This window comes from Hemiscyllium ocellatum, chromosome 34 (assembly GCF_020745735.1).
Source record: "Hemiscyllium ocellatum isolate sHemOce1 chromosome 34, sHemOce1.pat.X.cur, whole genome shotgun sequence".
NCBI classification, from domain to species: domain Eukaryota; kingdom Metazoa; phylum Chordata; class Chondrichthyes; order Orectolobiformes; family Hemiscylliidae; genus Hemiscyllium; species Hemiscyllium ocellatum.
Window position 1 is genome coordinate 19,252,854 of NC_083434.1, and position 144,179 is coordinate 19,397,032.

The window sequence follows — 144,179 nt, forward strand, 5'->3', positions numbered from 1 at the left end:
AAACATTGCACGATTTCATGATGCTCCGGATTTGTTTGTTGGTGGGCCCTCCTGCTACCACCACATACAGACCATCCAGTAATATTTCGGGCAGAAACCTATGTCCTCTAGTTCTGGACTCCCCCATGCCAGTGAAAAGACTTTGTCTACTTATCCTATCCATGACCCTCATAATTTTATAAATCTGTATAAGGTCACCCCTCAGCCTCCGACACTCCAGGGAAAACAGCCCCAGCCTGTTCAGCCTCTCCCTACAGTCAAACCCTCCAACCCTGGCAACATCCATCTCTATGACTCTAAATGCACACTGTCCCACGGAAGGGATTTATAGTCTGGAGTTACACGTCTGTCAGATCGGGTTAGGACAGCACATTCTGTTCGTGAAGGACAGGATGAACCCTGGGTGGTGAAAGTGAGAACCAGCGATTGAGCTCTGAGCATGAAGGTTTCTCCCACAGAGGTAAGGAGCTCACCCTCGGCTGTAATATGGTACTAGAGCAGAGGCACTACACCGAGGGGCAACTCAGACTCCAGGGCAGGACACGCCCCTGAGCCCCGCCAAGACACGCCCCCTTCACTGATGGCCCCGCCCATTGCCGTCTCTCGCTCCGCTTCGTACCACGCGTGACCCGCCCACAGCCACGCCTCCTCGCGCCTCAACGGCCGTCAGCGCCTCTGGACACGCCTCTACGCCGCAGACCCCGCCCCCGCCACAGACCACGCCCCCGCCCCGCCCCCGCCCCTCCTCCCCCGCCCGTGTCCAGGCTGTGTCGTCACCATGGTGACCGTGCTGCTGTAGAGAGGGAGCCCCGATCCCGATCCCGATCCCGATCCCGCGGGGGACGGTGCCGGTGAGTGCGGTGTGTGTGCCAGAGATCCCTGTGTTCGTGACGGAGTGTGATCGCGGTCGGTCAGCATCCATCCTGATGAATGGCTCAAAGCCGCTTGTCCTGTCAGCACTTACACTTACATTCACACTCACACTCACACTCACATTTACACACATTCACAGTTACACACATTCACATTCACACTGTCACACACACACATTCACACTCACCCACTCAAACTCACATTCACATTCATGCTCACATTCACACTCGCACACACATTCACATTCACACTCACACAATCACACTCACACATTCACACTCACACTAACACTCACATTTACACACATTCACATTTACATACATTCACATTCACACTCACATTCACATTCACACTGTCTCACACACACACTCACATTCACACTCACCCACTCACACTCACATTCACACACACTCACTCACACACATTCACATTCACACTCACCCACTCACACTCGCATTCACACTCACCCACTCACACTCACATTCACACTCACATTCACACTCGCACACACATTCACATTCACACTCACGCAATCACACTCACACATTCACACTCACACATTCACACTCACACTAACACTCACATTTATATTCACATTCACACTCATACTCACATTCACACTCACATTCACACTCACCCACTCACACTCACACATTCACAGTCACATTCACATACTCACAATAGACAATAAGTGCAGGAGTAAGCCATTCAGCCCTTCGAGCCTGCACCACCATTCAATATGATCATGGCTGATCATCCTTAATCAGTATCCTGTTCCTGCCTTACCTCCATAACCCTTGAGTCCACTATCCTTGAGAGCTCTATCCAACTCTTTCTTAAATGAATCCAGAGACTGGGCCTCCACTGCTCCCTCTGGGGCAGAGCATTCCACACAGCCACCACTCTCTGGGTGAAGTAGTTTCTCCTCATCTCTGTCCTAAATGGTCTACCCCGTATTTTTAAGCTGTGTCCTCTGGTTCGACACTCACCCATCAGCGGAAACATGTTTCCTGTCTCCAGAGTGTCCAATCCTTTAATAATCTTATACATTTCAATCGGATCCCCTCTCAATCTTCTAAACTCAAGGGTATACAAGCCCAGTCGCTTTAGTCTTTCAACATAAGATAGTCCCACCATTCCAGGAATTGACCTCATGAACCTACGCTGTACTCCCTCAATAGCCAGAATGTCTTTCCTCAAATTTGGAGACCAGAACTGCACAAAGTACTCCAGGTGTGGTCTCACCAGGGCCCTGTACAGGTGCAGAAGAACCTCTTTGCTTCTATACTCAATCCCTCTTGTTATGGAGGCCAGCATGCTATTAGCCTTCTTCACTACCTACTGTACCTGCATGCTTACCTTCATTGACTGGTGTACAAGAACCCCCAGATCTCTTTGTGCTACCCCTTTACCTAAATTAATTCCATTGAGGTAGTAATCTGCCTTCCTGTTCTTGCCACCAAAGTGGATAACCATACATTTATCCACATTAAACTGCATCTGCCATGCATCTGACCCCTCACCTAACCTATCCAGGTCACCCTGTAATCTCCTAACATCCTCTTCACATTTCACCCTGCCACCCAGCTTTGTATCATCACCAAATTTGCTAATGTTATTACTAATACCATCTTCTATATCATTAACATATATTGTAAAAAGCTGCGGTCCCAGCACTGATCCCTGTGGTACCCTACTGGACACTGCCTGCCATTCCAAAAGGGAGCTGTTTATCACTACTCTTTGTTTCCTATCAGCCAACCAACTTTCAGTCCAAGTTAGTACTTTGCCCCCAATACCATGCACCCTAATTTTGCTCACTAACCTCCTACGTGGGACTTTATCAGAAGTTTTCTGTAAGTCCAGGTACTCTACATCTACTGGATCTCCCTTGTCCATCTTCAGAGTTACATCCTCAAAAATTCCAGAAGATTAGTCAAGCATGATTTACCCTTAATAAATCCATGCTGACTCTGTCCTATCCTGTTACTACTATCCAGATGTAATGTAATTTCATCCTTTATAATAGACTCCAGCATCTTTCCCACCACTGAGGTCAGACTGGCTGGTCTATAATTTCCTGCTTTCTCTCTCCCACCTTTCTTAAAAAGTGGTACAACATTAGCCACCCTCCAATCCACAGGAACCGATCCCAAATCTATCAAACTCTGGAAAATAATCACCAACGCATGTATGATTTCTTGAGCCACCTCCTTCAGTACCCTGGGATGTAGACCATCAGGCCCCGGGGACTTATCAACCTTCAGACCTAACAGTCTCTCCAACACCAATTCCTGGCAAATATAAATTCCATTAAGCTCAGGTCCTTCAGCCACTGTTACCTCAGGGAGATTGCTTGTGTCTTCCCCAGTGAACACAGATCTGAAATACCAATTCAATTCTTCTGCCATTTCTTTGTTCCCCGTAATATATTCCCCTGTTTCTGTCTTCAAGGGCCCAATTTTAGTCTTAACCATTTTTTTTTGCCTTTAACATTCCTAAAAAAAAGCTTTACTATCCTCCTTTATATTTTTGGCCATTTTACCTTCGTACCTCATTTTTTCTCTGCGTATTTCCTTCTTAGTAATCCTCTGTTGTTCTTTAAAAGCTTCCCAGTCCTCTGTTTTCCCACTTATATTTGCTATGTTATACTTTTTCTCTTTTAACTTTATATGTTCCTTAACTTCCCTCATCAGCCACGGCCACCCATGCCTCCTCCTAGGATCTTTCTTCCTTTTTGGAATGAACTGATCCTGCATCTTCTGCATTATAGACAGAAATATTCGCCATTGTTCCTCCACTGTCATCCCTGCTAAGGTATTGCACCATTGAACTTTGGCCAGCTCCTTCCTCATAACTCCATAGTTCCCTTTATTCAACAGAAATATTGTCACTTCCAATTGTACCCTCTCCCTCTCAAATTGCAGATTGAAGCTTATTGTATTATGGTCACTACTTCCCAATGGCTCCTTCACTTCGAGGTTCCTGATCAATTCTGGTTCATTGCACAATACCAGATCCAGAGTTGCCTTCTCCCTGGTAGGCTCCAGCACCAGCTATTCTAAGAATCCATTTCAGAGGCACTCCACAAAGTCTTTTTCTTGAGGTCCAATACCATCCTGATTTTCCCAGTCTACCTGCATGTTGAAATCTCCCATAACAACTGTAGTAACATCTTTGCGACAGGCCAATTTCAGCACCTTATTCAACTTACATCCGACATCCAGACTACTGTTTGGGGGCCTGTAGGTAACTCCCAAGAGGGTCTTTTTACCATTAGAATTTCTCAGCTCTATCCATACTGACTCTACATCCCCTGATTCTAGGTTCCCCCATGCAAGGGACTGAATATCATCCCTTACCAACATGGCCACCCCACCCCTCTGCCCGTCAGTCTGTCCTTACGATAGCACGTATAGCCTTGAATAATCATTTCCCAGGCCCTGTCCACTTGAAGCCACGTCTCAGTTATCCCCACAATATCGTATCTGCCAATTTCCAAAAGAGCCTCAAGCTCATCCATCTTGTTTCTAATGCTTCATGCATTCATGTATGGTATTTTTAATTTGTTACTGCCCTCACCCTTCCCATTCACATTCACACTCACCCACACACTCACACACACTCACACTCACATTCACACTCACCCACTCACACTCACACACACATTCACACTCACACCCACACATTCACACTCACACTCACTCACACTCACACATTCACACTCACCCACTTCACACTCACACACACTCACACACACACACTCACACACGCTGTTCATAACCACCAGACATTTCGGAATACTTTACAGCTCGTGAGTCATTAACAGGAAACTGAATAACCAACACAGTTAGCTAACACCCAAGATCACAATCTGCTGCCTCCACTCATCACGTATGAATTATTATTTCCTTTTGGAAGTTGGGTTTCTTGCTATCCAGTTCTAATGATTGTCAGGTGAAAAGCTTCAACATGATGTTTTATCAATGCTTACGCTTCAGCTTTTTATCTCTTCCGTTGTCTTGTTTTGACAAGTATTGTAGAAACCGTGATCTATCGGATTAACAGTCGGCGCTGACAGGGCAGAAAAGTAAACGAAATGACGAGACAGATGTTCCCTGATACAGCTGCGTGAGAGTGAGGGCTGCAGATGTTTCAGATATTAGAGTCGAGAATGTGTGGTGCTGGAAAGGCACAGCTGGTCAGGCAGCATCCGAGGAGCAGTGCATGAAATGTCGACTCTGCTGCTCCTCGGACGATGCCTGACCTGCTGTGCTTTTCCAGCACCACACTCTCGACTCTGATACAGCGATGTCAACTTTATCATACTTCGTACAGACCTGATGATATTTATTTTACTGCAGCTTTAACAAGACCATGGAACCTTTTATGAATGTTGTAAGAGCTGGCAGTGCAACATATCTGATACTAATTGAAAACACTACTTCCCAATGTTTCAGAATACTGAAATTTATCTGAGATGCCCTCTATCCTCAACCACTGAGAAAGTTAGCAGCTTGTTGAAAATCTAATGCATTTCTACCACTAGCCAGCTCCTTGCTAGATATCAAAAGATTTGGAACATAGTCAGCTAAATGGAATAGGAGGTGCAGATTTATTGTAGTCTGATTGAAAAACAGAATGGATGTAATGGTCTGAATAACTTACTTCTGATCCTATGTTCCTAACACTCTTTATGTGTACATTTGGTGTTACGCAGATAGTTAATCCCTAAGTTTATGGTTTTGCAATTTAAATGTTATTAAATAGGAATATTTGGTTTCACTACTGGAGCAGGATGGAAAGTTCAAACCACATAATCTGCACCTAATTCGTACCTTTGTATGTTGAAAATTTACGTTAAGTGTACACATAACAGCTGTACCACCCTCTGTGTAAATAAAATGCCTATGTCTTTTTTAAATCTCTCTCCTTTCACCTTGAAAATGTGGCCCATAGTTTTGAAATTCGCCCGTCTTAGGGAAAAGACTACTACCATCAACTTTCGTGACCGCAAAGTCTAACTCAGAAACATAAAGGTAACCTTGTCAATATTGACACTGAACTTTATAGGATGGTTATGTTTTGAAATATATCTTTCAATTCATTTCGCAACAGCTAGAGAAATGTAGACATGATCTAGTTGTCGTGAAGGGTAGATAAACTCAAATGGAAGCCCCCTCTGAGGTTGCTCTTACACACCAATGCTATGGAAAAGCCAGGAACCAAAAAAAAAACACAATAAACCACAGGGCATACCAAAATGCTAAAACCTAATTATAATTTCAATTAGGAACTTGGATGAAGGGGCAGAATTTATGGTTGTTAAATTTGCTGACAGCACCCATATAGGTTGAAAAGTATGTTGTGAAGAGGTTATGAGGAGTTTGCAAAGGGATATACATTAAGTCAGTGGGCAAAAAAAGATGACAATGGATTATAATTTAGGAAAATGCTAAACTTGTCCACTTTGGCAGGAAGAATAGGAAAGCAGTGTGCTGTTAAAATGGAGACAGATTACAGAATCCTGCAGTACATTGATCTGTTTGTTCCAATACATAAATCACTAAAAGTTAATATTAACTGCTGCAAGTGACGAGAAAGGAAATGGAATGTTGTTGTTAATTGCAACAGGATTTAAATACAAAAGAAAGGAAATTTTGCTAGTGTTTTATAAGACATTGATGAGACCTCATCGAGAGTAGTATGTACAGTTTTGGTCTCCACACATAAGAAAGGATATAATTGCATTACAAGCAGTTCAGAGAAGGTTTACTTGACTGATTCCTAGGATGAAGGAGTTACCTTATGAGGAAAGGTTGGATAGATTGAGCCTGTATCTACTGAAGGTTAGAAGAATGAGAGATGATTTTATTATAAACATCTAAAATCCTGAATGGATACAAAAAAGGTGTCTCTGGAACTAGGGAGCACAATTAATAGAGTGTCTCTTTTTAAGATGGACATAAGGAGAACTTATTTCCTCAGGCCATTAATCTATGAAATTCTTCTTACCCAAGAGCTTAATTAGATTTTTGATTGTCAAGAGAATCAAAGGTTATAGAGGGTAAGCAGGAAAGGAAAGTTGAGACAGTCAGATCACCCATTGTCTTATCAAATTTCGGAGTAGGCCTAAAGTACTGACTGGCCTCTGGCTGCTTCTTATTCATAGGATCATGTATACTTCCGTTTTAGACATTAACATAAAATCAAATTGTGTAAAAGGTTGATTTCTATTTAAAATAATAGGAGTTAAGGAACAGGGAGTTGCCAGTGTGTGCCTTGCTGGTGACAATTACATTTGTGAAAGCTTAACCTGAGTGGAACAATTGTCGAAAATGTTGACCTGCCATATTGATGAGAAATAAATGTTTTCACTGGAGAGCTGAGAATGACCTTGGAACTGTCCCTTCATGTTATATATTTGCTAGGGGCATGGCATATTGTTAAACAGTCTCATAAGACATATTTTAGTTAATATGGAAGTATCTTATTTTAGTTTGATATTTTGATTGCCTGTTTAATAAATGTTTGATCAATGTTTGTTTTCTGCTTATCCAAATATACTTTAACATGTTAAAGTACCCAATCAAAAAACTTTGCCACTGCCATAAAAATTGTTAATTAAGCATGTAGGACTTGAACTCAGGCCTCCTGGCTCAGAGATAAGGACAATACCACTGTACCACAAGAGCACATGCCCTTTCTCTCAGCCTACCTGAACTCTGCATTTATACATTCTACCACTTGGCAACAAGGGACCATTACGTAATGCCCAAAAAGTCTTATAATCTTTTCCATGTCTTAATTCTATCTAAGATGTTTTCACTACCTCTTACTTCTTTCATATGCTGTCATTTGTTGAATAAATTTCATCCTTAATCTTTAAAGCCACTCCTTTGGTTCCACCAATTTCCTGCTGATCTCGCATTATAAAATATTCACTTCCAAATACTAATTTTTTTTTGCAAACTACTATGACATGCCCTCTAAGTTGAATTTGTTCATTAACTTGTTTCTTATACTTTGTGCACTCATATAAATAGCGTTTATTTGGGCCACACATCTCAAATCACTTCGTCTGCCTTAATATTGTTATTCTCACACATTTCTTGTTTTCTCTCTGGTTTAATCTCCTTAATCTTTTAATTTGCCCTTCATCTGTATCAGAGAATGCACAATTTTTGACCATTACACATTCTCTTCCTTTAGCCCAGGCCTTCACCCTGCTGACACACTGATGAGCGAGCCTTCCCCTGCCCTGAGTGCGAGAAGAGCTTCAGCAATTCCTCTGTCCTGCTGTCCTACCAGCTGGTTCACACCGGGAAGAAGCCCTTCAGCTGTCCCCAGCGCAGGAAGGCCTTCAGCAATTCCTCCGCCCTGCTAACCCACCAGTGGGCCCACACCGGGGAGAAGTCCTTCAGCTGCCCGAGTGCAGTAGGTCCTGCAGCAATTCCTCCATCTTGCTGAGGCACCAGCAGGTCCACATAGGGGAGAGGCCCTACCCAACCCCCAAGTGCAGGAAATTCCTCCAACCTGCTGACCCACCGGCGAGTCCATGCTCACCTCTCCCAAGTGCAGGCAGATGTTCACGTTATTGGGCAACTTGCGAACGCACCAGCGGAGGCACCAGCTCTCCCAACAATCAGATTCCGTTGGTGATGCTGTTGTGGGTCACCTCCAGGACTGAACCTCCTGTCTGTTCTGACAGTGGGTGGGGTGGGAGAGTTGGTGGGCCTTTTCTGTTTTCTGCTAGAAGTCCCCAATTCTGTGGTGGCTTAGGGGTGGCTTGGTGGCTCAGTGGTGCGCACTGCTACCTCACAGTGCCAGAGACCCAGCTTCGATCCCACCCTCAGGGTAACTGTCTGTGTGGAATTTACACGCTCTCCCCTTGTGTCTGCGTGGGTTTCGTCTGGGTGCTCTGGTTTCCTCCCACAGTCCAAAAATGTACAGGTTAGGGCAAATTAGCCAAGCTAAATTGTCCCAGAGTGTTCAGGGATGTGTAGGTGTGATGCATTAGTCAGAGGGTAAATGTAGAGTATCAGAGTAGGAGAATGGGTCTGGGTGCGTTACTCTTCAGAGGGTTGGTGTGGACGTATTGGGCCGAAGGGCCTGTTTCCACACTGTAGGGATTCTATGTCTGTTTTCAAGTTTATATTTATACTGCCTTTCCACCTGAGCCATACTCTCCTGCCCCCCACAACCTTGCATTTACTAGTTTATAGACCCTAGTGACCTTACCAATTAACCTCACCCGGCCTACCTCATCATGCTATCATTTTATTTCATGTTCTTTCATGGGATGTCAACATTTCTCCCCATCCTTTTTCACTGTTAAGTGTTCTTTAGTCTTTTATGGTTGTAGGCACCAATCGCAAGAACAATTTTGTTACTCATCTTAATTACCTTTGCAATGTTTAGGGCAGGTTAAGAGTAAATCACATTGCAGTGGGTCCAGAGTCATGTAAAGTCCAGACCAGGTAAGAATGGAAGAGTTTGCCGCCGAAAGTGCACTAGTGAACCAGGTATGCATTTACAATAGATGATTGTTTTATGCACTGGGATTTCCTGACAATTTATTTGAGTGTGGTGGCACTCAGACTAACATATTGCCCCACCAGCAAGGTAACTCACTGGATTGTCTGCCTCAGAGTTAACAGGCAGAATGAGGGTGGATTTCAGGTCCCATCAGATACCTGCCTGAGGTATACTGGCTGAGGCCTGCACTGGAGGACTTCTAGTGGTGACCAGGTCATTTCTTCTTTTTCTTGGTCACTTGGTGGTGGGGGGGGGGTCAAGGGGCTTTTAGTCTGATTGCAGATATTACATGTGGATCTTTTGTCGTAAGACCGCTTAAAGCAGAAATTAACTTTATCTCCCAAAAAGTTTAACAATCAGGATCTTCCCACTTTAAGTGTGAACTAACCATTTCGTATAAGGTTATCTATAAAACAGGAAATTATCCAGCCTATTCTAGAGTCATAGAGATGTACTGCATGGAAACAGACCCTTCAGCCCAACCCGTCCATGCCGACCAGATATCCCAACCCAATCTAGCCCCACCTGCCAGCACCCAGCCCATATCCCTCCAAACCCTTCCTATTCATATACCCATCCAAATGCCTTTTAAATGTTGCAATTATACCAGCCTCCACCACTTCCTCTGGCAGTTCATTCCATACACATATCACCCTCTGCATGAAAATGTTGCCCCTTAGGTCTCTTTTATATCTTTCCCTTCTCACCCTAAACCTATGCCTTCTAGTTCTGAACTTCTCGACTCCAGGGAAAACAAACTTTGTTTATTTATCCTATCCATGCCCCTCATAATTTTGTAAACCTTTATAAGGTCACCCCTCAGCCTCCGACCCTCCAGGGAAAACAGCCCCAGCCTGTTCAGCCTCTCCTATAGCTCAAATCCTCGAACCCTGGCAATATCCTTGTAAATCTTTTCTGAACCCTTTCAAGTTTCACAGCGTCTTTCAGATAGGAAGGAGACCAGAATTGCACGCAATATTCCAACAGTGGCCTAACCAATGTCCTGTACAGCCGCAACATGACCTCCCAACTCCTGTACTCAATACTCTGAGCAATAAAGGAAAGCATACCAAACGCCTTCTTCTCTATCCTATCTACCTGCGACTCCACTTTCAAGGAGCTATGAACCTGCACTCCAAGGTCTCTTTGTTCAGCAACACTCCCCAGGATCTTACCATTAAGTTATAATTCCTGCTAATATTTGCTTTCCCAAAGCGCAGCACCTCGCATTTATCTGAGTTAAACTCCATCTGCCACTTCTCGACCCATTGGCCCATCTGATCAAGATCCTGTTATAATCTGAGGTAACCTTCTTCGCTGTCCACTACACCTCCAATTTTGGCGTCATCTGCAAACTTACTAACTGTACCTCTTATGCTCGCATCCAAATCATTTATATAAATGACAAAAAGTAGAGGACCCAGCACCGATCCTTGTGGCACTCCACTGGTCACAGGCCTCCAGTCTGAAAAACAACCCTCCACCACCACTCTCTGTCTTCTACCTTTGAGCCAGTTCTGTATCCAAATGGCTAGTTCTCCTGTATTCCGTGAGATCTAACCTTGCTAACCAGTCTCCCATGGGGAACCTTGTTGAACGCCTTCCTGAAGTCCATGTAGATCATATCTACCACTCTGCCCTCATCAATCCTCTTTGTTACTTCTTCAAAAAACTCAATCAAGTTTGTGAGACATGATTTCCCACTCACAAAGCCATGTTGACTATCCCTAATCAGTCCTTGCCTTTCCAAATACATGAACATCCGGTCCCTCAGGATTCCCTCCAACACTTTGCCCACCACCGAGGTCAAGCTCACTGGTCTATAGTTCCCTGGCTTGTCCTTACCACCCTTCTTAAACAGTGACACCACTTTAGCCAACCTCCACTCTTCTGGCACCTCACCTGTGACTATCAATGATACAAATATCTCAGCAAGAGGCCCAGCAATCACTTCCCTAGCTTCCCACAGAGTTCCAGGGTACCCCTGATCAGGTCCTGGGGATTTGTCCAACTTTATACATTTCAAGATATCCAGCACTTCCTCCTCTGTACCATCGACATTTTGGAACTACTTTCTATATCTTCCATATCCTTTTCCACAGTAGCTACTGATGCAAAGTGCTCATTTAGTATCTCCCCCATTTCCTGTGGCTTCACACAAAGGCTGTCTTGCTGATCTTTGAGGGGCCCTATTCTCTCCCTCATTACTCTTTTGTCCTTAATTTATTTGTAAAACCCCTTTGGATTCTCCTTAACTCTATTTGCCAAAGCAATTTAATGTCCCCTTTTTGCCTCTTAAGTGTACAATAATTGATGGTGGTTACATGGCCAACACTTAATTCTAGTTTTTTTTTAAATGATTGCAGATTTAACCATTCCACTCTAGTATCAGGGTTCAAACTCCTGTCCTGCAGATATTACCCTGGTGTTTGGGGTCACGAGTCCAGTGACATTACCACTACACCATCATTAACTCCTTATGTTCGATGTTTGTAATTGATTACCAGAAAAATAACTGTAATGATAATTGTATCACTTTACTCTCAACACTGAGATATAGTGCTCAGCTTTGCAGTTTGTCTTCTAGCTGGCAAGACAAAAATCTGTAAAGTTATAGTGGTGTGTATTGTAAGTGAGGGGTATGACATGACCAGTGGTCAGCACAGAGACACAATAAATATTACAGATACGGTTGCTTGGATAAATCATGTCCTACAAAGTTAAGAGTGATTTATGGTCAGTCTGGTGAGTAGAGAGATTTATCATTACCTGTCTCTCTTATCATTTGTTTTGATTTACAAGACAGGTTTGAAATATAATTTGTTTTCATGATTTCAATGGTGCTGACAACTTGCATTCATAAAGCATACTTAAAGTAGTAAGATGTCCTTAAACACATCACAATGACCTCTGAATCGGATCTCCAGTTTTCAAATTGCATTATTTTGTTTAAAAGACATTGCAAATTATTTCATAGCTGACAGTATGAGACATCTTACAGCAGTTAAAATATAAAGATGAAATAAGTTTATTGTCTGTTTAAACCTAAGCATTTTTAAATAGCTTAAACCATCAATCCAAACCAAGAATCAACAGATTATTCATAATGTGCTGTTCCCATTTTTGATTGTTAAGCTGAACTTCACAAGTATTTTGTATGTGTTTATATAAACAAACATTGAATTGAATTGAATTAAATTGAGTTGAATTGAATTTATTGTCACGTGTACAGAGGCACAGTGAAAAGCTTTGTCTTGCGAGCAAAACAGGCAGATCGCAGAGTTAAGTAACACAGGTAAATAAATAATAGGTAAACAATGGCAAAAGCAAAAACACAGGTACAAGGATGTAACTCTGAAGATGGACGAGGGAGATCCAGTGGATGTAGTGTACCTGGACTTTCAAAAAGCCTTTGATAAAGTCCCACATAGGAGGTTAGTGAGCAAAATTAGGGCGCATGGTATTGGGAGCAAAGTACTAACCTGGACTGAAAATTGGTTGTGATGAGATGATCACATGTGATGAGATGATCTTGTGGTCAAGATGGGCTAAACCAAATTCTTGTCTAATTCAACACTCCTCTTAGCATAGTCCACATCACATAAAGCCTGATAAGATTCTTCCCATTAAGAAACTTGTAGAATGGGCATACAATTGCTAAATGAATTTCAGTACAGATGAATGTGAGAATTTGGCCCATTGTTCCAATTAGAAGATCGTTATTATTGAAGCATAGACTCGAGTTGTGTGTTGGGGTCCTGCTGAAGTCCTGATGCAGTGGATACCACAGGAATTTCTAAGGTCGTTGAAAATTCTAATTGGCAATTACTCGATGTTTGGAATAATTTAAAAATGTTCTCAACTCTTGACTTGAGTGCTGATGCCAACCACCTACCTATCCATGTCACCTGATCCTTCCCTTGACCTGCCTGATACTAGCTTCTACCCTCCCTCCTGACTTAAGCAACACAGTCCCTCACACACCTCCCACCCACTTCAATCCCTGAGTCCTATCCCAAAGTCCCACAGGGACAATAAGCCTGGCTCTCACAGAAACCCAAATCCTTTCCATCCCTGCCATTTTAGACCGATATGGACGCCTGACCTCCTCCATCACCCAACACCCAATCCTACTTGATTTGACCCTTGATAACCCCCGACTCCTCCCCTAACACTCTAACCCCAATTTCCCTGATATCTCGAACCCCAACTTATCTTGTACCCTACTCCCTCAACTATCTGCTACCCTATCTCTCACTTATCTTACACATGCATACTTTTTTTCTGTCGCTGCTAAAGTGGCTGTAACAACTTTGAATCCTGGAGTGACTGCCCTAAAAGAAGGGTGTGGTTTCAGCACAGATCTACTTCACTGCTGCCTGTGTGGATTGCTGGACTGGATTAGACTGCTCTGGTAATGATAGCTCCTGCCTTGAATGTTCACATGGACAATTCCTGAAAGGATAAATGGGTAACCTTTTGTCTTATTTGGGCTTGAAATAGGGATTCTGACCCTATTTGGAAGATTCAACTGGTGATATTTTGGTAAGTAAAATAATGAAGTGGCTTTTGGTTGGGAACTAAGATCTAGATGTGATAAAAGAGCAAAGAGATTTGCATGTTGCAAGTATACAAGTCTTTGAAGTAGTGACATTTGTTGATATGTCATTTCAAAGCCTGCAAATCAAGAACTAGGTTTTATTTCTAGAGGAAGAATTGAAAAAATAGAGAAGTTGTGCTGAAATTAAAATAAAAAATGGAAAAAACACAGCACGTTAGGCAGCATCTGTGTAACAAGAGAAAAAACAAGTTAACTTTTTGGGTTTGTGATCTTCCATCAGATTTTGGGGAAAAAAAGATGTGGTAAGTTTTGAACATGAGAGAGATGGGACAAGGACAAAATGAATATTTATGGTAGTGTGAAAGACAGGAGCGATGAAATGAAGTTATCCCACATCCACAGATATTGGCACATGACATGTGCCAGCCTCTCTGTGAGCCCTCATTTTTCACATCCTCAATCCATTTTAAAATGAAGTTATGCTGAACTTACTTAATGAACCTTTGTTTGCTCAAACCTTCAGTCTTGTGCATCATATTTGAAAATGGGCCAACAAAGATAAGTATGGATGATACCAAAAGTATAAAGTTTAAAGTACATCCAGATTGACTTGTATATTTATTACTGACACTATTGTGCTGATTCCCAGGGTACACAAAGATCTGCCAGTACTGGCTGTGTGAAGTATTTGCATAGATGATGGGCACACCTTCCCTTAAACACGTACACAGAACTTAAGCAAAAGCACCATCTCCCAATAAGGAATTAGAATGTTTCCATCAGTATAAATGGAACAGAATTTCACTATCACTGTTCAGATATTGTCTGCTCGATATTCTGTCAGAACTTTATCACAATATTGGCATTCATATCCTGGCTTGACTGAGATAAATAAACAATACTGCAAAGATCAATAATCATAAAGAAATGCATTACGAACCATACACTACAAACAGAATGTTGATGCAAAGGTGATAAATCATAATCTTCTCTCAGGTTCATTTAGGAGCAATTTTGCAAGGTGATTTTGCAGAAAGTTTGCAATTTCTGATAATGAATAAAGCTAGGAGACTGGCTGCACTGGAACGTAACAAATGAAAGGTTCCCATTTGCCCCTGTAGAAGGATCATGATTAGAGGGAGGGATTAGAGGAACTGAAATATGGGAGGAAGGGCACTAACCTTAGGAAAGATTCCAAGGCCTTGATGGGGATGCAGTGGAGATTTACCTGAATGGTACCAGGGTGAGGATGTTACAGTTATGTAGTGAAACTGAGTAGAGTTACTGAGGGTGCTGTGAATTTGAAATTTGTTCCTACTATCAGAGGGAGTAATTGAGAAGAATAACATGCATTTGAGGGTAAATTAGATTAGAAACATATATAGAAATGCAGAAATGAAAGCTTTCATGAGGGAATTGGATAAATATTAGCCAAAGAAAAAATTGCTGTGCAGTTGCTTTGCTGTTAGAATTTATGTATCGCTGGACATTGGAGTGCATCTGGGAAAATTAACAAACAGTGAAATTCTCAACTAATCTTGGAGGAACTGTTGGGCGAAGTTCACAGCACAGACTCAGATAAGTTAATGGTTGTTTTAAGCTTGTCCAATAGAAAGGCTGCAGTAGTGGGTACAGTGGATCCTTCCTTGATTATATATTTTTGGAGATAAGTCTCTTGATTAAACTTAAAATATAAGCCATAGCTATTAATTTAACTTGGGGCAGTGTTTGTAGAGGAATAAGATGGTGTTATTTTCTGGGTCTGTAGATTGTGAAGTAGCAAAAATGGCCTTTGCAGTGATATGTACTTCTTGTCAGATGTGGGAGTTTAAAGAGAGTTTAAGAGTTACTGCGGATTATATCTGCCATAAATGCTGTTGGATGCAAATCTTATCAGATCAAGTGGATCGGTTGAAGAGACAAATAGAAGCGATGAGGAATTTGCAACAGCTACAGTATGTGATGGATGGCAGTTATAGAAAGAGGGGAAAGTCTCAGATACAGTCACATAGATGGGTTAACTCAAGGAAGGGTAAAAGAGGTAGGCAGCTAGTGCAGGAGTCTTGTGGATATACCCATTTCAAACAGGTATGCTGTTTTGGAAAATGTAGGGGGTGATATATTCTGAGGGGAACATAGCACAAACAGCCAAGTTTCTGGTATTGAGACCGGCTCAAATGCAACGAGGGGTGTATCGGCATCCAAGAAATCAATTGTGTTAGGGGATTCTGTAGTCAGTGATACAGACAGACGTTTCTGTGGCCAGCAGAGAAAAAGCAGAATGGTGTGTTGTTTCCCTGGTGCCAGGATCAAGGATGTCTCAGAGAGGGTGCAGAATATTCTCACGGGGGAGAGGGGCCAGCAGGAGGTCATTGTCCACATTGGAACCAGTAACATTGGAAGGGAAAAGGTTGAGACTCTGAAGGGAGATTACAGAGAGTTAGGTAGAATTTTAAAAAGGATGTCCTCAAGGGTAGTAATATCTGGATTACTCCCAGTGCTACAAGCTCTTGAAGGCAGGAATAGGAGGATAGAGCAAATGAATGCATGGCTGAGGAGCTGGTGTATGGGAGAAGGATTCACATTATTGGAGTATTGGAATCTCTTTTGGGGTAGAAGTGACCTGTACAAAAAGGACGAATTGCACCCAAATTGGAAGGGGACTAATATACTGGCAGGGAAATTTGCTAGAACTGCTTGGGAGGATTTAAACTAGTAAGGTGGGGGGGGTGGGACCCAGGGAGATAGTGAGGAAAGAGATCGATCTGACACGGGTACAGCTGAGAACAGAAGTGAGTCAAACAGTCAGGGGAGGCAGGGACAAGATAGGACTAATAAATTAAACTGCATTTATTTCAATGCAAGGGGCCTAACAGGGAAGGCAGATGAACTCAGGGCATAGTTAGGAACATGGGACTGGGATATCACAGCAATTGCAGAAACATGGCTCAGGAATGGGCAGGACTGGCAGCTGAATGTTCCAGGATACAAATGCTACAGGAAGGATAGAAAGGGAGGCAAAAGAGGAGGGGGAGTGGCATTTTTGATAAGGGATAGCATTTCAGCTGTGCTAAGGGAGGATACTCCCAGAAGTACATCCAGGGAAGTTATTTGGGTGGAACTGAGAAATAAGAAAGGGATGATCAGCTAATAGCGATTGTATTATAGACCCCCCAATAGTCAGAGGGAAATTGAGAAACTAACTTGTCAGGAGATCTCAGCTATCTGTAAGAATAATAGGGTTTTTTATGGTAGGGGATTTTAACTTTCCAAACATCAACTGGGACTGCCATAGTGTTAAAGGTTTAGATGGAGAGGAATTTCTTAAGTGTGTACAAGACAATTTTCTGATTCAGTATGTGGATGTACCTACGAGAGAAGGTGCAAAACTTGACCTACTCTTGGGAAATAAGGCAGGGCAGGTGACTGAGGTGTCAGTGGGGGAGCACTTTGGGGCCAGTGACCATAATTCTATTCGTTTTAAAATAGTGATGGAAAAGGATAGACCAGATCTAAAAGTTGAAGTTCTAAATTGGAGAAAGGCCAATTTTGACAGTATTAGGCAAGAACTTTCATAAGCTGATTGGAGGCAGATGTTCGCAGGTAAAGAAACAGCTGGAAAATGGGAAGCCTTCAGAAATGAGATAACAAGAATCCAGAGAAAGTATATTCCTGTCAGAGTGAAAGGGAAGGCTGGTAACTATTGGGAATGCTGGATGACTAAAGAAATTGAAGGTTTGGTTAAGAAAAAGAAGGAAGCATATGTCAGGTACAGACAGGATAGATCGAGTGAATCCTTAGAAGAGTATAAAGAAAGTAGGAGTATACTTAAGAGGGAAACCAGGAGGGGAAAATGGGGACATGAGATAGCTTTGGCAAATAGAATTAAGGAAAATCCAAAGGGGTTTTTACAAATATATTAGGGACAAAAGGGTAATTAGGGAGAGAATAGGGCCCCTCAAAGATCAACAAGGCGGCTTTTGTGTGGAGCCACAGAAAATGGGGGAGATTCTAAATGAATATTTTGCATCAGTATTTACTGTGGAAAAGGATATGGAAGATATAGACTGTTGGGAAATAGATCGTGACATCTTGCAAAATGTCCAGATTACAGAGGGGGAAGTGCTGGATGTCTTGAAACGGATAAAGGTGGATAAATCCCCAGGACCTGATCAGGTGCACCCGAGAACTTTATGGGAAGCTGGAGAAGTGATTGCTGGGCCTCTTGCTGAGATATTTGTATCATCTATAGTCATAGGTGAGGTGCCGGAAGATTGGAGGTTGGTAAACTGGTGCCACTGTTTAAGAAAGGTGGTAAGGATAAGCCAGTGAGCCTGACCTCAGTGGTGGGCACGTTGTTTTAGGGAATCCTGAGGGACAGGATGTACACGTATTTGGAAAGACAAGGAATGGTTTGGGATAGTCAACATGGCTTTGTGCATGGGAAATCATGTCTCACAAACTTGTTTGAGTTTTTTGATGAAGTAACAAAGAAGATTGATGAGGGCAGAGCAGTAGATGTGATCTATACGGAGTTCAGTAAGGCATTCGACAAGGTTCCCCATGGGGGACTGATTAGCAAGGTTAGACTCATGGAATACATGGAGAACTAGCCATTTGGATACAGAACTGGCTCAAAGGTAGAAGACAGAGGGTGGTGATGGAGAGTTGTTTTTCAGACTGGAGGCCTATGACCAGTGGAGTGCCACAAGGATCGGTGCTGGGTCCTCTGCTTTTTGTCATTTACATAAATGATTTGGATGCGAGCATAAGAGGTACAGTTAGTAAGTTTGCAGATGACACCAAAATTGGAGGTGTAGTGGACAGCGAAGTGACCTTGGAGTGCAAGTTCATAGCTCCTTGAAAATGGAGTCGCAGGTAGATAGCATAGTGAAGAAGGTGTTTGGTATGCTTTCCTTTATTGGTCAGAGTATTGAGTACAGGAGTTGGGAGGTCATGTTGCGGCTGTACAGGATATTGGTTCGGCCACTGTTGGAATATTGCGTGCAATTCTGGTCTCCTTCCTATCAGAAAGATGTTGTGAAACTTGAAAATGTTCACAAAGATTTACAAGGATGTTGCCAGGGTTGGAGGATCTGAGCTACAGGGAGAGGCTGAACAGTCTGGGGCTGTTTTCCTGGAGCGTCAGAGGCTGAGGGGTGACCTTATAGATGTTTACAAACTGATGAGGAGCATGGATAGGATAAATAGGCAAAGTATTTTCCCTGGGGTTGGGGAGTCCAGAACTAGAGGGCATAGGTTTAGGGTGAGAGGGGAAAGATATAAAAGAGACCTAAGGGGCAACTTTTTCACGCAGAGGGTGGTACGTGTATGGAATGAGCTGCCAGAGGATGTGGTGGAGGCTGATACAATTGCAACATTTAAGAGGCATTTGGATGGGTTTATGAATAGGAAGGGTTTGGAGGGATATAGGTCGGGTGCTGGTAGGTGGGACTAGATTGGGTTGGGATATCTGGTTGGCATGGATGGGTTGGACCGAAGGGTCTGTTTCCATGCTCTACATCCCTATGACTCTATGACTGTAATAGGAAAAGAACCGGAGAGCAATGGACTATTTAAATCATAGTTCCAAAGTACTGGCCACAAGCACAACAACATAAATAGTCGCCACCTGTGCTATACCCTTCTGTATAAGATTATCCCATCAGGAAAGGATGATCAGGCTGTACCTCTTTTCCTTTAAGATGAGAAGGCTGACGGTTGACCAATATTGTTTATGCTTAGACAATGATTAAAGACTAAGCAGGAAAAAGATGTGTATGCTAGGTGTCAGGTTTATATTGCAAGTGACAATAGTGTTGAATATAGAAAACGCACACAGAGTGTAAGAAAGGACAAACGTAGCAAAGAGAGATTATGAGAAGAAACTGGAAGCTAACTTTAAAGAGGATTCAAAAATATTCCAAAGGCATATGAATAATAAAAGGATAATTCAAGAAAAAATGAGGCCAAGAAGGAATCAAAAAGAGGATTCCTTCTTGGAGCCAGAACAGGCATCAAAATAATCCTTTTGAGGGCTGTTCTTGAGATTTTCCAAGGCGTACGTTTTGATTTTAGGGTGCCACCTTTTAGTTTTCTTGGGGTCTGTCATTCTCACTAGCTCCTTTGTTAGGTGATGCAGTAATGTAATAACATTAGCTTTTGTTTTATTTATTAACATAAGAATTATTGCAGTGACAAACACATTGAGAAGAATTCATCAATATCCGCAATTATCATCCCCATATTAAACATAAAGTCACAACATACAAGGAAAGCATTAGCTTCCCAACACCATAATATTCAAATCACGAGACGACAACAGGAATAAGTTTACAACAGAAGTTTTTGTCTGAAAGAACTGAAATACATCTCTAAGCAAAAAAAAACTATCACCATAAACACACTTTGCGAAAACTGGTGAGATTGTAGTTAGTGCAATTCCATCGCATATGCACTAGTCTGAAGGATTTTACTCCAGCTGTTACTACCCTTTTTACTGCAACTGTGTTCTCAATCTCAAGTTGATGTTTCACATTTGACATCATTTTATTATAAAAGAATCCGCTACACTTTTTATTGTACATTGGCTCCTGAAGTTATTAGACCTTATGCTAGAGATTTCACATTCATTTTCAAGACATCCATTGCCTCATTGACATTTAGTTCTTTTCTGGCTTTGGGTTAGTTGAGTGTTTGTTGACAGGTGTAAATCCATTTTTTGTCATTTGCAGCCCCCTTTTCTACTCTCACCCTGAAGTCTCCTTTTCCTAACAACTTCTACTTGCAGCCCTCTTCTGCCCCCACTTCCCTTTCAGCCATCTTTTCCACCGGACCTTGCAGAACCTTTCTCCACACCTTGCAGCCCTTTTCTTTCCTTCTTGAATTTCTTTTTGCATTCCCCATCTTTGGCCGTCTTTACTGTCCCCTTTTCAAGTGGTCAATGGACTCCTTTTCCCTCCTTAGAGCTCTTTTCCTCTCATCCTTTTGCCGTCCCCTTCTTTTCATTTCTTGTATTCATCTTCCTTTTAGCCCCATCAGCCCCCTTCCTTGTTTTCTTCAGCCTCCCCATTCCTCTTTGCAGTCCCTTCGTTACCTTTCCCAAGCTTTGTCTTCACCTTGTCCCTTGTTGCAAACCCCTTCTTCTCTCAGATTATGTTTTCCACCACCCCACCCCTATTATTCTACCAATAGTACTCCTCAAGACTAGATGTGGTCAATGGCAATGCCCACCCCACCACCCCTCCGAAGGCACTGGCACAGCTGATGGAACCCTTCCTCTGCCCCATCTAGTCTCTGTTGATGGTAGCCCAGTTGTTCACACTGCCACTTCTTAGCTGCTTCTATCACAGATTGTTCTCTCTTCACTAGTGAGCCTTACAGCAGTAAACATGAATGAGTACCAACCTGTGATAGAAGGAACACTTCTTCAATCATCTATGTATCCCACTTACCGAATCAACACTTTTCTGATTGGTCATGATTGCATTTTTGCCTGCGATTTAATAGTTTTCAAGAGCTAATTTTCGCACTGCCTTGATGTATTTTGACCTGGACAGAAGACGTAGCTGATGTTTGAAGTGAGTGTTTGCCTTTGTCTTTAACAAGAGAGATGATGCTGCAAGGTTGTGGTGAGTAGGGAGATAATTGAAACACTGGATGGGCAAAAAGTGGATAAACACCAGGTTCTAGAAAGGTTGATTATACATTAAGGTTGTTAAGTTACCAGGCCTGAATGGAATCATCCAAGGCTGCTGAGGGAAATAAGATTGGAAAGTGCAGAGATGCTGAGCCTCACCTTCCGATCCTTCTTGGATATGAGGATACTGTCAGAGGACCAGAGAATTGCAAAATGTTACATCCATGCTTGAAACAAATTCAAGAAATAGGCTCAGTGACAGTAAACTCTTGCTGCATAGCTATTTTAAGCCTCAAGGAAGTGATGTTCCCCAGGGATTAGTATTAGAATCACTGGTTCTCATGAAATTTATTCTCAGGATATGTAGATTACAATTTCAAAATTTGCAACTAACACAAAATTTCCAATTATAGCAAATCATGAGAAAGTGGTAGTCTTTAAAGGGACATAGAGTATGATTGATAATTACAGATGAAGTTTAATGCAGAAAAATGCAAAAGTATGAAGAGCAAAATTGCAATATGAACTAAACTTAATGGAACAGCAGAGACCTTGGAGGTACATGTGCATGCTCTATTGAAGGTAGCAAAAGAATTTCAGAAAATTGAAAAAAAGCCACTCATGTCCTGAGCTGTCTAAATATACACATTGAGGGCAAAGCTGTGAAGTTATGTGGCATGATTACGAAGCGCAGTTTTGACCTCAATTAGAGTAATGGACTGAATTTTACCAAAATCAACGAAGTGTCAATTTTGGGGAGATTCATAGAGGATTTCTCTCCTTGAGCTTTAGTAAATTAACTGTGTAATCTACTGTATCATTCTCATGTTGTCTTGCCTCTCTGGTGGTGGAAGGACTTGCCACAGCTGGGTCTTCTGGAACTTCTGCCACTGACAACTTATTTAAGCTCAGTGGCGCCCTAGGTCAGTGCTGCCAGTAACAAATAGCACTTCAGAGTTTGTAGAAGGACAGAAACAAGAAAACACCACTGAAGCCGCATAGGTGGCATGGGTAACACTTTATACAAAGTAGAATTTCACATTCAGAAACGTGTTGTTACTTTACATGAGTTTGATTGGTTGCCATTGTAACTACAGATTCAAGGATTAAACCATTCAGGTTATCTTTTCTTAGCAGCATGTCATGTTAGAATTCTATCTATTCTTTCCAAGTTTTGGAAAGCCATCAAAGAGTCAAAAATGTTAACTTTTCATGAACAGCACAAAAAGTGAAGAAAAGCTGCGTTTGCTGATGGGAATAAATAAAGCTGCTTCCCCTCTGAGAAGCAAATTTACAATCAATAAACAATCACTTCACCCAACTCAGATCTATTGAATGTGAATGTCAATGAGGTACTGTCTCGCTTGTTGCTCCTGATGCTCCATCTCTATATAATGCTGAATTTGAATGTAACTCCTGGTCAGCGACCTCATTTTCCTCTTTGGAATACTGGTGCCACACTCCTAGTTCTTCAGTGTGCATAAGTATTAATGCCACAGTGACATCAGATCATGTGGAACTTGAACCAGTCTATAGAGATGCAGAATATGCCCTGTCTTGTCATCCCACATGTATATATAGCAATGTTCAATCAAGTTTGTTTATGTTCGTGCACCTGAGTGTCGACCTGATCTTAACTACTTGATGGCATGGGACTGGAGACAAACAGTATGGAGCACCTAAACTGAAATTCAATGACATTAAAGTGCTGTGGGTAAAAGATGAGGTCAACCCAGAACTGGGAAAAACTTGAATAGAAGCTTGTAGCAGCATAGAGCAGCAGGTGATGTAGTTCAAGTTCTGAAGAACGGTCACTGGACCTGAAGCGTTAACTCTGATTTCTGTCTGAAGATGTTATCAGTCCTGCTAAATCTTTTCAGGAATTTGTTTTTGTTTCTGATTTGAAGCATTTGCAGTTTTTTTTATATGTACTTCAAAGCCCAGCTAAGCATTGGACTCCAGATAGGGAAACGGTGAGGTCTGCCGATGCTGGAAATCTGAGTTGAGAGTGTGTTGCTGGAAAAGCACAGCAGGTTAGGCAGCATCCAAGGAGCAGAAAAATTGACATTCCGGGCCGGAGCCATCATTCCTGATAAAGGGCTCCGGCCCGAAGCGTTAACTTTCCTGCTTCTCGGATGCCGCCTGATCTTCTGTGCTTTTCCAGCAACACACTCTCAGCTCCAGATAGGGAAAGCCAATGCAACACTGACAAAGTGCAGAAAAATCCACAAAAGACAATTTGAAGGAACAAGTGAAAGCAGTGAGCAACATTCTTCTAAACTCTAGGGAATAGAGATCCAGTCTTCTCAACATCACCCCCCACCCACCCATAGGAAAATCCAGCCATCCTATGAATTAATCTCTGAAATAACTCCACTGAGGCCAGGATCCTATCATCAGGTCACCCTTTACCTACATGTGGAGAGTTTTGACACTGATCCAGGTCCCGCAGAGCCAGGTGCCATAGTGAACAGGATTTCTGACACACCTGTTTATATCTGTCAGCCAGGGCTCTCTGATTGGACCCGATTAACAGCCCCAGCCTGGGAACTCATATTCTATGAGATTGACCTGGCTCAGCATGTTACAATCATTGCATCTCTCCCTCTCTGTGTCTGAGGACACAGACTGGCTGTTTTTTATAGCCCTTCCTGAGGCAAATTACCATCAGATCAGGTTCCTCCACCTCTGCCTCTGATGCATGTAGCATGTAACGCACAGAGGCTCACCTCTTGTGCCCGGAGCTTGGAATTCTTGGAAGAAATTCATTCCCCTGTTTAGGTGGCAAAGGTATTAAGGCAGCTATATGCATTGTGTCCAATTCAGATTGCAAGGTATCTTCAATGCTTGACCGAGAGGGAGAATCCACGAGTTCCAGAACAGATGGTAAGGCAGCGGAGGAGTCGGGCATATTTTACAGGTTTCATATCGTCCACTTGTTTGTTCAGGATTGTTCCATCTACCCAAACCTTATACGTCACTGGACTTGACCTCATAGCGATCATGCCTCTTACACATGCGTGATCATTCCTACATCAAAGTTTGTTCCCCGAAGTAAACTGTCTCTCTTGTTTAGTGGAGTTTTGGTGTCTGGCATTGGCATATGCCCCCCCCAACCCCAACCCCCACCGAGTCCAGGAAGATCAGCTTTAACCTGATGCAGAGTCTTCTCTCCATTAGCAACCCTGCTGCAGCTAGTTGCCTGAGGGTGGTCCTATAATCAATCAGGATCTGGGATAGTTGGTATCTAGTGAAGTTGTAGGCTGTTTGTTTAAGTCTGCTTTCAAAGTGCTGTTTCTGCCAGATCATTAGATGAAGGATGATATGGGGCCATCCTTACATGACGAATACCATTCGAGTTTAGGAAATTCCCTCTGGTAAACAATGGTCCATTAATTGTATCCAGCTTTCTGATTGATGCCTCTACTTTTGTCCGTAAGGCAAAAGGCACTGGGTGGACCTTGCAGAATCATGGAATTGCTTCCTGGTCAGCAGGCAAGGCGGTCTTGGCTCCTCTGATAATGCCTAGACCTCCTGAAAAATAACATCAATGTATTTAATTAGGACTTCACTCAGGCAGCCAACCTGCAATCGAAAAATGTTGTGCCAATCTAATGAATCTTTCTCAACCAATTTCACTCAATGCAGGGAAGCTTGAGGCTTATTTACACCTGTGTATGCATTACATGGAAGGTAAGTGCATTCTTGAATAGCATTGTTTTCTCAAAAGTCTTCAAGGCAGATCATTTAGGCTAGTGAAAATATGCCATGGATCATCTAGTTGTTGTACCCCATAAGCTTTTGTTTGCGACACGTTAGAAAAACACTCATTAGAATTAATGAGGTAAATAGCACTGCTGTTGTTTATTAATTCATTCTATAAATATTGATACTGAAAGTTTCTTTGAAACCTTCTTTTCTAGGTACACAAGTCATTTGACTTTGGTATATGCAACACAATCTTGAAATTTAGTACCAACACGAAAATAAGATTAACAAAGGGGAGGACATCAACAGATTCAGGAAGACATAAGCAGGTAATTGAATACCAATATTGGGAAATTGTCATTAGGATAAACATAAGCTAGTGAGACTATTTTACTGTAGAGAAAGAAAAGGGTAAGAGAAGATTAAATTGATATTTTCTGAAGGATTTTGGTGGAAAGAATAGGGAAAGACCATTATTCCTGATTAGAAAGCTAGTGAGGCAGTGGCTGTAGATTTAGTGGTATTGCTGAGAAGGACAACATGGCCCGTATTGTTATAAAGATGATTGTTTGAATGTGGAATACTTTACCACAGAGTGATTGAGACAGATCTCATGGTATCTTGCGAGGGGAATTCAGCTGTATATATTTGAAACAGGGGCATGATGTAAAGCAGTGGGATTAGTATTGAATAACTTGAGTAAAGAATCACCATAATGGATAAAATATTGCCCTTTCCACTGTGTGGATACCTTTGCCAAAAGAGGTCATTTTATTGATGAAGAAAATGGTGCATGTGGATTCTGTCACTCTCCTCCTTAAATTGGTGGCATGAATGCCCAAGGATAGCTTTCCTGCCCCATAGCGAATTGAGGCCTCTAAGTGGGCAATTAGCACCCACATAAGAACCTCATTGAGCCATGGCTGGCATTAATGACACAGAAGTGTTTTGGTGGGGGGGTGAGGGGAAGGCCTTCCATTTGGAGAACATGACAAACAAATCCTAATGTTTGGTTGTGGGATCCCAGAATTGAGAGGGGAAGGTTGAGAAGGAGAGGTCACTAGCTCAGTGCACTTAATGCTGAATTGATGGACCTAGTATTGGGAAGGGGTCCCTTCTGAAAGCCAACTTCTGCACGTGTTTCTGACTGCCTCCCCAAAATTTCCTTGCAACCTTTCCCATACAAGCTGCCTACCTTTCATAATTCAGCTGTGTTTGCAATTTTTCCTCGAACTGGGCCTTGGGTGGATGCTGTACTGGTAGCAGCCACCACTGTCTCAGTGAGGCTGTGAAGTACAGAAGAACTGCCAACCCTTGTAACCAGCAACCCTCAATTTCCCACCCTTGGAGTCTTTGATCCCGGGGGAAGGCTTGTTAAGTACAAGATATGGTTGGCCTTCTAGAAAAAGGCACAATTCACAGCCAATGGCCAACATCTCCATTGTCTCAATAAGGTTCCATCCAATGGGACAGGTAACCTTTGTCTTTGTGGGAATTTATTGGTCAGAGTATTGAGTACAGGAATTGGGAGGTCATGTTGCAGCTGTATGGGACATTGGTTAAGCCACTTTTGGAATATTGTGTGCAATTCAGTCTCCTTCCTATTGGAATGATGTTGTGAAACTTGAAAGGGTTCAGAAAAGATTTACAAGGATGTCACCACGGTTGGAGGATTTGAGCTACAGGGAGAGGTTGAATAGGCTGGGGTTGTTTTCCCTAGAGCGTCGGAGGCTGAGGGGTGACATTATAGAGGTCTACAAAATCATGAGGAGTATGGCTAGGATAAATAGGCAAAGTCTCATTCCTGGGGTCAGGGAGTCCAGAACGAGAGGGCATAGGTTTAGGGTGAGAGAGGAAAGATAGAAAAGAGATCTGGGGACAAATTTTTCATGCAGAGGGTGGTATGTTTATGGAATGAGCTGCCAGAGGAGGATTTAGGACCATTTGGCACAGCCATTTTGCCGCAAGCAATTTGGCGCGGCCTGTTTGGCGTAGCCTATTTTGCCGAAGACCCATTAAGGTGCAGAACTATTTTGGCACAGATATACGGTAATCATCAACGAAAATCAACATAATAGTAAAATTATTAAATGGGTAGTTTCCAGTTGTTTGTAGTTATTATTAAAATAACAAGTCATCAAAGTAAAACAACTGTTGAGGGAACTTTACAAGTGCCTAGAAAATTTTTCGGAACGATGCCTAACAACAGAGCGCTGAAGAAGATGGTTTGTAGGACAAAGAAAGAAATTGCTGCTTACCCTGGAAATCCAAGAAATTTGGAAGAACTTGTAATTCCAGGTAGCTTTAAAACATATTCTGTTAATGAATATAATGGAAAACAATTTTTACTAGCTGACAGCGGCAGCACCACCTGCAGAATTCTTACATTTGGAAGTGAAAGGAATGCCGAGTTTTTCCCCACCTCTATTTTCACAAGTTTATGTTATTTTAGGGGAAATACATAAAGCTGTGTTCCCACTGTTGTATGCTTTACTCCCAAATAAGTTACGAACAACATATGATAAACTATTTGAATTATTTGAACTGGTTCTGGAAATACAGCCTGAACGCCGCCCTACTATTATTTTGATTTTCGTTGATGACTACTTATATCTGCACCAAAATAGTTCTGCTCCAAAATAGGCTGCGCCAAACAGGCCGCGCCAAATCCCTCGCACCAAAATGGCTGCGCTGAATGGTCCCACTCTGGCCAGAGGAAGTGGTGGAGGCTAGTATGATTGCAACATTTAAAAGGCATGTCGATGGGTATATGAATAGGAAGGGTTTGGAGGGATATGGGCCGGGTGCTGGCAGATGGGACTAGATTAGGTTGGGATAACTGGTCGGCATGGACAAGTTGGACCGAAGGGTCAATTTCCATGCTGTACATCTCTATGACTATGACTCTATGAATGGTTTTAGGCCAAACCCAATAAAGACAAGGTGACTAATCAAAACATGTGATGTGTTTATATTTATCTGTACACAACTGACTTCTTGATTTTTTTGTCAAAGGATTCAGATTACAAAATGGCATGCAGCAACAAAGATCTCTGCAGGAAGGAGCCAACTTGCCCGTAAGAATTTCAACTGTTATCTTGTTATTCATAATACTTTTTTTATTTTGGCACAAGATTTTGGTGGTACTCTGTTATGTAGTTGTGAGGTCTGAAAATGTCAAGGTGGTGCACTGTAAATTGGATTTTCCTTCCTTATTCTTCAACAACAATATAACAAATAACAAATTCTGTTACTTTTGCATTGCGGTTTTTGGAAGTGCAGGATAATATATTGCAATGAAGGCAATTATGTATTTGGGACCTCCTAAACTGGTTGATCTAGAAATTAAACATTGGGAGAAAAATGAAGAAATAAAAAGTAAAACATTAAATAAAAGATTTATGAAAGAAACAACTTAGGCCCTGCTGAAATGAGGTTTCCATGGTTTTAATTGTTTCCTTTCTTGCCCTCCAAGATTAATTGACATGTCAGATCCATAAAACATGAACATATCTGAATGACTGTGGCAAGACTAATTTATATCTTTGCTAGGAATCAGAAATTTCATGCTTCTTAAAGGGAAGTAGAGGGCAAAGTTCTGCTTTTGCAAGACTGATGTTGGAGTGGAATGAATGTTACACAATTTGGGGTGCATCACAACATTATAGAATTGTCTTATGCATCAAGAATTGTAGTCATCATTATTCTAACAGCAATTTCTGACCTATTAGGCCTTCGCATTCCTTATTATGCATTCAAAAGTAGGGGAAGAAAGGTTGTTACTTAATTTTTGGAGCAACCTAAATAATATTTGACCGTGGTGGAATCTCCTTCACATATTGTGAAGTGCTGCATATCTTGTAGACATGCAGTAATGTAGTTTTATTAAACTGCTCATTCTAATTCTGCTTAATAATTCCAGTAAAAGAGGTGTCATGTCTACAATTCCAAAATCTTGATTTGATTTGATCTGATTTGATTTATTGTAATCACAGGTACCTAAGTGTAGTGAAAAGTGCAAACAGTACAGGCAGATCATAGTAAACAAAGACATACAGATCATAGGGCGCTTAGGTAGGGCGCGGCATACAATGAGATCAATGTTATTTGAAGTTTAAAACTCCTTTCGGCAGTCTAATAATAGTATGGAGGAAACTGTTCTTGAACCTGTTGGTTTGTGTGTTCAAGCTTCTCTATGTTCTGCCTGACAGAAGAGGTTAGAAGAGAGCATTACTGGTGGGAGGTGGGATGAGTCTTTGATGTTGTTGGAAGCCTTTTTTGAGACAACGAGCAATGCAAATGGAGTCCATGGCTGGGAGGTTGGCCTCCATGATGGTCTGGGCTGTGCACACGATTTTCTGTCATGTCTTATAGTCTGGAGCAGAGCGAAAGCTGTACCAGGCCATTATACACCCACATAGAAGTCAAACTTTAAACAGGGTCTGACTAAATTAGCATTCAATCTAATGTTATAAATACATATTTTTGTATCGTTATTAAATAACTGAGATAGGTATGCTGCCATTTTGCTGCTTTTGGTAGCATTTTAAAATGGAGACATCAAATTTCATTCTTCAACATTGACCTACTAATGAATCATAGCAGGATGATGACTTGCAGAAGTGACAAAGAAATTAATCTGCCTTCACACTGCAGACTGTTAGTTGAGCAATGCACTGTTGTATCACACCACTAATAGACTGAATAGATGATTCTGCGGTTTCACTTGCATTATTTTTGTCAGTGAAATACCATGTTTGGTGTCAGCAGATTTATCCTTTTCTCCCACTACTCGTAGTGACTAATGGATGTTTCATTAAGGTGGTGAATTTTAATTCTTGCAACCTATTGTCAGGTACGGGTATAACCAGAATAATTAATTCATTGAAGTTGGATTTTGTACATCATCTGCCCACTTTAAAGCAGCCAAGCTAGATAACAACTTTGGGTTACTTTGTTACAAAATCACTAGATTTCATAATCTTGTTGATAGAACAAAGCTATTTCAATCTAAAATGTAAACAATGTATATTTTAAAATAATTATATGCTGAGCATAGCACATTGCATTTGATAGTGACTGAACATAGAAAACAATTGTAAGCCAAAAACAGTATAAAAACAAGTGTTGTTGTGTACAGTGAGGTCGTAATTCAGAGGGTATAATAAAAGTACAAAGTGCTAGACACACTCAACTGGGTGTGGCAGCATCTGGGGAGAGAGGCGCAAATATTCTGTGTCTGATGTGACTCTTCTTCAGAACTTTAGGTACTTTCTCTTTTCAGATGCTGCCAGACCTGCCGAGGTATAGTTTAGCACTATTTATTTTTACTTCAGATGTCCAGCTTCTGTAGTATTTTACTTTATTTGGGTATAGTGTGAATTTACATATAAATTATTAAAAATGCAAAATCAGATAATGAGAATGATGCTGTTGGATTATTGTAAAAACCCAACTTGTTTATTCCTGTCTTTAAAGGAGGGAAATACCAGTCCCACACAAGCATGGTTGACTCAGTTGTACCAAACCACTATGACAACTCTTTTGCTGGAGTTGTTCAAAAATGAGGCCAGTATCAGGAATGGGCCGTAAATTTCAATCTTGATAGCGACGCTTACACCTGAGATTGACAAATATGTAGCTTTCTCTTCTTTGCCGAAACTTCTCGTCAAAATAATTGTCAGAGCAGGTTTAAGATTTCACAACACGATTTCACAACATGTGTTGCAAAACTTAATTCTTGTGAGTTGTAACTTTCTGGCAAGCCTTGCTATTATGTTACATGGCTGGATGTTTGTTAAATATGATGATATGTTTTATTACAGTCAAAAATTTGATGGATGTAGAAAACTCACTACTTCTCCATGGAAGAAGAACTGAGGGTTACAAAAGTACAGAGTAAACTTTAGATGGGAAACTCAAATATTCATTACTATACAGAAGTTTATGAAATCATGAGGCGCACGGATAGGGTGAATAGCCAAGGTCTTTTTCCCAGGGTTGGAGAAGTCCAAAACTAAAGAGTAAAGGTTTAAGGTGAGAGAGGATAGATTTCAAAGGGACCCAAGGGGCAATTCTTTACATGCAGGCGGTGGTGTGTGTATGGAATGAGTTGCCAGAGGAAGTGGTGGAGGCTGGTACAACATTTAAAAGGCATCTGGATAGGTACATGAATAGGAAGGGTTTATAGGGATATGGGCCACTTACTGGCAAATGGGACTAGATCAGCTTAGATATCTAGTCAGTGTGGACAAGAAGGGCCTGTTTCTGTGCTGTATAACTCAATGACTATGAAAAGAATCATTTGGTAGCACTACTGACCAAGTTGGCTGAGTCTTGCAGGACATAGCTGTCAGACTAAGCCTGAGCGAACCATCAAGAGCAAAATGCCTACTTGATCTCATCTTCGCCAATCTACTTATTGCAAATGCATCTGTCCACAGCATGATTGGTAGGATTGACTACAGCTCAGTCTTTGTGGAGACAAAGTCGTGTCTTCATGTTGAGTAAAGCCCCTATTGCGTTGCGTGGCTACACTACCGTGCTAAATGGGAGAGAATTTGAATAGAGCTAGCAATCTGCTAAATACTGACCTTGCCAGCAATACCCACGTAATATTAATAAATAAAAAAGCACAAAGAATCTGCAACTTCATGCCCCACATTATTTCTGCTGTACTATTACCATCAAGCAGGCTGACCGATGGGTTAGCATTTAGTTTAGGGTCAGTGAAGAGTGTAAGAACAAATGCCAGAAGCAGCATCAGGCATATACGAAAATGAGGTATCAACCCATATAACATACAACATCAACACATAACATAAAACCACTTGCATGCCAAACAGTGGATTATATGTGCAATAGAAAGGGCTATGTAATCCTACAATAAATAAATCAGATCTAAGTTCTGCAGTCCTCTCACACATTCTGTGTAATTTGTGTCGAAAATTTAAGCATGTAACAGGAATAGGACAATGTACAAATATCTACATCTTCAATGATAGGGGACCCCAGTACATCTGTGCAAAAGATAAGGCTGATGCATTTGCATTCATTTTAAGCCAGAAGTGGGCAATCCATCTTGGACTTTTCCTGAGGTCCCCAGTACCATAGATGCCAATTTTCAACCAATTTGATTTATTCCTCGTGACATCAAGAAATATCTGAAGGTGGTGGATATGACAAAGATTTTGGATCTGACAAAATTCCACTAGTCGTACTGAAGAATTGTATGCTAGAACTAGCCATGTCCTTACTAAACTGTTCCAAACAGCTAAGATGCTCGTATCTTCCCAGCAGTATGGAAAATTGCGCAGCTATGTTCTGTCTACAATAGCAAGACAAATCGAACCTGGCCAATTACCATGCTCTCAGTCCATTCTAAAATTGAAGGAATCATCGTCAGTGATCATCAGCAGCTTGCACACGACTGCTCAGTTTCGGTTTAAGCAAGACCACTCAACTTTGGATCCTATTGTAGGGTTGGCTCAAATCTGGACAATAAAGCTGAACTCCAGAAGTGAGATGAAAGCAACTCCTTGACATTAATGCATCATTTGATAAAGAGTAGCATCAAGGATCCCTAGTAAAACTCAAGTCAATGGAAATCAAAGGGAAGTCTTTCTGCTATTTAGAGTCATGCCTAGAAGAAAGGAATCCTGTTGTAGCCATAAGTGGTCACTCACTTCAGCCCAGGATATAACTGCAAAAGTTCCTCAGGGTCATGTTCATGGCTCAGGCACCTTCAGCTGATTCAGCAATGACCTTTCCTCCATTGTAAGGTTAGAAGTATGGATATTCACTGATGATTGCACAATGGTCAGCACCATTCGTGACTCCTCAGACTCCTCATTCCGATTCCAAAGAAGTTTGTAGTCATATGTAATGAGATCTGAACAGTATCCGGGCTTGGGTTGATAAGTGGCAAGTAACATTTGTGCCATACATGTGCCAGGCAATGACCATCATAAGGAAACTTTAACCATGCTTGACATTCAATGCCATCACTATTACTGAAGCATCTACTGTCAACATCCTGGGTGCTACTATTGACCAGAAACTGAATTGGAACAGCTGAATTAAATTCAGAGCCTATTAGAGCAATTCAAAGTCTAGGAATTCTGTGATGAATAACTCACCTCATGACTCCTTATTGTTTGTCCAATATCAACAACACAGGAGTGGCGATCCAAAAGCTAGTGCTTCCAACAACACAGGAGTGTGTGAAATACCCTCCAGAGCAAAATGACCTACACACATATTCACAAGGCCTTTTTAAAAATCACATGTTCAAAAGCGAAGATTATTTCCCATCAAGTGTGGAATCATCAGAATCACCAAATGTTTCAGAACTGAAAACATGGCAGCATCCACTCCATGTTGGAATTAGTTCCAACTGAAGAAAGGCCACATGGACTGCTGAAACTGATGTGGCGGAAAAGACAAAAATAAAGTGCATGCTTGCAACTCTAACTGAGCACTATTTACACTGGTGGGGGTGGAGGCGGGGGGGGGGGGGGGGGGGGGGAGCGGGGTGGATAATAGGAGAAGATTGGAGTAGTCACAACGTAGTCATTCTGGCTTTCCTATCAATACAACCTCTCCTTAAGAGCAGCTTGGTGAAAATATTTTTCTCTTCATAATTATCCAGTTTTCTATTGAAAGCCATAATCGCCCACCAGCCTTTTGGACAGTTTTTTCGAGACCCTCACCACTTGCTGTGTATAAATGTTCTTTTTCCCCTTGTTGCCTTTGTTCCTAACATTATATCTTTAAATCAGTGTCCCAAAGTTCTTGTCCTTCCAGCCAACAGGAATGTTTTTCCCTGTCTACACTATCCAGACCCTAATAATTTTTAATAAACACAAAGGAACTGTTTGTTTTGTGACACTTTATCAAATATCTGTGGAAGTCAATGTTCGCCACATTGCACCACTGAGCTCATTCAACTTCTTTGTTATATCTTCAAAAAATCTCACCGTTGTTAGTAAAGAAACATTTGCATTACCAACTCCTCTCCAATATACGAAGTTCTACCATTAAATGTTTGGCATTGTTTCTGAATCTGATTTGGTTAAATTTCATGAAGAGTACAAATTTCAGCTGAAGATTACTGAACTATTCAGATTGTCATTTCTTCATTTTTAGAATACTGATAATGCTGACATTTTGTTTCCTACTCCTGTTCACAGTGAGGAGAGTGGTGACAGAGCACTTTGATGCAACTGGGTGTCCTGCTAGGCGAGATATGATGGTAGATGGAAAGTGGCTGGCATTTGAAGAATTAATTTGCAATAAATATACAAATTTCTGCTTCCCCATGGCTCAGTTGATATTTTGGAGCTTGTCAGAAAGTTGGATGTTGTGTTTCTCACGTTTTAACAGTGACTACACTTCAGAAATACTTAATTGGTTCTAAGATGAGGTAGTCTCATGGTCCTGCTAATTAAATACTTACCTTGATTCCTTTATGGTGCAAAAACTTCACAGAAAAAGTTATTTTAACTAACTTGTGGCGAATACGAGGAACTCAAGATAGCATTAGATTAAAGAGACTTACAGTGATACCAAAAAAAGAATAAATCTGAGGATTGGGAGTATTTTAGATTTCAGTACACAAAGACCAAGACAATTACAAGGAAAGAGAAAGAGAATATTGGAGTGACTAGCATAAAGGAAGATTATCAATATTATACATCATATATAAAACGATTAATGAAAGTAAGCATTGTCATTTTAGAAGCAGAAACAAGTGAAATTATAATGGAAGAAAGGAAATGGCCATTAAATAAGTCAATCCATCCTCACAGCAGCAGAAGCAAGGAACTTTCCTGAAATAATAGTGAATCAAGGGTACAGCGAGATTGCAGAAGTTAAATTCTAATTTAAAAAAAACTGGATAAATTATTAGGCAACTTGCAACAAATCGCATGACAATCTGCATCTGTGGCCAGAATTTTCCCATCTGGAATTAGAGAATGGTGGTGAATCAGTTTCATGGTATCATTTCTCCAGGACTCAGGATGAGTATTCTTGCATGACTGTGCTGCTCAGCTCATTATTTTTGCAAGTGAGATGTTGGACAAATTACTTGAGATGGAGGTCTCATCACAGTTAGGCCTTTCTAAGTTTCCATGTTCTGGCCCACTGACACCATCTCAGATGCTGCAAGCCAGTAACTGCCCTTCATACTGTGGTGTTTGCCACAAAACTCTCAACTGATGCCGTTGAAGAAAGATGCTGCTGGACAGGGTGATGGAGAGAAAGCCAGATGTCTTCCTGGCTGACTGCAACAGGAGGCCGCCCCAACAGGCTCACACAACATGGGCAGATTTAGTAACACAGCTGAGTGCTGTGTTTATCATCAGAAGGGGTGGCCAGCACTATAGGAAGAAGGTCAGTGATCTCCTTTGCTCAATAGGGTATGTGGCTCCATATTATCTCTGTTGCCTCATAGTTATAGGGCCTTCACTCGTTCTAACTCTGTGACAACAAATGCATTTCACCGAGGCTGATGGACTAAAACTCCCAGCATCACATGCCATTCAAAGGCTCTTGCCCATCTCATCCTCTGCAATGATCAACCCTTCAAGCACCCTGTACTTTCTGTTCACTCAAGGATAACTCACCACCTCTCATGCTGGTGATCACTAAAAAGCTGGTCCCCAACTAGGTATATTCAAGCATATTAAAGCAACGTTGTAGTGCTGTACATTCTGAAACACCGAAAGGATAAAAATGAAGAGTTAAAAGGAACTTGCTCAAGATTCGCGCCAATCTGGTGACTCTTATGAGAGACTGAACTGCAGATGGACTTAACTATCACATCCTCACTGATGGTTTTAGAGCTGATCAACATTAGCACCATGCCATGTTAATACACTTGCTCATTTCTGTTTTATCCCTAAAGCTGATGCAGGGCTCATTATGCATAGCCACTGTAGTCTGTGTTTCGCTGAAGACCAATTGTACACTTTAACATGAAAAATAAAACATTTAATGTGCAAGACAAAAAGTGAAGCCAATCTGGTGCAGACCTCCATCAAGTATTTGCCATCACAGCTCCATTAGAGGAGAGTCATGATTTGGAGATGCCGGTGTTGGACTGGGATGTACAAAGTTAAAAATCACACAACACTAGGTTATAGTCCAACAAATTTCAGCTAGCCTTTGGAGCAGCGAAAGGAGGTAGTAGTCAAGATTTGTTAAGGAACCCTGAGGTTTTTGACTTATCAAATACACAATGGCAACCAAGTCTTTGTATTCCATTGAGAATAGACTTTTGTCAGTATGCCTCCAATGAAATGCTGTCTCATGTTCCTCCCATTCCTCATGTTCCTTCTTGTATAAACTCCTGATGACCTTTCACTCTCCTTTCCATACTGTCTCCTCCTCCATTTCACTAGAATACCTTTACATTACAATTAGTGTGCCTGTTTTACCTCCAGACTCCATGACTCCTAAGGTCCCATACCTGTGCTGACCCTATACCCTCTGCAAAGACTGAGTAACCAGTAAACTGTTTGACACCTCCCCCACTCCCTCCCCTTTGGTTCTACCTTACTATCTCCAATTGCCTCTGCCAGTGTTACTATTCTATCAACAAGCCAGTATATGGGGACCACTCCCAGACTTGAGTTGTCTGTTTTATCCTGGATGCTGTGATCAGCCCCCTTTCAGCAACCTAACCCCCATGACTGACTGGCTCACTCACTGAAATGACTTGGTAGGATAGCCTCGACTGACTATGGCCCATATTGCAGACTTACTTCTCAACGACATTCTAACAATGGCCTACTTGTAATCCTCAGACTGCTTACTTGATCTCGAGAACCAATCCCTGGATTCCAATAGCATAGACCACAGGACTCATATAGGCCAAGTGTCTGAGTGACTGGAGTTAACCCCTGGGCTGAGATTGGACTATCCCCTTGGCTGACCTTGGCAGTATTGCCTGATTGACTGGAACTTGGTCTCAGCCCATACATATACTCATCCTGTGTGACTTTCACACATTGCCAGTTTTTCAAGCACACAAGTATGTCTCCTGCATAAACGGCTAGACATTGCTGTAGCACCATTTCTGTGCAGCAACATATCCACTCTACCTCTGACTGAAATATTTACTCTTCAGTGCTCCTCAATGAAATTCTGTACCCACCATCTAAAGTGCATTTCTGTCGATGGCAAGATTCTGATTTATTTGGTATCTTGGACTGCATAACTAGAGGTATATAGTATGAAAGCAGGATGTTTTGCTGAAACTTTACAAAGTTCTGGTTAGGGAACAGATAAAGTACTGCATCCAATGCTGATCACCACATTTTCGAAAGGATGTGGAGAGGGTACATTGGAGATTTACCAGAATAGTTCCAGGGATGAGGGATGTTAACTACAAAATTTGATTGGAAAAGTTGGTGTTCTTCTTGAAGCAAAGGAGTTTGAGGAGAGATTGCATAAGGGTGCAAGTGACAGGTTCAGAAAACTGTTTCCATTAATTGATGACATAGGGGTTAGGGAACACAGATTTAAAAGAGGCAACAGATTTGGTGGAATGTGAAGGAGGTCTTTTTAAACAGCAAAGAGTAATGACCTAGAAGGTGTCTCCTTATGAGGTTGGTGGAAGCTGAGAAGATTAATGTTTTCAAAAGGAAATTAGGTAGAAACTTGAAGGAAATAGACTTGCAGAACTATGAGGATAGACTTGGATGGAGCTCACTTGGATTTTTGAGAACTGGCTTGGACAAAATGCCTCCTTCAGACTTATTATGAGTTAAGGTTATTTCAATTTGGATTCATTTATGGGAACTGTGAATTTGAAATTTTACAATAAGCAGTTGTAAACTCACTAAAGATCACATTCTCCCTGAGTGTTGGTACTGGAACTTCTCCACATACAGTTCGTAAACAGGAACACTTGTCATTGGGGAAAGCAGATTCCCACTTCATTTTCTTATGTTCTCACAGAGAGCATAGAATGCATCTCATGTGTTTGATACGTTTCCATTAACCTTTTGATTTTTATTACAGTGCCCTACGAGGGCTGTCAAAACTGTAAGTGGTTACATTTAAAAGAGTAGAGTGCTTATTATTCAAAACAGACAGCCTCAAAATATCAACCAGTCCATATGCTCAGGAGAAGGTCATGGGCTCCAGACTACCACAGAAGTTTGAGCATGCAATTGACATTAAACTTCAGTGAAGTATTCAGAGGTTTGCTACTCAGAGCTGTCATTTTTAAATAAAGCTTTAAACTGAGGCCCTGCGTGTCTTCTCGAGTGGCCATAATCTCATTACATTATTCAAGAAGGAAAAGAGGAATTCTTTCAGTTGCCTGGCTAATTTTTATTCCCTTAACCAAGTACAAACTAATTAAGACATCGTCTGTGAGATCTTGCTGTACAAATTGGTTGATGTTTTTCTTTGCATGACAGTTGTGTCCACAACTTCAAAAGTACTTTCTTGGCTGTAAAGTACATTTTGGTATCATGGGATCAGAAAAGAAAGTGCTGCATTAATCTAAATGCTTTCTTTTCTTCAGTTTCCCAGTGGTCAGTAATTGTAGTCTTTCATCTGGTCAACATGATTACATTTCTTGTTCACCTAATTTCTTCGTATTTTTAAGACCATAAGACCATAAGACATAGGAGTGGAAGTAAGGCCATTCGGCCCATCGAGTCCACTCCGCCATTCAATCATGGCTGATGGGCATTTCAACTCCACTTACCCGCATTCTCCCCGTAGCCCTTAATTCCTCCAGACAACAAGAATCTATCAATCTCTGCCTTGAAGACATTTAGCGTCCCGGCCTCCACTGCACTCTGCGGCAATGAATTAATCTTAACTATCATTGAATACCATAGCATTGTATAGCATTGTATCATGGCAACATCTTTTTTTTTGACAAGCTAAAAGAAAGGGAAGACATGGAAGTTCACAATTTGAAGGAGTTAAACTCAATATTAAACCCAGAGCGAGTACTAATCCCTGTAGAACAGAGCTCCAATCCAAAAGGCAACTTTCCATTACCACCCTCTGACTCCTACCATCAAGCCCAATTTTGTATCCATTTGGCAATATCTCTCTGAACCCCATGTGATCTAACTTTACTAAATAGGCCACCACGTGGAATCCTGTCAAAGGCTTTACTAAAGTCCGCGTAAGCAACATCAATCGCTCTGTTTTCATCAATTTGTTTGTTAACTTCCTCAAAAAGCACAATCAACTTTGAGAGACGCGATTTCCCACACATAAAGCCATGCTGACTATCCTTAGTCAGGCCTTGCCTCTCCAAATACAAGTTAATCCTATTTTTCAGAATCACCTCCAACAACTTACCCACCAGGTAGTTGATGGTTAAAAAAAGCTGTTGACTGAGAGAAAATGTTCACTCGGAGAGTAGTAAGGGCATAGATTGCCCTGCCTGCAACAGTAGTGGACTCACTAACATTAAGGGCATTTAAATTGGATAAACATATGGATGATAATGGAATAGTGCAGGTTAGATGGGCTTTAGATGTGTTTCACAGGTCGGCGCAACATCAAGGTCTGAAGGACCTGTACTGCGCCATAATGTTTGATGTTCTGTTCCAAGATCACTGTGACAGAGCATTGGTATAATTTCTGGATTAAAACATCAGTTCTTGTAGAGGCTATGTCTAATACATTCATTGTTATCAAAACCCCTGCTCATAATCATGTCCAATCCTATTTAGCTAATTTTACTGTAACTCACATCTTTAGGAATCCAAAGCGACTAAGTTCCTCAATGAGGTTTTCAATTATTATACGTACTATTATTCAAATTTCCTTGCTCCCCACAGACCAATGATTATCTATTAATCACATGAATTGTTCTTTTAAATATAAAAACAGCAATTTAATTTCATGCTAATTTCAATATTTTATTCTTGCAGCAGTTCATTATGATGTAGTCTGGCTCAAGCTGCCATTCTGCTGCTGAAGTTAATGATTGCAATTTGGATTTTGGTAGGAAGAGGAGCTAGATATTATTTAAATGGATAAAGACTGCAAAAAGCTATGGAACAGACACATTTGGGAGTCCTCATCTGTGAAAATAACAAGTATCCAAGCTCATTGGGAGTTTTGGGTTTTATTTCAATGGAAATGGAGGATAAGAATAGGGAGGTTTTTGTGTACTAGTCAGACCACAGCTGGGTGGACAGTTTAGAGGCTCCCTTATCTAAGGAAAGGTATGTTGGCATTGAAGGCCATCCAAAGTAGGTTAACTAGGCTGATACCAGGTATGAAGGGACTGTTTTATGACGTGAGGTTGAGATGAATGGGTCTGTACTCATTGGAATATAGAAGAATGAATTAATGAAACATACAAGATTCATAGAGGACTTGACAGGGTAGATGCGGAAAGGTTGTTTCCCCTTGTGGTAAAATGTAGAACTAGAGGGCATTATATTAAAATAGTGTCTTAATAATGTAGGACTAAAGGATTTTTAAAATGAAGGAATCTTTGTAAATTGATAGGTCATTATTAAAAAAAAGGGAGATGTATGATGATACTATGGCTTTAAAAGGTATATTTTGTTTTTTTTTAATGAAGAAAGGTTGAGACAGAGGTAATGAGCAGTCTGCTCCAAGGTAATAAAGTAAATACCTTTGAGACCTAAGGGCATTTTTAAAAAGTTGGACCAATAGAAGCAGCCTGAATGGGTGGAGTCAGGCTCCCATAGAACCAGGGTTTTGGTTTAACCTTTAGTACTTTCTGGGATTTGGAAGCTGTTCCACTTCTCTGCCACAGAAGTTCCTCTAGGTGTTCTTTTCTCCTGGCTGGAGAATTGCATGTGAGATAATCTATTTTACTGAATTTGCCTTTGCCAAGAGTGTGTGGGATGTTACTATATTGGAATAGTTCTTTTTAGTAGTTAAGCATTATTATTCTATTAAGTTTTACAACAGAATTACAGTTAGACCAATTCTTCTATCTTTTGTTTGTATTTTAACTGTAGAGTAAGAATAAAGTGTGTTTTGCTTAATACCAAGTTATATAACTTATCATATTACATCGGGAACACAGCACATTGCACTTGCTTTTAAATAAGAAAAAGTTAGGATCGAGGCTATTCCCTTGATATATTTGAAGGGGTTTGTTTTGGTCCATAACAGGGAGTCCAAATTGATAAAATAAACTTACTGTTGCATGATTACATGATTTTGGGTCTGGAATACCTGCAAAACAGCATTTGATCATGAAATTTACTTGTGTTAATTGTGTCCAAGTCATGTACACATGGCCCTGACACACTTTGTGTGTTTAGTCCTCTTTATACTTTCATCCATGGTTCAACTGAACTCCTAGTGCAGAGTTTTGCCTACCTCAGGGATGGCTGTAAACAGACCTTGAATCTACATCCCTCATTTAAAATTTGCTCTTTGATCTGATGAAATGAATAGATTTTACAACCTTCCAGGGTTGACTGAATGCTTTTAAACTATTGTATCTCTTAATACAGAGATAAAATATCTCCATCTGCAAGGATTGAACCATCATGCTTCCAGTCATTTTTAACCAAGTAAGCTCACCTGTTTTTATGATCTTACTTTTCTGAAAATTGGGACTATGTTTACTAAAGAGGGTAAGGGTCATAAACCCCAAACTGGTATTAATTGTATTTACTTCTTAGCTGCTTTTATTTGTTTCTCAACCAGGACCCTATTTTCTGTACTTAAGAGTTTGATTCCTAAAACTAAACGTTATTTTCTGAAATACATGAAGTGCAAACTAAATATTCAAACAATTCCTTTTTCTATCCATTTGTTCCTTTGTTTTAGTTCTTCTTTCCTTCCCTCTTTTATTTCCTTTATGCTTTCCCTTAATTTCCTGTTTCCTTTTTCCTTTCATTTTTACTTCTTTCTATCTAAGCTTCTAGCATCCAACCTGGCAATGACAGTGTGGAATTTTGTGCATAGATTTTAACTCTACTGTCAAAGTGCTTTTATACCAAAGCCGAGCTGTTTTTAAATGATTCGCTGGGTATTTCACCCCATCAGTTGGAAGGTCACATGTTGTAAACTTGTTATGAAGGTATTTGATGGCCAACCTGCAGGATTTGTTTGGGACCAGTTGGACGATGGCTGCAACTACAATGTTCTCAGCATCATTGAGCTCAGTTTGATAAATCTTAGATGTTTAAGTACACACTCAGCCTCTGTGGTAAATTTGTTTAAATCCTGTTTTCTGTGGATATGCTCAGTACTTTGGGACATTATCTGTCATTTAGATTAATTTATTTTCTCGGACCCTGCAGCAGTTTAGCTTCTCTATTTGTAACTACATTGCATGAAATCTTTATTCTAATGATGCTACACATTAAGTCTAGTGCCTCCAGTAGGCAAAATTGAATTGTATTGGAAAATAACTCAAGGCATCTTAACCTTTAATTACTTGTTTTAACGATAATTAAGAACTTGTGTGGTAAGCATTTGCTCTGCATTGACACTAATCACACCAAGTCATTTGTTTTTATCTGGTGCTTTCACCTTCATGTTTAGGTGATTTGCAGGAATTTGCTAAAGTAGAGGAAGCTAAGCCAAAAACTCAGATCTTAGGAGGTCAAAAACTAGATTAAAAATGAGTGCTGAGAATGGTCTTAAAAGAGGAGTTTCTCTGAGAAGCGTAATGAAGGGATTCCAGAACCATTGGCTCTCAATGGTTGAAGGCATGGCTGTTAATGGAAAAACAATAAAAGAATGTTCAAGAGACCAAGGCCAGAGTAACTAAGCATTTTTATGAATCATAGACTTAGAGGAATCTATAGAGATAAAAGAAGAATCAAACCATGAGTTATTTAAACATAGCTACGACAATTTTTGTTTGCTTTGTTTGTATGATGCATTTGGTATCACATTTAGTGAGGTACAGTGAAAACTGTTGTTTTGCATGCTATACAGGCAGCTCATACCATACAAAGTGCATCAGGAACACAGAGCGGAGTGCAGAATACAGTGTTACATACAGCTGCAGAGCTGGTGCAGAGAGAGAGAGATCAGAATGAACATTTGAGAGGTCCATTCATCCTGTGGGATTGAATAAACATTGAGGATGTGACTAAATGGAACCAGATGGGGAAGCAGAGTTTTAGCTAAGTTAAAGTTTATCAAAGGTAAAAGATCGGAACTGGTCAAGAATGAGACCAGAGGTGATAGTGACATGGATGAGGGATCCAGCAGTAAATGAGCTGAACCAGAACAGATAATAAGTAATCTTGATGATGGTGTTGAAAAATAAAAGGAGCTTGAGGGAGAAGATGAAGATGTTGTGAACTGTCTATTTTTTCCATGTTTAATTGGAAGATATCACAACTTATTGGAACAAGCAATTTAACAACATGAGGCAGTCAAGGAAAAAGGAAAGCTTGACCTTGCCTGTGCACCAACAGAAGCTGAATGCATGCATCTGCACGATGTTGTCAAGGAGCAGAATGTAACTGTGGACAGATTATTTCACATGGTGCCAACATGTTTTAAGAAATTTTAGAATATCTGAATAATTAGTTGTAAGACTGCAAAATCTACACTTTACCAAGTCAAGGACATCACCAAACACTAAAGTCCATTAGAAACTCTGTTGGTCATAATTCTTCTGAGGTTAGTGATAACTTGACATACAATGTGTGTATTAGTTGTTCTTGTAGATTTTTGTCTCCAGATATTCTTGCTGAATATCCATCCCCATTATTATCTAGCTCTGTGAAGTCCAGGGAACAGATTCTATTCCTTTGCTCCATAAGCTAATATATCATTTGAAAGATAAGTTTTCAGTATAACGTGGATTCGCCTGTCACTGCACCCAGGAATAAATGACAAGGGCACATATTCGGTCAGTTTCAAATGATCTTTTGCCAAAGCTGTGCTGACTCCTTGAGGTCTATCGTCACACCAATTTTGAAAGAAAACTCTGTGTATCTCTTTTACATCCATTGGCACAACTGGAATTTTTCCTCTTGATTGCTAATTATAAAAAGGCATAATAAGTTCTTACAAACAAAATTTAAAAATAGTCTTTTTAGGAAAGCTTTGAACATCTATCACAATAGCTCTCTCATATATGAGTTAAAATGATGTTAACATATGGTAGACTTGGATGCATAATGCTATATGAAGTCAGTTAAACATTGTCAGTGGTGTCATCTTTCTGAGATATCTGTATTCCTTTAACTCTAGCCTTTTGAGCATCCCTAATTTTAATTGCTCAATTACTGATGGTCATATCTTCAGCTGCCTATTCCCAAGCTCTGGAATAGCCTCCCCTTCTACTCCTGTATACTTCCATTCCCCCTTTAAAACAATCCTTAAATCCTACAGCTTTGGGCAAGTTAATTATTTCGATATAAGCTTATAGAAAATGTATAGAAACAAGGAAAAAAACGTAACCAAAAGTAAAAATTCTTATTGCAAAGTATCAGAGTTCTCACAAAGACGTTAGTGAAATATTTATTACTTCTATTGTTTGAGCGATGAGTTTGCGTTTTTTTTAGCAACTAAGACCTTGTATTGATTTTGTCAATTAAATTGAAAAGTCAGGTAAAGAGAAAGCAGGCAAATCAGATCAACTGTCATTGAATTCGTTGGGAATATATCTTGGACATAGAAAATATCATATTTATGGCAGCAATCTTTGGTGCAATCAAAATATCATTGAATCTTATTGAGAAGGTTTCACCCACAAATCCTTTGGCCATCCTTTAGGCATGTTGGAAAAAGAATATCTTTATTTATCTCTTGAAGATGCCATATTGGCAAAAGAAAGCCAAACTTGACATGAAGAACAGCATTTGAAACAGTAGAAACATTGAGATTTCAGTATTCCTGATGAAGGGCTAATGCATGAAACGTTGATTCTCCTGCTCCTTGGATGCTGCCTGACCTGCGCTTTTCCAGTGCCACACTCCGACTCAGGTTTCAGTATTGATATTACAGCAACAATCCAATTTCAACAACTCTAAACAATTAAAGCTACCACAAAATAACAAAATGATTGTAATACAGGAAGGACCTGTACTTCCAACAATGACCAAAATCACGAAAATAACCACAAAACCTCAAATGCCTATCAATGATCAAACAATGCAACATTTGCCAACAATACTCCCAGCAGAAAAAATAAACTTAGGATCAATGTTCGCTCTGTTATTTCTTCTGCGCAGAATTCCAATATCCAAACATGGCAACAACTAGCGGAAGCAGAAGCCATGCATCAACACTAATCAACACGTGCAAACCATCCCAGTAGCTACTCAGTCACACAGCTTGGAGACAACATTATTTTGCATCCATTTGCTAAATCAGTGAATTGTTAGACGTGAAAAGCACAATTCCTACGATTTCAAACAACTTCTAGATTGGGTATCAAATAAAATGGAGAATGGGTCAGCATTGCAAATGTACAAATGTCACATGGAAGAACCACTTCATTTCTTCAGGGAAGCTAAAGACATTATTCAATGCTAATAACGGAGAAGTCTAACTACCACATAATTCTCACGCATTGTTGCAGTTACATCATTGCAAGTATCTTCAATGAGATTGATTGATTGTATCTCTGATCCAACAGAAGATCTCCAATCTCTCAATGGAGATAATGCAAAATTACCATTTTTACCTCAATCGTTTATATGTAGTCAAAGAATTTTCTGATCTAGGTGTCAAAACAGATGAATTATGTCAAAGACTTGGTGAGGTAGGAGAGATTAGGGAAGAATGTACAGTCAATGTAAAAAGAAGTAACCAAAGTAACTCATGTGAGAATGTTATAACTGTTTATAAACACAGTTGGTTCTGATATAACGCAATAGTTTGTTCTCATGTTATAAGGAAATTGTGCAATCGCCGCCCCATTTAAATCAATGGGACCTGTATTATTGTAGCCAAGACAGGTAAGGAAAGCCCCTGTTCTACAAATAACTATCTAAATTCTTCAATCATGTTAAAGTCAATTTGCATTCAAATAAATGTGTTATGGTAGAATCAACTGCATTTTGATGAGGGGAAAAAGATTAAGGGTATTGTGTAAGGGCTTCAGGACTCTGAGAGGAATTCTGTGATGATGTCACGGAACTGTAACCACAGAATATAAATCACAGGGTCAGGGGAAGTTAGCACACGCTACAGTAGATCAAACCAGAACATGGATGTGAACGCAAGACAAAGGTAAGTTAGTGCTTACCTAATATATTTCTTAGTCAGAGCCTAATGTATCCATAATTAGCTTGTACTACAGTATTTAGTATTTATGTACAATACTTTATCTTATTTTGAGGTCCAACCCCGACTTGGGCTTCTCCTGACAATTCTGTCTTGATTCTAAATTCATAATGCAGCATCAAACCACACAACAAAAGTGCATGTTCTAACCATACAGGATGTTTCCAGCAAGACTGAACTTTTGTGCTCTAGTGTCCACTGGCATTCTTCCTCTGGACAAAAGTGCATCAATTTAGTTGGTGGATTTAGAACACAAAAGACAGCCATATTTTTTGTGAAAGGTATTGTCTTTTACATTAATCTTTAAAAAGCACAAGTAAAGAGGAATGCAGGGGTACTGGCTGCAAGGAACAAATTACATTGTTTGAATAAAACAATAATTACTTGCATTCATACTAATATAGTACAATATCATAGCCATCTTTTAAGAGAATTTGTATTAATACATGTTCTTTCTGCTCTCTTCACAAATGTTGGATCATCCAGCAGATCTCTCAAACATATATGATTTCAACACCTTGCATCAAAACTTGTACAGAATTTGATGTGTCTGCAACTGGATGAACTACAGTCCACTGTTGTTGAAGAAAGACAACAAGGCCTTAGAAAGGGTACAGATGATGTTTATTCAGAAAATACCAGGAGTAAGGGACTTGGTTTATGCACACAAGATTGGAGAACTGGAATTATTCTCCGTTGAGCAAAGCAAATTAACAGGAGAACTAACTGTCTGAACTTTGCAGTAGTGATGACAATGATTTCTTTAGTGTTTGGCATCAATATTCCACTGTACCTTGCTACAATGTTTAGAGTCTGCACTTATGCAGGATAGCCTTGACGTTCTATGCTATACACCTTGCTGTAACAAGCCTTGAAAAGATTGCACCTACTTATATCTTTTGAAAGAGGTGCAGTTGGATTATTTAATGTGGTGGAGTATCTTGATAGTTGTTGCTAATTGCCATCATTGCCCCTGAAAATCTCACTTTACATTTGATTTAGGATTTCCTTTAGGTCCAAACATTCCTCGTGTATTTCAAAATAATTCAAAGTTTGGGAGAAGAGTTGTAACTCGGGTGCTCGTTGTTGTGGTTCTGTTCGCCGAGCTGGGAATTTGTGTTGCAGATGTTTCGTCCCCTGTCTAGGTGACATCCTCAGTGCTTGGGAACCTCCTGTGAAGTGCTTCTGTGATGTTTCCTCCGGCATTTATACTGAATTGTACCTGAAGCGGCAGGTACAAATCACTATAAATACCAGAGGAAAGATCACAGAAGTGCTTCACAGGAGGTCCCAAGCACTGAGGATGTCACCTAGACAGGGGACGAAACCTAGATAGGGGATGAAACGTCGGCAACACAAATTCCCAGCTTGGCGAACATTCAAAATAATTGCTTAAAGATCTTGAGCTGTGTTAATATTATTATCTTAAGATTTAACTTAAATATTGGATAAATAAAAACAAAATGCTGTGAATTATAGAAATCCACAGTATAAATAGAAAATACTTGAAATACTCAGCAGGTCTGGCATTGTGTGACGTGAAAGAAATAGAGGGTATAGGCCAAATGCTGACAAATGTGACTAGGTCAGATTGGGATGTTTGGTCAGCATGGATGAGTTGAACTGAAGGGTCTGTTTCCATGATGTATGACTCTATGACTCCACAACGCCTCTTCTAGGTTATCTTTGTATATCTGATTTTTTAAAATCTATATGTCGATTAAAATATTCCGTGATCATTGCCAGATCTTTCTGACCGTTTCCCATTATTTCTTCCTTTATACTCCATTTTAACTTGAGATTATTGTTAGAAGGCATATACGTCCCTCCAGCAAGTGATTTTTTTTTGCTGTTATCATTTCTTATCTCTACCCAAACACCTTCTAAATCCTGGTTTCTTAAACTTAGATCATCCCTCTCTATTATGCGAATGACATGATGACTTAACAGAGCCACCCCTCCACCTGTTCCTAGCTTTCTGTGCTCTCTCTCTCTATCCAATACTCTTCCTGATTTAGGTTCAAACCTAAGTCATACTGAGCCGCATCTCAGTAATGGATATCAGATCATATTTATTTCTATTTTTGCTGGAAGTTCATCTGTTTAGTTCTGAATACTGTGTACATTCAGGTACAGAGTCTCCATTTGTCTCCCTTTGTCATGTTTGTAATCTCTAGCATTATCTGTTGACTTACTGTTTAGAGATATACACTGTATCCCTTCCTTGTATCACTGTCTGTTTAAAATTTCTTATATTAATACCTTTCCTAGCTTCTACCTTGTTGAAGTATCACATTTTCCCAAATTGAATCCTTGTCCCCAATATTCAGTTCAAATATTTGCTTTCCTTGTTATGTGATTCACGACAACACCCCTCCCCCCACCATACATTTCAGATGTTGATGGTACCACAGTTACAGATCTCAGCCCGACAAATCACAACTACTTCCCATACATCAGCCTTTGAGCAACCCATTCACTTCTGTAATCTCTTTTGCACTGTGTCAGTTTGCTTGCAACTGAGGTAATATTTATTACTTTTGAGATTCTGCTGCTTAACTTGTTAGCAATTCCTCATACTGCCTATGCACAACCTTCACTTTGCTTTTATCTTTGGTACCTACATGGGCCATCGTGACTGGATCTTCGATATTATTTATTTTTTAAAGCAATGAGAGCAGACAGCCTTTATGTATGCTGAATGATTTCACTTATAAATGTATTTTGGATCTTCAAGAATGACTGAAGTATGGTTACAATGAATTGCAAATAATAACTTTTACAGCTATTAAAACTAATCTTACTATATAAGAGCTTTGCAGTCAATAACTCTTTCTCCTTGCAGACCAAAATGTGCTTATGTGTCAAACCCTTATCTTGAAACAATGAAAGAAGATGTTTTATATCACTTTGACCTCGGGACGAAAACACACGATCTGCCTGCTATGTTTGGTGATGTCAAGGTAAGCTAGCAGAATTAAATCTTGACTGAATTTACTGGAAGGGACTAAATCCTCATATCAGGTTCCAACTTGGGTTGTGTGATGGCAATGGCAGCATAGGATGTGGAGGTGGATTTTGTCTTCAGCATTTAATTAATGGTTATCAGGCATGGCAGCTGGTCAATAGCAGGTGCTGAGTGGAAAGAGGTTTCTGGCAACTCAAACCAGGTACCATATTTAATTGGCTGATAGCCTTCACAGCAAAACCATCATAAATAGGGTAAACTGGAAGGGAGGCTGGTGAGAAACAGCTTGAGTTAGAGGAAGAGTATGCTGTTGCTTCCGTGAAGCTCCTGCAGGCATGCATGGCACAGGGAGACATTTTATTTTCAGTCAACAGGAGGAAGAAGCCAGAAGGCCTCATACTGAGGGCATGATAATATGGCTACAGAGGAGGCCAGCAGCCTACAGATTATCTGTATAAACATGACTTGGCGTAGTTTATCAAGATGAATTAAATTCCTGACAGGAAGCTGATAGCCCTGCATGCTATGAATGGAGCCAATGAAATGTGAGGCAAGATTGTCAAGCAATGCATCAGATATGACTGTGCCTCAGCATCCTCAATGAAATGCAGAGTAATCTCACAGGAAAGCCCCTGGTCAGTCAGAGTTAATGCTGCAAGATACAAGGCTGCCATGCTGAGCTGAACCTTGTTTTATTTTGCTAAGTGCGAATTGCCTTGAGTCTTTTGGAGAAATTTTCACCAGAAGGGCTAGTGAGATTTCTTGACTTATCACACGAAATGAGCCTTGTTAGGTATCCAATCCACATCTCTCATGTCTGATATTAGCCCATCCTACTATGTGCCATTCCTGAAACAACTCACTGCTCACTGGGTAAATACCAAAAGGCCATCATACTTGGTGCCCTCTCTATATTCAAAGGCTGCTGTGAAGTTGGAAGAACACAGGCATTCACAAACTGCCCTCCTGGATCAAGGTCAAAATCAGAACATATTGATCAAGGGTAAGATGGTCCAGCAACTCTCCAACAGGGACCTTGAAGTTGTGGTTGAGCATGGTGCAAAGGAGAGGAGCTCTCTACCCAGAGCACCAGCACAGCATGCTGCATGACCAGGCCTGACAGACTGGGCACCAGTTCATCTCACTGGTGCCGAGAAATGGCAGCAGTGCCAAAAGAAGGACCATGACCTTTTCCACTCTATAAATTAAGTGCCACACTTATCTCTCTGTACCTCATACTCACTATATCTGTGCCACTGCACCCATCTCCAACCGTCTACCACTCTCGTTATTGCATGTAACATCTTCAAGACTTCACTTGGTCTTGCCAGCGAGTGATGAAAGACTGGAGTTGGTTTGTCAGTGCTTGCTGTATTGACACATATGGAGATGGAAGCAGCAGAGCCTTTTCAGTGGTTACAGCTTCATGGAAATGGCCGTGATGCCTTCCAATAAGTAGCTAGTTAAGATCAATCCATGACGAGTGTTGAACATGGAGGTCCAGAGGAAGCATAGGACACATTACTGCAATTGATTGCTCCCTGCAACAGGAAATGCAGTAATGGTTCCCAATGCCAATGCTGTTATTGCCTGGCTAACATGATCCATGCCATCTCGTACATGACAATATTACCCACTTGATGGGGGATAGATTATTGACTGGAAAATTACACATATATCTGCAAATGATCCTTAACATCACCCTGAAGCACCAGGGGAGGGAGGCATAATCACTTCCACCAAATAGACCAATGGATGGTCACTATATCCCATCAACCTCATATCCTCCTCAGCTTTAGTACTGCTCTGATATCATTGCCTGCAGGTTTTGTTGTTACTGCAGTGTCATTTCCATGAATTAAATTTTATTATGGTGAATGTTTTCAGTTGGGTAGCACCTTTTATGGTCATGAGCCTCATTTGTGTCCCTCTATGCCCTCCTCATCCATGTACCCTTTCTCACCAGTGCCATTCCTCTGTGTCTTACTGTCCTACTCCCTATAGCTTCAGCACTCCTTTTGTATTCCTCCTCCTCATTTTCTTTCATCCCTTCTTGCTATCCCACCCCCCCCCGCTTACTCGCTTCCTTTCCTACCATTCCCCACAAATTTATAAAATCGTGAGGGGCATGGATAGAATAATAGGCAAGGGCTTTTTCCCAGATTAGGGGAGCCAAAACTAGAAGGCAGAGGTTCAATGTGAGAGGGGAATGATTTAAAAGGGACTTAAGGGACAACTTTTTCACGCAGAAGGTGTATATGGAATGAGCTGCCAGATGAAGTGGTGGAGATTGGTACAAGACATTTAAAAGGCATCTGGATGGGTATATGTATTGGAAGGATTTAGAGGGGTATAGGCCAAATGCTAGGAGAAAGTGAGGACTGCAGATGCTGGAGATCAGAGCTGAAAATGTGTTGCTGGAAAAGCGCAGCAGGTCAGGCAGCATCCAAGGAGCAGGAGAATCGACGTTTCGGGCATGAGCCCTTCTTCAGGCTCCTGATTCCTGAAGAAGGGCTCATGCCCAAAACATCGATTCTCCTGTTCCTTGGATGCTGCCTGACCTGCTGCACTTTTCCAGCAACACATTTTCAGTATAGGCCAAATGCTGGTAAATGGGACTAGATTAATTTAGGATATTTGGACTGAAGGGTCTGTGTCCATGCTATACAGCTTTATGCATCTATATCAGACCCATTGTTGAAAAAACAGTGTCTCTCAATCTTGTAATTGTGTTAAGGAGTTGGAGAGATATCTCCAAACGATCACAAGCCAATCCATTGAACTGTGCTGCCACTTTGCAAGATTTCTGGTTTATCACTCTTCCATGCTTCTCAACCTCTTAGTGCTGCAATGCAATTGCTGTCAATGATTTTCACCCTTAGCTACCACACACCTCCTGCTGAACTGATGTGTCTTTGCAGATGGTATATTTGCAGAAGCTCTGTGGATTTCCTGTGCCATAAGTGCAACTTGAAGACCACCTTAAAATGGTAGCCAGTTGACTTCATTAAAAGCTCAGTGGCTTGCCTGCTACTGCTGTGCATATTTTAAACTTCATGGCCCAACCTCTTCCAAGAAATTTCCAAGAGGGAAGTAACATGCCAGTGCTTTGCTGCACGTCTCCCTGCAATTCTACTGGCCACCCCACCCCCTTGGCCAACTCCCATTCCCAGTAAAAATTACTCATTTCCCTTGAATATGTTTCTAATTATTTCCAAAAGCATTTATTGTTTGATATTCGGAAATGAGGTTTACCTAGTTTTTTATAGATGACCAGCAATGCCAAGTATTGACAAGATATGTTTGCAATGAAAACAACATGTCTGAATTATCGAATTTATTTGTAGAATTAAAGATAAAAACAATGTCATTTTTTTGTGGCAGTTTTTATGTGTAGGAGGAAGTTCATCGCGAATGAAACTTTTCAGTCAGTACATGAATGAGCTGTTGGGCCTTGGTCATGCCACTGATGACATACCCAATATCTGTGCGCAAACCGACCGTTACAGTATGTACAAAGTGGGGCCTGTTCTTGCAGTCAGTGTAAGTAATTACAAAATGGAAGTAATTGTGCTGATGGATATATATGTATTGCTTAATTGTAACTGTTTATATAGACCATCATATTACTTTGGGGCAATTAAAAAGATATATGATATTTCTGTGGATTTGAAATCTTCTACTTATTTGATTTAAAATAATTGAGGAGTACCTCTCCATCTGATACACATTTTCATAATTATTTTCCAAAATGTATTATTTATTACTTTGGTCTTCAGAAGTAAAGGTTCCCTAGATCTTCTAGGTAACCAACAATGCCATGTTTTGGCAAGAAATGTTTATGATGAAAACAATGTACAATATATGATTTTGAACATGAAAGTAGTTTACAGAATTGTGTGAAATAAAAATATGATATTGTTATGGATTAGGCCAGACCACCCAAAACATTCATAAGCAGGCAGCCCCAGACCATAACTTTGCAAATTGTTTTGGTAAGTGTACAGTGAACATTACCCAGAGTGAGGTAGCTAGGTTGACTACCAGGTTTTAAAACAGGCAAAAATTTATTCATGAGGTTACATAATTAAATACAAAGAACAGAATAATGAACCTCTACAGAAATTAATCTATCCAAACTAGACTTAATTATGCTGTTCCAAATATACCCAATAGTCCCAAAAAGCCAACCCCCTTAAAACACAGTTAGAAAAATGGAACAGATGCTTACAGGTTGAAGTTAAAAGGGCAGAGAGAGTTTAGCAAACTGTTTCCACACAGCTCACTGTTGAACTCCTAACTAGTTCTGGACTGAACTGAACTGCCCAGCTGGAGAGCTGACCACTCCCCTTTCTTTATACAGGTCACTTCTGAAATATGACCACTTTGGCCTGAAATCTCATCTTTTTATATATAATCAAAAAGGCCTCTCAATACCCTTTAATCTCTGTACCAAACCAGTCTAACCGGCACAGGGAGATGTTTACGACCCCTCTGAAAGAAATCAAGACACAATATCCTTGAGAAAAGGAACAGCTTTTAGTAAAAAGGGACCAGCTTTGTGACATGTCCCACCTTAAAAAACTGAACCATCAATATCAAAGATGGCATCATTATAAAATTCTTCAAAAACCCGGTTAGTAGTCTAAACACACATATACACCGTACTAACTATAAACATGCAAACATGCACAACCACATGCAAATTCAGGCCGTGGTACACCCATCACCAAACGCATCAGCAATCACATTTACGTGACCTGTTACACGTCCAATTGTCAAATTGAATGGCTGCAATAACAAGCTCCATCTAAACAGTCTGGCATTTTTGTCCTTACATTTTGTCCACAAATGTCAATGGGTTGTGAGCAGTGTATACGATTGTCTCAGATGCATTGTTAGTAATATAGACAATGAAATATTGTAGTGCCAACACCAAGTTCAAAGTCTCTTTCTCTGCTGTTGAGTATTTCTGTTGATGAGTGTTCAACTTTCTGGAAAAATATCCCATTGGGTCATACTATTCCCTCATCATCGTCCTGCAAGAGCACTGCACTGACACCCACTGGCATCAATAGCCACCTTGAAAGGCTTTGTGTAATCTGTGTGGCTAACACTGGGGCAGTGGCTAACACAGTTTTCAGGCTGTCAAATGCTTTTTGACAGTCTGCTGTCCACTGATACTTCATGCCCTTTTTTAACAATTCGGTGGAGTAGCCGCACTGCTGAAGTTCGGCACAAACTTTCAGTAAAATCCACTCAATCCCAGGAATTGTAGTACTTTTTTTTTCAGCGGTGTGGGAAATTCCCCAATTGCTTTCATTGTCACATCCTACGGGGCCATTTGTCCATGTCCCAGGAAGGTAACTTGGGCTTTGGCAAATTCACTTTTAGCCAGGTTTATCACCAAACCTGCCTTCTGAAGTTGATCGAACAAGTCCAATAAATGCTGTAAATGTTCCTTCCATGAGTGACTAAAAATCACCAGGTCATCAATGTACACCACACAATTGGGTCATCTGGCAATGACCCTATTAGTCAGTCTGGAGTGGCTGGAGCGTTTTTCAGAGTTTCCTCATTTCCCCTCCCTCACCTTACCCCAGTTCCAATCTTCCAGCTCAGCACATTTGAGCATATCCACAAGACACTCTGTGAGATTTTTTTTCATGTCTGGTGTTCTTATCAAGTAGTCCACCTCACTCAATTTTCTCTTTATTTGATAAAGTCCACTAAACCTGGCTTTTAAAGGTTCACCTGTCACTGGAAGTAACACCAATACATTATCCCCAATTGCAAAATTGCAAATTTGTGATTTCTTATTCATTTCCTATTTCATTGTATGCTGTGATCGTTTCAAATGCTGTCTAGCCAACTCTCCAGCTCTATTTAATCATTCTCTAAAATGTGACACATCATCCAAATGGTTAGTCTCTGAATTCTGGCTTATTAATTCCTCCTTAATCAATTTTAATGGTCCTCTTACATGAAGCCCAAATTTTAATTAAAATGGACTGAATTTGGTTGATTCATTTGGTGTATCTCTGATCGCAAAAAGTACAGATGGAGCTCCCTTATCCCAATTGCCTAGATAATCCAGACCATAAGCCCTCAACATGGTGTTTAGTGTTTGATGACAACTCTCTAGTGCTCCTTGTGATTCTGGATGGTGCACAGTATGTTTGAATTGCTTTATTCCCAAGTTATCCATAACCTTCTTGAATAGTTTGGATGTGAAATTTGATCCTTGATCTGACTGGATCTGTACTGGGAGTTTGTATCTAGTAAAAGATTTAAATAATTCTGCTATAACCCTTTTAGCTGTGATGTTGCATAATGGGATTGCCTCTGGAAATCTAGTCGACACATCCATTATTGTTAATAAATACTTATTCCCACTTTTTGTTTGAGGCAGGGCGACCTACACAATCAATCAAAACTCTTGTGAAAGGTTCCTTAAATGCTGGAATAGGTATTAAAGGTGCAGGTTTTTTTTTACTGCCTGTGGTTTTCCAATTGGCTAGCATGTATGACACATCTGGCAAAATTCAGCTACATCCTTATGTAGTCCAGGCCAGTAAAAATATCTTTGTATTTTAGCCTATGTTTTTCTCACCCCTAAATGACTTCCAAGTGGAAGCTCATGTGCCACTTGTATCACCTCCTTTCCATACTCTATTGGTATAGCATGCCTACTGGTGAATCAGCGATATCATTAGCAAGGGCAAATTGTATTCCTGGAACTGAGAGTTTCTCCAGTACTCCAACCACAAATTCTCCACTCTTCTGTGGACTCTCTAGCCTCACTTTACATAATTGAGCACTTTTTGTCTCACCATGAATCCCTGTTACCAGTACCTTTTCTGGCAGTAGTCCCTCAGGAATATATAGCTCCTCGTCCTTCAGCATTACAGACTGAGACGATCCTGTGTCCCTTAATATTGTAACCTCCTTACTTACTGCTCCTGGTTTATGTGAATAAACTTTACCCTTGCATGTATATTTTTTAAGCACTTCCTCCTTAATCAACCTCTGATTATCTTGTACACTCTGAGGCAGTTGTCTAATTTCCCTTGAGCTATTTGTTACAAGTCCAACAAAACTTCCAGACTGGTCTGGTTTTCCTACATCTGCCTTTCTCCTAGCCCACCAACACTGTGATTTTGTGTGGCCCACTTTATTACAATGAAAACACTGGAGTTTTTTTTTACCTTCTTTGTCCCCCTCAAAAGTTTCTTTTTTACCCTGTGGTAAGTTATCTTTATAATCTTCGCTGAGATCTACCTTTCCCTTTCCACATGAGGATTTCCTTTTGCCCCAGTTTCTATCTCTCATGGACTGAAATTGATTCTGGAAGCCAAACCGTGTTTTATGGACCAGCTCATAATCGTCAGCCACCTCAGCTGCCAACCTTGCCATTTTAACCCTCTGCTCGTCCACATGAGTTCACACTACTCCAGGCCGTGAATTTTTGAAATCCTCCAAATTAATTACCTCTCTAAGGACATCATAGTTTTGCTCGATTTTTAACGCTTATAGCCATCTATTGAAATTATACCGTTTGATCCATTCAAACTCAATATAGGTTTGACCAGGGTTCCTCCTTAGATTTGAATTAGAATCCCTACTGTGTGGAAACAGGTCCTTCAGCCCAACAAGTCCACACCAACCCTCCGAAGAGTATCCCACCCAGACTCATTCCCCTACATTTACCCCTGACTCATGCACCTAACTACACATTGCTGAACACCATGGACAATATAGCACGGTCAATTCACCTCACCTGCACATCTTTGGACTATAAGAGGAAATCGGAGCACCTGGAGGAAATCCACGCAAACACGAAGAGAATGTACAACCACCACACATATAGTCACCCGACACTGGAATCAAACCTGGAACCCGTTAGGCAGCAGTGCTAACCACTGAGCCACCGTGCTGTCACAAACATTGTCCATTAGTTTTTGGTACAAGCTGATATGCAGTTAAAATGGCTTTTTGACTTCTTCATACTCCCCAGATACCTCCTCTGATACCTCACTAGCCCTACTTACAAGTTTCATTTGGATCAACAAAACCCACATTGCAACTGGCCACTGCATTTGTTTAGTCAGTTTTTCAAATGAAATGAAAAAAGGTTTCTACATCCTTCTCATCAAATTTAGAACATACTTAAGCAGTTTCTCACTGGTTTGAGAAACCATGGACTTGCTCATCCTGACTCTCTTCCTCACTGAGCCTACCCTCAGCCTTTATCTCCAGCCTTTTAAGCTGGACTTTCCTTTTTAAGTGTCAGTTTTTGAAGTTCAAAAGCTCTCTCTTCAACGTTCTCTTTTGCTGCTCTCTCTTTTTCCGTCTCTTCTGCTTTTAATCATAAATCAAACTGTTTTATTTCTGCTGCCCTTTCCTTCTCTCTTGCCTCTAACTCAAGCTGCCTCATTTGCAATTGAATTCTTGTCATCTCTATAGATTCTGATGGTTTCTCCAGCAAGTTTAAATGCTGAGCTACTGCTGTAATTATCTCTCCTTTCCTTACAGAGACAGGCAGTTCCAATTCCAGCTTCTCTGCCAATTCCTGCACTTTGGTCTTATTCAGTTTTTGCAAAACTCCCAAAGTCACCACATCCACTTCTAGAAAACTTTTGGCAACTGAAGACCCATTACTATCCCAAGCTGCATCTACCCAACCAAACCGACACCCGAATTAAAGACACTAGCACCTAGCATCCTGCAAAGACCACCTCCCCCTCCCCCAAGTCTGTTATGGACTACGCCAGACCACCCAAAACATCATAAGCAGGCAGCCCCAGACCATAACTTTGCAATTTGTTTCGGTAAATGTACAGTGAAAATTACCCAGAGTGAGATAGCTAGGTAGCTAGGTTGACTACCAGGTTTTAAAACAGACAAAAATTTATTCACAAGATTACACAATGAAACACAAAAACAAGATTTAAAAAAACCCTACAGAAATCAGTCTATCCAAGCTAGACTTAATTATGCTGTTCCACATGTACACAACAGTCCCAATAAGCAAATCACCTTAAAACACAGTAAAAAAAAGGAACACATGCTTACAGGGTTGAAGTTAAAATGGAAAAAAGAGAGAGTTTAGCAAACTGTTTCCACACAGCTCACTGTTGAACTCCTAACTAGTTCTGGACTGAATTGAACTGCCCAGCTGGAGAGCTGACCACACCCCTTTCTTTATACAGGTCACTTCGAAAACAGACCACTTTGGATTGAAGTCTCATCTGTTTATATATGAACAAAAAAGCCTCTCAATACCCTTTAATCACTGTCCCAAACCAGTCTAATCGGCACAGGGAGATGTTTACGAGTCCTCTAAAAAAACCAAAACACAGTATCCTTGCGAAAGGGAGCAGCTTTTAGAAAAAAAGGGACCAGCGTTAAGACAATATCATTTAGTATTTGTGCATAAGAATATAAACCACAACATTTTTTTTTCTTGGAAGTACAAACTGTTTCAGCATAATGCTGATTCATAATTCTATGAACTAAGCCTTCTGATGCCTAGCTGTTAAATTTCCAGGGAGTTTGTTCATAGCTGATATTGCTTTCCTGTAAAGTTTAGGTGCTTAGTTAGCATTATCACTGTCCCACCCTTAGTTGTTTTTGAAATAAGGGTAAAATGGGTTGGAGGATTAACCTGGACCAAGATACCCTTTCAACAATGCTTAATATCATAGGATTGCCTCATTTGAGGGATTGTCTACCACTCCCTTTAAGCTGGCTGGCCCATAGCAAGGAAGAAATCTCCTAGTTATGGACAAAGGCAGCAGTAATATGGGTAAGGTATAAGAGTTATGTTTTTTGATGGCAGATGCTAGATATCAGAGTCGAAGAGTGTGATGCTGGAAAAGTGCAGCCGTTCAGTCAGCATCTGAGGAACAGGAGATTCGACGTTTCAGGCGTACACCCTTCATCAGGAATTAGGCTTGTGGGCCAAAAGGGCTGAGAGATAAATGGGAGGGGGATGGGGCTGGGGGCAAGGGAGCTGGGAATGTGATCGGTAGATGAAGGTGGGGGTGAAGGTCAGAGAGAAAGGTGGAGAAAGGTGGGGGGAGGGGAAATGGGGAAAATGGTAAAATCCACATTGATCCCGTGTAGTTGAAATGCCCCAAGACAGAAGATGAGGTGTTATTGCTTCTGGCATCGAATGGTTAGGGTTTGGCATTGGAGGAAGCCCAGAACCTGCATGTCCTTGGCAGATGGAAGGGGGAGTTGAAGTGTTCAGTCACGGGGCAGTGGGGTTGGTTGGTGTGGGCGTCCCAGAGATGTTCTCGAAATGGTCTGCAAGTTGACGTCCTGTCTCCCCCATGTAGAAGAGATCATATTAGGTGCAATGGATGCAGTAGATGACATGTGTGGAAGTACAGGTAAATTTCTGTTGGATGTGGAAGGATCCTTTGGGGCCTTGAACAGAGGTGGGGGGGGAGGTGTGGGCGCAGATTTTACACTTCCTGCAATGGCAAGGGAAGGTGCCAGGATGGGATGGTGGGTTGGTGTGGGTGTGTGGACCTGACAAGTGAGTTGCGGAGGGAATGGGCAGGGAAATATATCTTTGGTTGGGGGATCTGTTTTTAGGTGCTGAAAATTGTGGAGGATGAGGCTGTATATCTAGAATTTGAGCGGGTAGAAGGTGAGGACCAGAAGAATTCTGTCCTTGTTGCAGTTGGAGGGGTGGGGTTGAAGTGCGGAGGTGCGAGAACTGCATCCTTCCACATCCGACAGAAATTTACCTGTACTTCCACACACAACATTTACTGCATCCCTTGCACCTGATGTGGTCTCCTCCACATTGTGGACACAGGATGCCAACCTGCAGATCATTTCAAAGAACATCTCTGGGACACCCACACCAACCAAGCCCAACTCCCTGTAGGTGAACAATTTAACTCACTCTCCCACTCCACCAAGGACATGCAGGTCCTGGGCCTCCTCCAACACCAAACCCTAACCACCCGACGCCAGGAGCAATAACACCTCATCTTCTGTTGGGAACTTTCAACCCCATGGGATCAATGTGGATTTCACCAGTTTCCCCATTTTCCCTCCCCCTACCTTATCCTAGTCCCAACCTCATAACTCTGCACCACCCTGTTGAACGATCCAACCTGTCCATCTTCCTCCCCACCTATCTGTTCCACCGTCCTCTTCGACGAATCACTTTCATCTCCACCTTCATCCACCTATCGCATTGTCAGCTCCCTTCCCCTCAGCCCTGCCCCCTCCCATTTATCTCTCAGCCCCCTTGGTCTATAAGCCTCACTCCTGATGAAGGGCTTTTGCCTGAAACATCAACTCTCCTGCTTCTTGAATGCTGCCTCACTTGTGTTCAGTCATAAGAAGTTTCTGGTATTGAGACTGGCTCAAATGCAATGAGGGGTACGTCGGGTTCCAAGAGATCAATTGTGTTAGGGGATTCTGTAGTCCGAGGTACAGACAGACGTTTCTGTGGCCAGCAGAGAAAAAGCAGAATGGTGTGTTGTTTCCCTGGTGCCAGGATCAAGGATGTCTCAGAGAGGGTGCAGAATGTTCTCACGAGGGATAGGGGCCAGCAAGAGGTCATTGTCCACATTGGAACCAATGACATAGGAAGGGAAAAGTTTGTGAGAAGATTTGTAGCTCGTGTGCTTGTTGTTGTGGTTCTGTTCGCTGAGCTGGGAATTTGTGTTGCAGACGTTTCGTCCCCTGTCTAGGTGACATCCTCAGTGCTTGGGAGCCTTCTGTGAAGCGCTTCTGTGATCTTTCCTCCGGCATTTATAGTGATTTGTATCTGCCGCTTCTGGTTGTCAGTTCCAGCTGTCCGCTGCATTCCTAGATGTGATAGTACAGAGAACACCGAACGGAGAATTCACCACAAACGTATACAGGAAAGCCACACACACAGACCAAGTCCTGAACTACAAAAGCAACCACCCCAAAATACACAAAAGAAGTTGCATCAAGACACTGTTCAAAAGGGCCACAACACACTGCAGCACACCAGAACTGCAAAAAGAGGAAGAAGAATACTTATACATTGTATTCGCCAAAAACGGATACCCCCGCATTTCATCAACAGATGCCTAAGGAAAAGACAACAGAATGAGGACATGCCACAACCCAAAGGACTAGCCACACTGCCATACATCAAAAACATTTCTGACCTGACAGCCAGACTACTGCGACCACTAGGACTCATAACAGCACACAAACCAACAGCCACTCTCAGACAACAACTCACCAGAATGAAGGATCCGATACCCAGTATGAGCAAAACCAATGTAGTGTACAAAATCCCATGCAAGGACTGCACAAAACACTACTTAGGACAAACAGGAAGACAGCTAACGATCTGCATCCATGAACACCGACTAGCTACGAAACGACAAGACCAGCTATCCTTAGTAGCCACACACGCAGATGACAAGCAACATGAGTTTGACTGGGACAACACTACTATTATAGGACAAGCCAAACAGAGAACAGCCAGGGAATTCCTAGAGGCATGGCACTCATCCACAGATTCAATCAATAAGCACATCGATCTGGACCCAATATACCGACCACTGCAACGGACAGCTGGAACTGACAACCAGATTTAAACCACTACAAATGCCGGAAGAAACATCACAGAAGTGCTTCACAGGAGGATGTCACCTAGACAGGAGACAAAACATCTGCAACACAAATTCCCAGCTCGGCAAACAGAACCACAATGAAGGGAAAAGGTTGAGATTCTGAAGGGAGATTACAGAGAGTTAGGCAGAAATTTAAAAAGGAGGACCTCAAGGGCAGTAATATCTGGATGACTCCAACTGCTACGAGCTAGTGAGGCCAGGAATATGAGGATAGAGCAGATGAATGCATGGCAGAGGAGCTGGTGTATGGGAGAAGGATTCATATTTTTGGATTGTTGGAATCTCTTTTGGGGTAGAAGTGACCTGTACAAGAAGGACAGATTGCACCTAAATTGGAAGGGGACTAATATACTGGCAGGGAAATTTGCTAGAACTGCTTGGGAGGATTTAAACTAGTAAGGTGGGGGTGGGGGCCGTGGGGAGGGGAGGGGAGGGGATGGTGGGGTGGGACCCAGGGAGATAGTGAGGAAAGAGATCAATCTGAGACTGGTACAGTTGAGAACAGAAGTGAGTCAAACAGTCAGGGCAGGCAGGGACAAGATAGGACTAATAAATTAAACTGCATTTATTTTAATTCAAGGGGCCTAACAGGGAAGGCAGATGAACTCAGGGCATGGTTAGGAACATGGGACTGGGATATCATAGCAATTACAGAAACATGGCTCAGGGATGGACAGGGCTGGTAGCTTAATGTTCCAGGATACAAATGCTACAGGAAGGATAGAAAGGGAGGCAAGAGGGGAGGGGAAGCGGCATTTTTGATAAGGGATAGCATTACAGGGAGGATATTCCTGGAAATACATCCAGGGAAGTTATTTGAGTGGGACTGAGAAATAAGAAAGGGATGATCACCTCATTGGGATTGTATTATAGACTTCCTAATAGTAGGAGGGAAATTGAGAAACAAACTTGTCAGGAGATCTCAGCTATATGTAAGAATAATGGGGTAGTTATTGTAGGCGATTTTAACTTTCCAAACATTGACTGGGACTGCCAGAGTGTGAAAGGTTTAGATGGAGAGGAATTTCTTAAGTGTGTACAAGACAATTTTCTGATTCAGTAAGTGGATGTACCTATTAGAGAAGGTGCAAAACTTGACCCACTCTTGGGAAATAAAGCAGGGTAGATGACTGAGGTGTCAGTGGGGGAGCACTTTGGGGCCAGCGACCATAATTCTATTTGTTTTAAAATAGTGAGGGAAAAGGATAGACTAGATCTAAAAGTTGAAGTTCTAAATTGGAGAAAGGCCAATTTTGACAGTATTAGGCAAGAACTTTCGAAAGCTGATTGGAGGCAGATGTTCGCAGGAAAATGGGAAGTCTTCAGAAATTAGATAAGGAGAATTCAGAGAAAGTATATTCCTGTCAGGATGAAAGGAAACGCTGGTAGGTATAGGGAATGCTGGATGACTAAAGAAGTTGAGGGTTTGGTTAAGACAAACGAGGAAGCATATGTCAGGTATATACAGGATAGATCAAGTGAATCCTTAGAAGAGTATAAAGGAAGTAGGAGTATACTTAAGAGGGAAATCAGGAGAGCAAAAACGGGGACATGAGATAGTTTTGGCAAATAGAATTAAGGAGAATCCAAAGGGGTTTTACACATACATTAAGGACAAAAGGGTAACTAGGGAGAGAATAGGGCCCCTCAAAGATCAGCAAGGTGACCTTTGTGTGGAATCGCAGAAAATGGGGGAGATACTAAATGAATATTTTGCATCAGTATTTACTGTGCAAAAGGATATGGAAGATATAGACTGTAGGGAAATAGATGGTGACATCTTACAAAATGTCCATATTACAGAGGAGGAAGTGCTGGATGTCTTGAAATGGGTAAAGGTGGATAAATCCCCAGGACTTGATCAGGTGTACCTGAGAAATCTGTGGGAAGCCAGAGAATTGATTGCTGGGCCTCTAGGTGAGATATTTGTATCATCGATAGTCACAGGTGAGGTGCCAGAAGACTGGAGGTTGGCAAACGTGGTGTCACTGTTTAAGAAGGGTGGTAAAGACAAGCCAGGGAACTATAGATCAGTGAGCCTGACCTCAAGGGTGGGCAAGTTGTTGGAAGCAATCCTGAGAGACAGGATATACATGTATTTGGAAAGGCGAGGACTGATTCAAGATAATCAACATGGCTTTGAGTGTGGGAAATCATGTCTCACAAACTTGATTGAGTTTTTTGAAGAAGTAACAAAGAGGATTGGTGAGGGCAGAGCAGTAGATGTGATCTTTATGGACTTCAGGAAGGCGTTCGATAGAGTTCCTCATGGGAGACTGATTAGCAAGGTTCGATCTCATGGAATACAGGGAGAACTAGCCATTTGGATACAGAACTGGCTCAAAGGTTGAATACTGAGGATGGTGGTGGAGGGTTGATTTTCAGACTGGAGGCCTGTGACCAGTGGAGTGCCACAAGGATCGGTGCTGGGCCCTCTACTTTTTGTCATTTACATAAATGATTTGGATGCGAGCATAAGAGGTGCAGTTAGTGAGTTTGCAGATGACACCAAAATTGGAGGTGTAGTGGATAGCGAAGAGGGTTACCTCGGATTACAACAGGATCTGGACCAGATGGACCAATGGGCTGAGAAGTGGTAGATGGAGTTTAATTCAGATAAATGTGAGGTACCGCATTTTGGGAAAGCAAATCTTTGCAGGACTCATACATTTAATGGTGAGGTCCTAGGGAGTGTTGCTGAACAAAGAGACCTGGGAGTGCAGGTTCATAGCTCCTTGAAAGTGGAGTCACAGGTAGATAGGATAGTGAAGAAGGTGTTTGGTATGCTTTCCTTTATTGGTCAGAGTATTGAGTACAGGAGTTGGGAGGTCATGTTGCAGCTGTACAGGATATTGGTTAGGTCACTGTTGGAATATTGTGTGCAATTCTGATCTCCTTCCTATTGGAAAGATGTTGTGAAACGTGAAAGGTTCAGAAAACATTTACAAGGATATTGCCAGTGTTGGAGGATCTGAGCTATAGGGAGAGGCTGAACAGGCTGGGGCTGTTTTCCCTGGAGCATCGGAGGCTGAGGGGTGACCTTTTAGAAGTTTCTAAAATCAAGTGGGACATGGACAGGATAAATAGGCAAAGTCATTTCCCTGGGGTAGGGGAATCCAGAACTAGAGGGCATAGGTTTAGGATGAGAGGGGAAAGATATAAAAGAGACCTAAGGGGCAACTTTTTCACATAGAGGGTGGTATGTGTATGGAATGAGCAGCCAGAGGAAGTGGTGGAGGCTGGTACAATTGCAACATTTTAAGAGGCATTTGGATGGGTATACGGATAGGAAGGGTTTGGAGGGACATGGGCCGGGTGCTGGCAGGTGGGACTGGATTGGGTTGGGATATCTGGTCGGGATGAATGGGTTGGACCAAAGGGTTTGTTTCCATGCTGAACATCGCCATGACTCTATGACAGCGCTGAGGAACATACCAACATCAATTTCTGTGCATATAAGAAAAAAGCCTGAATGATTCATTCCAACACTAAAATTGAGTCATTAGCTTAAGTGTGTCATGCTGATATTTATCATCTTCAGTTCTTTTCTGCTTATCCCATGGAAATGTCACTTCACACCACATCTGTATTTCCTTGAACCAGATATTCACACCACATCTGTATTTCCTTGAACCAGAACCAGATAATCTAATGGCAGACATTTAGATTAGATTAGATTAGATTACTTACAGTGTGGAAACAGGCCCTTCGGCCCAACAAGTCCACACTGACCCGCCGAAGCGTAACCCACCCATACCCCTACATTTACCCCTTACCTAACACTACGGGCAATTTAGCACGGCCAATTCACCTGACCCGCACATCTTTGGACTGTGGGAGGAAACCGGAGCACCCGGAGGAAACCCACGCAGACACGGGGAGAACGTGCAAACTCCACACAGTCAGTCGTCTGAGTCGGAAATGAACCCGGGTCTCAAGCACTGTGAGGCAGCAGTGCTAACCACTGTGCCACCGTGCCGCCCACCATTTGTCCCTTATTAGATTAAAACTTATGCACTTGATTCTAGATGAGTGTTGTGCTGGAGACTTCTTCATCCTGAACTCTTATAATGAACCTTTCCAGATAATTCTATTTGTTTTATAATAGTTACAGAAAAGGATAAGTCTTACATAAAAATCAAAGCTTTTAATTGGAGTAAGGCAAATTTCAATGTATGAGACAGGTGCCCTCAAAAATTGATTGGAGTAGACTGTGTACAGGTAAAGGGACTTCTGATAAGTGGGTGTCTTTCGAATGTGTGATAACGAGAGTTCAGAGTCATTATGTTCATGTTCGAGTGAAAGGTAAGGCTGGTAGGGTTAGCGAACATTGGATGAATAAAGATATTGAGGTTCTAGTCAAGAATAAAAAGGAATCCTCGATTAGATCTAAGCAGCTGGGTTCAAATAAATATCTTCAACAGTATAAAGAGTGTAGGAGCATTCTTAAGAGGGAGATCAGGATGGCAAAGTGAAGATATGAGATAGCCTTGGCAAACAAGGTCAAGGATATTCCAAATAGATTAAACAAACAGGTGAAGAGCAAGTGAGCAACTAGAGAGAGAGAGTAGGTCCCGTTAAAAATCACAGAGATTATCTTTGCATTGAACCTCAGGAGATAGGCGAGATAATAAATTAATTTTGAGAAGATTTGTAGCAGGTTGAGGTTTAGGATGTAGGTTTGCTCACTGAGATGGGAGGTTCATTTCCAGACATTTCGTCACCCTACTAGATAACATCTTCAGTGGGTCTCAGGTGAAGCACTGCTGATAGTTCCTGCTTTCTACATATATGTTTGGGTTGGTGATGTCATTCCCAGTGGTGATGTTATTTCCTGTGGTGCAGTCACTTCCTGTTCCTTTTCTCAGGGGGTGGTAGATGGGGTCTAACTTGATGTGTTTTTTGATAGAGTTCCGGTTGGAATGCCATGCTTCTAGGAACTCTCGTGCGTGTCTTTGTTTGGCTTGTCCCAGGATGGATGTGTTGTCCCAGTCAAAGTGATGTTCTTCCTCATCCGTATGTAAGGATACTAGTGAGAGAGGGTCATGTCTTTTTGTGGCTAGTTGGTGTTCATGTATCCTAGTGGCTAGTTTTCTGCCTGTTTGTCCAATGTAGTGTTTGTTACAGTCCTTGCACAGTATTTTGTAAATGACATTAGTTTTGCTTGTTGTCTGTATAGGGCCTTTCAAGTTCATTAGCTGCTGTTTTAGTGTGTTGGTGGGTTTGTGGGCTACCATGATGAAGGGGTCTGAGTAATCTGGCAGTCATTTCCGAGATGTCTTTGATATAGGGGAGAGTGGCTAGGGTTTCTGGACATGTTTTGTCTGCTTGTTTGGGTTTGTTGCTGAGAAATCAGCAGACTGTGTTCATTGGGTACCCATTCTTTTCAAAACTTGTTTGAGTTTTATGAAGAAATAACCAAGAAGATTGATGAGGGCAGAGCAGTGGATATTGTTTACTTGGACTTTAGTAAAGCCTTTGACAACTTCTGCATGGTAGACTAATTATTAATGTTAGATCATGTGGGATTCAGGGTGACCTTGTCAATTGGATATAAAATTAACTTAACAACAGGACATAGAGTGATGGTGGAATGTTGTTCTTCATACTGGAGGCATGTGACCGGCAGTGTTCCACAAGGATTGGTGCTGGGTCCACTTTTGTTTGTCATTTATATAAATGATTTAGATGAGAATATAGAAAGTATGGTTAGTAACTATGCAGATGACACCAATATTGGTGGTATAGCAGACAATGATGAAGATTATCTAAGATTACAAAGAGATCTTGATCAATAGGGTCAATGGGGTGAAGAGTGGCAAATGGAGTTAATTTGGATAAATATGAGATATTGTATTTAGCTAAAACAAACACAGGTAATTAAAAGTAGAGCCCTGGTAGTGTTCTAAACCCAAGATGTAGAAGTTCAGATACATAACTCTTTGAAGTTTGCAGTTCTGATCACCACACTACAAAAAGGATGTGGAGGTTTTGGAGACAGTAGAGAAACAGTTTACCAGGATGTTGCCTAGTTTGGAGGGTTGAGCTGTGAGGAGAGATTGGACAAACTTGATTTGTTTTCACTTTATTGACAAAGAATGAAGAGTGCCTGAGAAAATTATGAGAGATAGGGATAGATTAGATTAGATTACTTACAGTGTGGAAACAGGCCCTTCAGCCCAACAAGTCCACACCGACCCGCCGAAGTGCAACCCACCCATACCCCTATATTTACCCCTTACCTAACACTATGGGCAATTTAGCATGGCCAATTCACCTGACCCACACATCTTTGGACTGTGGGAGGAAACCGGAGCACCCGGAGGAAACCCACGCAGACACGGGGAGAACGTGCAAACTCCACACAGTCAGTCGCCTGAGTCGGGAATTGAACCCGGGTCTCAGGCGCTGTGAGGCAGCATCATAGGACAGAATCGTTTTCCCAGGGCAGAAATGTCAATTATTGGCGGACATAAGTTTAATGTAAAAGAGAGTACGTTTAAAGAAGATGGGAGAGGCAAGGTTTTTTTTTTAACACAGAGTGCATGGAGTGTGCTGCCATAAGGGGATGGAGGGGGATAAACCAGCAACATTTAAGAGGCATCTTGACAGATATATGAAAAGGCAGGAAATAGACCGTGTTTTTAGTTTAGAAAGGCAGCATGTCTTGGTCAGCTGAAGGGCTGTTCCTGTGCTATACTGATACTGTTCTTTTGTTAATGAATGATAGCCAGCCTCATGTAGTGATGGAATCCGAAAGGCTTAGAATTGATGTTCTTCCATTTCAGCTTGTATTACAAAACAATGCCCTAACAGATATGGTAGTTCTGGAAAGGCAACTAGCAGCCAATTTCTTGGTGTGATGCTTTTATCTGGTGAGCTCACTGGTCCCATTTTCTGGTAAAAAATGAGGTCTGCAGATGCTGGAGATCACAGCTGCAAATGTGTTGCTGATCAAAGCACAGCAGGTTAGGCAGCATCTCAGGAATAGAGAATTCGACGTTTCGAGCATAAGCCCTTCATTCTGTCCTTTCAAGTCCCTAAAACATGACTGTTGCCACGTTGTACCAAGCTCTTGGTACTTGGCTAAGTGTAATGTGGCCCTACAGAGAGCGAGTTTGCTTACATAAACTATATGGATTTCTCAGTAATTTGGTTGGTGACTTATTTGGTGATAGACTTTGATGTTATTCAGAGTCTCAAGCAGACTAATGAAGAATCTTACTTCTTCAATCATGCCTGTAGACTCTTCCCCCTCTACTTATCCTGCAGCTCAATTCCAGTTTTGTTTTGAGATATTTACTACAGCAAAGATACAAATACAAATCCTGTAAGTCATACACATTTCTGAAATTTCTGATAATGAACAGAGGCTGTAAATTGTCTTAAGTATGAAGAAAACATATAAAACTTTGTGAATTTCTGTTCTTTTTCAGCATGGCATGGGAATTCCCTCAATCTCAATCATGTTACATGAGCTCTTCAAGTTGCTGTATCATGCCAAGTGCACTGATGTTGTTGCCTTTCGTATTGGAACCTCAGGTGGAATAGGTACAGTATCCTGGCAGGTGGGTGGGGGGTGGTCTGTTAGCTCACCTGGTTAGATGGCTGGTTTGTCATGTCGAATGATGCATGGGTTCAATTCCTGCACGAGTTGAGGTTACCATGAAGGACAGTCCTTCTAAATTTCTCCCCTTGCCTAACCTGTGACCCTCAGACTGGACAACACCAATCTCTAAAGAAAGAGCAGCCATACCGTCTGGAAGGACTGAGATGACTTTATGGGAGATCAAACTCCCAAAGGTATTTTCATGGAATGAGGAAACAGGAGATTCATTCGGGTTTATTGCAAAGCAAAAAACTGTGACAAAGTTGGAAGTCTCTAAATTCAGAGAGGGTAGAAAAATAGATTTCTGCACAGGTGAGACAATTTCTGGTCAGGAATCACACTGTCGAAAATTAAGGTGAAGAATTAGTAGGATTAGATGTAAACACTACAGCTAATGGCCGTGAGAGAAGATGAGCTGGAACAAAGTTGCCTTACATCTAAAGTAATACGTCACAGTCGCAACAGCTGGGCATGGTCCATTATAGGTTGATGCAGTAGCACAGTCATGATGTCAGAGATGCCAGGAACTTGAAATTCTAATTTGAACAGAAGATCATTATTCATTGATGAAAACAAAGAGCAGTCATGATCAGGGTGGACAGTGAGCTCCGTTACCTACAAAGTTGGAGGATGCACTTGTACCACAGACATGTTCCAATAGAAAAAGGACAGATTCAGGCCTTCATGACTGTGCCTGCCCTCCAAATAAGCATCTCACTTTGTGCTGTTTTCTTACCTTCTCCTAGCCAGATTGCACACGATTTAGTTAAGACTAATGTGCACTAATAATTGAACAGAAAAGACAATGAGGTTAAGGAAAATGACAGTGAATGGCCAAGTATAGTGTGCACAGCAAAGATTGCCATGTAGCATTTCCAGACTGGGATACATCGAGAAGATGAAAGAACAACTACAGCACCCAACTCATTGCTGAGGCAGTTTACCAAACATTACTGGAAGATAAATGCATATATAAGGAATATATAGCCTATCTGTGTTTATCTGCAGTAAGCCCACAACTGGGACTTTTGGCTTGGGCAGCTGTGATAAGGACTCCTGGTTGCAGTCAGCCCAGAGCAGTGATTCCTGGTTACAGTAGTCCCAGAGCAGAGACTCCTGGTTGTGATAGTCCCAGAGCAGGGACTTCTGGTTGTGATAGTCCCAGAGCAGAGACTCCTGGTTACAGTAGGCCCAGAGCAGGGACTCCTGGTTTCATCAAGCCCAGAGCAGTGATTACTGGTTACAGTAGTTCCAAAGCAGTGACTCCTAGTTGTGGTAGTCCCAGAGCAGGGACTCCTGGTTGCATTGGGCCCAGAGCAGGGACTTCTGGGTGCAGTAGACCCAGAGCAGGGACTCCTGGTTGCACTAGGTCCAGATCAGGGACTCCTGGCTTAGGCAGTGGAGTCAAGGACTCCTGGTTGTAGGAGGCCCAGAGCAGGGACTGCTGGGTGCAGAAGGTCCAGATCAGGGACTCTTGGCTTCGGCAGTGGAGTCAAGGACTTCTGGATGCAGTAGTCCCAGAGCAGGGACTCCTAGTTGCAGTCGACCCAGAGCGGGGATTCCTGGTAGTAGGTGAGGGGGCAGTGGATCCAGGGACTCATATTGCAGGGGGATTGTGGGTTCAGCACGTGACTCGACTGTGGCATTAGCAAAGTGGGCGCAGCAGTGAAAAGATGGCACCTAAAGAGTGGTGGCTCCTATGTTGGTGGTTCTGGAGCTGGCAATGGAGGAGGGGTGGTGGCACAGGTCTTGCTGGTGAGCTGACTCAGGACTCAGGCTGAAGTCAGCGGAATGAAGATAGATTCTCAGTTATATCTTTTCCTTCTTAAACTATTCGAAATGACATGGATTGCGGTAACAGTTGAAGGTTTTCATTGTACTGTATAATTCCCTGTAAAATTTAAGTGACAGTAAATCAATGTTCATACCTAGCTATTGCATTTTACACTCGCATGAGTGCATTCTTGTGGCTACAAGGTAATGAATTTGAATTTTTCCATGATGAACATTGACCAAAGTGTTAGTGGTAAGGGGCTGCCACAAAATGTTGCAGAGTCCATAAGAGCTTTCGAGAGAGTTAACTGATGGCTTGTAAAAAGAATATGAAAAGGCATAGTGGTGAAATATGAGAATGAGATTAGAGGGGGCAAAAAAAATCACCAATGCACTCTTGAGTCAGATAGTCTGTTTCTAGCTGTAATCCTCCATTGGTGTATAAACCATGTATTTACACAGATTTCTGGCATTGTTATGAAAATCTAATCGTTTGAATTTTTCAATTCTGTTTTTCTGTCACCCTAACATCTAAAATGTCAACATCACATTTTTGATAAGAAATGGATTTCAAAACATGTTGCTAGATGTCTATGTTGATTAAATCTGTCTGATTTTGAAATACAGTAATGTCCCTGCCGTGCAGTGCTGGAATAGATTGTATATTAAAATTCTCCATGTCAGCTCAGAGGAATCAGCAATTCAGAACACTGCATTCCTGAGTGTGAGTTACTTATCAACACAACGTGAACTAAACTTGTGTCCTCTGTACATAGTGTTCCACATAAACTGAGTCAATACACGTTTAGTTTAGGTTGTAATGATAAGTGATTCACAATCAGGAATGCTGTGATCTGGATTGCTGATTACTGTAAGCTGACATGAATGATTTTAATATACAATCAACGTGACCTGATCAGGTGTATCCCAGAACTCTATGGGAAGCCTGGGAAGTGATTGCTGGGCCCTTTACTAAGATATTTGTATTCTAGATAGCCACGGTTAAGTTGCCAGAAGACTGGAGGGTGACTAATGTGCTTCCATTATTTAAGAAAGGGGATAAGAAAAAAACAGGGAACAATAGACCACTGAGCCTGATGTCAGTAGTGGGGAAGTTGTTGGAGGGGATTCTGAGAGACAGGATTTACATGAATTTGGAAAGGCAAAATCTGATTAAGGATAGTCAGCATGGCTTTGCGCATGTGAAGTGGTATCTCACTAACCTGATTGAGTTTTTTAAAGAAGTGACAAAGATGTTTGATGAGTGCAGAGCAGTGGATGTTATCTATATGGACTTCGGCAAGGCATTCAACAAGGTACAGCATGGCAGACTAGTTAGCAAGGAGAGATCACATTGAATCCATGGAGAGCTAGCCGGTTGCATATAATATTGGCTTAAATGTAGGAGACAGAGGATTGGTGGAGGGTTTTTTTTGGAGGCCAGTGCCCAGTGGTGTGCTGCAAGGATGGACACAAGCTCCACTGCTTTTGTCAGTTATATAAATGATTTGGATGTGAATTTGAGGGATAGTGTCATAGAGATGTACAACACAGAAACAAACTCTTCAGTCCAACTCATCCATGCTGACCAGATATCCTAATCAAATCTAGTCCCATTTGCCAGCCTTTAGCCCATATCCCTCTAAACCCTTCCTATGCATATTCCCATCCAGATGCCTTTTAACTGTTGTAATTGTACCAGCCTCCGCCATTTCCTCTGGCAGCTCATTCCATATACTTACCACCCTCTGTGTGAAAAAGTTACACCTTAGGTCCCTTTTATATCTTTCCCCTCTCACCCTAAATCTATGCCCTCTAGTACTGGTCTCCCTCACCCCAGGGAAAAGAACTTGTCTATTTATTTTATCCATGGCCCTCATGATTCTATAAACCTCTATAAAGTCACCCCTCATCTCTGACACTCCAGGGAAAACAGCCCCAGACTATTCAGCCTCTCCGAAAACCTCAAATCTTCCAACCCTGGCAATATCCTTGTAAATCCATTTCTTATTCCTCGATTCCACCCAAATAACTTCCCTGGATGTATTCCCAGGAATATCTTCCCTCAGTACAGCTGTAATGCTATCCCTTATCAAAAACACCACACCCACTCCTCTCTTGCCCGGCTTTCTATCTTTCCTATAGCATTTGTATCCTGGAAATTAAGCTGCCAGTCCCCTGTCCATCCCCGAGCATGTTTCTGTAATTGTTATGATATCCCAGTCCGATGTTCCTAGCCATAGCCTGAGTTCATCTGCCTTCCCTGTTTGGCCTCTCGAATTTAAGGAAATGCAATTTAATTTTCAGTCCTACCTTGTTCTCTGCTTTGTTCCTGCCTGCCCTGACTTTTTGACTTGCTCCTTTTCCCAACTGTACCAGTCTCAAATAGATCTCTTTTCTTACTATTTCCCTGGGTCCCACCTCCCCACCTTACTAGTTTAAATCCTCCTGAGCAGCTCTAGCAAATCTCCCTGCCAGTATATTAGTCCCCTTCCAATTTAGGTGCAATCCGTACTTCTTGTGTAGGTCACTTCTACCCCAAAAGAGGTTCCAATGATCCAGAAATGTGAATCCTTCTCCCATACACCAGCTCCTCAGCCATGCATTCATCTGCTCTATCCTCCTATTCCTGCCCTCACTAGCTCATAGCACTGGGAGTAGTCCAGATATTACCACCTCCAGGACCTCCTTTTTAAATTCCTGCCTAACTTTCTATATTATCCCTTCAGAATCACATCCTTTTCCCTTACTATGTCATTGGTTGCAATGTTGACAATGACCTCCTGCTGACTGCCCCCCCCACCCCCCCGCCCCGAAAACATTCTGCACCTTCTCTGAGATATTCTGATCCTAGCACCAGGGAGGCAACACACCATTCTGATTGTTCACTGCTGGCCGCAGAAACATCTGTCTGTGCCTCTGACTCGAACGCCCCCTAACATAATTGATCACTTGGAACCTGACATACCCCTTATTACATTAGATTAGATTAGATTAGACTTACAGTGTGGAAACAGGCCCTTCGGCCCAACAAGTCCACACCGACCCGCCGAAGCGAAACCCACCCATACCCCTACATTACCCCTTACCTAACACTACGGGCAATTTAGCATGGCCAATTCACCTGACCCGCACATCTTTGGACTGTGGGAGGAAACCGGAGCACCCGGTTTCAATACCAGGAACCTAGCTGTTTGTGCTACATCCCCTTGAAAGTCCATCACCCCATACGTTTTTCAAAACAGCATACTTGTTTGAAATGGGGATAGCCGCAGAAGACCCTGCACTACCTGCCTCCCTCTTTTACCTTTCCTGGAGGTAACCCAGCTACCTGACTGGATCTGTGGCTTTTGTCCTTTCCTATAACTGTCATCCATCACACCCCTTTGCTCTTGTACATTCCTCATTGCCTCTAACTGCCCCTCCAACTGATCCATGAGATCTAATAGGATTTGCACTTCCTGCAGACATAATCATCAGTAACATGAAAACTCTCACTAAACACCCACATCTGCCAGGAAGAGCATATCACTCTACTCAAGGCCACCTTTGCTCTCTCACAATCTACAGACCCAGAAAATAGCACCGTCTTATTGCTCTAAAAAAAAAACACTGATCCAGACTAACTTAATACTTATGGGTTTATATTTTTAAAATTTAATCAAGAGACAGATTTCAATAAGACATATAATCAAGAAAGAACCCACTCTACTCAATATTGTAGACTTACTGCAAAGTTACACATTAAAAACTAAGCACTTGTCTGTTCCTGTGCTGTGAGCTTGCCCACACTGGATCCTCCAAGTCTGTTGTGAATTTTGCTGTTTGTTAATTTTTCTGAGATGCATTCCAATGTCCAGAGATACATGAACTTAAACAGCAAAGGCAGGAATTGCACAGATTCATTGCTGTGTCAGTTGGCAGTGTAGGCTCTTTCTCACTCTCCCTTACTGATCATGTGGTCGCTGCCTTTTGTCTCTCTTCCTCCTTTTAAAAGGTTGTTGTTTTGATCTTTTTTCCCCAAAGTTCCGATACAACGTGACAGCTGCTCCTGGAATTCGAGGGAATTCCAACACCTAAATTACCTCAAAAATGGATCAGCACTTAACAGCCACAAGTTTTTTCAATCCTCCATCGAATGGTTAATAGGTTTGCAGATGACACCAAAATTAGTGGCTTAGTGGATAGTGGAGAAGGTTATCTCAGAGTACAAGTAAAAAGTGGGGTCTGCAGATGCTGGAGATCAGAGCTGAAAATGTGTTGCTGGTTAAAGCGCAGCAGGTCAGGCAGCATCCAAGGAGCAGGAAATTCGACGTTTCGGGCATAAGCCCTACTTCAGGAATGAGGAAAGTGTGTCCAGCAGGCTAAGATAAAAGGGAGGGAGGAGGGACTTGGGGGAGGGGCGATGGAGATGTGATAGGTGGAAGGAGGTCAAGGTGAGGGTGATAGGCCGGAGTGGGGTGGGGGCATCGCCCCTCCCCCAAGTCCCTCCTCCCTACCTTTTATCTTAGCCTGCTGGACACACTTTCCTCATTCCTGATGAAGGGCTTATGCCCGAAACGTCGAATTTCCTGCTCCTTGGATGCTGCCTGACCTGCTGCGCTTTATCTCAGAGTACAATGGGACCTTGACCAGATGGGCCAAGGTGTGGCAGATGAAGTTTAATTTAGATAATTGTGAGATGTTGCATTTTGGTAAGACAATTCAAGGCAGAAGTTATACAGTTTATGGTAGGGTCCTGGGGAATGTTGTTAAACAAAGAAACCTAGAGGTGCAGTACCATAGTTTCTTGAAGGTTGATTCACAAGTGGACAGGGTAGTGAAAAGCACTTTTGATATGCTTCATTGGTCAGAGCATTGAATATAGCAGTTGGGAGGTCAAGTTGCGGCTGTGCAGCACATCGGTTAAGCTACTTTTGGAATACTGTATTCAATTCTGTTCTCCCTGTGATACGAACAATGTTGTTAAACTTGAAAGGGTTCAGAAAAGATATACGAGGATGGTGCTGGGATTGAAGTGTTTGAGCTATAGGGAGAGGCAGAATAGACTGAGGCTATTTTCCCTGGAACTTCGGAGACCTTATAGAGGTTTATAAAATCATGAGGGGCATGGATAGGGTGAATAGCCAAGGTCTTTTTTTTCCCAGGGTGAAGGATTCCAAAACTAGAGGGCATAGGTTTAAGGTGAGAGAGGAAAGATTTGAAAGGGACCTGAGGGGCAACTTTTTCACACAGAGGGTGGTGTGTGTATGGAATGTGCTGTCAGAGGAAGTGGTGGAGGCTGGTACAATTACAACTTTCAAAAGGCACCTGGATGGGGACATGAATAGGAAGGGTTTAAGAGGGATATGGGCCAAATATTGGCAAATGGGACTAGATTAATTTAGGATATCTGATCGGCACGGAAAATTTGAACCAAAGAGTGTGTTTCTCTGCTGCACAACTCCATGACTCTATGGTTACAATTGTTGCATCTTTATACAAAAAGTAGTGGCAGAGGTAAACCCAGTGACTGCAGACCAATTAGCCTCAGATCAACACTAAGGAAAAGAGATTCATAATTTGGAACAAAATTACAAGTTATTTGGAAAAGCGTGGATTAGTGAATGACAGCCAGTTTAGCTATATTAAATGTAAATTACATCTGACAAGTTTTACTGAGTTCTATACTGAAATCATTAAGGTAGTTGATAAAGGAATTTTGTTCATACGAACATCAATTTTTAAAAGATATTTGATAAATTGACACATAATGAACATTTTACCATCGTAGAAGACAATGTGTTTAAAGTGACAGTGGAAGTGTGGATATTAAATTGACTACCATACAGAAAGCAAAGATTAGTGGTGAATGGCAATTTTTAAAAATAAAACAAACTAAACAGTGTATCTCCCAGAGTGCAGTTTTGGAACCAATATTTTCAATATATAGCAATGACCTGGACTCAGGTAGATATGACATTGCATTATTTATAAATGATATTCATTCTATTGGATTTCAATTTTGAGTTCTCTTTTTCTCATTTCTCAGGCTTGAAGCCAGGCACGGTTGTGATCAGCAAAGTCTCAGTCGATCCTTCCTTCCATCCACACTTTGAACAGAATGTAATGGGGAAGACCACAGCTTACTGCACAGAACTAAACGCACATCTGTCTCAGGAACTACTGAACTGCAGCAAAGAAAATAACCAATTTGACACCATCATTGGTACAACCCTGTGCACCTCTGATTTCTATGAAGGTAGACCAAATATTCATGAAGTATCCTTGAATGTACCACAGTTTATTGTTTGAAAGGAACAGTCTAGATGAGTCTCAATGACAGAACCCTGTTTATGGATAGAGAATATGAATGATCAGTTTATAAATCTCAGGTCACAAATTCACTGGTTAGGCCTCAGTAGGAATATCATGGGGAATTCTGTATGTCAAACTTCAGGAAAGTAGTGAAGTCCTTGGAAAGAGTTCAGAGGAGGATTACAAGGATGCCAGCAAGGACAAGGAGACTCCGTTATGAGAGGAAATTGGGAAAATTAGGACTTTTCTCCATTTGAAGAAGAAATCAAAGGTTTATTTCATTGCAGCTTTCAGGATATCGAGAGGTTTTGATCAAGCAGAAAGACATTGCAGAACTTTGGCAAGAGGTCAATAACTAGAGATATAAGATCATAAGACCATTAGACATAGAGGGTAGGAATTAGGCCATTCAGCCCATTGAGTCTGCTCTGCCATTCAATCACATATTCCATCATCAACTACCTTAATGATTTCAGTATAGAACTCAGTAAAACTTGTCAGATGTAATTTACATTTAATATAGCTAAACTGGTTGTCATATATTCTCAAACCCATTCTCCCACTTTCTCCCTGTAACCCTTGATCCCCTTGATACTCAAGAACCTATCTATCCCAGTCTTAAGTACACAAAATGACATGGCCTCCACAGCCTTCGATGGCGATGAATTCCATAGATGCACCACTTTCTGGCTGAAGAAGTTTCACCTTTTCTCCATTTTAAAAGTTTTCCTTTTACTTGAAGGCTCTGCCCTCGGGTTCTAGTCTCTCCTACGAATGGAGACATCTTCCTAACATCTCCTCTGTCCATGCTGTTCAGTATTCTGTATGTTTCAATGAGGTCCCACCCCCCCCACCCTCATCCTTCTAAACTCCATCAAGTATAAACCCAGAGTCTTCAAACATTTCTCATAGGTTAAGCTTTTCATTCCTGGGACCATTCTCGTGAACCTCCTCTGAACATGCTCCAGGGCCGGTACATCCTTCCTGAGATATGGGCCCAAAACTGCACACACAACTCCAAATGTGGTCTGAAGAGAGCCTCAGAAGTACATCCCTGCTTTTATATTCAAGTCAAAATAAATGTCTTCATTGCATTTGCCATCCTAACTACTGACTCAACCTGAAAGTTTACCTTCAGAGAATCCTGAACTAGAACTCCCAAGTCTTTTTGCACTTCTGAATTTTCTCCCCATTTAGAAAATAGTCCATGCCTCTATTCTTCTTACCAAAGTGCATGACCTTACACTTTCCCACATTGTACTCCATCTGCCACTTCTTTGCCCACTCTCCTAACCTGTCCAAATCCTTCTGCAGCCTCCCCACCTCTTTAATGTTACTTGGCCCTCTCCCTATCTTTGTATCATCTGCAAACTTAGCCAGAATGCCCTCAGTTCCTTCATCTAGATCGTTAACATACAAAGTGAAAAGTTGTGGTCCCAACACTGAGCTTTGCGGAACCCCACTTGTCACCAGCTGCCATCCTGAGGAGGAACCTTTTCAACAGGTGTCATGTTAGTGATTTTTCCAGTCCTCTGGGACCCTTCCTGATTCTAGCGCTTCCTGAAAGATCACCACTAATGCCTCTGTTATCTCTTCAGCTATCTCCCTTCGAACTCTGGGATATAGTCCATCTGGTCCAGGTATTTATCCACCTTCAGGCCATTCAGTTTTTCTAGCAGCTTCTCCTTGACGATGGTCACCATGCTCAGCTCTGTCCCCTCACACTCTTGAATTTTTGACATATTACTCGTGTCTTCCATCATGAAGACTGACCTGAAGTAGTTATTCTGTTCCTCAGCCATTGCTTTGTTCCCTACTATTATCTCCTCATTTTCCAGTGGCCTCTCATTCACCATTTGTATATCTAAAGAAACTCATTGCGAAAAAGATCCAGACAGGAGATGAGAGATTTCACCACTGGGTTGCCGGAATCTGTATTGCTCAATGTAAAATGATGATGAAAGCTAATTACATAAGTAATTTGAGAGATAGAGAGGTACTTCAGGATGAGGTCTGCTGTGTATATGGGACTAAATACAACTTTTGTTTTAAAAGAGATAACACAGGAACAAAGGTTTGGCCTGCCTCTGCCATGTTGTAAAGTTGTTTCACTAGGCCACATAGCCAACAAAGAAAGATGCTAAGAGTTGCTGTTCACTTGTATAAAGAGTATTAATCTAACATGCTGAAGATTTCTGATATTTCAATGTTGGTCTTTTTGGTTGTGTTTATTTTATTTTTAAGGTATTAGTGATATTGGCAGAAAGCGTTCATTAATCCTTGCTACTGTGTGAATATAGGTTAAGGTTTCTCCTTGAACCACTGCAGTCCTGGTGTTAATGTTGAACATGCCAGAACATTACTGCAAATCTGGATGGTGCGTTATGAGGAGATAGTCATGATTCTAGGACGTATGTCTTTTACATGCTTTTGTGGTAGGAATGGTAAGGGAGTGATGCTGTTCAGATAACCTTGACAGTCTGCTTGCTGCACATTGTCAATGGTAAAGGCTGTATTTATTGGATGCTGGAGGAGTGAGCGTCAATCAGACAGTAAAGATGTCAGTCAAACAAATTGCCTTGGCTTGGATGGTGTCAAATGTCCTTAATGTTGTCGTCACTTCATTGATCCAGGTAAGTGATATTACAAAGTAATTCTAATTTAAAGCTTGTAGATGTTTTTGAGAGAACAAGTGGTATGCTATTCATTGCAGAGTATTCAATTTTTGATTGTGCATTTATAGCTTTGATATTAGTGTTGCTGTTTGTTCAGCGGTACCTTTCTGTATGTTAATGGTGGGGGAAATTGACATAGATCTAAATGTCATGGGAGAATAGCAGCTGCAGTGTCTGTTTTTGCTTTCTATGAAGTGGATATTGAACAGATTTGACAATGAGTAACTAATTCATTTTTGTTACAGCAGTGGTAAAGTTACTTTGCATTATGTGTGGAAAATCATTTGCTTAGAATAAGATGAATAGGTTGAAACAAAGTTAAAAATCACACAACACCGGGTTATAGTCCAACAGGTTTATTTGGAAGCACTAGCTTTCGAAGTGCTGCTCCTTCATCAGGTGGTTGTGGAGTATAAGATCGTAAGACACAGAATTTAGAGCAGAAGTTTACAGTGAGATGTAACTGAAATTATATATTGAAAATACCTGGATTGTTTGTTAAGTCTCTCATCTTTTAGAATGACCGTGTTGGTTTTCGTTCTTTTATATGTAAACCACAAAACATTTTCCAAAAGTTACATTCTCAAATGAACTTTAACAATTGAGACACTAAATCAATACTTTTCATCAGTATTCACTCAGGAACAGGACACTGTTGCTGATGTGAATATGGAGTCACAAATGATTAGAATGGATGGCCTGGAAATATGCAGGGAAGAGGTTCTGGGAATATTGGAGAGGATGAAAATAGATAAGTCTCCTGGGCCTGATGGCATTTACCCTAGGATCCTATGGGAAGCTAGGGAGGAGATAGCAGAGCCATTGGCCTGGATTTTTATGTCGTCATTGTCAACGGGAATAGTACCAGAGGACTGGAGGATAGCGAATGTGGTCCCCTTGTTCAAGAAAGGGAGTAGGGATAGCCCTAGTAACTATAGGCCAGTGAGTCTGACTTCAGTGGTGGGCAAAGTCTTAGAGAGAATGGTAAGGGATAAGATTTATGAACATCTGGATAGGAATAACGTGATCAAGGATAGCCAGCATGGTTTTGTGAAGGGCAGGTCGTGCCTCACAAACCTTATTGAGTTCTTTGAGAAGGTGACTAAGGAAGTGGACGAGGGTAAAGCAGTAGATGTTGTGTATATGGATTTTAGTAAGGCGTTCGATAAGGTTCCCCATGGTAGGCTAATGCTAAAACTACGGAGGTATGGCATTGAGGATACATTAGAGGTTTGGATTAGGAATTGGCTGGCTGGAAGAAGGCAGAGGGTAGTAGTTGATGGACTATGTTCATCTTGGAGTGCAGTTACTAGCGGTGTACCACAAGGATCTGTTTTGGGACCATTGCTTTTTGTTATCTTTATAAATGATCTAGAGGAAGGGCTTGAAAGCTGGGTAAGCAAGTTTGCGGATGACACAAAAGTCGGTGGAGTTGTGGATAGTGAGGAAGGAAGTGGTAGGTTACAGCGGGATATAGATAAGTTGCAGAGCTGGGCAGAAATGTGGCAAATGGAATTCAATGTAGCTAAGTGTGAAGTCATTCACTTTGGTAGGAGTAATGAGATGATGGATTACTGGGCTAATGGTAGGCTACTTGGTAGTGTGGATGAGCAGAGGGATCTTGGTGTCCATGTACACAGATCTCTGAAAGTTGCCACCCAGGTAAATAGTGCTGTGAGGAAGGCATATGGTGTACTGGGCTTTATTGGTAGAGGAATTGAGTTCCGGAGTCCTGAGGTCATGTTGCAACTGTATAAGACTCTGGTGCGGCCTCATCTGGAGTATTGTGTGCAGTTTTGGTCGCCATACTATAGGAAGGATGTGGAGGCATTGGAACGAGTGCAGAGGAGGTTTACCAGGATGTTGCCTGGAATGGTAGGAAAATCTTATGAGGAAAGGCTGAGGCACTTGGGGCTGTTCTCATTGGAGAAGAGAAGGTTTAGGGGAGATTTGATAGAGGTGTATAAGATGATTAGGGGTTTAGATAGGGTCGACACTGAGAACCTTTTACCGCTAATGGAGTCAGGTGTTACTAGGGGACACAGCTTTAAATTAAGGGGTGGTAGGTATAGGACAGATGTTAGGGATAGATTCTTTACACAGCGGGTTGTGAGTTCATGGAATGCCCTGCCAGTAGCAGTGGTGAACTCTCCTTCTTTATGGTCATTTAAGCGGGCATTGGATAGCCATTTGGAAGTTATTGGGCTAGTGTAGGTTAGGTAGGATTCGGTCGGCGTAACATCGAGGGCCGAAGGGCCTGTACTGCGCTGTATCTTTCTATGTTCTATGTTCTAATTGGTGTCATGTCAGTCCAGATAATGCATTAAAGGTGTGAGGTGCCCTGTGTGAGACTGTCTGTGCCACAATGGTCAGACTGATTCTCATAAAAAAAACAGATTTACAGAACCTTACATGGATTCATGCAGTTTTTGAGCAAAGTAAAATGTAATTCTGCAAGTACAAAATTCACCCCACAAACTTGTGTGTATGTATGTGTGTGTGTGTGTGTAAAGTGCATTGGACATCCTCATGGGTACCGAACATAGGGAGGGCCTCGACCAGGACCTTGGGTTCATGTCATACTACAGGTGACCCCAATGCACTACGCACACACACAGTCAAACGCACACACACAGACACTCCTACACACACATCAGACACTCGAATACACACACAGACACTCCTACACACACATCAGACACTCCAATACACACACAGATACTCCTGCACACACACACACTCCTACAGACACACAAACTCTCTCAGACCCTCTCTCATACACACACACACACACACACACACATATATAAGTTTGCGGAGTGAATTTGTACTTGCAGAATTACATTTTACTTTGCTGAAAAACTGCATGAATCCATGTAAGATTGTATAAGTCCATTTTTTTTAGATCAGAATCAGCCTGACCATTGTGGCACAGACAGCCTCACACAGGGCAGCTCCCAACTCAACAAGGACAGACCCCCCCCCACCCTGGTCCTCACCTTCCTCCACCAACCTCCATATACCTCGCATCATCCTCTGCCACTTCTGCCACCTATAAACAGATCCCACCAGCAAAGACATATTTCCGTCCCCACCCCTATCAGCATTCCGGAGGGGCCATTCCCTTCATGACTCCCTTATCAGATCCATGCACCCTCACCAGCCCTCACTCCAATCCTGGCACCTTCCCCTGCCACTGCAGGATGTACAAAACCTGCTCGTACACCTCCCCCCTCACCTCTGTCCAAGGCCCCAAAGGATCCTTCCACATCTGACAGAAATTTACCTGCATCTCCACAAATGCCATCTACTATATTCGTTGCACTCAAAGAGACAGGACACCAACTTGCAGATCGTTTCAGGGAACATCTCTGGGACAGCCACACCAACCAACATTACCACCCTGAGGCTGAACACTTTCAACTCCCCCTCCCATTCCACGCAGGTCCTGGGCCTCCTCCATCGCCAAACCCTAACCACCTGATGCCTGGAGGAAGATCGCCTCATCTTCCACCCTCAGACCCTGCAACCACACGGGATTAATGTGGATTTCACCTGTTTCCTGATTTCCCCTTCCCCCATGTTATCCCAGTTCCAAGCCTCCAATTCAGGACCGCCTTCTTGACCTGTCCATCGTCCATCTGCTCCACCCTCCTCTCTGACCTATCACCTTCCCATCCACTTCATCTACCTATTGCATTCTCAGCTCCCTTCCCCTCTCCCATTTAACTCTCAGCCCACAAGCCTCATTCCTGATGAAGGGCTTATGCCCAAAACATTGATTTTCCTGCTTCTCGGATGCTGCCTGACCTGCTGAGCTTTTGTAGCACCACATTCTAATTCAAATCCCTACCGCCTGGCACACTACCCATTTGGCATCCTATCCTCCTGGCATCCTAGCTTCACATTTACCTTTCACACTTACCCTTTCACAGAAGCTGTCAAAACATCTAAATCACAGAATACAACAACTACTGCTATAGAAAAGGATATGGTTTGACTTCCCCTAGGTATCCATTCTATGAGAGTTCTGTCAGATTTCTTTAACAAAAAATGTAGGAGGCAATGGTAGTCTGAGTGTAAAATATGACCCATACATCTTGGTGATAGGGTACAATATTCAGTTACACATAAACCTGGCTTTTCTGAATGCAGTCAGTGCACATTGGGTTGCATTATTGGTCATCCAAACATTCACATAGGACGTCAATCAGACCTTAAGCACTGAAGATTTTTCCAGATGCTTTTCCTTTTATCATTATACTTCAAGCCTTTAGGATAGTACAGTACATAATCAAATAATAGGTGAATGTTTTAGACTACTTTTTAAGATTCAACTTAAGGGGTCCGTTAAAATTCATACCATATCATTAGCAGAAGCCCAGCTGATCTCTAAACGAATAAAGAAAAAAAAGCACAACAAATTATGGTAATTACCGGGTAAAGACAATAGAAACAAAAATGAATTACCAGGAATAAGCTCTTATTTATACTTACAAGTGAAGTAGAATTAAATACGACTTTAGATCACAATTACCAATACATTTTACATCTTAAGTTAAACATGTCAAATATAAAAGTTCATTAAAATCCTGCAAAATCACACTGTTCATCATCTTCAACACCAAATAAAGCTTCATAATCATCTGGATGAATGCTATCATCGTATGGATCCTCTTCATCCTCGCTGTCCATAGTTAATGGTAGCACATCATCCACTTGTTCTTCATTCCTGATGAAGGGCTCCGGCCCGAAACATCGATTCTCCTGCTCCTCAGATGCTGCATGACCTGCTGTGCTTTTCCAGCAACACACTGTCACCTCCACAAATAATCATCCTCTGTACTGTCTAATGCATTTGAAATTCCACATTTCTTAAATGATTTGAAAATAGTGTCAGCTTTTATTTCCTTCCGTGATTGAACGGCCCATTCACAGATCAGTGGCAGTGATGGAGTTTACATACTGTCTCCTTTCCTGTATGCTTTTTCTTCATCACCCATCCAGTTATTTCACTTCATTCTCATTAAATGGCTTATTGATACCAACATCTACTAGTTGCAAAACACTTGTAAGTCTGCAGGGAATTACAGCTATGTCAGTATTATGTGATTAGATGTTATTAACAACATTCTTCACTGGATGTGATCGACACTGGTCCCTGGCGAGCAAACATTTTTCCTTGTCTAGTCCACCAGGTCATAAATTCCAACTTTCCTTTATCCATTTTCTACATCCATCTTCATCCATCCAACCTTGTGGATGCATATGGATGACAATTCCTTTTGGAAATTTCTCCTTTGGCAAAGTTTTTCTCTTAAAAACAGCTATTGGTTTTGACTTAGTTTCATCAGCCATACAGGAAAGAACTAAAGTCAACCTATTTTTCTCATGGCTAGTGGTTTTCACCAATATTTGTCTTTTTGCTCCTTTTTGGTTCACAGTGCGACTCTCTAGCATGTTGAGGGTAATAGGCATTTTGTCCATGTTTCTACTGCATGATAACTTGTAGCCTTCCTTCTGCCGATTTCTGATTACAAACTCGTGAACCTGTAATATCTTATCTTATCAGTAGGCAGCTTTTGCGCAATGGTAGTTCTCTGTCATGCCTTCTCAGGAACCTTGTGAACCATCCAGCACTTCCCTTAAAATCGGAAATTCCATCCTTCTTTGATCCATTTTGTGCATGGATTCAGATGGCTTCGTGGCTAACAGCATTTTCTATTTCGATGATTTTGAAGTACCCACTCAGCAACTTTTTTGTCTAATTGTGGCCATTTACTAGGCTTACCCATGCTTTAGTTTTAACATTATCTGACGTTGGTTTGATATCTTTCTCCAGTCTCTCAAGTTTCTCTGCAACTTCAATAACTTTCAGTTTAAACACTGCCGTAATTTCTTTTAGTTTCCTGGAGGGGCATTTTTACACAAAGCAATGAAGATATTTCAAAACCTCAATGAGGTATGGGACTGCATTCCATAATGTTGGTTGTCACCTGACTCCCATGCTGAAATGGTGTGAATTGTACATCAAGTTACATAATAACATAAAAGAAAAACTTCATTCCCTCATCGTAACATTTTTATACAGGATAATATCTTGACTCACAAATGTTGATCTGTTATCTGTGAAGAACCAAGGTTGACTTTTACATAAGATATATGGAAAATTCCAGACTTTTGGCCAAAAATAAGGGGTCAACTTTTACGTGAGATCGACTATTACTTGAGTATATATGGTGTATAGTGTGTGATCTTCGTCAGATTAGCATGAGAAAAACAATAGGCATAGATCTCTTCCGGGATCTTATGGTGCAAGGCAGATGGTGAGGAAAGAGTTTCTTAATTGGCTTCTTAATTGGCTTAATTGACCTCTGGGTGGTGTGCCATTTGCCACCTTGCCTGTCTGACAAGCAGGCATGACAGTGCGAAAGCATGTGCTCTGATGCCTTCACATAGCATTGTGCCAGCTTTCCCCCACAGCATTCTAAAAGGCTTTTTAAAAAAATCACTCATGGGATGTGGGTATCACTGACTGAGTCAGTATTCATTACCTGCCCTGGAGAAGCTGGTGATGAGCTGCTTTCTTGAACAGCAACAGACCATGTGCTGCACATACCTCTACAATGCCATTCAGGAGGAAATTTAAGGATTTGATCCAATGACACCGATGGTACAGCAATATATTTCCAATTCAGGATAACGACGGGCATGGCAGGGAACTAGCAAAGAGTGGTATTTCCATGCATTTGCTGTCCTTGTCCTTCTAGGTAGAAGTGGTCATGGGTTTGGAAGATGCTGTCTGAGGAGCTTTAGTGAATTTCTGCAGTGTATCTTGTAGATGGTACGCGCTGCTCTTACAGAGTGGTTGAGGGAGTGAATGTTTGTGAATGTGCTACCAATGAAGTAGGCTGTTTTGTCCTGGATGGTGTCAATTTTCTTGTGTTGCATCTGTACCCATCCAGGCAAAGGAGTAGTATTCCATTACACTCCTAACTTGAGATTTGTAGGTAGTGGGCAGGCTTTAGGGAGTCAGGAAATGAGTTGCTACAGGATTCCTAGTCTCTCACCTGGTCGCCATCGTATTTTTGTGGCTCATTCAGTTCAGTTTTTAGTCAGTGGTAACCTCAGGATTCCATGATGGTAACATCAATGAATGTCTTGGGGCAATGGTTAAATTGTTTCTTGTTGGATATGATTATTGCCTGGCATATGTGTGGCACAAATATTACATGTCCCTTCTCAGACCACGTCTGGATATTGTCCAGATTTTGCTGGATTCATTGGATGCACTGTGTGTCTGTGTCACAAAGTTTCAGGGGATAATTGAAATGAAATTGGTTTATTTCTGTCTCACCACTTTGCAATATATGAAATATTTAAGTTGTAAAGTTATGGTAACCCTTGTGGTTCCTTATTCTGGTTTGAAAGCTTATAGCAGCATGGTATGCTTCTATGTCTGAAAAAACTCCTTTTAATTTGACTGTGTTAATTCTTTTACATTTATATTAACAAATATAAATGGTTAGATTCAAACATTGATTCTGCAACGATTACCAAAAAACAACAATACCCTTCTTAACATAGATATCTTTAAACAAGGTTGAATTCAAACCTAAATTAATGGTGTCCTGCCTTGACTCATTGTCACACTCAAGTTCAGTGCATTAATGTTGTTGTCACTTGATTCCTCCAGACATTTGGTAAAATAGACTAATTCAGTAGTTTGTCTCAATTACATCTTGCATAGTGCTTGCAAGTTCCTTAATTCATAGAATAAAGTACTTGAAATGAGACATCAATAGCGTAATGCCTTGCTATAAGGCACACTGAGATATAAATCTAACAACTACAGCATGTACTAGCTGCCTGCAGGGCAAATACATCATTTACAATCAACCAAACATGCCAGAAACTGGGTGGGGTGGTCCTCAGTTAAATCAGGGGGATATATGTGTGTGTGTGTGTGTGTGTGTGTGTGTGTGTGTGTGTGTGTGTGTGTGTGTGTGTGTGTGTGTCTGTCCGTCCGTCCAGTGGTGCTGATCTCGTCCATCAGGGGCACATACTCTATACACAGTCCGAGGGCTTGGCCGCACAGTCACTCATCGGCTTGTGACAGTCACTGTCAGGGAAGCTAATTGACACCTCTCTAGGGAGTAGGCACTGCCCTGTCCTGTAGGGCCAACACGAGCAGTCAGGGAGCTGCAAATACAGTGGTGAGGAGCGGATCAGTAACATCGAAAAGCTGTTTATCAAATTTAGCCAGAGGTCTGGGATAAATACAGTCCTGGAGTCCATCTGTCAAGGAGGCTTTGTACAGCGGGGGGGGGGGGGGGGGGGGGGGGGATGTGAGAATCAAGGCTAGGAGGGAGGAACCAGAAGGATTTTTGGAGATGGGAACAAGGACAGTGATGGGTGAATCTTAATATGTATAGTGGGAATGTGTTGCCTGGTGATCAGGTGTTGCCCAGTGAAGACGGTGTCTAACGTGAGCTAGGCACCATGCCATCATTAGCTGTTCTCTGGATGTGAAATGCACTTGGAAAATGACTGAGATAATGCCCAGGGCGGGCAGAGTCAGTATTGGATGGTTGAAAGTGTAAAATTCACATCTGCTGAACAATAGGATATTGAATGGGTTAATACATAAAGCATGTGTTTGCAAACTCCAGCTACATTTCAAGCATTTATTTGCACATATACACAGTGAATATGCTCATACATCAAACACCGTCCAAAAGGACTTATTGTGGTACTTTCAAGGAGCTGTGGACACATGCTGCATCATGTGTCATGTAAGTATGACATTGCAGACTAATGATTGTAACAAAACATTTATTGGTTGTTATTGACCTGGAATGGGAAGGGAGTTAGAGGAATGCAAGTATTCCCTTTCAGATGTAATGTGTTACTCATTCAGCTGGTGTGCAGCATTTTCACTAATTTGATGCACAAGTTGCAACCAGGCTGTGGTGGAGTGAACAGAAGATGTAGTCCCGCAGCTTGGAGCTTCAGTTCGGAGTGTGCTACAATATGCTGTCAGGCTGTGTTCTCACAATTATAGAAGGCAACAAGGTGACGTGTAGGTGCTGAGGAGCCAGGAGAACCGGAGCAGTCAGAGGAGAAGGATGAGGACATTGAACCGGAGGAAGCTCTCCTTGTAGGTGACGGCTCAGCTACATCGGGCATTCCAAGCTCGACAGGGCCTGGCTGAAGTTACCTGTGATTAATATGTTGCCCATGCTACACGCTTTTGTCATCTCCTGATTCATACAGTACTGCACACACTCAATACTATTTGATAGCTAAATACTCTAACCAATGTCTGCTGCTCTTAGCTCCACCAAAACAGATTACATACTTTGTAGAAGTAAATAAGTGCAGATGCTGAAATCTGTACTGAAAACAAAAAAATACTGAAGATAACACTGGGTCAGGCAGCATCCATGGAGAGAAAGTAAACTCATGTTTCAAGTCTAAGTGACTATTCATCAGCTTGACCCTCCCTTACTGATCCCATCCCTTATTGTTAGCACAGCTCCATCTCCTTCCTAAACAAATATTGCTGAATATTCAAATCCCAGTGTTGGTCACAATGCAGGCATGTCTTTGGAATAACAAGTAGATAATAAACTTGCATTTCTGTGCCTTGAGATCATCTATCTTATTGTGAATGCTTTATGCATTCAGATACAGTGCCCTAACTTTGTCTTTTTGACATTGTGGCTCTTTCAGACAGATTGGCTTTGTTTATCCTCTCTTCTACTGTCCCTAACATCCTTTGGTCCCTGTTACCAACTTTACTTCCTTCCAATTTCATTACCCCTTATGCTGTCATCCCCCAATAAGCTAATTTAAACCCATCCCAAAAACACTAGCAAATTTCTCTGCAAGTATATAAAACATTATAATGCCGTACAGGCCCTTCAGCCCTTGATGTTACTCCGACCTGTGAAACCAATCTGAAGCCAATCTAACCTCAATTCCATTTTCATCCATATGCCTATCCAATGACCATTTAAATGCTTAAAGTTGGCAAGTCTACTACTGTTGCAGGAAGGGCATTCCATGCCCCTACTACTCTGAGTAAACAAACTCCCTCTGGCAACTGTCCTATATCTATCACCCTTCAATTTAAAGCTATGTCCCCTCATGCTAGCCATCTCCATCAGAGGAAAAGGACTCTCACTATCCACTGTATCTAACTCACTGATTATCTCATATGTCTCTATTAAGTCACCTCTCAACCTTCTTCTCTAACAAAAACAGGCTCAATCCCTCAGCCTTTCCTCATAAGACCTTCCCTCCATACCCGGCAACATCCTAGTAAATCTCCTCCACACTATTTCCAAAGCTTTCACATCCTTCCTATAAAGCGGTGACCAGAACTGTACGCAATACTCCAAGTGCGGCCGTATCAGCGTTTTGTACAACTGCAACATAATCTCATGGCTCCGAAACTCAATCCCTCTACCAATAAAAGTTAACACACTGTATGCCTTCTTAACCCTACCAACCTGGGTGGCAACTTTCAAGGATCTGTGTTCCTGGACACCAAGATCTCACTGCTCACCTACACTACCAAGAATCTTATCGTTAGCACAATACTCTTTATTCCTGTTGCTCCTTCCAAAGTGAATCACCTCACACTTTTTTGCATTGAACACCATTTGCCACCTCTCAGTCCAGCTCTGCAATGTAGCAATGGCCCTCTGTAACCTGCAACATCCTTCGGCAATATCCACAACTCCACTGATCCACAAATTTACTAACCCATCCTTCTACACTCTCATCCAGGCCATTTATAAAAACAACAAACAGCAATGGACCCAAAACAGGTCCTTGCAGTACCGTACTAGTAAATGAACTCCAGGATGAACATTTCCCATCAACCATCCTCTGTCTTCTTCCAGCTAGCCAATTTCTGATCCAAACTGCTAAATCATCCTCAATCCCATACTTCTGTATTTTGTGCAATAGCCTACAGTGGGGAACCTTATCAATTGCCTTATCATATACACCACATCAATAGCTTTACCCTCATCTACCTGTTTGATCACCATCTCAAAGAACTCAATAAGGTTTGTGAGGTGCAACCTACCCTTCACAAAACCATGTTGACTATCCCTAATCAACTTATTCCTCTCTAGATGATTATAAATCCTCTCTCTTATGACCTTTTCCAACACTTTACCCACAACCGAAGTAAGGCTCACTGGTCTATAATTACCAGGCTTGTCTCTCCTGCCCTTTTTGAACAAGGGGACATTTGCTATCCCCCAGTCTTCTGACACTATTCCTGTCCTGATGACATAAAGTTCAAAGCTAAAGGCTCTGCAGTGTCCTCCCTGGCTTCCCTGAGAATCCTAGGATAAATCCATTTGGCCCAGGGTTTGTATTTTCACACTTTTCAGAATTGCTAACACTTCCTCCTTGTGAACTTCAATCCCACCTAGTCTGGTGGCCTGTATCTCAGTAATCTCCTCGAAAATGTTGTCTTTTTCCAGTGTGAATACTGACGAAAATTATTCATTTAGCACTTCCCCTATCTCCTCGCACTCCAAGCACAAGTTCCCACTATTATCCTCGATTGGCTCCAATCTTACTCTAATCATTCTGTTATTCCTGATATCCATAGAGAAAGCTTTAGTCTGCCAACAACTTCTCATGTCCTCTTCTGACTCTTCTTAGCTCTCTCTTTAGGTCTTTCGTAGCTAACCTGTAACTCTCAAGCACACTAACTAAGCCTTCACGTCTCATCCTAACATAAGCTTTCTTCTTCCTCTTAACAAGTGAATCAACTTCTTTAGTAAACCACAGCCCCTTGCTCAACAAATTCCTCCTTGCCTGACTGGTACATACTTATCAAGGACACATAGTAGCTGTTCCCTGAATAAGCTCCACATTTCAATTGTGCCCATCCCCTGCAGTTTTTTTCCCCATCCTCTGCATCCTAAATCTTGCATTATAATTGCCTTTCCCCAGCAATAACTCTTGCCCTGTGGTCTATATCTATCCCATTCCATTGCTAAAGTAAACATAACCGAATTGTGGTCACTATCATCAAAGTGCTCACCTACCTCCAAATCTAACACCTGTGGGGGTTCATTACCCAGTACCAAATCCAATGTGGCCTCGCCCCTTGTTGGCCTATCTGCGTCCTGTGTCAGGAAACCTTCCTGTACACATTGGATAAAAACTGACACACCGAAAGTACTCAAGCTATAGTATTTCCAGTCAATATTTGGAAAGTTCAAGTTCCCCCATAGCAATTACCCTGTTACTCTCACTCCTATCCAAATCATCTTTGCTATCCTCTCCTCTATATCTCTGGAACTATTCGGAGGCCTGTAGAAAACTCCCAACAGGGGACTTCTTTCCTGTTTCTAACATCAGCCCATACTACCTCAGTAAACAAGTCCTCAAACATCCTTTCTGCCACCATAATACTGTGCTTGACTAACAATGCCACACTCCCCCTTTTTTACCACCTTCTCTGTTCTTACTGAAACATTTAAATCCCAGAATCTGCAACAACCATTCCTGTCCCTGCACTATGTCTCCAAAATGGCCACAACATCAAAGTCCCAGCTACCAACTCATGCTGCAACTTCACCCACCTTATTCTGGATGTCCTGGTGTTGAAGTAGACACACTTCAAACCACCTTCCTGTTTTCCAGTGCACTCTTGCAACCTTGAAAACTTATTTCTGATCTCACTACCCTGAACCTGCGGGAAACTGGAACTACAATTTAGGTTCCCATCCCCCTGTTGAATGAGTTTAAACCTTCCCGAAGAGCATTAGCACATGTACCCCCCAGGATATTGGTATCCCTCTGGTTCAGGTGTAGACCATCCTGTTTGTAGAGATCCCACCTACCTCAGAATGAGCCCCAATTATCCAGGTGTCTGAAACCCTCCCTCCTGCACTATCCCTGTAGCCACATGTTCAAATCCTATCTCTCCCTATTCTTCACCTCGTTAGCACATGGAAGGGATCCCAAACCAGAAATAGCAACTCTGTTTGTTCTAGCTCTAAGCTTCCACCCTAGCTCCCTGAATTTCTGCCTTAAATCCCCATCTCTCTTCCTATCTATGTCATTGGTCCCTATGTGGACCATGACTTGGGGCTACTCCCCCTCAAGGATCCTGAAAACACAATCCCAGACATCATGAAGCCTGGCACCTGGGAGGCAACACACCAACCGTGAGTCTTTCCTTCCCACGGAATCTTCGATTGGTCCCCTAACAATGGGGTCCACTAACAATGGGGTCCACTAACAATGGATTCCCCAATGACTAAAGCTCTGCTTCTCTCCCGCCTTCCTTTCTGAGCAACAGGGACAGACTCTGTGCCAGAGACCTGTAATACATGGCTTACCCCTGATAGGTTCGCTCCCCCTCCCCCCTCCACCTTCCCCCCAACACACAACGGTATCCAAAACAGTATTCTTGTTATTGAGGTGATCCCTGTACTGCTGGCTGGTTCCCTTTCCATCCCCTGACTGTAAACCAATTGCCTTTTTCTTGTACCTGAGGTTTGACTACCTTTCTATAACTCCTCAATAACCCACTCAGCCTCCTGAATGATCTGAAGTTCATCCAACTCCAGTTCCCTAATGCGGTTTTCAAGGAGCTGGAGTTAGGTGCATTTCCCGCAGATGCAGTCATCAGGAACACTAGTGGTGACCCTTACCTCCCACATTCTGCAGAAGGAACATTCAACTGCTGTAACCACCATTTCCACTATTCTAAATTACAAAAGAGACTATTGAAAAATGAAGAATTAAAAAAAAGAATATCAGTTCCAATCCTGATAAGGATAAGGTATGTACAGGCCCCACCTGTCCCAGAAACTGTCCCAATTCCTCAGAAATCTGATGTTCCTTCTATCTCAGTTCTCCAGCTACATACTCATCTTGTTCATACCCGCCCAAGATGGTGGCCGAGTGGGTCTCTTCAGCTAGAGCTCATACGCTCCATGTTTTGTTTCCCCTTGTGTTTTTTTTTCCTTCTTTCTTCTCAGTGAGGACTCGCACTCACGGCCTCAGTGAGGACTCGGATCCCCGGCCTCAGTGAGGACTCGCACTCACGGCCTCAGTGGGGACTCGCACTCACGGCCTCAGTGGGGACTCGCACTCACGGCCTCAGCACAGTATCGGTGTGGTGCCATCTTGGCCTAGTGTGGTGGCCTTGCAGGTTGGCTTTTATTCCTTTATTTTTCAATTTCTTTTCCCTTAAGAATTTGTACTTAAGAATCTGTACCTCGGTACCTTTGTACCTATGATGGTGCTGTAAGTGACAACGTGTGCTTAAAAAGTACAGTGCAAATTTACACAACAATAAAGCTAATGCTAAATGATTAATTTTCCTGTTCTTGTGCTTACTAGCAAATGACATTTGGGAGTAATCCTGAGACTGAGATCCTATCTTTAATTTCCTTTCTAACCCGCTGAAATCTGCCTTCAGAACCTATTCCCTTTTTCTATCTCTGCAATCAGAGCCACAACGTCTGACTGATCCCTCTTTCCCTGTAGCTGTTCTGTGACATCCTTAACTCCAGCAGCAGGAAGGCAACACAATATCCCTTTTCTTACATCAATACATAGAAGGCCCAACAATGGATGATGCCGTGCTGGAACTGGTTCCAGGGAAAGAAGCCAGACAAGTGGTCAGTGTGGCTGTGGGAGAACATTTTAGTGGTAATGACCACAGTATGGTACAATTCAAACTTGTTCTGGACAAGGAGAAAAATGGGAAGGGGTGCGTGTGCAAAGACAAGAGGAGGAGGAGGAGGATACAGTAAAATTAAGCTGGATCTGGCCACAGTAGACTGGGAAGTCTACAGTGGAGCTACGGGGTGGGGTGTACTCAAAAAAAGGAACTAGCGAGAGGTACAGGGCGGCACGGTGGCACAGTGGTTAGCACTGTTGTCTCACAGCGCCTGAGACCCGGGTTCAATTCCTGACTCAGGTGACTGACTGTGTGGAGTTTGCACGTTCTCCCCGTGTCTGCGTGGGTTTCCTCCGGGTGCTCCGGTTTCCTCCCACAGTCCAAAGATGTGCGGGTCAGGTGAATTGGCCATGCTAAATTACCCATAGTGTTAGGTAAGGGGTAAATGTCGGGGTATGGGTGGGTTGCGCTTCGGCGGGTCGGTGTGGACTTGTTGGGCCGAAGGGCCTGTTTCCACACTGTAAGTAATCTAATGTACTCTTTGGCGGGAAATGTAGGAGCAATAAATTCAGAGAAGCTTGGATATCTAGGACAATTCAGGACTGGATGAGGGAGAGGAGAAAGGCTTTTAGCAAGTCCAAAGGGAGAAATTTAGCTGTGGCCCTCGAGTAATATAGCAAGTGCAGGAGGAAATTTAAGAAAGCAATTAGAAGAGCAAAAAGAGGGCATTAAAAAAGGACGTGTAGTCAGGGTTAGGGAGAATCCTAAGATTTTTATAAATACAATAGATGGAAGAGTTAACCAGGGAAAGAGCAGCACCCATAAGGGACCAAGAGGGCCACAGGATATTGGAAAGGTGTTAAATGACACTTCTCTTTGGTCTTCAGTCTGGACCAGGAGGACGTAGGTATGAAATACAGGAAAAGGGATTGTCAAGAGCATGTATTGTTTGACATAGGAAATGGGGAGGTGTTGAAGGCTCTGTTGGTCTTGAAAACAGATAAATCCCCTGGCTGAATTGCATCCCAAGCTGCTGTGGGAGGTGAGGCGGGAAATTGCAGGGGCTCTGACACAAATTTTGAATGTGGTCACGGCAGGGGCAACTGCCAGAGAGCAGCTGACCTGGTTCCACTTTTTAAGAAGGGTGATCAAGATGAACCAGAAAATTACAGACCAGTGAGTCTCATGTCAGTGGTAGGGAAATCATTGGAGAAAATTCTGAAGGACAGAATGAATATTTACTTGGAAAAGCATGGGTTAACTAGGAATAGTCAGCATGGCTTTGTCAGAGGGAGGTTATACCTAACAAATTTGTTTGAGGTTTTTGAAAATGTGATCAAGTGTGTGGATGAGGGAAGTTCAGTTGATGTAATTTATATGGATTTCAGCAAAGTTTTTGCCAAGATCCCACATGAAAAGCTGTTTGAGAAGTTTAAAGCACATGGGATTGAGGAAAACTTGGCAAGATGAATCAGAAACTGGCTTAGTAATAGGACACACAGGGTAGGGTAGAAGGCTGTTTAAGTGACTGGAGGCCAGTGTCTAGCAGTGTATCACAAGGATCAGCACTGGTACCCTTACTGTTTATTATATACTTTAATGATGTCTATGAAAATGTGGGAGGAATGTTAAGTAAATTTGCAGATGACACCAAGGTGGTAGAGTGGTTTATAGCAAGGAGGATGGTTGTAAATTATAGGAAGATATCGCTGGATTGGGCAGATGGTCTTTAACCCTGATAAGTGCAAGATACACTTTGGAAGGAGAAACAAGATGAGGGAGCATTTAATGAATAACAGGACACTGGGTGACTTACAGGAACAGAGGGATTTTGGGGTATTTATTCAGGTCCCTAAAGTCAGCAGAGCACATGAATAGGGTGGTTAAGGCAGCATATGGGACAATTGTTTTCAACAGTCGTTGTATAAATATAAGATCAAGGAGTTAATGTTGGAGTTATATAGCATGTTAGTCAGACCACAACTGGAGTACAGTGTGCAGTTCTGGTCACCTTACTACAGGAAGGATACACTTGAGGGAGTAAGAGGAAGGTTCACCAGGAGCTTAATTGAGCTATAAGGACTGACTAGATAGGCTTGGATTGTTCTTTTTCAAAGCAGAGAAGACTGAGGGGGTTAGTCATGATTGAGGTGTATAAAATTATGAGGAGTGTGGACAGGCTGAACCAAGGGTTTCCCTTGGTTGAGTGGTCAGTCACTGGAGAGCATACTTTTAGGGTAAGGAGCAAGAGATTTAGAGGGGATTTGGAAAGAAACACTTTTTTCTCTCAGGAGGTATTGGGAATTGGAATGCACTGCCTGGGAATGTAGTGGAAGCCAGAAACCTTACAACCTTTAAAAAACTTTTGGATGAGCACTTCAAAGATATGGGACAGATGCGGGAAATTGGGATTAGACCACCTTTAGTGATAGTTCGTGAGTGCAGACCCAATGGTCAAGGGACCTTTTCGAATCTGTATGAAGCTATACATACTATCCATATAGTCCTCATGGATGCAGAACAGTGGCTCCAGCTAGTTATACGTGCCAAAACACATGTAGTAGGATGTACACTTCTGACTAGCCAACTCCTAACTCTAAAAACTATTTACTATTCCTGGAATTAGTATGCAGTATGAACATGTAAAAAGCTATTTCTCAGAAAAAGAGAGGAAAACACTACACAGAATTAAACACAAACTAAATATCCATCTTTCACTTTAAAGATTAGGAATACTCACCAATCAACTACTTTCCTTGCTCTCACATTGACACACAGCATTAGTTTCATTACAGATAAGCATCGCAATCTGCATCTTATCACATCTCACCCTGGAGACTTTATCACTTGGAGTAAATCGCTCTCACTCCATCTGACCATACACTTTGATCAAACCTTTATATAAAAGTTCTGATAAATGGCTTTTTTTTTAACCTTCTTGCAGCAATAATCGTGACCTATCTTAGGCAAGGAATCTCAGCTATCTGAGAGATAAATGCTTCCAACGGGCAGTTTTCTGTTTCACAAGGCTATTTTTAGTTCCTCAAAGGCTATTGCTTTTAGGTCTGTGTCTGACTTTTATTTTGTAATTGCAAAAGATTTACCCATTGACTTCCCACTTTGAACCAAATTCACAATTACTCACTTTGGCTCTTAGTTTGGTTAAGTCTCCCCTCACTCTGACCGATGAGTGGTTAAAGTGTACCCAATTCAGTGACAATCCAAGCGTACATATTGAATGCCCTTAAATACATTCAGACTTTATTAGTTACGTCTCAGAAACTCAAAACTAATTGATTAAATATGTATGTTTTAAAATTGAATAAAAATCCAAAAGATGTGGAAATCAGAAGCAAAAAAACAGAAATTGCTGGAAAAGCTCAGCAGGTCTGGCAGCATCTGTGGAGGGAAATCAGGATTAACGTATTGGGTTAAGTAACCCTTCCTTAGAACTGAAGTTTGAATTGATTACTTGTTTACAGCTGAGTTAATATTTTATCCAGAGAAAAACAATGCCAAAGGATATACTGTTTCATTATATATTTATTAATTAAAAGTGGTTACAACTCAGTTTTATTCCATTTAGTTAAAAGTCACACAACACCAGGTTATAGTCCAATGGGTTTATTTGGAAGCACTAGCTTTCGGAGCGACGCTCCTTCATCAGTGATTGATGATCAACCACCTGATGAAGGAGCAGCGCTCTGAAAGCTAGCGCTTCCAAATAAACCCATTGGACTATAACCTGTTGTTGTGTGAATTTTAACTTTATCCATCCCAGTCCAACACTAGCACCTCCAAGCCATTACTTCATTCATTATTACATTCCTCGTACATCCTCCGATCCATTATAGATATACCGAGAAAGATGTCCATGTTGACAAATAAATTGATTTTTTGCAGGTCAAGCACGTTTAGATGGTGCATTCTGCAACTATACCCATGAGGACAAGATGAAATACCTGCAGCGTGCCTATGACGCAGGGGTTCGCAACATTGAGATGGAGTCCTCTGTATTCGCAGCTATGTGCAAACGCAGTGGTTTACCAGGTAATTACCTGCATGTGAAAGAGTTTGCAAGGGACTGCTAAAGATGCTTCACAAATTGAGTTGTTTTTTTTTAATCCAGGACAAAGTGAGGACTGCAGATGCTAGAGATCAGAGTTGACAGTGTGATGCTGGAAAAGCACAGCAGGTCAGGCAGCATCCGAGGAGCAGGAGAATCAATGTTTCGAGCATAAGCTCTTCTCCTGCTGCTCAGGTGCTGCCTGACCTGCTGTGCTTTTCCAGGACCACACTCTCAATTCTTGTTTTTTAAAATCGACTCATAGATTTTAAACATTTTAATCAGAAACTGTATGTTTTATATGACAACCATGAGTAAAAAATGAGGTCTGCAGATGCTGGAGATCACAGCTGCAAATGTGTTGCTGGTCAAAGCACAGCAGGTTAGGCAGCATCTCAGGAATAGAGAATTCGACGTTTCGAGCATAAGCCCTTCATCAGGAATAAGAGAGAGAGAGCCAAGCCGGCTGAGATAAAAGGTAGGGAGGAGGGACTAGGGGGAGGGGCGATGGAGGTGGGATAGGTGGAAGGAGGTCAAGGTGAGGGTGATAGGCCGGAGTGGGGTGGGGGCGGAGAGGTCAGGAAGAAGATTGCAGGTTAGGAGGGCGGTGCTGAGTTGAGGGAACCGACTGAGACAAGGTGGGGGGAGGGGAAATGAGGAAGCTGGAGAAATCTGAATTCATACCTTGTGGTTGGAGGGTTCCCAGGCGGAAGATGAGGCGCTCCTCCTCCAGCCGTCGTGTAGTTGTGTTCTGCCGGTGGAGGAGTCCAAGGACCTGCATGTCCTCGGTGGAGTGGGAGGGGGAGTTAAAGTGTTGAGCCACGGGATGATTGGGTTGGTTGGTTCGGGCGGCCCAGAGGTGTTCTCTGAAGCGTTCCGCAAGTAAGCGGCCTGTCTCACCAATATAGAGGAGGCCACATCGGGTGCAGCGGATGCAATAGATGATGTGTGTGGAGGTACAGGTGAACTTGTGGCGGATATGGAAGGATCCCTTGGGGCCTTGGAGGGAAGTGAGTGTGGAGGTGTGGGCGCAAGGTTTACATTTCCTGCGGTTGCAGGGGAAGGTGCCGGGGGTGGAGGTTGGGTTGGTGGGGGGTACCATGTGCTGTTTTAGTGATCCTGTACAGTGTGCTTGTTCTTAATATCTGAAATTTGCCGATAATGTCTCAAAAATGTTAGCAAATATTTAGCATTAAGTTCAGCCAGTTGAACTTCATTTTTATCCTGGGCTCAATAATGTGAGAGATATTTATGTTGAAGAGCTTCACATTTCAGGAACTCAATGGAAGCATTTAGCACTATTGGATCTGATAGGGTACAATGCAGTATTGTCCAACAGAAGGGGCTGACTCATCTCAGGTGTGGCAATGGCAACACAATTTGAGCTCAATGCACTGACATAGTGCAGGTAAATTTACTTAATGTATATGTTAATTCACTAAGTATCTACCATCATTCAGTAACTAACAGTTATAGAGCATATAGCACAGAAAAAGCCAATCAGCTCATAATATCTGTGCCAGTCAAAAACAACTACTTGAAGACCCTGTGAGCAGTACATTTGAACTGTCAAGATGAGAAGTTGTAAGCACAGGTGCATATTTCACTCGCTGCTGCTATCAAGTCAACACGAGTTTGTGTTGTATGCCCCGTGGCTGATTTTTAATACTGTTGCCTGATAGCTGGAGACCCACACCACGACTTAACAAACATGCCAGCACTGCACTGATGGCCATGGCTGCCTCTGCCTCTGTCAGTTGCAAAGATGAAAAAGGATGATGAGAGCAGCAGAGAAGCTGTGTAAAAGAGGAGCAAAGACACAGTACAAAACAAAAACACAAGCAGACTGGCGGTGACAGAGTGAAAGAGCATGAGGAGACTGGCAGAGACACAATAAAAGGGCATGAGGACAGTGGTGTGAATGGAATACAATAGGGGCATGAGGAGAACAATGCAAATGCAGAATAATAAGGCATGCAGAGAGTGGTGAAGGTACAGAGTAGAAATAAACAGGATAAAACAGCACAAGGTCAGTGATAGAGACACAGTCTAAAAAGAGCAAGAACAGTAAAAATTGGAGAAGGAGAGTGGCTGTACTGATAATAAAAAGTGTGAAGATTAGATTAGATTACTTACAGTGTGGAAACAGGCCCTTCGGCCCAACAAGTCCACACTGACCCGCCGAAGCGCAACCCACCCTACATATACCCCTTACCTAACACTACGGGCAATTTAGCATGGCCAATTCACCTGACCTGCACATCTTTGGACTGTGGGAGGAAACCGGAGCACCCGGAGGAAACCCACGCAGACACGGGGAGAATGTGCAAACTCCACACAGTCAGTCGCCTGAGGTGGGAATTGAACCCAGGTCCCTGGCGCTGTGAGGCAGCAGTGCTAACCACTGTGCCACCGTGCTGCCCTACCACTGTGCCACCGTGCTGCCCTCCACTGTGCCACCGTGCTGCCCTCCACTGTGCCACCGTGCTGCAGTGGTGGAGACACAATTTAAAAGAGCGTGAGAAGATGGAGAGTTTTCACTCAGCGACTAGTCAGGATATGAAATGTATGCCTGGAAATGTGCTGGAGGCAGGTTCAGCTGAGGCATTTAAGAAAGCTGTCGATGATTGTTTGGATAGCAATGGTGTACAGAGATATGGGGAAAAGGCAGGAGTTTGACACCAGATAATAAAATGGGTTGGCTGAATGGCTTCCTTCTGCACCATAGCAACTCTGTGATTCAGTACAATTGATGCAAGGGGAGCGGTGGAGACAGTACAAAAGAAAATAATAATGAGAGAAACACAATATAAAAGAGGACAAAGGGAATGGAGACACAGTATGAAAGATGCAAAGGGAGCAGCGTAAACAGTAGAATGTGAAGAAAGCGACAGACACAGTCTAAATGAGTGTAACGAGTGTGGCAGAGCTATAGAATAAAAGTCATGATGTATTTTGGTGGGATGAACAAAAATGGTACAAAGTGGGGGTACAGTTCAAAGACGGGTTCAGGTGAGTGGGACTTGGATGTGTCTGTGCATATATTATTGGAAGTAGCAGGACAGGTAGTAAAGGTGGTAGGTAAATCATATATTGTCAGGTGTATAGAGTATAGAGTATAATTGGAGTATAGAGTACAAGAGCAAGTTGGTGATATTGAACTTGTAAAATGAACTTGCTAGACCTCAGCTGGAATATTGTGTACAGTTCTGGGCACCACATTATAGGAAAGATGGGAATGTATTAGAACAAGTGGAGAAGTAGTTTACAAGAACATTTCCAGGGATGAGGAATTTCAATTATGACGATAGATTGAAGAAGTTGGGATTGTTCTCCTTGGAGAGAAGAAGGCTGAGGAGATCTGACAGACGTTTTCAAAACCATGAATGGACTGGATGGAGTAGATAGGAGAAAAATCACTCCTGCTCTTAAAAGGAACAAGAACAAATAGGCAAAAGAAGCAACGGTGAAGTCAGGAAAATTGTTTTCACTCAGTGAGTAGTTAGGGTATAGAATGCACTATGATGGAGGCAGGATTAATTGAGACATTCAAGAGCTCTTTGGATGATTACTTGCATAAAAATAATGTGCGAGGGTTTTGGAAAAAGCAGGAGATTGGCAGTAGATGATGATGCTTGGTTAACAAACTGTCGAGGGCATGTTGGGCCAAATGGCTACCTCCTGAAGCTGTCACATTTCTGTGATCCAAGGTCAGGGGTGGTCTCACAAAAGAATGCGAAAAAAGTGGCAAAAGTGAAAAGAAAATGTGAGGTGAATGGCAATGGTATATTAGGGGAGTGGCAGAGGCTAAGTATAAAAGCTATGACTGCTCCTCTGCAGTTTCACTGAAGAAACATGCCCAATGTGCACTCTCCTGTATAACCCGGAACGTTTGCTCACTTTTAAGTCTAGAATGCCTGGTTAAAAGACATTTTAATGACCAATTTGAATATTTAAATGTTTTGTCCAACAGCTACTCAGGAGTTCCCCATTCATCTTTAAAGTGTAAATGGAAGAGTGCATGATGATGTTAGGATTCCCACCCCAATGCTACTATTAGGGGATTGGACTAACCCGACACACCTAAACTCACCTCTTCTTCTGTGTGGGGTTGCTTGCATTTTCCATCTTCGGACAGACTGCTGTTTTTCATTCCCTAATATGTCCCAATTCACTAATTATGGCAATGTGCCAAAACATCCAGCAAATACCGGCACTACAATGTCCTCTATTTGGCTGGTAGTCACAGGTCATTGACAGTTTGCCTAAAGGCAGTAGCCTCAGCCATCAGCCAGAAACCCAGGGGCAAGCTGACCTCGACCAGCGCAGGAACTTCATTTCCATCAGCTAATGCATTGGCTGCAATCATGGTTCTACCCCAGGGGGTGTCTGTCTCCAAGAGTGGCCCAGCAGCTTTTCAGTCCGAGAAGAGCCTCTGGTGGTGCAGCAGTTCCGGAACCAATGACAATGATACTGGCCTAGACTGCAGTAACTGGAGTGGGAGCTCTCTGGACCATTCAGGCCAATGGCTAAGGGAAGTCTTCCAACAAGGATGGAAAGGGGAGAGGGTCCACTATGTGCTTCAGGATTTCTGCAATCACCCCATCCTGAGTCCACAGGTTTACTGAATGGCCTGCTAGTTGGCAAGGTGCCCATCCACTGATGGTAAAATATCAATGGTAGATCATAGAACATTACAGTACAGCACAGGCCCTTTGACCCTCGATGTTGCGTCGACCTGTGGAACCAATCTGAAGCCCATCTAACATATACTATTCCATTCTTGTCCATATGCCAATCCAATGGCCATTTAAATGCCCTTAAAGTTGGTGAGTCTACTACTGTTGTAGTCAGTGCGTTCCACTCCCCTACAACCCTCTGAGTAAAGAAACTACCTCTGACATCTGTCCTATATTATCACCCCTCAATTTAAAACTATGCCCCTCGTGCTAGCCATCACTATCTGAGGAAAAAGGCTCTCCCTGTCCACCCTATCTATCCCTCTGATGATCTTATATGTCTCTATTAAGTTACCTCTCAACCTTCTTCTCTCTAATGAAAACAGCCCCAAGTCCCTCAGCCTTTCTTCCTAAGACCTTCCCTCCATGTCAGGCAACACCTTAATAAAATCTCCTCTGAATCCTTTCCAAAACTTTTACATGCTTCCTATAATGCGGTGACCAGAATTGTACGCAATACTCCAAATGTGGCCGCAACAGAGTTTTGTTCAGCTGCAGCATGACCTTATGGTTCCAAAACTCTATCCCTCTACCAATAAAAGCTAACAAACATTGCTACCTCACAGCACCAAGGACCCACGTTTGATTCTAGCCATAGGCGACTTTGTGGAGTTTGCACATTCTCCCTGTGTCTGCGTGGGTTTCCTCCAGGTGCTCCAGTTTCCTCCCACAGTCCAAAGATGTACAGTTCAGGTAAATTGGCCATGTTAAATTGCCCATAGTGTTAGGTGCATTAGTCAGAGGGAAATGGGTCTGGGTGGATTACTCAATGTGGACTTGTTGGGCCGAAGGGCCTTTTTCCACACTGAAGGGAATCTAATCTAATCTAATCTAAATACACCGTATGCTTTCTTAGCAATCCTATCAACCTGGGTGGCTACTTTCAAGGATCTATGTACCCGGGCACCGAGACCTCTCTGCTCATCTACGCTACCAAGAATCTTACCATTAGCCCACTACTCAGCATTCTTGTTACTCCTTCCAAAGTGAACCACCTCACACTTTTCCATATTAAACCCCATTTGCCACCTCTCAGCCCGGGTCTGCAGCTTATTTATGTCTCTCTGTAACCTACAATATCCTTTGTCACTATCCACAATTCTACCAACCTTAGTGTTATCCACAAATTTACTAATGCATTCTTCTATGCCCTCAACCAGGTCATTTATATAAATGACAAATGACAGTGGACCCAAAACAGATCCTTGTGGTACACCACTAGTAACTGAACTCCAGGATGAACATTTCCCATCAACCATCACCCTCTGTCTTCTTTCAGCTAGCCAATTTCTGATCCAAACCGCTAAATCACCCTCAGTCCCATACCTCTGTATTTTGTGCAATAGCCTACCAAGGGGAACCTTACGAAAATCCATATACAGCACATCAACTGCTTTACCTTCATCCACTTGTTTGGTCACCTTCTCAAAGAACTCAATAAGGTTTGTGAAGCATGACCTACCATTCACAAAAAGTTGGTTATCCCTAATCAACTTAATCCTCTCTAGATGATTATAATCCTATCTCGTCACCTTTTCCAACTCTTAACCCATGACTGAAGTAAGGCCACTGATCTGTAATTACTAGGGTTGTCTCTACTCCCCTTCTTGAACAAGAGGACAACATTTGCTATCCTCCAGTCCTCTGGCACTATTCCTATAGACAATGATGACATAAAGATTAAAGCCAAAGGCTTGGCAATCTCCATCCTGATTTCCATGAGAATTCTGGGATAAGTCCCATCCAGCTCAGAGGCCTTATCGATTTTTACACATTCCAGAATTCCATACATCTCCTCCTATGCACCACAATCCCATCTAGTCTAGTAGCCTGTATCTCAGTATTCTCCTTGACCATATTGTCTTTTTCTAGTATCAATACTGCCACAAAGTATTCATTTAGCACTTCCCCTATCTCCTCTGATTCCATGCACAACTTCCCACTACTATGCTTGATTGGCCCTTATCTTACTCTCTTCATTCTTTTATTCCTCATATACCTATGGAAAGCTTTAGGGTTTTCCTTGATCCTACCTGCCAATGATTTCTCATGTCCCCTCCTGTCTCTTCTTAGCTCTTTCTTTAGGTCTTTCCTGGCTAACTGTAACTCTCAAGTGCCCTAACCGAGCCATCACATCTCATCCTAACATGAGCCGTCTTCTTCCTCTTGACAATGGATTCAACTTCCTTAGTAAACCATGGCTCCTACACTTGACAACTTCCTCCCTGTCTGACCAGTACATACTTATCAAGGACCCGCAATAGCCGATCCTTGAGTAAGCTCCACATTTCAATTGTGCCCATCCCCTGCAATTTCCTTCCCCATTCTATGCATCCTAAGTCTTGCCTAACTACATCATAATTGCCTTTCCCACAACAATAACTCTTGCTGTGAGGTATATACCTATCCCTTTCCATTACTAAAGTAAACATAACCGAATTGTGGTCACTATCATCAAAGTGTTCACCTACCTCCAAATCTAACACTTGGCCAAGTTCATTACCCAGTACCAAATCCAAAGTGGCCTCACCCCTTGTGGGCCTATCTATATACTGTCAGGAAACCCTCCTATGCACATTGGACAAAAACTGACCCATCTGAAGTACTTGAACTAGGGTATTCCCAGTCAATATTTGGGAAGTTAAAGACCCCCATAACAATTACCCTCTTACTCTTGCTCCTATCGAGGATCATCTTTGCTATCGCTTCCTCTACTTCTCTGGAACTATTCGGAGGCCTATAGAAAACTCCCAACAGGTAACCTTTCCTTTCCTGTTTCTAATCTCAGCTCATACTACCTCAGTTGACAAGTTCTCAAACATCCTTTCTGCTACCGTAATACTGTGCTTGACTAACAATGCCACATGTCCCCCTCTTTTACCATTTTCTCTGTTCTTACTGATACATCTAAATCCCTGAATCTGCAACAACCTTTCCTGTCCCTGCTCTACACATGTCTCTGAAATGGCCACAACATCGAAGTCCCAGGTACCAACCCATGCTGCAAGTTCCCTATTCTGGATGCTCCTGGCATTGAAGTAGACACACTTCAAACCAACTTTTTGCCTACTGGTGCCTTCTTGCAATCTTGAAATCTTAGTTCTAACTTCACTACTCTTATCCTCCCATCTACTCGAACTCTAATTTCAGTTTCCCATCCCCCAGCTGAATTAGTTTAAATCCTGCCGAAGAACATTAGCAAATTTTCCACCCAGGATATTGGTACCCCTCTGGTTCAGGTTAAGACCATCCTGTTTGTAGAGGTCCCACCTACCCTAGCAAGTTTCCAGGAATCCAAAACCCTCCCTTCTGGTCCATTCCTGTAGCCACATGTTCAACTCCTCTCTCTCCTTATTCCTCGCCCCACTAACACATGGCAGGAGTAACAAACCAGAAATAACAACTCTGTTTGTTCTAGCTCTAAGCTTCCATCTTAGCTCCCTGAATTTCTGCCTTAAATCCCCATCTCTCTTCCTACCTATGTCGTTGGTGCCTATGTGGACCACGACTTAGAGCTGCTTCCCCACCCCCGGAAGGATCTCAAAAACACGATCAGAGACATCATGAACCCTGGCACCTGGGAGGCAACACACCAACCACGAGTCTCTCGTTCCCATAGAACCTCCTATCTGTCCCTCTAACTATGGAGTCCACACTGACTAAAGCTCTGCTCCTCTTGCCCTTTCCCTTCTGAGCAACAGGGACAGACTCTGTGCCAGAGACCATCCCCCATTGCTTACCCCTGGTAAGTCATCCCCCCCCAACAGTATCTGAAAGGGTATACTTGTTATTGAGGGGAATGGCCACAGGGATCCCTGCACTGCCTGCCGGTTCCCTTTCCACCCCCTGACTGTAACCCATCTACCTTCTTTTATCTGAGATTTGACTACCTCCCTGTAACTCCTCAACCCACTCAGTCTCCTAAATGATCTGAAGTTCATCCAGCTCCAGCTCCAGTTCCCTAAGGTATTTTCCGAGGAGCTGGAGATGAATGCAATTCCCACAGATGCAGTCAGTAGGGACACCAGTGGTGACCCTTACCTCCCACATTCTACAGGAGGAACATTCAACTGCCCTAACCTCCACTCCCACTATTCTAAATTCCCAATGAGACTACTGAAAAAATAAAAATAAATAAAGAAACCAGTCACCTTACCGATCGGTGCACAGACCCCTTTTTTTTGGTTAGAGGAGGAGGATGGTAAAAGACATTACCTGATTAGTAGTTTCAGGTAAAGCAACCGCTCAAATATAAAGCTTCACTTTCCCAGCAGTCCCTGGTCCTCACTGTCACTCCTCCCACTCCAACTGCTGTCAAAAGAAAAGGGGCCTTTAAGTGACTATTAGTTAAAGGGTATCAATTGGCCAATGATTGACTTGTTGCTCACCACAATCAATGAGGGTAAAATACCAGTGAAGTTTTGAAGGAGACAGTCACTCTGCCATGCCTGAACCTGCTCTTGAACAGCCACATAAAACTCCAATCATAGAATGTGTTTGACATCCATATATCAAATACATATCAATTCAATGTTGTGAATTCTTCAAAATTGTTTTCATCCTTTTGAAGACCTTAAAGGGAATAAAATTCAGTCACTATACCTTGCCTCTTCTAAATAGTTCAAGAGGCAAATGTTCAATGTAACGGTACTGGACTTTGGAGATCAGGATGATTCCAGGTTCAATCCTTTATAGATGTGGAATTAATGAAACGCTGAAGCATTTAAATTTCTTTTTCTCATTTTTCTCCCTTCAATATCAGATGCAAATTCATGTCCTGTTCTATTCCTCCTCCTGGATGTATAGACATTTACAGCACAGGAAACCATTCGGCCCATCTTATCCCTACCTGTCCATAAAGATTTGAATACACTGATCCCATTTTCTATCTTTTGGCCCTTAGCTCTAGAAGCTAGAGCAACACAATTGAATATCTAAGTACTGTTTATATGTGCTGTTTAAATAAATGCGAGTCTTTTGTCTTATTGTTACTCATTTTTCTTTCTCTATTATTTGCATCTCGTGCACAGTTGGTAAAACCCTGAACACTGTCTATGCCTGTTTTTCAGGTGAAGCTATTAATGTTTGAATGATCAAATATAGTGCCTGTGTCAGAGGTTACCATATGATTGGAAAGTTCTGATTAATTCAACATTAATTTGACTTGCTGAGCACCAAGATGCTTCGTCACCCTTTTGAAAGGTTAAGCAATTTTTCACCAGGAGGAGGAATAGAACAGGACATGAATTTGCATCTGATATTGAAGGGAGAAAAATGTGAGAAAGAAATTTAAATGCTTCAGCGTTTCATTAATTCCGCACCTATAATGTGCAGCATGGTGGCTCAGTGGTTAGCACTGCTGCCTCACAACACCAGGGTCCCAGGTTCAATTCCAGCCTTGGGCGACTCTCTGTGTGGAGTTTGCACATTCTCCCTGTGCAAACAGGTTTCCTCCGGGTGCTCCGGTTTCCTCCCATAGTCCAAAGATGTGCAGGTCAGGTGAATTGGCCATGTTAAATTGCCCAAAGTGCTGGGTACATTAGTCAGAGGGAAATGGGTCTTGGTGGGTTACTCTTCGGAGGGTCGGTGTGGACTGGTTGGGTCGAAGGGCCTGTTTCCACGCTGTAGGGAATCTAATCGAATCTACTGCTTAAATGATATGAGAGTTTCTGCTTCAACTACCCATTCAGACAATGAAGTCCAAACAACCACCATCTCTGAAATGATATCAGTTATCCTCACCTTACCTTGTAGCTTCTCCCTCTTCCATTGTGACTAAGCCCCCTTCATTAGTGATTACTCCACTAATGGAAAAAGTACTTCTTGCCCATGATATCCAAGCCCCCACAACTATGTACACCTCTATGAAGTCCCCTCTCAACCTTCCCCACTATGAGGAAAACAACTCCAACCTATCCCCTCTTTATTCATCTCTCAGACCTTCTATTCCAAGCAACATCCTGGTAAATTTCCTCTGCACCCTATCTAGAACAATTGTATCCTTATGATAATGTGGTGACCAGAACTGGACACAATGCTTGAGTTGTGGCCTAATCAATATCTTGTACATTTCCAGAATAACCACCATTCTTTTTGTATAATATGGCTTGGCTAATAAAGGTCAAAATCCATACGACTCTTAACCAACTTATCTACCTTCAGGGATCTGTAGATATGTATGTTTCTCTAAATGTCAGTATTTTGCAAGGTCCTACCATTCACAGTGAAAGTCCTTGCCTTGTTAGCCATCCTGAAATGCATTCCCTCACTTTGTTTTTGGTTTGATTTACAGTAATCTATGCTCTGCCCAGTTGATCAATCCACTGATATCCTTCTGCAGCTTCTGGCGAGCCTCATCACTGTTTGGCATCTCAATCTTTGTGTCATCCATGAACACATTGACAATACCCCTTACACCTTGTTAATGCCTTGATGGCTGTGATGATTTGGAGATGCCGGTGTTGGATTGGGGTGTACAAAGTTAAAAATCACACAACACCAGGATCTAGTCCAACAGGTTTAATTGGAAGCATGAGTTTTCAGAGCATCCACCTGAGGATGGAGCAGCGCTCCGAAAGCTAGTGCTTCCAATTAAACATGTTGCACTATAACCTGGTGGTGTGTGATTTTTAACTCTGATGGCTGTGTGATTTGTGTGATGCAGCACATGCTATGTCATGTGATATATTTACGCTTTGATCCATTTGGGGACTCTTGTGATGGATTTTAGCAGCTACAACAAACCTAAATTTCTGTCGCTTAGAAACAGTGAACGGATGGCGCATACTGTTTCTGTGTCTTAAGCTATTTATGTTGAATTTTACAGCAATGCATTAGGCATTTCTTTGTAGGGTTTGTGGAACAAGAAGCTCAGTGCAGCATCAGTATCAACAAAAGAATAGCCTTCTAACCATCTCACTTGACTTTCTCAATGCAGGTGCAGTAGTTTGTGTGACTCTGCTGGATCGACTGCAAGGTGATCAAATCGACAATTCCCACGAAGTACTTGCAGAATACCAGGAGAGACCACAGAAATTAGTTGGCTGTTACATTAAAAAAGTAGCCTGCAAAATATAGTTAATGTTCATAACATTAAGAAGAATGAGTTCAATTTTTAAGGAGCTTATATGATTTTAAATATTTGGATTGGAGACTTCCTTATGTTTACACATTATCTCTGTATATTTTGAAAGCCATAAAGGAAGTTCATTCGTAAATAAACTGTCTTGATGTTGCCAGTGTTTGGTAAAATAAAGAGTTTCATTTGGCCTGGCTAATTGCTGAAGAATAAAGATCTAAACCGTTGCTTCAGTCTGGCAACTTTCTGTATAACAATACGTGAAGGAATCATATGATATTAATTTATAATTTCAAAGAATATGAATAAAATTTTCTGAATCGTGTACTAACAGAATGTTGGTCTTTATCTCAAAGGGTGCTTTCCTAGTAGAGAACCTTGGACAGATCCTGTCTGAAAGATAGCCTTCAGTCTTTGGCTGTGAATTTCAGAAAAGTTGGACAGGGAGATGAAGGGGAGGGGGGCAGGGGGAGTTGGGTGGTTCCCCAGTCCATACCTTGGATATGCTACCATTTGAACAGCTCTTAACACATTATCTTAAATTATTGTCTTCCCTGTAGTGGTTGTTATATAATGTTATCCCACTTCTTTTGGGATGGGCTGACTCTCTGCCACTATGAATGTCTGAAATATATCTGGGTTTCTTATTTCTTCCACATAGTGCCATCTAGGTCTTGATCTCCAGGTGGACCCCACTTCTACCAGTCCAACTCTGCTGCTTTCATGGCTCTGATTCTCAGCTCCACCAGGAAAGCCTTGGAATGGTATCTGATAGGGAGCAACAAACTAAACAAACTCTGGTCCATTCTATGGTGAAGCTGTAGTCAATATATAGTCTCCTGGATTTGTCTCAAACAATTCAAAGGCCCTGACAAAACATTTCCAGATTTTCTTTCCTAATTGTCTCTTGTGCTTGTTTTGTTTTCTTGCCCCCTCCAGAAGATAACATGGCTCCAGGTCTGATGGGCATGATGTGTGATGCATCAGGCCATTATGAAACAGGCTAAAATGGATCAGTTGGTATATTTTCCTTCATAAATACATTATAGCTGTACTTTGAATTGAGAAATAAGTAGTACTCGCCTTAACTTTCATTAGATGCCATGTAAGCTCGATAACATGCATCATGTAGTTTGCCTCAAAAGTCTATGAATAGTTTTGAGGAATACAAATTATGCATTTCAACTTCATCGTTTTATTATGCCATTAGCTTCGGAGCCAATATAATCAAAACAAGCAAACAAACATGTACATATATTTGTTTGGCTGTAAGTAGCAATACTTAAATGGGTTAGAAAATCTTCTTGTTTAAACTTGTTTTTTTAAAAGATGGAAAGGATTTTGGAAGAATGTCAATGAAAAAGCTAACAACAGAAGTCAGTATAAACGTGTTTGTGAAATGAGCAACTAAACCAAAAGCACAAAGGCCCCACTGATCCTTTGAGAGCTCAATCACTGATGGAACCTCCCAGAGATTTGCTGGAGTGGAGAGAGGGAGCTTGCTGCACACTGCTGCAAAGCAGACATAAAATAACACTTGGCTTCTTTTAAAATATATTCTAATATTCATATGTAGCTTTGACTCCTTTACCATGGGATCACACTAGACCTGCGCAGAGAGGGTGTGGCATGAATTTGGCTTTGTGAAAACTATAATTCTTTTAATACTTGGTGTTTCACAATCATAATTAAATGAGTGAGTGCTGTGCTAAAAGGTTGTGCGTGTGTCAGAAGATATTTTTACACAGCAACATTTTTAAAAAGGTGAGAAGGAGGCCATTCTCTCCACTGACAGACACGAGCTATTGTATCCCTTTTAGGAAAGGTGTTGCAAATCCCCACCACCTACTCCATCTTCTCAATTTCCCTCTAAATTATATACTTGAAATCTGTATCTTCTCTGCTAAAGGATTTAGGTTTTTCTACCTATTCTATCCAGACTGCTTGTAATTTTATGCATCTCAATTAAAACTCTTCTCAATCTTCTCTGCTTATTTTGCAAAAAACCCAACAATCTCAATATATTCAATCTTCCCTCCGAACGAAAGTTCTCAATGTTTGTACTGCTTCAAGTGCTATCATATCCTTTCAGTAATACAGTAACCAGAACTGTATGCAGTACACTAACCATGGCTTAACTAATATTGCATAATCTCCTTCTTCTTATATTCCATACAGTGAGATATTACGTTATGAGATATTGTGTTATAGGTTATCTTTAATAATGCGCTTGCTATATTTTACTGTATTTTCACACCTTATCAGCCCTTGCTACAAGCAGTGTTTACCTCTGAATAAGTGTAGCATACTGAACAATACCATCCCCATCTAATCTCCACAAAACATTATAATATTAATCAGCCCTTACCTACAATCTCCTCAACCTGAATAGATTAAGTACCTGTTAAATACCTTTTAACTGGGCCATTAAGAAACTAACTGACAAAACAGCACTTCTGTGAAATTGCATGAAACTCATAACGGCAAATAATAAATAAATCACCCAACCAGTAATCAGTTTAGAGTCCGTTCTTATTTAGAGCATTTGGGCCTAGAATTTTTACTAACATTTACTGATTTAAAAGACAAAAGAACTGACACCTCTTGATTATACAAGCAAACTGGACAGAAATTCTTAATCCCATTAGAAGTAACCGCCAGCACTTAGCACATGTTTTACCCATCTCCTGTCTCCCAGGACAGAAGCTCTTCAAATCTTTGTGTACTAATAAAAAGCCTAACACCATAGTAATGGAATTTTAATACATGAAAGAACTGTGAACAAAGGGGCTCTAGTAACAACTGTATTTCAGGATTCTATTGCCTCCTCGAACTTGTGCTGGGATTGCTGAACAAAAGAGGCTATCTTTGCCAAGCACCGATTTCAGTCATTATTTAGAGTCATAGAGGTGTACAGCATGGAAACAGACCCTTTGGTCCGAAAAGTAACCCACCCAGACCCATTTCCCTCCGACTAATGCACCCAGCACTATGGGCAATTTAGCACGGCCAATTCACCTGACCTGTACATCTTTGAACTGTGGGAGGAAACCAACACAGACATAGGGATCATGTACAAACTCCACACAGACAGTTGCCCAAGGTCTGGAATTGAACCTGGGACCCTGGTGTTGTGAGGCAGCAGTGCTAACCACTGAGCCATCATGCCACCCATTATAGGTGCAGAATTAATGAAACGCTGAAGCATTTAAGTTTCTTTTTCACATTTTTCTCCCTATCAGATGCAAATTCACGTCCTGTTCTATTCCTCCTCCTGGTGAAAAATTGCTTAACCTTTCAAAAGGGTGACGAAGCATCTTGGTGCTCCGCAAATCAAATTAATGTTGAATTAGAGTCATAGAGATGCACAGCATGGAAACAGACTCTTCGGTCCAACCTGTCCACACTGACCCAGCATCTGCAGTCATTGTTTTTACCTCGTTGATTTTAACCCTACTGCGAATCCTCTTGCAAGGGTGCCTGTCTTGAAGAAGTTTTCCTCCTCTCTCTCAGGCTCTCTGCCTTTATTCCTGATGAAGGGCTTTTGCCCGAAACGTCGATTTTACTGCTCCTCGAATGCTGCCTGAACAGCCCAGCACCACTAATCCAGAATCTGGTTTCCAGCATCTGCAGTCATTGTTTTAACCTAGACATTCCAACCCAATCTGGTCCCACCTTCCAGCACCCGGCCCATATCCCTCCAAACCCTTCCTATTCATATACCCATCCAAAAGCCTCTTATATGTTGCAATTGTACCAGCCTCCACCACATCCTCTGGCAGCTCATTCCATACATGTACCACCCTCCGTGTGAAAAAGTTGCCCCATAGGTCACTTTTATATCTTTCCCCTCTCACCCTAAACCTATGCTCTCTAGTTCTGGACTCCCCAACCCCAGGGAAAAGACTTTGTCTATTTATCCTATCCATGCCCCTCATAATTTTGTAAACCTCTATAAGGTCACCCCTCAGCCTCCGATGCTCCAGGGAAAACAGCCCCAGCCTGCTCAGCCTCTCGCTATAGCTCAAACCTTCCAACCCTAGCAACATTCTAGTAAATCTTTTCTGAACCCTTTCAAGCTTCACAACATCTTTCTGATAGGAAGGAGACTGGAATTGCTTGCAATATTCCAACAGTGGCCTAACCAATGTCCTGTACAGCTGCAACATGATCTCCCAACTCCTGTACTCAATACTCTGACCAATAAAGGAAAGCATACCAAATGCCTTCTTCACCATCCTATCTACCTGCAACTCCACTTTCAAGGAGCTATGAACCTGCACTCCAAGGTCACTTTTTTTCAGCAACACTCCCTAGACCTTACCATCAAATGTATAAGTCCTGCTAAATTTTGCTTTCCCAAAATGCAGCACCTCGCATTTATCTGAATTAAACTCCATCTGCCACTTCTCAGCCCATTGGCCCATCTGATCAAGATCCTGTTGTAATCTGAGGTAACCCTCTTTGCTGTCCACTACACCTCCAATTTTGATGTCATCTGCAAACTTACTAACTGTATCTCTTATGCTCGCATCCAAATCATTTATGTAAATGACAAAACGTAGAGGATCCTGCACCGATCCTTGAGGCACTCCACTGGTCACAGGCCTCCAGTCTGAAAAGCAACCCTCCACCACCACCCTCTGTCTTCTACCTTTGAGCCAGATCTGTATCCAAATGGCTAGTTCTCCCTGTATTCCATGAGATCTAACCTTGCTAATTATTCTCCCATGGGAAACCTTGTCCAATGCCTTACTGAAGTCCATATAGATCACATCTACCACTCTGCCCTCATAAATCTTCTTTGTTGCACCTTCAAAAAGCTCAATCAAGTTTGTGATCATGATTTCCCATGCACAAAGCCATGTTGACTATCCCTAATCAGTCCTTGCCTTTCCAAATGCGTGTACAGCCTGTCCCTCAGGATTCCCTCCAACAAATTGCCCATCACCGAGGTCAGGCTCACCGGTCTATAGTTCCCTGGCTTGTCTTTACCGCCCTTCTTAAACAGTGGCACCACGTTTGCCAACCTCCAGTCTTCCGGCACCTCACCTGTGACTATCGATGATACATTTGAACACGATCCCACAATACTTTGACTAATAAAGGACATATTCCAAATGCCCTTTCAATCACCTTAATTATGTCCTATTGCCTTTAATGGTCTATAGACTTTATTTCTTTGTCCTTCCATGGAAAGTGACAAAGCCAGCATTACTACTCATCACTAGTTGCCTGTGAACTGAGTGACTTGCTTGATGATTTCAGAAGGGAGACACTTGCATTAGGAGCAGGAGTAGGTGAATCAATTTCTCCAACCTGCTACACCATCATAGTTGATCTGATTGTAAACTCAACTCCATATCCCTACCTGTCCTCAATAACCTTTCACTCCCTTGCTTATCAAGAAACTGTTTATCCCTGCCTTAAAAATCTTCATAGACTGCTTCCATCACTCTTTGGAAAGAGAGTTCCAAAGAATCATGACGCTCTGTGAGGAATTTTCCCTTTTCCTTGTCTTTAATAGAAAATCCTTAATTTTTAAGTAGTGACCTGTAGTTCTAGATTCGTCCACAAGTTGAAACATGTTTTCACATCCATGCTGTTAAGACCCCTCAGCATCTTTTTTCAATCAAGTCTCCTCTTACTGTTCTAAATTCCAGTGGATAGGAGGCTAATCTCTGTAGCCTTTTCTCATAAACAACCAGCCCATTCCAGGTATTAGTGTCCTTCCTGTTCTCATCCGGAATGCATAAAATGATCAGCAATTTTGGTTCCAATTTCCATTCTTCTCTCATCTCATGCAGTCCTTCGCTAATATTTCTTTTCCCTGCCCCGATTTCTCTGTTTCTATTCTGGGATTAGGCTCGTCACCAGTGCCACAAGTCACACAACACCAGATTATAGTCCAACAGGTTTATTTGAAATCACAAGGTTTCAGAGCATTGCTCCTTTGTCAAGTGAATGAAGGAAAGCGTGCAGGCCCAGAACTTATTGGCAGAGAGATCAAATGATAGTACAAATGGTGTGAGTGGAGTGTCAACAGCCTGAATAGTTAATCTGTGTGGGTGATCAAAAGTGTCAGATGGTGTGAGTAAAGTATCAACAGCTGAATAACATGTGAAGGGATGACCTATAATCTGATTAATTGAGTCACAGAGATCATTACAAAAAACTAAAAATAAGATGGTGCTGGAGACCAACCAAATGGCTGGAATAACATGATAGATATAAGAGTCCCATGCCAAGGGTCTAATCAAAGTAACAAGTAATCCAAAACTGTACACACTAATTAAGGTAGAGAGAGATCACCACAAGTTATCAAGGAAATGGTGTCAAAACAGAGCAGTAAGGAAGATTTTACAAATAAAGAACCATATGGTGGGGTTACATGAACCCAAGATCACAGTTGAGGCCATCTCCAAGGGTACGGAACTTGGCCATCAGTTTCTGCTCAATCATTCTGTGTTGCTCTGTGTCTCAAAGATGACCTTAGAGGATTTTCCAACGACAGATGAATGGACACCATGCAAAAATCACCAGACAGGAATGGTCTCTCCCATTCAGGGAACACTCAAGCAGTCAGGGACATTCGGCCTCTGACCTTCAGGTGAGACCTTCAGGCCTTCATGATACACAATGATGCAGAGTCATTGTGCAGAAACTGATAGCCATGTTCTGTACCCATGAAGATGACCTCAACCATGATCTTGGGTTCATGTCGTGCGACATGAAACCCCACCATAATGCTATGTACCTGTAAAATCTTCCTTACTGACCCGTTTGACACCACCACCTTGATAACTTGTTATGGTCGCTCTACTTTTATTTGTTTGTATAGTTTGGATTACTTGTTACTTTCGTTAAACCCTCAACATGTGACTCTTATACCTATAACGATATTCCAGCCATTTGGTTTGTCTCCAGCACCATTTTAGTTTTTTTATAGTTACCTTTCTGCCTCAATGAATCGGACTATAGATCATCCCTTCACTTGTTATTCAGCTGTTGACACGTTACTCACATTGCCTGACACTTTTGATCACTTGCAGAGTGCTATTATTCAGTCTGTCAATACTCTGCTTACAGCACTTGTATGATCTTCTGATTTCTTTGCCTATAAATCTTGTGCCTGTGTGCTTATCTTCATTTCACCTGATGAGGGAGCAGTGCTCCAAAAGCTTGTGAATTCAAATAAACCTGTAGGATTATAATATGGCTTCTGACCTTGTCCACTCCAGTCCAACACTGGCACCTCCACATCATGACAATTAAGTCTTTGAAAAGAGGTCCCCAATTCAATGTTTCCCCACTTCTACTCTACACTTATCAAACAAAAATCACCCTTTGAATTACAAACATGTTTAAGTCTATTTACCAGTCTTCTAAGTCTTTGATCCTCCTTTATTTTAATTTTTAAAAAAATAATCTTGGTAAAACATATGAATCGTGTGAACCCTCTTTATCTCCTCCTTTAATATCTCCCAAAACTTTGACTGATATTTTCAAATTTCAACTTCAACTTTTCCCAAATTAGATACCTGCTGAGTAAAATTGGCTTTTCCCAATTTAAATCTTTGCTCTCGGTCTGTCTTTTGTCCTTTTCCATAAATACGTGAAACCTACTGGGATTATTACCATTATTAATGAAGTATTTTCCCTCAGAGCCACTCCATCTGTTAGTTTTCTATTGAGAAACGGTATTAAATTTAAGTGTAATCAGGAAAAAGAAGCTAACATTGGGATATGATTTATGAACATCTGGATAGGAATAATGTGATCAGGGATAGTCAGCATGGTTTTGTGAAGGGCCGGTCATGCCTCACAAACCTTATTGAGTTCTTTGACAAGGTGACTAAGGAGGTGGACGAGGGTAAAGCGGTAGATGTGGTGTATATGGATTTTAGTAAGGTGTTTGATAAAGTTCCCCATGGTAGGCTACTGCAAAAAATACAGAGGTATGGCATTGAGGGGGAGTTGGAGGTTTGGATTAGGAATTGGCTGGCTGGAAGAAGGCAGAGGGTAGTAGTTGATGGTAAAGGTTCATCTTGGAGTGCAGTTACTAGCGGTGTTCTGCAAGGATCTGTTTTGGAACCATTGCTGTTTGTCATTTTTATAAATGACCTGGAGGAGGGGCTAGAAGGTTGGGTGAGCAAGTTTGCGGATGATACGAAAGTCAGTGGAGTTGTTGACAGTGAGGAAGGATGTGGCAGGTTACAGCGGGATATAGATAAGCTGCAGAGCTGGGCAGAAAGATGGCAAATGGAGTTCAATGTTGCTAAGTGTGAAGTGATTCACTTTGGTAAGAGTAACAAGAAGATGGAGTACTGGGCTAATAGTCGGATACTTGGTAGTGTGGATGTGCAGAGGGATCTTGGTGTCCATGTACACAGATCTCTGAAAGTTGCCACCCAGGTAAATAGTGCTGTGAAGAAGGCATATGGTGTACTGGCTTTTATTGGTAGAGGAATTGAGTTCCTGAGACCTGAGGTCATGTTGCAGTTGTGTAAGACTCTGGTGCGGCTGCATCTGGAGTATTGTGTGCAGTTTTGGTCGCCATACTATAGGAAGGATGTGGAGGCACTGGAACGGGTGTAGAGGAGGTTTACCAGGATGTTGCCTTGTATGGTAGGAAGATCGTATGAGGAAAGGCTGAGGCACTTGGGGCTGTTTTCATTGGAGAAAAGAAGGTTTAGGGGTGACTTGATAGAGGTGTACAAGATGATTAGGGGTTTAGATAGGGTTGACCATGAGAACCTTTTTCCACGTATGGAGTCAGCTATTACGAGGGGGCATAGCTCGTAAGGGGTGGTAGGTATGGGACAGATGTTAGGGGTAGATTCTTTACTCAGCAAGTCGTGAGTTCATGGAATGCCCTGCCAGTAACAGTGGTGGACTCTCCCTCTTTATGGGCGTTTAAACGGGCATTGGATAGGCATATGGAGGAAAGTGGGCTAGTGTAGGTTAGGTGGGCTTGGATCGGCGCAACATCGAGGGCTGAAGGGCCTGTACTGCGCTGTATTTTTCTATGTTCTGTGTTCTATCTTCTGGAAAAAAAAGGTTTACCATGTGGTTTCTTAGATATGAAGCCAACAGTGAAAGTTGGTTGTGCTGTGCTCACCTGAGAAACCTTTGGTATATTGCCTTGTCTAACTCACACAATGCAGTTCTCACTTCATTTTATTCATGGGGCTCAGCCTAGGTTTTATCCTCAAGTCTGTGGAGCAAGATGTGAACACCTAACCTGCTGACCTAAGGGCAAAGATCTACTGCTGAGCCACAGCTAAACCCATGAATACATGGTCGGTGTGTAAGCAGAACAATAAAAATGTTTGTCAAATTTGTTTTTCCATAAAACTGTGTGTTGGAACGGAGCAACTCATTCAAGTCCAGAAGCTTGTTGGGCCACCCAGTTATATCTTGGCTGCTCTGTACTTCAACAGCATTAGCTCACCTTTGTCTCACATCTTGCATTATCTGTTTTTTTTTATTATTGAAAGTACCATCCTGCAAGGTTCTTTGGGCTCTGCATCGAAATTCTGCATCTAAATGTGGAAAAGCACAGCCAATCAGGCACTATCCAAGGAGCAGGAGATTCGATATTTCGAGCACAAACTCTTCATCAGGAATGTGGGGATGGGCACCGACCTGTACGCCGCTGAAGCCAGGTGCCAACTTGGTCCAGAATCTCCCCACATATATTCCTGCCCTCCACCTCCTCTATGACTTTCAGTTCCCCAGCCCCCAATGCCTCATCTTCACCATGGACATGTCCGTCCGCCATGAGGAAGGCCTCCAAGACCTCCATTTCTTCCTCTCTTGCCCACCCAACCAGCACCCTTCCACCGACACATTCGATTGGCTGAACTGGTCCTCACTCTCAACAATTTCTCCTTTGAGTCCTCCTACTTCCTTCAGACCAAAGGGATAGCCATGGGCACTCGCATGGGCCTCAGCTGTGCCTGCCTCTTCACCAGGTATGTGGAACAGTCTATCTTCCACAGAAGCACCAACATCATTCCCCACCCTTTCCTCCACTACATCAATGACTGTATGGTGCCACCTCATGTTCCTAAGAGGAGGTTAAACAATTCATCAACTTCACGAACTCCTTTCACCCCGACTTCAAGTTGACCTGGACCATCTCAGATCCTCCCTCCTCTTCCAGGATCTCTCCATCTCCATTTCCAGTGGCCGACTCAACACATCTACTTCAAACCCTCCAACTCCGACAGCTAGTGGGACTACACCTCTTCCCACCCTGGCTCCTGTAAAAATGCTATTCCTTATTCCCAATTCCTCTGCCTCTGCTGCATCTGCTCCACTCTAGAACATCTCAGATGGCCTCCTTCTTCGAGAACTGCAATTTCTCCTCCCACGTGGTTGACAATGCCCTCCAACTCATCTCCTCTACTTCCCACACCTCCACTTTTGAACCCCAATTGCAACAAGGACAGAACCTCCCTGGTCCTCACCTTCCACAACACCAACTTCTGGATACAATGCATCATCTTCTGCTATTTACGCAGCCTACAAACAGACCCCACCATCAGAGATACAATTCCCTTTCCCACCTTATCAACATTCTGCAGAGACCATTCTCTCCACAACTCTCTTGTTATGTCCACCCCACCCCCCCCACCCCACACACACACACACACACACACAACCCAAACTCCACTCCCAACACCTTCCCTTGCCACTGCAAGAAGTGCAAAATCTGGGCCCACACCACTCCCCTCGCCTTCATCCAAGGACACAAAGGATCATTCCACATCTGACAGAGATTTTCCTGCACATCCAAGCACCTCATCTACTCTGTCTGTTGCTCTCAATGTCGTCTCCTCCACTTTGGGGAGACAGTGTGCCAACTTGTAGAACGTTTCAGGGAACATCTCTAGGACACATGCACTAAACAACCCCACCACCCTGTGGCCAAATGCTTCAACAACCCCTCCCACTCTGCCAAGGACATGTAAGCCCTGGGTCTCTTCCACTGCCAAATCCTAACCACCCAATGCCTGGAGGAGGAACGCCTCATCTTCTGCCTTGGGACCTTCCAACCACATGGGATCAATGTTGATTTCACCAGTTTCCTCATCTCCCATCCCCCCACCTTATCCCAGATCCAACCCTCCAACTGGGCACCAACTTCTTGAACTGTCCTACCTGTCCATGTTCCTTCCCACCTATCTGCTCCACTCTCCACTCTCCACTCTGACCTATCACCATCACCTTCCACCTTCATCTGCCTATCGCATTCCAGCTACCTTCCCTCTAGCCCTGCCCCTCTCCCATTTATCTCTCAGCCTCCTTGTTCTCCTCCAAACCCCTCCCTCACATTCCTGATGAAGAGTTTATGCTCGAAACGGCGACTCTCCTGCTCCTCGGATGCTGCCTGATCTACTGTGCTTTTCCAGCACCACACTTTTTGACTCTGATCTCTAGCATCTGCAGTCCTCACCTACTCCCCTCTGCATCTAAATTCACAACTAGTGTTTCCAGTGGATGAAACTCCATAGTTGGTGTCTGATTTAAAAATACTTACATGCTGAAGTGTCAAGTTAGCTTACCTGGCTTACCACTGAGTTCAAAGGTTGTGGGTTCAAACCCTGCTATAGAATTGAAGTATACAATCAGTCCTTCTCTGAAGGAAATTAGCAAACCAGTTGGATTTTTATGATAATTCAACAATTTCTGTCGCATTTTGTGCTAGCGCGCAAATTACCAGAACAGACGACCATGATAACTGGTTGGTTTTCCACTTGTGTTGTTTCTTCCTGTTTCACAAACATAGAAAAATCTGACCCTTAATGTCAGCATTGTTTAATTCAAATGTACAGAAACCATGTAATCAACTAATCCTTTACGGCCGCTATAATTACTGTTAATTTAGCATTATAAGGTTCTGTTAAGACTGAATGACAGAAAAGTATTTATTTTGTAATAAACTAAGTGCTATAATTATCCAGCATTGGTAATGGTCATGCTGCATTGAGGATCAATGCTGCACAATTAGCTCAACCGTTTCAATCTGACTTTTTCAAAGCTTAGACCTGAAGCCTCCAGTAAATCCCCCTATAATCTTTTGTAAGTAAACATTGTTTACTTTGTTCTCAGGCAAGTCAATAGTAATACCCAGAGCCTGTAGCTGTGTTGCATGTCATGGTCCACATAGCACACAAAGGCAAACCTTTTGAGAAATATATTGCGATGCTCTTCCGTTGCCTTACAAATTTAGACAGTGATCTGCCATCAACCTGTCAGTTTGCCTATTCATGCGGCATGTAGCCAATTGTGTCTTTCCATACTAAGGTTCCATTAACTTGATGCTGAGATCCATTCTTTGAAAAGCTACCAATGTAAACTGAATTAGCAGCATCCTTTCGAGATTTTTCATTGGGAATGCTGCAGAACCTTTCCTGACAGCAGTTGAAATTTGGGCATGTACCATCCTTCCCACTGCCTCATTCTCCAATTCACACAGCAAGGCTTCTCCCTGACAATACTGATGCATCCATGAGAGCATGTTGCTCTTCCAGCCAGCTAGCACCTATTTGCAGGAAGCAAGATTCATGCATCAAGTTATCATAGATATTTACCTCATCATCTGGGAAATCCCAATCAATGAAGGCCTCATCAACATGTGAATCATGCAGATGCTGACTATATCATTCACATTTTCCCCAGTGAGCATCTCAATTAGCTGCTGGTTTGTTCCAAAGTTCAGAAGGTTGTGTTGCCTGCCTGATGCCAGGTCAGGAATACCTGCTCGGGACTGTGGATTAATTTGTCGTGGCTTGAGTTTTTTCTTCTGGGGACTTGGGTGTCCCATTTGGTGACTGCCTGGGATTTCTGGCACTGGCACCACCTTTAAAGTCCAAACATATACCAGGCCAGGCACTGCCAGCCAGGAGCTGCCCTTCGCACTGCACCTAGTGGGATGTGAATGGAAAAGAAACATTTCTCTTGGCACAGCTGACACTTCATCGCAAATGAAGATGCACATTCTTGGATCTGTTGCTATTTAAGAACTAATCTATACCAGTAAGACCATCAGACACAGGAGCAGAAATTAGACCATTCAGCCCATCGAGTCTGCTCTACCATTCAATTATGGCTGATAAGTTTCTCAAACCATTCTCCTGCTTTTTCCTCATAACCCTTGATCCCATTGACAATCCAGAACATGTCTACCTCTGTCTTAAATGACCTGGCCTCCACTGCTTCTGTGGCAGTGAATTCCACAGATTCACCACTCTCTGGCTGAAGAAATTTCTCCTTATCTCCATTCTAAAAGGTCTTCCCTTTACTCTAAGGCTGTGCCCTTGGGTCCTTGTCTCTCCTACCAATGGAGACATCTTTCCAACATTCACTCTGTCAGAGCCATGCAGTATTCTGTATGTTTCAATTAATCCCCCATCATCCTTCTAAACTCCATCGAGTGTAGACCCCGAGTTCTTAAACGTTCCTCACATGTTAAGCTTTTCATTCTCGCAAACCTCCTTTGAACACATTCCAGGGCTAGTACATCCTTCCTGAGACGTGGGGCCTAAAACGATGCACAATACTCCAAATGTGGTCTGTCTAGAGCCTTAGAGGGTCTCAGAAGTACATCCCTGCCTTTATATTCAAGTTCTCTCAAAATAAATGGTATCATTGCGTTTGCCTTCCTAACCACTGACTCAACCTGCAAGTTTACCTTGAGAGAATCTTGGCTGGAACTCCCAAGTCTCTTTGCACTTCAGATGTCTGAATTTTCTCCCCACTTAGAAAGTAGTCCATGTCTCTATTCTTCCGACCGAAGTGCATGACCTCACCCCTTCCCACGTTGTACTTCATCTGCCATTTCTTTGCCCACTCTCCTAACCTGCCCAAATCCTTCTGCAGCCTCCCCGCCCCCTCAATGCTACCTGGCTCTGGCTCTCTATCTATCTATGTATCATGTGCAACATAGCCAGAAAGTCCTCAGTTCCTTCTTCTAGATCGTTAACATATAAAGTGAAAAGTTGTGGTTCCCAACACTGAGCTTTGCAGAACCCCATTTGTCACTGGTCGATATCCTGAGAAGGGTTCTTTTCTCCCCACTCTCTGCTTCCTGCCAGACAGCCAAGCTCACATATTGGCCCTTAGAACCCGTGTTGAAAGGAGTGCCATCCCTTTCCCAATTCCCAATGAAACCATCATGCAACACTGTCCCTCCCTTCGAAGTCAGCATGGTTGTAACTGTTGATAACTACTCCCTTCTCACAGTAATCCATGGTCTCCATGAATGCCTGTGACCCACCACACTGACTGACTTGGACAGAGATGCCTGACTGCTGGGTGACTGGACCCTTGACTGATCTGTGTGAAGCTCCCTGCTTGATTTACCATGATTGCCTGGACTGGGTTGTATTGGACCTGCAGGACTGACCATGGCACACTCTGATCCTGACTGCCCCAAGGGGCTGCCCGACAACAGCCAAGTTTCCTGACTAATATCAGATACAGCCCTTGACATAAGTTGCTGGATCTCCCTTGACCTGGCTGAGGACTATTCCCTTAGTCTTTGAGACATGGCCATTTATTGAGTCATAGAGATGTACAGCATGGAAACAGACCCTTCAGTCCAACCCGTCCATGCCAACCAGATATCCCAACCCAATCTAGTCCCACCTGCCAGCTCCCGACCCATATCCCTCCCAACCCTTCCTATTCATATACCCATCCAAATGCCTCTTAAATGTTGCAATTGTACCAGCCTCCACCACTTCCTCTGGCAGCTCATTCCATACTCATACCACCCTTTACATGAAAACATAGCCCCTTAGGTCTCTTTTATATCTTTCCCTTCTCACACTAAACCTATGCCCTCTAGTTCTGGACTTCTCGACCCCAGGTAAAAAAAAAACTTTGTCTATTTATCGTATCCATGCCCCTCATAATTTTGTCAACCTCTAAAAGGTCACCCCTCAGCCTTCGACGCTCCAGGGAAAATACCTTCTTCACTATCCTACCTACCTGCGGCTCCAGTTTCAAGGAGATCTGAACCTGCACTTCAAGGTTTCTTTGTTTAGCAACACTGCCTAGGACCTTACCATTAAGTGTATAAGTCCTGCTATGATTTGCTTTCCCAAAATGCAGCACCTCGCATTTATCTGAATTAAACTCCATCTGCCACTTCTCAGCCCATTGGCCCATCTGGTCCAGATCCTGTTGTAATCTGAGGTAACCCTCTTCACTGTCCACTACACCTCCAATTTTGGTGTCATCTGCAAAGTGAGTAACTGTACCTCTTATGCTCGCATAAATATCATTTATGTAAATGACAAAAAGTAGAGGGCCCAGCATCGATCCTTGAGGCACTCCACTAGTCACAGGCCTCCAGTCTGAAAAACAACCCTCCACCACCACCCTCTGTCTTCTACTTTTTAGCCAGTTCTGTATCCAAATAGCTAGTTCTCCCTGTATTTCACGAGATCAAACCTTGTTAATCAGTCTCACATGGGGAACCGTATCGACCGCCTTACTGAAGTCCATATAGATCACATCTATCGCTCTGCCCTCATCAAAAAACTCAATCAAGTTTGTGAGACATGATTTCCCATACACAAAGCCATGTTGACTATCTCTAATCAGTCTTTGCCTTTCCAAATACACGTACATTCTGTCCCTCAGGATTCCCTCCAACAACTTGCCCACCACCGAGGTCAGGCTCACTGGCCAATTGTTCTCTGGCTTGTCTTTACCGCCCTTCTTCAACAGTGGCACTACGTTTGCCAACCTCCAGTCTTCCGGCACCTCACCTGTGACTATCAAAGATAAAAATATCTCAGCAAGAGGCCCAGCAATCACTTCCCTAGCTTACCACAGAGTTCTAGTGTATATCTGACCAGGTCCTGGGGATTTATCCATCTTTACCTGTTTCAAGACATCCAGCACTTCCTCCTCTGTAATATAGGCATTTTGCAAGATGTCACCATCTATTTCCCTACAGTCTATATCTTCCATATCCATTTTCACAATAAATACTCATGCAAAATACTCATTTAGTATCTCCTCCATTTTCTGCAGCTCCACACAAAGGAAGCCTTGCTGAGCTTTGATGTGCCCTATTCTCTCCCCAGTTACCCTTTTGTCCTTTTGTCCTTAATGTATTTAGAAAATCTCTTTGGATTCTCCTTAATTCTATTTGCCAAAGCAATCTCATGTCCTTTTTGCCCTCCTGATTTCCCTCTTAAGTACACTCCTACTTCCTTTGTACTCTTCTCAGGCTTCACTTGATCTGTCCTGTCTATATCTTACATATGCTTCATTTGTTTTCTTAACCAAACCCTCAATTTCTTTTGTCATCCAGCATTCCCTATATCTACCAGCCTTTCACCCTAACAGGATTTTCCAGCCATCCCTTTACCTGCGAACATCTGTCCCCAATCAGCTTTCGAAAGTTCTTGCCTAATACCATCAAAATTGGCCTTTCTCCAATTTAGAATTTCAACTTTTAGATCTGGTCTATCCTTTTCCAACATTATTTTAAATCTAATAGAATTATGGTCGCTGGCCCCAAAGTGCTCCCCCACTGACACCTCAGTCACCTGCCCTGCCTTATTTCCACATACTGAATCAGAAAATTGTCTTGTACACACTTAACAAATTCCTCTCCACCTCAACCCTTGACACTCTGGCAGTCCCAGTCTATGTTTGGAAAGCTAAAATCCCCTACCATAACCACCCTATTATAATTACAGATAGCTGAGATCTCCTTCCAAGTTTGTTTCTTCTTACAAGTTTGTTTCTCAATTTCCCTCTGACTATTAGGGGGTCTATAATACAATCCCAATAAGGTGATCATCCCTTTCTTATTTCTCACTTCCACTCAAATAATTTCCCTGGATGTATCTCCGGGAATATAGTTCCTCAGCACAGTTGTAATGCTATCCCTTATCAAAAATGCCACTCCCCCTCCTCTCTTGCCTCCCTTTCTATCATTCCTGTTGCATTTGTATCCTGGAACATTAAGCTGCCAGTCCTGCCCATCCCTGAGCCATGTTTCTGTGATTGCTATGATATCCCAGTCCCATGTTCCTAACCATGCCTTGAGTTCATCTGACAACCCTGTCAGGTCCCTTGCATTAAAATAAATGCAGTTTAATTTATTAGTCCTACCTTGTCCCTGCCTGCCCTGACTGTTTGACTCGCTTCTGTTCTCAACTACACCAGTCTCAGATTGATCTCTTTCCTCACTATTTCCCTGGGTCCCATCCCCCCCCACCTTACTAGTTTAAATCCTCCTGAGCAGCTCTAGCAAATCTCCCTGCCAGTATATTAGTCCCCTTCCAATTTAGATGCAATCCGTCCTTCTTGTACAGGTCACTTCTACCCCAAAAGAGATTCCAAAAATGTGAATCCTTCTCCCATACACCAGCTCCTCAGCCATGCATTCATTTGCTCTACCCTCCTATTCCTGCCCTCATTAGCTTGTAGAACTGGGAGTAATTCAGATATTACTACCCTTGAGGACCTCCTTTTTTAAATTCCTGCCTAACTCTCTGTTACCTCCATTCAGAATCTCAACTTTTTCCCTTCCTATGTCGTTGGTTCCAATGTGGACAATGACCTCCTGCTGGCCCCTCTCCCCCGTGAGAACATTCTGCACCCTCCCTGAGACATCCTTGATCCTGGCACCTGGGAAGCAATACACCATTCTGATTTTTCTCTGCTGGCCACAGAAACGTCTGTCTGTACCTCAGACTACAGAATCCTCTAACACAATTGATCTCTTGGAACCCGACATACCCCTTGTTGCATTAGAGCCAGTCTCGATACCAGAAACTTGGCTGCTTGTGCTACATTCTCCTGAGAATCCATCACCTCCTACATTTTCTAAAACAGTATACCTGCTTGAAATGGGTATATCCACAAAAGACTCCTGTACTAGGTGCTGACCTCTCTTACCTTTCCTGGAGTTAATCCATCTATGTGACTGTATCTGAGACTTTCCCCCCTTCCTATAACTGCTATCCATCACATACTGTTGCTGTTGCAATTCCTCATTGCTTCTAACTGTCTCTCCAACTGATCCATTCGATCTAATAAGATTCATAGCCAACAGCATTTATGGCAAATATAATCCGCAGTAACCCTTAAACTCTCTTTAAACTCCCACATCTGACAAGAAGTGCATGTCACTTTATTAAAGGCCATTGTTGCTCCTTCACAATCTACAGACACAGAAAATAGCACCATCTTATTCCTCTACAAACAATTAATAGTTATGGCTTATATTTTAAGGTTAATCAGAAGGCATATCTCTAAAAACATATAATCAAGAAAGAACCCACTCTACTCACTACTGCAAATTCTCTGTAGGCCACACTTAAAAACAACCATTAACTTATCTGATTCTGTGCTGTGAACTTCGCCCAACAGTTCCTCCAAGATTAGTTGTGCATTGCACTGTTTATTAATTTTCCCAGATGCACTCCGATGTCCAGCGAAACATGAATTCAAATAGCAAGGGCAGTAACTGTGCAGAGCTGAAAATGTGTTGCTGGAAAAGCACAGCAGGTCAGGCAGCATCCAAGGAACAGGAGAGTCGACATTTCGGGCATGAGCCCTTCTTCAGTAACAGTACAGGTTTTTTTTTCTCTCTCTCTCCTGACCTCACCATGTGCTTCCTTTGTCTGCTCCTCTGCCTTTTAAAACTGCTGTTGTTTTGACTTTTTATTCCAAAGTTCCAAAACAATGCAACAGCGTATAAAACAGTAATTGCTGCTCTTGGAATTCAAGGAAATCACCTCCAGCATCTAAAATACCTCGTCCATACAGCAACATGTCCACCCCTTGACTGATCACTGTGGATTACCATGGCAAGCTGACTGGCCTTTTCGTTTGCACTAAAAGACAAGACCCGACAGAAGTAATGTGAACCTGTTAACGTTGGCTGAGGGGGTATGGCACACACAAGCAAGGCAAGGAAACACAGATGATCAGAGCATCAAAGAGGGAGCAAAATGAATGCGTGAAAAGAAAGCAAGTGAGGAGTCCTGGGATGCATCCTGGTTTAATCCAGGAGGCGGTTGTTTATTCCCCCATGCAAAGTGTCCTAGCAACAATCTTACAATGAAAGGTGCTGGTGTGCTCCAAATGTACAGCACTGAAATGCAGAACTGAGCCTGAGGCGTGCCATGAGGTTACAGTGAGGCTGGTACTTGTCTGATGTCAACCTTCGTGAACAGGAAGGAGTGTGAGTTGCCACAGAGAGTGCCCTGACAATTGATGCAGAGAGGCTTTTCACTGCTACCTGCTGAGATTCTTGTCTTGCGTTCAATACGTGGTTGGAGATTCGGACATTTTCTTCTCCATGTCAAGAACTGGGGTTAAATCAATTTTTCTGCAATCTTTCACAACTCAAGGTCTAAAAAGTAATAAATATAAAGCATTCATAGCAATGAGATTAGGAAAACGGTTCTTCCTGGGAGTATGAGGAGTTAGGCACTAATTTAAAAGGCAGTTGGTGGGAAAAGGTGGAAAGGCAGTTATGTTAATTAGCGAGTGGATTATTATAGTGAGAGATGCCCTTAGTTCTAAAGTTCAAGATGAATCTTGGGTGGAACTGAGAAACAGCAAAGGGCAGAAAACCTTCATTGGTGTTGTTTATAGATTACCAAATGGCAGTAGTGATATGAATTGCAGTATAAATCAACAAATTAGAGATACATTTAACAAAAGTGTCTTGTAATCATGGGGAAATTCAATCTACATATATTCTGGGTAATCTAATTAGTTCTAATGTTGTGAAGGACATGTTTTTGAAATATATGCAAGGTGGATTTCTAGAGAAGTATGTTGGGGAAATAAAATAATTAGGGAATGAGTTGTTTAGATCTAGTTATATACACTTTAAAAGACAAATTAATAATCTTGATGTAAAGGAATCTTAAGGAAAGTTTGTCAATATGACAGCTTTTTATATGAAGTTTGAAAATGTCAGAGATATTCCCCAATTGAACAGAGACCACACAAATGCAGTTGGGTGAAATTGACAAACAGTTTATTCCAAGCGATATTGTTGGATGAGAGATTAACTAGGCTGACACAGAACTGACAGTCTGTACAGGTGGATCAAGGGTTCTCTTCCTTGAGCAGTGGTCACTGGCAGCTTTTATAGGGGGACAGTAATGTGGTGTGAATTACAGAACAGTCAACAGTAAAACATAATCAATGTGAGGACAATCTGCTGTCTGGTAGCAGCAATCAGTCCTTGATTGAGTTAGGAGAATCCGATTCTCTGCGAGAGTAGGTGCTAATGTCTCTCATTCTGGGATCAATGGGTTTCCATTGAGATTAGTCCGCAAGTGAGGTACCTTGATGTCTTTCAGTCTGAGCACCCTTTGCGGAGTTCCAGTATGTGTGAGGAGCGAGTCTGTCCTTAGGGCTTTGGGAGCGGATATGCTTACTGAGGGTGAGGAAGTCTATTGTCAGGCTGTCTCAGGAAGTGTATTCCCCAGTCTGAAAGAGGCTTGAGTCATCTCTTGTTTGCTGCCCTAGTGTCTTAGTTAGCCTGTTTAGTCAAGACTGAGGCACTCTGGGTAGTTTGTGTTGTGGCATAGGCAGACATAGTTCCTTGTGCTCTTTGTGGCCATCCTGAGGTGGGGGGGGGGGGGGGGTGCAGGAGTTCTCATGGTGAGGGGGATCGAAATAAGAGTCATAGTCATCGGAGTCCAAGTCTGAAACAGTAACTGAGGTGTTAAGGTGAATGGATTCCATGGGAATGTCTCTGTGGGAGTGGATGGGGACATGAGCGCAGACCCAGCAGTGGGTCTGGTTGAATCTCTGGGCATAGACATGGGCCACGTGTAGGAACGCGTTGATCCGCAAGTCATGACCAGGTAGATGCCTTGCTGCATGTGCGCTGTCCCCAGGGATCCGTGGTGTGATGGTCAGTGAGAGGGGGATGATGGCTGCAGTGAGCAGCTGGATCCTTCCTTGGCCATCGAAGCTGTCACATGTCGTCTTTCCGGGTTGTCGCCCTCTGAGGGCGGAGCTCCCTTGCATTACATTGCATGTGTCTACTTGGGCCTTCCTTCCAGTTTGACAGCTGTCTGGGTCATCAAGAGGACCAGAAATAGGTCTTTCTACCTCGGAGAGAGAGAGTCTTTTTCCAGTGATTTCATCATAACATAGTGCTCAGGTTAGAACAGATGACGTGGTTCTTGCTGGGGTGTGGGCAATACTGCTTTTACCAAATCCTGACTTAAATGAATGATCTTGCTGGGGGCCTGGACATAATCCAGCAGGTGCCTCCTGCGACAGGAACGGTGCTGTGTCCCATAAGCACCTCCAATGGGATGAGCCCCGTGGTGCGATTCACATGGCCACGTATGGTGTGGAGAGTCAGTGGCAATGCATCTGGCCAGTTCAGGCCTGTGTCTTGGGTGATTTTGGTGAGGGTAATTTTCAGCGTGCCATTCATCCGTCCCACCATGCCTGATGACTGGGGTTGGTAGGGGATGTGGTGACTCTATGGCATTCCTAGTGCTTCACCAATACCAGTAATCAGTTTTGCTGTAAAGTGGATCCCCTTGTCCATCTCGATATCACCAAGAACCCTGAATCTGAGAATGGCATCTCGTAGGAGACATTTGACCACCGTTCGTGCATCATCTGTCTTAGTGGGGAATGCTTCCACCAATTTTCAAAACACATCAATAATGGCCGGGATGTATTACACGTCAATAATGACCAGGATGTATTACAACCCTTGTTTCAGGGGCATGTGGGTGAAGTCAATCTGCAAGTGGATGACTCCAAAAGCACATCTGGAGTCTGTATAAATGTTGGCTGTGTTGCCCCAGTCTGGAAGTGGGTTAAATCATCTCTTGTTTGCTGCCTAGTGTCTTAGTTAGCCTGTTCGGTCAAGACTGAGGCACTCTGGGTAGTTTCTGTTGTGGCTTAGGCTGACATAGCTCCTTATGATCTTTGTGGCCATGCTGTCGATGGACAGGGTTGCAGATTTTCTCCCACAGAAAATGATGCGGTATAATCACAAAGTTGAATCTTCAATCTCAACAAAGTAGACACTGAAGCAAAGAATGAAATATTAGCCATGGTAGATTGTGAAACAATGTTAAAAGATATGATGGTAGGTGGGCAATGGCTAACACCTACATTTAACACTGATAAGCCAGTGTTTGGGAGTATTTTAGAATCCTACAAAGGAAACATTTAAGCGAAGGAAAATACAATTAACAAACCTCTTAAGAAACAGAAAATGTAAACGTTTTTATGCGTGTGTGAAAAGGAAGAGATTGGCAAGAACAAATCTGGGTTACTTACTAGAACAGTCAGGAGAATTTATAATTGGGAGTAGGGAAATGGCAGAGAAACTGTCTGTCTTTATGCAGGAAATGACTAAAATTCTTCCAAGGAGTAATGAAGAACGTAGAGTCCAGTGTAAACGAGGAAGGGTATAATATAAATTTAACAAAAATGGTGCTAGAGAAATTATTGGGAATTGAAATGGATAAACACACTGGACATGATGGTTTACATCTAAGAGTGTTCTTAGTTGTAGAGATAGTAGGTGTGTTGGTGGTTCATCCTTCAATATTTTTTAGACTTTGAAATAGTCCCTGCCTATTGTAAGGTGGCAAATACAAGCTCACTATTTGAAAATAAAGTGCTGGAGAGGAAATGGGGGACGATAGTCCTCTTGGTCTAACTTTAGTCACAAGGAAAATGCTGGAATCTAAAAAAAGAAATGCAATAACAGGGCACCTAATAACAATGGAACAATTGGGCAGAGTAAACATGGATTTTAAAAAGGGAAATTATGTTTGATAAAGGTGTTGGAGTTTTGTTGAATATGTGACTAGCAGAATAGATAAGAAGTAACTGGTGGATAAAGTCCACTTAGATTTTCAAAAAATAAGATAAGATCCCACACAGAAAGTTAATAGGCAAGATTAGAGTCAGGGGATGGGGACTATATACAGACATGCTTGAGAATTGGTTAATTGGCAGGAAATAGATCTTAAGAATAAATGCATAATTTTCATGTTGACCGGCAGTGATTAATGAGGTATCACAAGGATTAGTGCTTCCTTCCCAGCAATTCATCATCTACATCAGTTATTTGGATGTGGGGTTTAGATGTAATATTCCCCAATTTGCAGATGACCTAAAGTCAGGTGTATGTACAAGTTGTGTGTTCTGAGGAGGATGCACAAATATTTCAAGGGAATTTAGAGGGGCTGTGTGAGTGGGCAAGCTTTTAGCTGATGGAGTACAATGTGGAGACACATGAAGGTATCTATTCCACTCGGGAAATCAGGAAAACAGATTACTTCTTCAATCGTGAGAATCTGGGAAATGTCGAACTTCAAAGAGGCTGAGTGTCCTTGCTGCAAGTCAATGCAAATTAACATTGCAGACAAAGACAGAGACAGGGATTAATCATGCTGGTATTCCTCCTGGTGCTGGCTCTGATTTCAGGATGGTGGGTGCGCTAGAATTCCAGACCCCAGTTATTCAGCCCTGATACACCCATGTCCTAGGCCCTGCATGTAGGTATACCAAGCAGTAAAGAAGGCAACGGGTGCGTCAGCCTGTATTAATAGTGGATTTGAGTATAGATGTCTTATATATATAAATACATAGAGTCTTGGTGACATGACCCTTGAGAATATTATGTACAGGTTCAGCGTTCTTCTGTAAGAAAGGTATACTTTCTTTAGAGCAAGTTCACTAAACTAATTCCTGGGATGGCAGGGTTAATAAGGAAAGCTTAACTATCCTGGATCCATTTTCTCTGGAATATAGAATAATAGAGGTGACCTTATTTAAACTTGTAGAATTTGTACACAAATTACGAGGATAAATGCAGTAAGGATGTCTTTCTGGCTGGGTGTCCATAACCAGGGATCCCTCTCTCAGGATAAGAAAGAGGCATTATAGGTCTTACTTGAGGATGAAGTTCATCATTCAAATGGTTTATATTAGGAATGCTCTGTCCTAAGGGGGCCAAAGAGGTTCAGCCATTGAGTATATTCAAGACTGAGGTTGAAATAGAATTCCACACATTAGAAACATTAAGGGATATAAGGATATTGCATAAAAAGTGGAGTTGAAGTCAATGATTATCCACGATCTCACTGAATGGAAATGCAGGCCTGACGGCTAAATAGCCTACTCCTGCTCTTATTCATTAGTTTCTTAAGCATGATTTCCAAGGCAATCAGTTTCATTGCAGGCTGGTCTATTTACCAGTAAAAGTATTTATTTTTCTCTGGGGTTAGAGGTTGCAGTTGGTTATTAATGAGCTTTAGTTTTACAATGTTTTCATCCTACATTTTAGTTTTAATTCATCACCTCACTTATTCTGTAAGCCTTTTTGCTGACACAACCCTTCTATTTGGACAGTTATAGAGTTGGCATTTTCCTACACTCTGTTCATTCTCATTTGTCTTGGTTTCTTAAAAGAAATTATTGCAGATCCAATTTTCACCAACAAAGCCAATAATTGATCTGTTTTGATTAATATCCAGAAGCTAATTAAGCACCAGACTGTTGTTCAGGATTCTTAAAAGGTAATTGCTAATATTATAGACAATGGCTGGAGGCCTGAAAGTGTATGACAAGTATGAGCTCAATACAGACTCTGGAATACTTGAAAGTTTATTAAATGTTAAATGAACCAAGATCTATTTATAGCCATCAACAAGTTCATGTCAAATGAGGCCATAGGAGATTATATTCCAGCCAATTGAGGTCAAAATTCCAGATGCACCCTTCACTTCACCTTCCCACCTAGGGCTATGATTTTTATCCCAATTAATCCCAGTTCATTTACTGCACTATCCCCCAGGCCTTTACATTTCATAATCCTTATACTCAGTTTCAGAATCAATCCTATTCAAACTACCCTCTAGGCCTACTATATATTAAACTCACTTCACGGTTACGTTTGTGAAGAATAGAAAGAGGATTTAGTCCCTTAGTTGTATAACTTAAATGTGAACAACGTGTCACCCAGTTTACAGGAGTGCAGCAAATGACATCTGTGTAGACACATTCTTCTGTCATTTTATAGTCTTTCAGTTATCCACTTTTTAATTATGAGCACTTCCAAATGAAGTTTAATGCAGAGAAGTGCGATGCAATAAATTTGGTAGGAAAAGGTAATATGAAATGAACGCTAACATTTTAGTAGAGGATACAGGAACAGTAATACCTGAAGATGTATGTGCAGAAATCTTTAAAAGTAGCAGGGGAAGTTGAGAAGCCTATTAAACAAAACAGATGGCTTTATTAATCGAGAAATAGAGTTCAAATGCAAGGACGTTGTGATAAAAGGCAGCACAATCCTGGTTTGGTCCCAGTTGGAATATGAGTTGATTTCTGCACACCACAGTTTAGGATGCATGACAGGGTGCAGAGGGAATTTACTGAAGGGGAGCCAAGAATGACGGACTTCAATTATGTGAAAAAAACTGAATAAACTGGGACTGTTATCCTTAGAGCAAAGAAGGTGTGACAGGCATTCAAACTCGTGAATCATTTAGATAGTGTTATTAAAGGCTTCCAGTGTCAGAACGATCAATAACCAAAGAATTAGAATTTGAGGTGTTTGGCAAAATAACCAGAGACAATATAAGGGCACATTAATGACTTTGTGAGTTATTCTGACCCATATTTCACTATTGTCTGAACGGATGATTGAAGTAAATTCATTAGTAATGTTCAAAAGAGAACTGAGTAAATACTTGAATGCCATACAGTTATGGGAAAAGAATGGGGGCTTAACTAGCTAGCCTTACTAGGGCCAGCAGAGATATGATGCAGAGAATATGTCAGTTCCATAGGGCAAGAAAATACACTTGGGGCAACACAGGTGCAAGATGAGGTGAAGGCAGCACAGGAGCAGGAGGAAGCTGAGGCAGGACACTGACAGCAGGAGGTCAAGGAAGTGATTGACCAAATAAATACATGTCAACTTTGCAGAGTTCATGAGCCAGCACTGCAAAAAAAAAAGTAATGTCAGCAATGAATGAGTCAGAGTTCAACTGTACTACCAACAACTGCCACACAAACACCCAGTACACAGCATAATCAGATCAAATAATGGGAGGGATGAAGCTAATTAAAAGCTGAAGGTGATTGGGTTTAGGTTCTTATAGTTATTGCCATTTTATGGTCTTTATTATTGTCATGGCGAGTATCAGATTTATGACCCGAATCGGTTTTATGGATTTATTTTTTTATTATGGTTCTCATCATTTTTATAGTTTATTACTTTCTTCATTTTTGTTTATTTTACTGTTTTGAAGGCTGTGAGGCATGTAGAGTAGAATATTTTGCAATATATGTTTTTGCTTTTGACAGCTTCCCTTTCATGCATCTGAGAGTTCAAATTTGATGCCAAAACTGTCTGAGATACCTCGTTGATTCTGAATGAGAACTGTTTCTGCCCAATGAGGGCTGCACTTTTTAAGAGTTTTAAAACTTGTGTCAAAACGTTCTGTGGAGATGAGAGGTATTGATTGATCAACTGGGAAGGTAGTGGGTGGCAATCAGCAGGAGGTATCCTTGGCATGTGTTTCCCATAATGCCATGAGATCTCATGGAGTCAATATTGTCAGCTCCAAGACCATCTCAATTGCTATCATCCCTGGTGACTCTGTCCTATCAGTAGGACAAGACATGTCCAAGAACTAAGGCGAAAGAATCTGGGACATGAGCAAAAAAGCAGAATTTGAAACAAATGATTCAGTCAAGATGTTGTTTGAATAATCCGTAAAACAGTTGTCCACTTTTGGAACAGGCTTACAAGGCTTCTGGTCAAGTCCTGGAAAGGAGTGGATAGGTGCTTGATGACCGATGAGGCTGAGATGGGTCAAAGGGTCTCTTTCCATGCTGTAAACCTCTAAGACTTGAAGTAACTTGATGTTAGCGAGGAGGACTTTGCAGGAAACATCTGGAGTGGATGTGCCTTTGTCATGTCTGTTGTTTAGGCCACACACCAAGTAGTTTATCCAGCTTTATTTCTTTTAGGCTTTTAGATAGCAGTTTTAGTACAAAGTGGCTTTCTAGGCCAGATCAGAGAGCAGTGAAGATTCAACTGCAGTGCTGTGGTTACAGTCACATGTAGACCAGATCAGGTAGAAATGGCAGATTTGTTTCCTAATTGAACATTAATGAACCAAATGCATTTTAAGACCATCCGATGGTCTCTTAGTCACTACTAATGATCCAATTTTTTAATTCCAAATTTATTTTTTTAACTGGATTTGAAATCCTCAGCTGTTATGATGGGATTTGAGCTCACATTGAGTCGTTGAGTCATAGAGATGTATAGCATGGAAACAGACCTTGCAGTCCAACTTGTCCATGATATCCTAACCTAATCTAGTCCCATTTGCCTGCACTTGACATGTATGCCTCCAAACCCTTCCTATTCATATACCCATCCAGATACCTTTTAAATGTTGCAGTTGTACCAGCCTCCACCACTTCCTCTGGCAGCTCATTCCATACACGTACCACCATCTGCGTGAAAAAGTTGCCCCTTAGGTCCCTTTTATATCTTTCCCCTCTCACCCTAAATCTATGCCCTCTAGTTCTGGACTCCCCCATCCCAGGGAAAAGACTTTGTCTACTTTCCCTACCCATGCCCCTCATAATTTTGTAAACCTCTATAAGGTCACCCCTCAGCCTCTGACACTCTGGGGGAAAACAGCCCCAGCCTGTACAGCCTTTCCCTGTAGCTCAAATCCCAGACCATTATTTCAGTATTCTGGATTCCTAGTAAGGTAGTATAACTAGAATACCACTGTATCCAAGGACAATATAAGAGTGAGTCTAATTACACTTCAGTCTTAGACCCTGATTTAAATTTTATGAATGATTCTCTTGTTACTTTCTTTTGCTATTTTCTTGCCACTTTTACAAAAGGTTATATTTGATTCATTTAATTTCCTGATGATTGAAATCTCGCATAATAACATTTTTCCTCCTATTTTTCCTAGTCTGCTTAAACATTCCCGTTACAGTGACCAGCTTACATACTGCTTTTTAAAAATGAGCTGTTACTAATTTGCTTCCCTTGCCAGCACTGAATCTGATATAATTTAATCATGTCATTTCATTGACTAATAGCTTTGACAATATTTCTCCTCCCTCCACACTTTATTAGACAGTTACTAGATATTAAGACAACATCTTCATTTTATACTTAATTCGTTTTATAGTTTCAGTCAGTTCTTGGAATGACTTTTTGCTAAAGTCACAGTAATGTTTGTCCATCCCCTTATGTCTAACTGTTTCTTAAATCTATATTACCTCGAGCTCGTGACTTCTGTTTCTTGCACCTTATGGGCAGAATTTCACTGGGAACATGTGCATCACTTGTGTGTAATATCTGCTCCCACCTCCAGTCACACACTGACTGTCCAATTAAATGAAGTTTAGGGCCATCATAATCTTCAGAGTCATCAGCACTGAGTGGCCACCCATGCGTTTGGCACCTGTCTCACCAGCAAGACTGGATGTTACCACCTCCCTGCAACACTGGGGATGTGTCATTTGTAGGTGCTTGAAAATGCTACTTGTAGATCCATCCTTTCCGGTCTTCTCTTTGTGTGCACTTGCCCACCCTCCCCTTCCTGTCTCTCTGCCCACCTAACTCAGGCTGATGGCAGGTTGCTTGTTGCTGCTCCTGATCAATATCCTCCTTCTCCTCACCCCCTCTCCCTCCACTTCTTCCCTCCCTCTTTCTCACTGCAACATTCTCGATCTGAATGGACTTTTCCAAATATACTTTTAACTGCTTTTGGAAATATCGGAGTAGGCCTTTTGGCCCTTTGGGTCTGTTCCTCAGACTTAACAGCAACCTTTTCCTCCTCAACATTTTCCTCTGGCGAACATTTGGATTATTGGATTTTTGATTGCCCCACCATGATTCCTACTTGTTCATGCAGATCATACAGCCAATATTAAATTGCACTGACTCAACAAAATTTAATTATCTCAATGGAAAGCAGAAAGGCTTCCAAAGTTAAGGTGTACACACCTACCGTAATCTTGGATTCAGCTATAATGACAATGGGGCCACTATATTCGTTATAGTAGGGGAAGGGAGACACAAGGTAGCCTGACAGCTATCACTAACAGACTTCAGCAGGAGGGACCTCTGTTCCTTGAGTCCTCAAAAGGCCAGTTGCTGCCCAGTTAAGTGCCTGAGTGGCTCCTAATATATTGGCCTTCCCTAAAAGAGGTGATGTGGAGCTTTTGTCATCTCTTTAACCAGTGCAAGATCCCATTGCCTCCATTATCCACATGACAGACGTTTCTAGCATGGATTTATCAATGAAGCATTGCCTCCATTACCAAATGATAGACCTTTCCAGCAAGAGCTTATCGAGATAAATCCAAATAACATGCCCAGATGATGACTGGCATAGAGAGGCAATTGATCAAGCAATTCGCTGCAGCATAGACCCTACAGAAAAAAGCAATATAGATCCAGGGTCTACGCTGCAGCACAAAGTGTTTGATCAACTGCCTCTCTATGCCAGTCATCATCTGGGTGTGTTATTTGGATTTATCTCGATTGTATTTTTAATTCTGATTTGAGTTGCTTAATTCATAAAACTGCATATGCAGTTTAAAGGAAAATGTCTTGAAGGAAACTAATTAACAATGAAATTATTCATACTGTTAAGTTTATAAAGTATTAAAATTCATTCAGATTCCCGCACCAGGTAATTTGTTACTGGCAATTGTCTTCTGAGTGTTAATCTCCGCCGGACAGTTAAATAAATGGAGTACTTTTGTGATCATGTTTCCCAATCATGCCAGTAACGTGAATGGGTGAGGAAGGCATTTTCTAATAATGCAGCCCTTTGGGAGATGATTATTGACATGCTGGGGGACTTCATTTAAAATCTGACAGCTTCAACTATTTGGCTTGTCATTTAGAAATATGCAAAAATTGGAAATTATATCAGTGGATGATATATGTGCCCCAAAGGAAACCAAACCACATTTTAAAATGTCATTGAGAAAGACTGCTCCACAGTGAATACTTAATACAGGGACCGAAGTGAGAGCATTGAACTTGTTTAAAATTCTGTCTTTAATTTGGACAATTTTCACTGCATAACGTATATGTAATTTTCATGCTGCACATATAAAACTAATTAATCTGTCCAGAATTCAAATCAATAAAGATATCGATGTAAAAGCTTCATTTATTTACTCTTCGAACAATTTGTAAACAAAATTCTCTACAGTCGTTTTAATCCATCTATGTCACAATCAACATGTCACTGCATAACTATTCATTGCATTTTGAAATTTTTTATTTAATGCGCTCTTGGAAAGTGGGCATCACTGGCAAGGCTGACCTTTATTGTCCAACTCTAATTGCCTACAAGAATGTATTGGTGAGCTTTCTTTTGCAATCTGTCTGGTGAAGGTGCTCCCACATTTCTGTTAGATTATGAGCCAGAGATGATAAATGAGCCAAGTCAGAATGTGGCCAAGTCAGAATAGTGGGTACCTGAGGAGGAAATTGAGAGTGATGATGTCCCAATATACTCTTGCTACCCTTGTCCAGCTTTTATGTTCTGGAAGTCGTAAGGTAAAGGGAAATGCTGATTCAGAAGTCAGGGTGCTCTGGTGGTGGAGGATGATGGTCATGGAAATGGTGAACAGGTTACCAGTCACATGCATTCCTTGTCAAAAGGCAGCTGCAGGCCAGTTAATATTACTTCTCATTTCAAATATGTTCCAGCCAATCTTAACAGAAATCACTCTCTGAAAAGATATTTGGCACACTTTATTTTATTTCAGCAAGAAGATTTCAAAGCTGTGTAAATGATAGGGCCCAATAATTGTCTTATGCATTCACACAGGTTGTAGATCACGAACCTTAGCTCATTCACTTGATGTGAACAGTCTCTGTGGATTGCACAGCTTTTTAGCCTCAGAGCTGGAAGTAGTAGTAGGTATTTGTTGAGTAGGTGGTGGGTGAGAGAGATTGAGTGGAGATGCTGCATTCAATAGTAGGTTTGGGGGCCAATGATCTTTGGTGAGGTTTGTGTGCAGTGAGTCTGAGGTACCAGAGTTTAAGTGGTGACATTAGCTCTTGCAGAGCACAGAAGATCTGCAAGACCTTTTTTTCCTTTCCTGCTGGGAATTCTATCTGGGAATTCTGGAGACAGCATTATTTATGCCCTGGTCAACTGTGTTTGGTACCTGGGCATCCTCTGGTGTTACCTCAAGTGACCACCCCACCAACCAGGACTTCCTGTTCCCTGTTTGGAAAGTGGGATGTCAACTTCCCTTTCTGAAACATTTCGATTTCCTAAAACAGCAGTGTGTGAGATAGTTCCTGGCTTGCAGCAGCAGTGATGGGAATTTCTCTTCTCTCACCACATGACTACACAAAGCGGGTGCTAATGGGACCAGTCACATAATTAATGAGGTGAGGAGTGGAAGAGAGAGTGAGAAAGGTCGCTTTCAGCCATTATGGGCCATTGACCATGAAGCTCCCTAAAATAACACTGAGCTGAAACATGGGAAATACCAGGCTTTTCATCAGAATTGGAAGAAATTAGAAGGTAAGTAAGCACAGAAGTAAGTTGGGGAGAGAAGAGAATAAAAGGGCAGGTCCGTAAAATAGGAAAAGTTAATTGCACAATGCCTTCATTTATCAATGTGCTTTTACGTTCCTTACTTCAAGCAGTATTTGGTCATTCCTCGTGGGTGCACTATATTGGATTCTCTTGTTCATATGCTTAAATATATTGATACTAAGTGACCACATGCCAGATAAAGAATTTGGTTTCAGTTCCCCAGCCATTTGCCCTTCCTCCTCCTTGACACTTCTGTGACTTGAGCTCATAATCTGGGCTGACACCGCAATGCAGTTTGAAGGCAATGCTACATCACCAGAGATGTTATCTTTGAGATGAGTCAAGTGGGTGGCACGGTGGCTCAGTGGATAGCACTGCTGCCTCACAGTGTCAGGGACCTGGGTTCAATTCCACCTTCTTCCGACTGGCTGTGTGGAATTTGCACGTTCTCCCTGTATCTGCGTGGGTTTCTTCTAGGTACTCCAGCTTCCTCCTGCAGTCCAATGATGTGCAGGTTAGGTGGATTGGCCATGCTAGATTGCCAATAGTGTCCAGGGATGTGCAGGGGTTTCAGGTGCACCCGTGGAAAATGCAGGGTAATAAGGATAGGACAGTGGGGAGTAAATGGAGGTGGGAATGGCCTGTTTTCACACTGAAGGAATTCTATGAAGCTGAGGCACCATCCACCATCTGAAGTGGATGTGGCTGAAGCACCTTCCAACCCCACAACCACTACTAATTGGTAGGACGAGGACAGCAGATGCCTGAGAACACCACCATCTGCTAGCACCCCTTTAAGCCACTCACCATCTTGACCTGAAAATAAATCACTATTCCTTCACGTTCACCGGCACAAAATCCAGGAACTCCACCCCCTGGCCAATTTAATCTGCACATATCACATACTGCAGTAGCTCAAAATCATCTTAAGGTTAGCCTTGCCATTGACATTCACAGGAAGAAATAAAATCAACAGTATTCTTTTGAGGAACAATGAGTTTGTGTCCTCACTGATATTTATCCCTTAACTATCACCATTGATCCACATCGTGTTTGCTCCTTAACGCAAGGCTGTTTTGTGGGAGATGATACTTTAATTTGGTTCGTTCATTACAAACAATACAAACGACTATCCTTAAAAGTACCTAATAGGCTGTGGAATGCTTTGATACATCCAGAAGATGTGAAAGCTGCTTTATATATCCAGATTCTTTGATTGTTTCTGCTAAAACTAATCGATAGAAACTCAACTCAAACAAAATGCAGGCTTTTTGCCAGTTGTCAGTGAACTGATTAATTTGTGTGATTATGATGTAACATTCCACTGGATTGATGAATTTACCAACAACCCGAGATAATGATGCAAAACAATTGCTATAATTTGTGTCTTCACACTTGGGTAATAACTGAGCTTTAATGCTTCACATTTATCACCCCAATTCTTTGATCAGTGTGTCAAAAGATCTCACAAGTGGTTT

General features: G+C 42.0%; 1 protein-coding gene across 4 annotated transcripts; it reads left to right on the forward strand.

The window, feature by feature from the left end:
* The first annotated feature begins 765 nt into the window (after window positions 1-765).
* LOC132832236 (uridine phosphorylase 1-like) lies at window positions 766-111,348 on the forward strand. 4 transcript variants are annotated; one of them, XM_060850047.1, is made up of 10 exons: window positions 766-851; window positions 5,833-5,912; window positions 25,535-25,648; window positions 28,335-28,396; window positions 49,402-49,519; window positions 52,909-53,067; window positions 69,605-69,719; window positions 77,582-77,791; window positions 99,100-99,246; window positions 110,939-111,348. In XM_060850047.1, the coding sequence occupies exons 4-10, from the start codon at window positions 28,350-28,352 to the stop codon at window positions 111,076-111,078; spliced, it is 936 nt and encodes a 311-aa protein (XP_060706030.1). In that variant the 5' UTR covers window positions 766-851; window positions 5,833-5,912; window positions 25,535-25,648; window positions 28,335-28,349; the 3' UTR covers window positions 111,079-111,348. The 4 variants fall into 4 exon arrangements, with proteins under 4 accessions (XP_060706030.1, XP_060706029.1, XP_060706031.1 ...); XM_060850046.1 differs by lacking the exon at window positions 5,833-5,912; XM_060850048.1 differs by lacking the exons at window positions 766-851; window positions 5,833-5,912; window positions 25,535-25,648 and adding an exon at window positions 13,934-13,956.
* The last annotated feature ends 32,831 nt before the right edge of the window (window positions 111,349-144,179 follow it).

What these genes read in the sequence shown, in the direction of transcription:
- LOC132832236 (XM_060850047.1), top strand. Translation starts at nt 28,350, where the DNA reads ATGGCATGCAGCAACAAAGATCTCTGCAGGAAGGAGCCAACTTGCCC. An exon ending in CTATGTTTGGTGATGTCAAG is followed by an intron (nt 49,520 to 52,908) that starts GTAAGCTAGCAG and finishes TTTTTGTGGCAG; the next exon opens with TTTTTATGTGTAGGAGGAAG. An exon ending in CACCTCTGATTTCTATGAAG is followed by an intron (nt 77,792 to 99,099) that starts GTAGACCAAATA and finishes GATTTTTTGCAG; the next exon opens with GTCAAGCACGTTTAGATGGT.